This window comes from Manis pentadactyla, chromosome 3 (assembly GCF_030020395.1).
Source record: "Manis pentadactyla isolate mManPen7 chromosome 3, mManPen7.hap1, whole genome shotgun sequence".
NCBI classification, from domain to species: domain Eukaryota; kingdom Metazoa; phylum Chordata; class Mammalia; order Pholidota; family Manidae; genus Manis; species Manis pentadactyla.
In genome coordinates, this window is record NC_080021.1 from 138,014,966 (window position 1) to 138,159,144 (window position 144,179).

The following is a 144,179-nucleotide window of genomic DNA, read 5'->3' on the forward strand; positions in this document are numbered from 1 at the left end:
CTAATTTTTAAACATACTACAAAGCTACAGTAATCAAAACAATGTGGTATTGGCATAAAACTAAACATATAGATCAATGGAATAAAAAATACATCTAGCTTATTTATCAGAAATAAACCAGTACATTGATGGTCAATTGATTTTTGACAAGGGTGCCAAGACCATTCACTGGGAAAAGAATAATCTCTTCAACAACTAATCCTGGACAACTGGATATCCATGAACAAAAGAATAAAGTTGGACCCCCTACCACACACAAAATACAAAACATCAACTAAAAATGGATCAATGACCTAAAGAGTTAAAAAACATAAAGCTCTTAGAAGAAAATTTAAGGATAACTCTTCATGACCTCGGAGTTGGCAACGGATTCTTAGATATGACACCAAAAACATAAACAATAATATAAAAAAAAGAATAGACATTATCCCAAAGAGACATAAAAATGGCCAACAAGCACTTGAAAAGATGTTAACATAATTATGCAACATGGAAACGCAAATTGAAGCCATTAAAAGATACCACTTCATACCCATTAGGATGGCTGTAATCAAAAGAATAGATAATAGCAAGTGTTGACAAGGATGTAGAGAAATTGGAGGCATCATACTTTGGGGTATGTAAGTAACATGGTGCAGCCACTTTGAGAAAAAGTTTGGCAGTTCTTCAAAAAGTTACACATCGAGTTGCCATACGACCCAGAAATTCCACACCTACGTATATACTTAAATCCAAATACATGTCCACACAAAAACTGTTACACAAATGTTCATAGCAGCATTATTCATAATAGCTGAAAAGTAGAAACAATCCAAAAGTCCATCAACAAATAAAGGGATCAACAAAAGTGGTATATCCCTACAATGGAATATTGTTTTGGACATAAAAGTGAATGAAATACTGTTATATCCTACAAAATGGATAAGCCTTGAAAGCAATATGCTAAGTGAAAGAAACAAAACATGATAGGTTACATATACTATTTCATTTCTATGAAATCTATTCTAACTGCAAAAACTGGCAAAGTTCCAACTTTGTTCTTTTTTCAAGATTATTTTGTCTGTTTTCAGTCCCTTGCATTTCCGTATGAGTCTTAGGATCAACAGCTTGTCAATTTCTACAACTTGAATAGATTTCATAGAAATGAAATCAATTTTTCAAACAGGCATATCTATAGAAACAAAGTAGATTAGTGGTTGCCAGGGGTTCGGAGGGTTGCTGAAGGGAACAGAAAAATGACTGCTAATGGGTACAGGATATCCTTTCGGGGTAATGAAAATGTTCTAAAATTATACAGTGGTAATGGTTGCACAACTGAACTGTAGACTTTAAAAGGGTGAATTTTATGGTATATGAATTATAATTCAATAAAGCTGTCATTTTAAGATATTCAGTCCATCCTGGAAGATTGAGATGGTGTAACTGTTATATTCATTTTTCTTTTTAGCCCTCACAATCTATAGCAAGATGCTTTGTGCCAAAAATTATATATATATATAGTTGTTGTTATATATATATATTGTTGTTGTTATGTATATATATATATATAAGTACATAACATATGTTATATATATATATAAAAGTACATAAGTGCATATATATATTTGTTGTTGTTATACACATATATATATATATGTACATATAACTTTGCATTGTTCACAAATTGCTCTAAATATTAGCTGAAGTTTCTCAAGTGGTTTAAACTTCTTGAGGCAAAGCCCATGTCTTATATTTCACAAACATCCATCACTATGAGACATTGCACTGTGTTTACATTAAGCCTGAATATAATCACACCCACCATGGGTAGAAATGCTGAGTACCTCAATGACTGGCTCATGAGAATCATTCAGGGGGCAGCACTGACCAGGGGCTAAAGGGGAAGACTCAGGAGTCAGACTATCTATGTTTAAATCCAATTTTTACAACTTTATAATAATATGATCTTGAACAAATGGCTTAACCTCTGTGAGCTTTGGTTTCCTCACTGTAGGTACAAGATCAATAAATAGTAATCACCTTCTAGGGCTGCGTGAGGCTTAAGTGAGGTAAGGTGTGTAAAGCAGTTGCATATGGCCCATGGTAACTGCTTATTATTCATTCACTGAGTTGATCAACATTCACTGAGCACTGATTTTAATTCTCTACCCTCAAAGAATAGAAGAGGAAGAAGAAAGACATGTAAAGAAATCAATGCAGTAAAGTGCTCTCATGCTCTGAAAAGCATCCAAAAAGCACAAGAAGGATTCCCAAGGGGTGAGACACCCTATGTATATACAGTACGGTGCAGAGGCACAGGATATAAGGAAAGGTTTTATGGAAGAAAGGCGATTAGAACAGAGTGTTTATTTAACATTAAAAAGGGGGATTTATTCCACAGATTGAGGGAAATAGGTCATTCCAAATGGAGGGAGTGCAAGAGGATCACATATTTGTTCAGGGACCTGTTGATTAGCTTAGCACCACATGAATGCACCCAAAGTGAAGTGCAATCACAGAAGAGGTGAGAGAAGCAGGCGCCAGATCACAGAAGCCTTGTTTTCCCTCTTCATCAGGGCTGACTGAATCACCTGGCAAATGGAAATTACCTGCCCCTCTAGCAGAGGCATTTTCTTTGGTTGGTTGTTTCCAAGGCCATAGAAAACAGAGGAAGGACTGAACTGTTGAGACTGCTTAAGTATTTTCAGAGTGTTCTTGTAATTTTAATGTTGAGAAGGCCAGTCATTCATTGGCCAGTCATTACTGATTACCCCAAGGTAATGAGGAGTGACAATTATAAGGAGTGATCAATCTATCAGCACTTTGCAGAAGCTCCAATTCCTGCATGCTCCCTACATGCACTGTGCCCACACTGGGCACCAGAAGTACTGAACCAAGATGACAGCTCCCAGAGGAGTACCGTCAGCTGCCCACAACATAAGCCCTCATCATAGGTGATTATGGCCATGGGTTAATCTAGTGGTTCCTCCTAATTAATAGTCTGGAGTATTGAAGAAGCCAGAAGTGACCACAATGCTTCACATTTTTGGAAAAGCCCAACTGGCTGAGGGTCAGCCTCCTGTTAAATGAAACCTTGGTGTGTTATTTAACCACATCACCCTTTCCTGGAATCCAGCCCTTGGCTGACACTCTTCTGTGGAGACAAAGTGTCCCTCTTGTGGATCAGAAATACCATTTTGGCTTTTCTTGTGCCTCAGCATTCACATTTCTCATTCTTTCAGCTTTTTTCAATACATTCTTCTCTTCTCTCAGACATATGTTCAGTATTTCCTCACTCATGTCTTCAGTTTGTTTTTATTTTCTTCTTTTCCTTCAAAAGGCCTTTCTTTCTCTGTTCCTTGATTTCTCCATTTCTCTCTCTTCCCTCTGCCCTCTTCCTTCTTTCTCCTATTCCCTTTCTTTTTTTTAATTTTTGTTCATTGACCTCAAATGAAAATAAATAGATTAATATTATTGTGTTTCATAATACTACAGCAGATTCTATGCAAAGCCCTCTTTATTTGACTCATGCTTTTTGCAATTATCTGTTTATAATAACATAATAAGCACCAATGAATCTCACAACTGTTGAAACAAAAATGGGGATTGCAATAAAATCCCACAGCAAACCATGTGGTTGCCCGCTACCCTACCCAGGATGGCTACCATGCTGAATCATGGACATTGGTCCTTCCTCTTTTCGTACAGATGGATTAGCTCTATATGTAGTTCTAAAATATTTATCTTATTCTTGTTTTTTAAGTCTATGAAAAGGTTGGGGTTGGTGCTCTTTCTTTTCTAGTTTTATAGACTTTTAAACTTTCTCTTGAAATAAGTTCAAACTTACAGAAATGTTTCAAGATTAGTATACAGAACTCGCAGCCTCATTGACATGCATTTTATATATATTACATAGATAGTTATTATTCTCCAAATCATTTGAAAGTAGGTTGTATATATCTTGCCTCTTTACCTCTTAATACTTCAGTGTGTATTTCCTAAGAAATTCTCTTTCATAACCACAAATGAAGAAATTTAAGTACACACAAATACATACCCACTCACCTACACACACGCAGACATTTTCTTATCTGTTCTTTCCCTGTCTTTCATTTTCTAGCCACATTCTTACTTAACGTCAATTTGGAAGTATACAACTCTTAGCTAAGGTACATAGCTTCTCTTGTTCAGTTGCTACAGACTAAATACCCAAAGACTGGTATATAATGTGCCAAAAATATGTTATTATGGAAATCGATGGCTTAGCAAGAAGCAGATACCAAAGAGGTCAAAAAAAGATCCTTACCTTTCACTCACACAACCACCTAACCTGTCAAAATTTAGTAAATAAGAAATGAGTATGTTCTCAGCACCATGCTTGACTAGATGGGGGCATATTAAAAAAAACAGAAAGGGCTTAGAAGCCAGATGACCCCCAGACATGTGAACCCCTAGACACATTTCTTGCACTGAAATGTCACCCTCTCTGTAAAGCTACTCTTTCCTACTGCTTCCTGAACCTAACTGGGTACCTACTATCTTCCAAGCACTGTATGAAATGCTTTCCTCACAATAGTTCTGAAAGGCAGGTGTTACCATCCTCATTTCTCCAATGAGTAGATTGAGTCTCAAATTTTCAAAGGACTTGGAGATAGTTACACATCTCTTTTGGGATGGAGTTAGAACTGGTGGCCAAGAATGGCTTCAACTTTGATTCATCTTCTCACTATTCCACAATGAGTCCTGAGAGAGTTAAATGCTTTTTTCCTTAAAACTCTGATAACAACACTGCTGATGGAAATGTAAACTAGTTCAACCATTGAGGAAAGCAGTATGGAGATTCCTCAAAAAACTCAAAATACAAATGCCATTTGACCCAAGAATTCCACACCTAGGAATTTACCCTGGGAATGCAGGAGCACAGTTTGAAAAAGACATATGCACCCCTATGTTTATCACAGCACTATTTACAATAGCTAAGAAATGGAAGCAATCTAAGTGTCCATCAGTAGATGAATGGATAAAGAAGATGTGGTACATATACATAATGGAATATTATTCAGCCATAAGAAGAAAACAAATCCTACCATTTGTAACAACATGGATGGAGCTAGAGGGTATTATGCTCAGTGAAATAAGCCAGGCAGAGAAAGACAAGTACCAAATGATTTCACTCATATGTGGAGTATAAAAACAAAGAAAAAACTGAAGGAACAAAACAGCAGCAGAATCACAGAACCCCAAAATGGACTAACAGTTACCAAAGGGAAAGGGACTGGGGAGGATAGGTGGGAAGGGAGGGATAAGGGGGAAAAGGGGACATTAAGATTAGCACACATAATGTAGTGGGGGGGAGGGACATGGGAAAGGCAGTATATACAGAGAAGACAAGTAGTGATTCTATAGCATCTTACTACGCTGATGGACAGTGACTGTAATGGGGTATGTGGGGGGTGACTTGATAATAGGGTGAGCCTAGTAACCATAATGTTGTTCAAGTAATCGTACATTAACAATATCAAAAAATAAAAACTCCGATAACATCTTGCTTGTAGCTCAACTGTAGTAGTAATCACTTTGTATCATACTTAGTTATGTCCACACCCCTCCCATGTGATTGATCTTGAGATACTTAAGCATAAGAATTAAGTAATACTCATCTTTAAGTCCAAGAATTCAGCAGAGTACTGCAAATACAATCAGTCCTCATTATTCATGCATTCAATATTTGAGATTTTGGTAAAATTTAGTTGTCACACCTAAATCAATATTGGAGCACTTTTGTGGACATGTGCATGTACAAAGGGGTTGATTTTGGACTGCCCAACTCAAATACTCCAAACTGAGGTCCAACAAAGTGATCCTCTGATTACTTCTTCCAGCTCTCATGCTGTGTCCTTTTCATATTCTATTTAGTGCCATGTATTTTACAATTCTGTACTTTTTGTTGGTGATTTCATTGTTTAAAATGGCACCTGGGAGAGAAGGCAAAAGATGGCTGTGTGAGATGTGAGGCAGAAACCTCCTCCCAAAACCACATACAACCACATACAAAATACAGCAAATACAACTAATCCTGAAAGAGTGACCAGAAGACTACAGAAGAGACTGCCTACATCTGGGGAAAAGAGAAGACCTCAAAGAAAAGGGTAAAGTAGCAAAGCCATGGTACAGCTGGATCCAAGCCCTCCCCCCATACCAGCTCACAGGTGGGAGGAAGAGAAACAGAGTCGGGAGGGAGTAGAAGCCCAGGACTGCTAAACACCCACCCTGGAGATCTGCTCTGGGAGCACAAACACACATTACATAGTGCTCTGGAGATTAGTGGGGTTGGAAAGCAAAGATAGGTAGAATACAGAGAGACTGAGTTTCCAGCCACTTGTAGAAAACAGGTACCCACAACTGTCTGCACCAAGACAAGAGAAAGGCAGGCACTTTGAAATACTTCCCAACAGTGAGAAGGCTACTAAAGGGGCAAGGATTACACAGAGTTTGCTCCACAGGTAAAAGGACAAGGGGCAAAATCACCCCAGCACACAGCCCAACAGGTTGGGAACTTTCAGGAGCTTCAGTTCCATCCACATGGCTGCCACAAGAGCACTGAGGCCCCCCAACTGTGATAAGCAGCCTACTGCTCCTTCCTCCTGGCAGGTATTGGTCTGCACATCTGCTGCCACCACCACTGTGCCAGGCCAGCTGGAGGGTAGCCCCACCTGTGGCAGCTACAGGGATATAAAGCAGAGGTTCCTCCCTGTGTGCTTAGTCCACTGGATCTGGCAGTGGAGGCAGGCACTACAGCCAGGAAGCAGGAAGATCTTTGTCCTCCCAGCAGGCATCAGTGCCATGCACCTCTGACCACTGCCACAGCTCCAGGTGCTGGGGAGCTCCAGATAGTAGAACTTCTGGGCACTACAGGGCATCACCTACAGAGTTATTATCCTATTGTAATCATTAAAAATGAAATAAAAAAAAATTTTGTACAAGCTAGAATACCTCAAACACCAGAAAATGGGCTAAGTGAAACTAAAATCACCAATCTTCTAGATAAAGATTTCAAAATAAAAACTCATAAACATGCTCACACAGCTACAGAAAAATTTTCAAGATCTCAGGGAGGACTTCAAAAAAGAGATGGAAATTTTGAAAATTACAGTATCTGAAGTGAAACATACAATGGAGGGATTTAAAAGCAGATTAGATCATGTAGAGGAAACAGTAAATGAAACAAATTAGAGAACAGGAAAACAAAGAAGCAGAGGCACAGAGAGAAAAAAGGATCTATAGGAATGAAAGAATATTGAGAGAACTGTGCAACCAAACCAAATGGAACAATATTTGCATTATAGGGGTGCAAGAAGAAGAAGAAAAGAAAAAAAGGGATAGAAAGTGTCTTTGAGGAAATAATTGCTGAAAACTTCCCCAATTTGGGGAAGGAAATAGTATCTCAGCTTATGGAAGTACAGAGATCTTGCAACACAAGGGACCCTAGGAAGAAAATACTGACATGTAATAATTAAAATGGCAAAGATCAAGGACAAGGAGAATATTAAAAGCAGCCAGACAGAGAAAAAACATCACATACAAATGAAAGCACATCACACTATCACCAGACTTCTCAGCAGAACCCTTACAGGACAGAAGGGAGTGGCATGATATATTTAATGCAATGAAACAGAAGGATCTTCAACCAAGAATACTCTACTCAGAAAGATTATCATTTAAATTTGAAGCAGGGATTAAACAATTTCCAGATAAGGAAAAGTTGATGGAATTTACCTCCCACAAACCATCTCTATGCTGTATTTTAAAAGGGACTGCTATAGACAGAAGTGCTACAAAGGCTAAGTAGCTGTCACCAGAGAAAATAAAATGACAGCAAAGGAAGTAGACCAAGTAAATAATAAGCAAATGCAAAATTAAATCAACCACCCACAAAGTCAGTCAAGTGATACACAAAGAGCACAGAATATGACACCTAATATATAGAAAGTGGAGGAGGAACAAAAAGAATGGAGGAAAAAAAGGAACCTTTAGACTGTGTTTAAAATAATGTATAAGGTGAGTTACCTTAGACTGTTAGATAGTAAAGAAGCTACCCTTAAACCTTTGGTAACCATGAATCTAAAGACTGCAATGGCAAAAAGTACATATCTATTGATAATCATCCTAAATGTAAATGTGCTGAATGGACCAATCAAAACACATAGGGATACAGAATGGATTAAAAAACATGACTGATCTATATGCTACAATGAGAGATTTACTTCAAACACAAAGACATACACAGACTAAAAGTGAAGGGATGGAAAAAAGATATGTCATGCAAATAATCGGGAGGAAAAAGCAGGAGTTACAGTACCTGAATCAGATGAAACAGATTTCAAAACAAAGAATGTAACAAGAGACAAAGAAGTACATTACAAAATGATAAAGGGGTCGGTAAAACAAGAGGATATAACCATTATAAATATCAATGCACCCAATATAGGAGCACCTAAATATATGAAACAAATACTAACATATTTAAAGGGGGAAACAGAATGAAATGCATTCATTTTAGGACACTTCAACACACCACTCGCTCCAAAAGACAAATCAACCAGACAGAAAATAAGGGAGGAGACAGACACTGAACAACACATTAGAACAGGTGGACCTCACAGACATCTACAGAACACTCCACCCAAAAGAAGCAGGATACACATTCTTCTCAAGTGTACTAATAATATTTGCTAGAATAGAACACATATGCGGCGACAAAAGAGCCTCAGTAAATTTTAAAAGATTGAAATGGTGCCAACCAGCTTCTTAGCCACAAAGGTATGAAACTAGAAATAAATTATGCAAAGAAAACAAAAAACCCCACAAACACATGGAAGCTTAACAACATGCTCCTAAATAAGCAATGGATCAATGACCAAATAAAAACAGAGAATGAAAGGAAAGGAGCGACACACAGCAGCAATTCACCGGAGAATTCCGCTTTATTAGGGAAAGGTGCTGGGTTATATAGGAAGGGGCATGGGGTGATTGTGGTGTCACTTCTATGGGGCTGGTGGCTATTGGCTAGGTGCTGGGATTAGGGGGGCGAGGGGTGATTGGGCTTCAGGTGGTGCTGGCGGGAACCGAGGACCTGGAAGAGAAGCAGGAGGTTCACCATCTTATGGGTGGGGGCCCTTCATTCCCCCCTTTCTCCTCTATGGGGTTGTGGACGTTGCTTTCTCTCTGACTGCTTCCTGCTTAACGGGGGTGGAGAAGGGAGTGAGGGCTTGAGGACTGGGAGGAAAGGGTTGATAGGACTCCTCACAGTAAGGACGAGTAGATGTGGACTTCTTCAGGTTGGAAATCAATGAAGGTTCCCTGTAACCATAGGTCGAGGACTTGTTGATTCTAATGGTGCCAAGAGGATACGGGTGCCAGAAGCCAGGAGTCTGTGGCCATTGTTTCCAGGAACAGTTTCCAGCAGAGAGAGGGGTCCATCTCAGCGTGTGGTGAGGAGGTCACATGAGGGTGGGGGATCTTCTGCGGCTAAAAGCTGGTAGTTCCTGAGTAAAAGCTGGTTGAAAGTTTGATTAGAGATTTTACCGACTTGGGATTTGATAAACTTTATTATACAAGGTAAGAAGAGACAGGTGAGAAGAATGATTATTATAGGGCCTGCAATGGACCACAGCCAGGTGAGGAAGGGGTTTGTTAGTATTGAAGAGAATGGGTTGGAATTGGAAGCAGAGTGGAGGCTGGAGGCAAGGTCGGTGAGTTTGGTAATGTCAGTTTCTACAATGCTGGATTCATTGATGTAATAGCAGCACTATTCTCGAAGGAAGATGCAGGGGCTGCCCTTCTCGGCTGTAAGCAGATCTAAGGCCCACCGGTTTTGAAGGGTGATCTTAGCTAGCGAAGTGACCTGTCTTTGGAGAGAGGCCAGGGAATCGGCAGTGGATGTCACGGCTCCCTTAAGTTTGGCATTGAGATCTTTAATTGCTCATAGAGAGTGACCCAAGGCTCCTCCTGAAAACCCTGCCCAAATAGCTGAGGTGGTCAAAGAGATTCTGACCATGATGGGAAGGAAAGCAGCCCTTTTTGTGCATGAGGGCAAGGGAGGTTGGAGCTCAAGAAATTCTGCCATGCTGTAAAGTGTAAGCTGTGGGATTAGGGTGACGAGAATGCAGGGTATGTTGGAGTTGGGAGGCAGTGAGTTAAAAAGACTGCCATTGCACCAAAAGAAGTGACCTGGTTGCATAAAAGTCTTAGAGCCAGAGGTAGGGGTGTAGATAGAGAGACAGTGAAGTGTGCTGGAGGGGGGAGGGGTTGGGCCTACACAGTGGTGGATGGTGAGATTATCTGCATATTCTGGTTCCCATAGGGGTATGTCTGCCAGGGGACGGAAGGGTTGTCCTTCTGCATGGAAGGAGTAGTTGGAAATATTAAGGGGCACGGCGGCCAGCAGTGGGCGCTGTAGTGATGCGCACAAGAAACAATTGGTGGTGTTGAGGGTGTGGTTGAGAAAGATGGTGGTGTCTTGAATGAGCTGTAACCAAGAGTAGGAGCGGCGGTAAGAAGATGAAGAGGCACCGTCAAGAGTTTGGACAATAACTTTTTCAGAATGTCCGATGTCTGATGCAACTTGAGAGATCTGGGAATGAGAGGGAACATACTCTCGAGAGATATGAAGGGTACCTGTGGGGGGTCAAGGACCCCCCATAGTAAACTGAGGCTGTGACTCCGGTGGCCCATCGAGAGTTCCAGGGATCTGGGATTGATAAGGAGAATGAGCTGCTGGGATATTTTATGAAACGGTTGGAGGAGTAATACTGTGGGTACCAGGAGTTACCCATGTAGTGAATTGTGCAAGACCAGTAGGGACATCCCCCGTAGGTGTCTGGCCATCGCCTGCAACAGGCTTGTTTTTGATCATAGAGGAAGCAGAGGTAGGGAGAATAAAGGTACCTGCTAGTGAACACTTCGGTGGAGGGAGAAAAGTGGAGGTATAAAGGCTCGGAGCAGCCTTTCAGAGGGCAGTCTGATGTGGCAGTGAGGGCAGTAATTTTTGTTTGATGCTGTGTGTAAGTCTGTCTGACTTTGAATCGCCATACAAAGGAGGCTGGGGTGGCGGGGAAGACAGTAAGAATGAGGAAAAAAAGCGAGACAGAGCGAGGGAGCAGTAAGGAGGAAAAAGTCATGATTCGGGTATGGATGGCAAAGGGGGTGAACGGGATTTTGGAGGAAAGAGGACAGTAAGGTCAGGAGTCTGGAAGGAGGGAGAGTCTGTAAACTTTTGTAGGTTAAGAGGTCTTTTAGGTGATGTGGGGACAGAATGGTAAGGGGCACCCCAAATGTCAGTTTATGAGCTTCCTTCTGCAAGAGCTGTCCAGCGGCTAATGCCCGTAGGCAGGGGGCCCATGCCCGAACTGTGGGGTCTAATTGCTTGGAAAGATAAGCTACTGGGGCAAAGGATGGGCCATAATATTGGCCTAGGACTCCTAGAGCTTGACTGGACCTCTCATGAATGTATAATGAGAAGGGCTTCGACAAATCAGGAAGATGGAGAGCTGGGGCTTCCACAAGGGCTCGACGGAGCTTAATGAAGGAGTGTGTCGGGGTGAGGAGGATAATGGTTCTTCAGGGGGGCCCTTGCTGAGGTCGTATAGGGGTCTTGCCAACAGGGAGAAGTTAGGGATCCATGCTCTAAAATACCCAGCCAGGCCTAGAAAGGAAAGGATTTCTGTCTTGGTTTTGGAAACGGGCAGGTCAGAGAGGAGCCGTTTTCTGTCTAAGGTAATGGACTTTCTTTGTTGAGATAGAAGGAATCCGAGGTAAGTGACAGAAGGGGAAGAGATTTGAACTTTGACGGGGGATAGCCGGTAACCTCTGGAAGCTAGAAGGTTAAGTAGGGAGGCAGTGTCAAGTTGAGACTGTTCCCACGAGGGACGACAGAGTAGAAGATCGTCCACGAATTGTAATAACGTGGACTCAGAGTGATCATGATGAAACTGTTTGAGGTCCTGAGCTAGGACCTGTCCAAAAATATGGGGACTATCTCGGAAGCCTTGTGGCAAAACTGTCCAAGTATGTTGTTCAGAATGTCTTGTGTATGGGTCTGTCCAGGTGAAGGCGAAAAAATCTTGGGAGGAGGGGTCCAGAGGGATAGAAAAAAAATGCGTCCTTGAGATCTAGGACTGAGAGTGGGAGGCCGAGGCAGGAATCTGCAATAAAAGGGTGTATGGATTTGGGACTAAGGGATGGATAGGGATGATAGCCATGTTGATGAGGCAAAGGTCTTGGACAAGGCGGAAAGATCTGTTGGTTTTTTTTAACAGCTAATACGAGGGTATTAAATGGGGAGTGAGTGGGTCTGAGGTAATTTTGTTTAAAAGATCTTGAATGATGGGTTGGAGGCCTATGAGGGCTGAAGTGGTTAGGGGGTATTGGGCCTGACAGATATACTGAGAGGGGTCACGTAATTTGATAGAGGCAGGAGAACATAGAGCCACGGAGGGGCTTGTAATGTCCCAAACTTTGGGATTTACAGGGTGTATGAGGGCAGAACTGGAGCTTTCATTGGGTAGAGGGGTGTCGTCGGCTATGAGGGCCATCAGAAAGGGAGTACTGGGGTCTGTGGGAGTGGAGTGGATATAGTTATGGAAACATGGAGGAGAGAAAGGATGTCCCGTCCTAGTAAGGGGATGGGACACTAGGGCATAACCAGGAAGGAGTGGGAGAAAGGTATGGGATTGTCCTGGATGTGCATAAAAGGGGGGGTGGTTTAATGGGAAAATCTATTTACCTCCTACCCCGACTATAGGAGTAATGGCAGGCATGGTAGGGCCCTGGTATTCTCGCAAGACTGAGAAGGTGGCTCCTGTATCTAGGAGGAAGGAGATGGGGCGACCGTCTACTATTAAAGTAACCCTGGGCTCCTGTTTGGTGATGGAAATGGTTGGGCGAGAAGCCCCTGGGTCCTGTCAATCTTCTTCTGCCAGCCCCACTACGGTGGGCTTAGGATGGGGGTTGTTCATCCAGCCTCCCCTTTGGGTGGCTGGGCAATCAGACCCCCAGTGGCCCTTTTTGTGGCATCTGGGGCATGGGGTGGTAGGAGATCTGAGGGAGGGGCACGCCCTTGACCAATGTCCTTCTTGTCCACACTTGAAACAAGCTCCTGGAGGGGGCTTGTTTGTAGAGAGGCGCCCAGGTTGTGGTTTTATCAGCTGGACCAACATTTGGAAATTGGCCTGACCAGCCTTTTGTTTACGGTGTTCTTTCTCCTCCTCCCGGTTATGGAAGACTTTAAAGGCCACTGTTAGGATCTCAGTCTATGGTGTAGCGGGGCCCTGTTCTAACTTTTTGAGTTTAGCTTGAATGTCAGGGTAGCTTTGAGCTAGGAAGTATGTCATAAGGACATGTCTTCCGTCAGGCGTTTCTGGGTCCAGGCTGGTATACTGTAATAGGGCTTGAGTGAGTCTGTCTAAGAACTCAGAGGGAGCTTTTGAAAATTGACTACTTTACGAGCTGCGTTTTTCAGACCTGCTATTAAGCATCAGGCAAAGATATCTTGAGAGTGGAGACCCACAGCGGTGGGGGACTGAAGGGTTCTGGCTCAGTCTGTAGGAGAGAAACAGGTGATGGGGGCAAAGACATGATAATTTTGGGAGGCACTCGGGACCGAGTCTGAGGGGGGCTGGAAGGCTCAGGCTTGAACTGCAGGGGGGTGAGGTGGGGGAGGAGATGGTGGTGGAGGAAGGGGGAGGGGCTGTTGTAGGAGAGGAGGGGGAAGGGAGTGGGCGGGAGGCTTTTGCGGGGGAGACGGCTTGCAGGCTAGGAGAACTTGGGGGGAGGCGGGGGGAGGAGGTGGCAGCGGCGAGGGAGGCGGGAGGAGGAGGCAGAAAGCTTCGGTATAGGGAATCTCCTTCCATTTTTTCAGGCACTGGCAGTAGTTAAAGAGATTGCGAGTGATGTTAGGATCAAGAGCTCCCCCTGCGGGCCATTGGTTGTGATTGTCTAGGGGGTGTGTCGGCCAATCTTGGGAGCAGTATTTGCGGAGAAGTTTTGGTTTCATATCAGGCGTCAGGGATAGGGTGGCTAGATGCTTGAGCAGGCATTCAAGGGGTGAACTTTCAGGGAGGGATGAGGAGGCTCCCATGGCTAAAGGACAGAGAAGGAGACAAACAGGGGAAGACGAACGGAGACCCTCGGACTGGGAGCAGACCGCAAGGAGACAGAGGGCGTCCCCGATGATCCTTGGTGGTCTGCGGAAACTCGTATACAAATCGGAATTTCATAGGAAGTGTGGGTCGTCACCCAGACTTCTCTAAGAGGGCAGAGTGCCAGAGTCACGAGGAACCTAGTACTAGGAATTTTCGGCGGAAGGAACGGAAGGAGGGGTGGGGGGAAAAGGAGCGTTCTCATCCGCAAAGGAGTCACCTCGTTTATGGCTGTTGGAGGAGGGGCCTGAGGGTCCGCCGCAGCCGTGAAGGCCTGAGGCGGGGAGAGTTCCCTCCTTGTCCCCGAGCATCAGGGCCTTGCCGGACGATCACGGTCAATGGCGCTGCGATAGCTCTGGGAAGAGTGGCCCGCTCCGGGGGAAAACTTACCCAAAGGCCAAAGAGGAGTGGTGAGTGTGATGAGCCAGCGCCAGAAAAAGAGGAAAAGGGCAAGCTGCTGCTGGTCTCGGGGGAAGACGGGGCCCAGTTGGGGTGTCCCGTCTCCCAGGTTTCGGCACCAATGAAAGGAAGGAGCGACACACAGCAGCAATTCACCGGAGAATTCTGCTTTATTAGGGGAAGGTGCTGGGTTATATAGGAAGGGGCATGGGGTGATTGTGGTGTCACTTCTATGGGGCTGGTGGCTATTGGCTAGGTGCTGGGATTAGGGGGGCGAGGGGTGATTGGGCTTCAGGTGGCGCTGGCAGGAACCGAGGACCTGGAAGAGAAGCAGGAGGTTCACCATCTTATGGGTGGGGGCCCTTCAGAGATCCCACCCCAAAACCTGTGGGATGCAGCAAAGGCAGTTCTAAGAGGAAAGTATATTGTGATACAGGCTTACCTCAAGAAAGAAGAACAATTCCAAATGAACAGTCTAAACTCACAATTAATGAAACTACAAAAAGAAGAACAAAAGAGGCCCAAAGTCAGTAGAAAGAGGGACATAATAAAGATCAGAGCAGAAATTAACACAATTGAGAAGAATAAAACAATAGAAAGAATCAATGAAACAAGAAGATGGTTCTTTGAGAAAATAAACAAAACAGATAAACCCCTAGCCAGACTTATCAAGAAGAAGAGAGTGCATAAACAGAATCAGAAATGAGAAAGGAAAGATCACTACAGACACCACAGAAATACAAAGAATTATTAGAGACTACTAAGAAAAATTATATGTTAACAAATTAGATAACCTAGGAGAAATAGACACTTTCTAGAAAAATACAACCTCCCAAGACTGACCCAGAAAGAAACAGAAAATCTGAACAGACCAATTACCAGCAATGAAATTGAACTAGTAATCAGAAAGCTACCTAAAAACAAAATTCCTGGACCAGATGGCTTCATCACTGAATTTTATCAAACATTTAGAGAAGACACAATACCCCTCCTCCTTAAAGTATTCCAAAAAGTAGAAAAGGAGGGAATACTTCCAAACTCATTCTATGAGGACAGTATCACTCTAATACCAAAACCAAAGACAGAACAGAAAAAGAAAATTACAGACCAATATCCCTGATGAACATAGATGCAAAAATCCTCAACAAAATATTAGCAAACTGAATTCAAAAATACATCAAAAAGATCATCCATCATGATCAAATGGGATTTACTCCAGGGATGCAAACATGGTACAGTATTTGAAAATCCATCAACATCATATACCACATCAACAAAAAGAAGGACAAAATCAAATGAACATCTCCATAGATGCTGAAAAAGCATTCAACAAAATTCTTCATCAACAAAATGGATATAGAGGTCAAGTACCTCAACATAATAAAGGCCATATATGACAAACACGCAGCCTTCATCATATTTAACAGCAAAAAGCTGAAAGCTATTCCTCTAAATTTGAGAATGAGACAAGGATTCCCACTCTCCTCACTTCTAGTACTGGAGGTCCTAGCCACGGCAATCAGAAGTACATAAAAAACCCTAAAGAATCCACACAAAAACTACTAGAACTAATAACTGAATTCAGCAAAGTTGCAAGATACAAAATTAATACACAGAAATCTGTTGCACTCTTATATACTAATGATGAACTAGCAGAAAGAGAAATCAGGAAAACAATTCCATTTACAATTGCATCAAAAAGAATAAAATACCTAGGAATAAACCTAACCAAGGAGGTGAAAGACCCATACCCTAAAAACTACAAGACACTCATGAGAGAAATTAAAGAAGATACATGAGAGAAGTGGAAATACATCCCATTCTCATGGATAGGAAGAATTAATATTGTCTGGCTGTCCTGCTTAAAGCAAATTGCACAGATTCAGTGCAATCCCCATCAAAATACCAACAGCATTCTTCAATGAACTAGAACAAATAGTTCTAAAATGCATATGAAACCACAGAAGACCCCGAATAGCAAAAGCAATCCTGAGAAGGAAGAGTAAAGCAGGGGGGATTATGCTCACTAACTTCAAGCTCTACTACAAAGCCATAGTAATAAAAACAATTTTGTACTGGCACAAGAACAGACTCATAGGTCAATGGAACAGAATTGAGTGCCCAGATATAGACCACACATATATGGCAAATTAATATACAATAAAGGAGCCGTGGATATACAACATGGAAATGGCAGACTCTTCAACAACTGGTGTTGGCAAAACTGGACAGCTACATGTAAGAGAATGAAACTGGACTATTTTCTAACTCCATACACAAAAGTAAGCTCAAAATGGATCAAAGACTTGAATGTAAGTCATGAAACCATAAACCTCATAGGAGAAAACATGGGGAAAAATCTCTTGAAAATAAGCATGAGCAACTTTTTCCTGAACACATCACCTCGGGCAAGGGAAACAATAGCAAAAATGAATGAATGGGACTATATCAAACTAAAAAGCTTCTGTACAGCAACGGACACCATCAGAAGAACAAAAGGCATCCTCCAATATGGTAGAATATATTTGTAAATGACTATCCAACAAGGGGTTAACATACAAGATATATAAAGAGCTCACACATCTCAACACCCAAAAAACAAATAACCTAATTAAAAAATGCACAGAGACCCTGAAAAGACATTTCTCCAAAGAAAAAATTCAGATGGCCAACAGGCACATGAAAAGATGCTCCACGTTGCTAATCATCAGGGAAATGCAAATTAAAACCACAATGAGATATCACCTCACACCAGTTAGGATGGCCAATATAGAAAAGACAAGGAACAACAAATGCTAGTGAGGTTGTGGAGAAAGGGGCACCCTCCTACACTGCTGGTGGGAATGTAGATTATTTCAACCACTGTGGAAAGCAGTTTGGAGTTGCCTCAAAAACTAAAAATAGAAATACCATTTGACCCAGGAATTATACTCCTAGGAATTTACCTGAAGAAAACAAGATCACAGATTCAAAAAGACATATGCACCCCTATGTTTATTGCAGCACTATTTACAATAGCCAAGATATGAAGCAACCTAAGTGTCTATTAGTAGATGAATGGATAAAGATGTGGTACATATCCACAATGGAATATTATTCATCCATAAGAAGAAAACAAATCCTACCATTTGTAATGACATGGATGAAACTAGAGGGTATTATGCTCAGTGAAATAAGCCAGGTAGAGAAAGACAATGATTTCACTCATTTGTGGAGTATAATAACAAAGCAAAACTGAAGGAACAAAACAGCAGGAGACACACAGACTCCCAGAAGGGAGGAGCAGTTACCACAGGGATATGAGGTTGGGAGGGGTGTGGGAAGGGAGGGAGAAGGGGAAAGCGGTATTATGATCAGCACACATAATATAGTTGGGTCTCAGGGAAGGCAGTATAGCACAGAGAAGACAAGTAGTGACTCTATAGCATGTTACTAAACTGATGTACAGTGACTACAATGTTGTGGGGGGGGGTACCTGATACTATGGATGAATGTTGTAACCGCAATGTTGCTCATCTGAAACCTTCATAAATTGTTTATCAGTGATACCTTAATAAAAATAATGGCTCCTGAACATATTGCTGTCTAGTGTTCCTAAGCATAAGAAGGCTATGATGTGCCTTATGGAGAAAATGTGTGTTAAATAAGCTTCATTCAGGTATCTGTTTTAGTGCTGTTGGCTCTGAGTTAAATGTTTATAAATCAACACCATATTTTAATAGTGTCCTTAAACAAAAACATACATAAAACAAGGTATGTATTGATTGGTTTACAAATACATTATGACCAGCAACTGGTAGGAACCTAGCCCTTTAATTTCCCCCAGGAGCAACAGTTCAGTAGTGCTAATTCAGTGTTCATGGTGGGACTTTGTAGAATGTAACCACTGTGAATAATAAGAATTGACTACAGTAGTTGGTAAATAAATAAATGACACAAGAATGAAGGAAAGAAGACATCTGTTGGAGAAACAACATCCCAGATATTATAAATAGAGTTTTATATTGATATAATTAAGAAGTGCCAGATTAAAAAGTAGAGGCAGAACATAGATTAACATATAAGTAAAATACACACAGGGGAAGACGTAATAAATGTACATTTCCTACTCAATGAGAAGAAAATGTTCTGTGACAATTTCTTCCCAAAGAATGAATATTTATTATAAAATTTCAAGCATTTCTGGATGCCGTGAAACTAATACTCCACATTTAATAACTTCTCTCTTTGAATCTCACTAAACACATTAAAAATTTGTGTTTTATATCTGCAAAAATATACCACATTTTTTAGCCACAAGAGTTTTTAGGGTCTCATTATAACTCTTCTGAATTTTTTACTATTGCATGTTTTCTTACTAAATAACAGCATGATTAGCTTCACTTTTAAGGAAAAATACATGAGAATATTTATCTTTGAGCTCTTTGTAAAGCAAGAAAGAGGAAGCTGTTTGATCTTCCAACTGACTTTATAAAGGAGATTTTACACTGTTGCATGATGGGAGAGGGCCTGACCTGCCAGCTCTTCATCCATATGATTGTGGTAAAAGCAGACATAACATTATGGCTCAAACAGAACAAAGATGAGCTTACAAAGTACATGGTTTAAGTAATTCCAGAGCTTTGGAGCATAAATCTTGTTTCAAGTCCAAATCTCATGCAACCATAATCATGATTGGTGGTGGGGAATTTTAAAAAGAGAATCTCCCCCAAACTCTCCAGACTTAGTTATACCACAGCTAAATCAGGTGATTCCAACACATGATTCACATCCCACAAAAAAATGAAATGTTTGTGAGAACCAGATTCCAGAAGAACAAAACAGCCTTTTCTCAAAATCCATTCAAATTTTTAAGCCAATCTGTTTTGTTTGCCATAACTACCATGTTTCCTATTCTAAACTAAAATGTTCATATGAACACACACATAGTGTTCACATCTACGTTTCAGGGTACTGACATAGTTTAAATGCAACTTTGCCTTAGTAGATAGAGATCATGAATCAAGGCTATTATTTTTGTAATGTTTACATCCATATATATTTTTCATTATGGAAAGTTCAACCACACACAAAAATGGTAGAAAGAATAGTATAACAAACTCCTTTGTATCAATCACCCAGCTTCAAAAAATCATTAGAGCTATTAGAGATTATATAAATACAAAGAAAAGATTACAAAGCATCCTATCTTGTCTTGCCTACAATAGTAATTACACCACCACCAGCAGAGTGCTTTGCAGAATATGAGCTGTTTGACCTCCAAACACATTACATTTTTTACTTGAAATGCTCAGAGAAGTAGTTGCAGTTTTCCTAAATCTCTTCTATAATAAAATTGATGCTAAAAATTCATATTGACTGTAAAACTCTCATTTTAAAAAAGGAACTTATTTCTTCTTAAAAAATTATGCATTTGCACTTTATAGAATTTGCAAACACAATCACAAAAACTTGCATATGGATGAGTATTTTATATCGTTAAATAATTGTTCATTTCCCTTGGTGTGATAATAGTATAGTGGTGAAGTAGGAATATTTATTTTTAGGAAATAACATAAGGAAGTACTTGAGGGAGAAATGTTATAATGTCTATGATTTGCTTTCAAATGGTTCAGCAAAATTGTGACTGTGGCTGTGTGTGTATGTGTGTGTGTGTGTGTGTGCATGCATAGATCCAGGGTTGGCCAACTTTTTCTGTAAAGGGCCAGATAGTAAATGTTCTTTTAGGCTTTGCAGAGCAACAGACAAAAATCAAGGATGTTTTGTTGATAATTGTAAAACCAGTTAAAATGTTGCTGCTTAAAAATGTAAAAACCTTTCTTAACTCAAAAAATATGGGGTAAGTCAGATTTGACCTTGGTCAGAGTTTGCCAATTTCTAATGTAGGGGGGGTGGGGGAGAGAGAGAACAGATGATAGACTGATCTAATATAGGAAAATATTAATAATTGTTGAAACTTTAAAAGAGAGCACATGGATGTTCATCATATGAGTCTTTCAAATTTTCCATATGTTTGAAGATTTTCATAATAAAAAGTTAGGGAAAATTCAAATACATAAAAATATAATGAAAACAGATATCATCAATAATACAGGCCCTCAGAGACTAACACCATTTAGTATCTTGGTAAAGTAGCTTTTATTTTTAGTCCCTGGAGGGTGTTTTTTTTCAACTACAGTGAGATCCATAGTTTTAAAGCCTGCCATTTTCATTCAGTATTTTGTCATAAGCATTTTCACATGTCATCATCATATTAATGGACACATAATATTCTACTGGAAAACTTTTCTAAATGTCATAACTATTTCCTAATTCTTGAACATTTAATTTGTTTCCAATTCTTCACCCACACAAATAAGAATTCCTTAATATGATTTTAATCTGTTCATGTATTTGTTTCTTAAGAAAAGACTCTTGGTGATCATAGGTATAAATAAAGCAATTTTATTGTATGTTTCTTTCATGGGGAAGAGGAAGCAGAGATGACAAAAACTGATGGGTAATATTGTCGGAAATATTCCATATCTTCAAACTCTTTGTAAATTAGTCATCTTGAGAGGATAAATTGAATAACATGTATAAGAAAAATGAAATTCTTTTTTTTTTTGGTAAAATACACATGACATGAACTTCACTATTTTAACCATTTTTAAGTATACAATTCAATGGCACTAAGAACATTTACAATGTTGTGCAAACATCACCACCATCCATCTTTTTCCAGAACATTTCATCATTTCAAACAGAAACTCTGTACCCATGAAACAATAACCCTCCATTACCCTGACTCTCAGCCCCAGTTAACCCCTACTGCACTTTGTCTCTATGAATTTGCTATTCTAGTATCTCATTACAAGTGGAATCCTATAGCATTTATCCTTTTGTGTTCGGTTTATTTTAGTTAGCATGTTTTTCCATGTTGTAGTGTATACCAGCATATTCTTTTTTAAGGGTCAATAATATGCCATTGTATGAATAGAACACATTTTGTTTATCCACTCTTCTGTCAATAAACATTGAGTTTTTTCCACCTTTTATTTATTGTGAACAGTACCAATATGAACATTGGTGTAGAAGTATCTGTTTCAGTCCCTGCTTTCAATTATTTGGGGTATACACATAGAAATGGAATTACTGAATCATAAGTTGAGTGTATGTATTTAACTTTTCAAGGAAACACCCAACTATTTTTCAGCAGAGATTTGATAATAGACATTAATGATTATTTTTCTTCTCATTGTTTCTTCGTTGACTGGCTGGCCTACAAGGCCATACCTGATCTGGCTCTGGTACCTGTCACCATCATCTTCTACCTGGTTCCTGTCCTTCACTTCATCCAAGTCACACTGGTTGCTTGCCTATCTCTGACCTCTCAGGCACACTACCCCTGCCTGGAACTCTCAGCCCCAGAAACACACAGAGTCCAAGCTCACTTTATCTGCTCTAATATCACCTCTCCAGAGGCCAGGGTACCCTGATCACCCTACCTACCATACCCTGTCACTCTCTCCTAACTTCCTATCTTCATTTCTTCCTATGACTTACCACCACCACAACCTAGAGTATGTTTATTTGCCTTTGTCCATCTCTCTAGTTGGAGGTAAGCTTCAGGAGGGCAGGGACTTTGTTTACAATATTCACTGCTGTTATCCCTGTGTTACACACTTAGTAGCTGTTCAGAAAGTACTTGTTGAATGATGAAATGAGTGAATACCAGGCCTGGGCCCATGAATGAATTCTCAAAACTTGGTTTTGATTTGCAAGAAAGATACAGATCTCATCCAAGACTTCTTAAACTTGTGTAATAGGTTTATTTGCTGTCATTTTGACTAATCTACATAGTAATACCTCCTACACATCTATTATGTATCATATTTTGTGATAACATTTTTATTTTCTACATTTTGTTTTGAAAAATTTTAAGCTCTGGAAAAGGTATGAGTAGCACAGTGACCCCAATATTCTTTCCACCCAGGCTCACCAGTAACTAACAGTTTGACATATTTGCTTTATTTATTATATTTATTATTTTTGTTGTTATTCTGAGAATCTTTACAACATTACTCTTAAATTTCTTACTAAAATATTTGAAAACCAATGAGGGGCTGAATTCCTTAGGGTTTCTAATTTTCATATTAAATGCTCTCTGAGAACTAACTGATCTTGAGTGTCAGGAGAAAGGTGCAAAAAAAAAAATAATACACACATACACACACAAATCCAAGAGCTATTTTAAGGACAATTTCAAATTCAAAGTTTCACCTTGGCAACCAAAAATTACCATGTATTAAGATCTATTAATACCATGTATTAATAGATCTCTAATGCTTTATTTACCCTGTAAAGAGACAACATGGAGAGACTCTGCCCCAAACCCACCTTGCCGAAATGAGCATGTGATGTGTTAGTGCCATATCACCGTGTTATGATTTGACTTCCTCTTTACACAGATTTTGCTCTGACTCCATCCTCATCCCAGTTTGTGGAAAAATTCACCACAGCTGCTTTGGATGGTTTTCCTTTAATTCTACTGCCACCTAGTGTGGAGAAAAAGGAATTCTGCGCTCTTCTAAAAAAAATAGTTAATGTGTACTATTTCCTTGCTTACCTGAATCTACAGCCTATTTTTTTTTAAGTGCAGAATAAATTCTTGAAACTACAGTTACCATGGTCTTCTTGATTTGGTTCATATTAAGGAAATTTTCTTTAAAAATCATACTTCAAAATTAGAGTACATTTCACATTATCCTGGAAACAAGCTAGGCAATGAGGTTTGGTTTTCTTAGGGACCCTCTGACCCATTTAGCCTCACAAATGATCCGTCCACCTTCCCCTTCCATCCCAACATATATTCGGGTCTCTGAAACAGTATTTTCCCTCTTTCCAGTGTGATGGGTTGGAAAGAAGCAGAAAGTCAAAGGGAAGAGGAAGAGAATGAGACAGGGGTATATATAGATGGTAGGAAAAAATGATAACAAAGGCACTAACGAGATTAAAAGGTGGAACAGAGATACAAGAGAGCAATTGTGGAGAAGGAAAATCACACAGTGTCAGAGAAAGAGACCCAGGAGACTAGTAGAACAGAGAAATACAAGGGAAAACGTCAAGGATCTAAGCCAAAGGAGGAAAAGAAGAGATGGAGAAGGCAAAGGCTTGTGCTGATCAGCTGGTTCTTCATGATATGCCTTGGAAGGGACCACCATCCTGGCCAGGCACACACATCCTGGGCCGTTTAGAGATCCCAACCCTCCCGGGCCCCACATCCCAGGCTCCTACTCCCACCCTGCTCTGTTCCCTGGTACTCACCATCCCCTTCCCTACTAGCTGATTTGTTAAGCCAGCCATCCACCTCCACTGGAATGTAAGCTCTGAGGCAGGGCAAGGATTTTTGCCTAACATTTTACCCCCGTTTTGTTCCCTGATGTATTCCAAGTGTCTAGAGTAATGTCTTCCACATATATGATGCATATTTAATAAACATTTATTGAATAAATAAGGAATGGTGGGGCCACTTTGGAAATGGCCAAGATGTATTTGCAGCACTCATTTTGCTTTTTGACTCTGATACTGTTTCTCCTAGGCAGATCACATTTCATTTGCAGGCTACTACCTGATTTTTAACATTGACTTCCTGCTGTGTGTGTGTCTGAATGTTCATGTCTCTCGCTGTGGGGAAAATGGAAGTTCCTCACCTGACTCTAAACTACTTGATGATGTAACTGGCCTACTGCTAGGCTATTGCTTCCACACCCATAGGCAATAAGCTATTATTGATTGAGTCTCTATATAAAGAGCTCTGCCCAGTGCTCTGGGTGGAGGCATAGACAGAGGATTACAGACCTGCAGACTGTTGAACGCAGACATGATTCTAGTGCTTGACTTACCACTGGTAGAATAAAGCCGGGTAATAAACCCTTTTAACCCAACAATGTTCCATTGTCATTTCTCAGTCTCACTGAATCCATAGTGAACTTGCCTGTCCAATAGCAAACACTCCCCCACCTCCCAATACTAAAACCTAATCCCCAATGATAGATGGTATTAGGAGGCAGCACCTTTGGGAGGTCCTTAGGTCCTGAGGTTGGGGTCCTCATGAACGAGATTAGCACCCTTGTGAAAGAGACCCCACAGAGTTCCTTTGCCCTTTGCACCAGGTTGAGGACATGGTGAAAAGTCTGCAACCCAGAAGAAGGCCCTGTCCCCACCATGCTGGCACCTGATCTTGAACTTTAGCCTCAAGAACTATGAGAAATAAATTTCTGTGTTTATAAGCATCCAGGGTTGTGGTGTTTTGTTATGGCAACTGTTTTGCCAATGGGTTTCAGCCCCGAGCAAGTTTGCTATGGATTCAGTGTGACCAAAGAAAATGACAGCAAAACGGTCTTGGGGGTGAAAAGGTTATGCCCAACTTTATTTCCAGGTGGCAGGTCAGTCACTAGAATCCCATTCACTCAGAGCGAGTCTGCATGCAGCAAGCCGGTCTCTGCCTCTGGGCCCCTCTGTCCACACAGCCATCCTCTGGGCCTCTGTCCTTGGCGCTGCCACCACTCCAGCCTCTGCTCTGCTCTCCTGCAGCCTTGCAGCCCTGCCACCATGTCACACAGAGCACTGGACAGAGCTCTTTATATAGAGTCAACAGCCATGTATTGCCCACAGGTGTGCAGTGAGCTAGTCAACCAGGGCCAGGTGAGAATCCTGGCCACAGGGACTCTCATTTTATCCACAGCAACCTGAATGGACCAAGACACATCCCTTCTGAGGAGACAAGCACTTTTTAGAAATCACTGGCTGTATTTCCACTCAAATCAACGTTGCTTCTGGAAGCTGAATTTTAACAACAAAAACAGAGATATCAATAGGAAACATGTAATGCTAGAATCATATCACTTTTTAGAAACTACAAAGCAAATTAGAGAAGATATGGATCCTCACTTCAGGCTAAATCTTAGAAAGAATATTCTGGAGCAGGAAAGGCAAGTTACAAAGGTTGTTTTGCTTTCTACTTAATCTATTTAAAATCTTTCACTTTCCTCCTTGTACATTATGTTACATGTCTTCATATCTTCCCAATCCCTGGCTCAGAAATAATGATAATTAAATTTCTCAAGTCTGACCATCAGTATAATAAAGAACTCTGAAGAACTCATTTAAAGTTGTTTAAATGTCTTGGGAGTTAGAAGATATATGCAAAGATATCAAAATCTTTAACAAGGGATATAGAAAGGACTTAAGGAAGATGGTTTTCCATCTGAAATTTGAAAAATGTCTGCATGCTGCTAGCATACTTCATTGCATTAATTGGAAGCTTTAGAGAAAGCTGTGGGTAAAATGAAGGCTCCTATGGCCAGGATTCTCACCTGGCCCTGGCCAGCTAGCTCACTACATACATGTGGGCAATACATTGTTAATGACTCTGTATATAAAAAGAGCTCCACCCGGTGCTCTGGGCAACACAGTGGCAAGGTGGCATGGCTGCAGAGCTGCAGGAGAGCAGAGACTGGAGTGGTGGCAGTGCCAAGGACAGAGACTGAGATGGTTGCGGGGGTAGAAAGGCCCAGAGGCAGAGACTGGCTTGCTGCATGCAGACTCGCTCTGAGTGGATGGGATTCTAGTGATTGAACTACCACCAAGGGAATAAAGTTGGGTATAAACCCTTTCACCCCAAGAACATTACATTGTCATTTTTTGGTCTCATTGAATCCACAGTGAACTTGCCCGGGGTTAATATCCACTGGCAAGACAACTCAATTCATTAGTCAAATAACAAGAAAGAATTTTTTCAAGTTATCTCCTGAATGGGATGATTTGCATTGGATGGAGATATAAAGACAGATTTGGAAGTCTGGCCCTTGAGGTATGCTTATAAAATGAGACCGACTCTATTATAAGTGCTCACACAAACCCATCTTGGCAACCTGATATGCACATTGCTTTCAGATTGCATATCATAATTGGCCAAGTATTCATTCCTTTGTTATCTAATTTGTCCTCCAGATATGTCTTTGGTGTAGAGGTGACCAGGCATTCTCTTTGCAATCTTTTGAGGCTGTTAAGTAGGAAGCTGGATTCATCCTATTCTCCCCTCTCCATCTCAGTCATGGACATGATAGGTATACCAGCACAGGGCCAGGTGTCTCTCCCACCTTCCACCAGACCATGGGGTATCCTGGAGTGTATTTCATGCTACTGCAAGTCCTACTGGGTGAATGCAACACCCACCCTAGATCTCAACTGGGGCTTTTCAGTGATTTGGTGGAAACAGCTCGCAGCAATGAGTGCAGCCTGTCACATCTATGTGAGCACAGGCAAGTTACGTCAACTCTCTGGGCTTCAGATTCCTCATTTGTAAAGTAAACGTGTAGGTCTGTGTGATAAAGTAGTGGATTCCAAATGATGAGCCCCTCGGTCAGTTTGATTTAAAAAAATTTAATAGAGGGATTATCTCGGTCAGTTTGATTTTTTAAAATTTAATAGAGGGATTATCTTGGGCTTGCCAACTCTTCATTATTTGAAGTAAATTCAAGATATTGACAACTGTGACCACTTAGTCAAACTTAATGTCTTCAGACGGTAATTGTCCAGGGTCAAAGAACTTCATCTTTGGAATTCAACCTCTCTTTGGAAATGTAATGAGTTCATGTTAAAATTTGGGCATTTCTGTGTTGCTCCAACAGCAGAGAATTGATGCAGAGATCCAAATAAAGGCCCAAAAGACTACTTTATTAGGGGTGGTGGTCAAGTGCCAAATGCTCCACAAAGTAAGAGAATCTGGTAGGAGACAGATTTTACAACCACACCTGACTCCAGTCAGACACAGAGCAGCCTATCAGGGAAGTGCCTCTGCTACCTGGGGGAGGCTGGGCCTCTGTCCTCTGAACCTGCCTCTGGAGGCTACTTTGGGAGCCTGTGAAGTGGGCAGCTCAGCTACTGCCCCAGAAAGGCTCTGAAATAGTCAAAACTTCAAGGGCATATACACTGTAGGTCAAACTGCATTGCCTTTTCTATTTTCCATCTCAAATGATATTCCACTCAATGCTCAACATTGCTCACCAGAGATGTTACAATGAGCACCAGATGAATACATATACTCAAAAAAATGAAAGCCAGCAACAAAAAAATGCCCAAATTGTACCATGAACTTACTTTTACATTTCCAAGGAGAGGTTGCATTTCAATGATGAAATCCTTTGACCTTGGCCAACAAGTCTGAAATAATTAAGGTTCAACATTTTCTCTCACTCTGATGCACTGTATAGTAGGAATCTTCTTCTCAAGTACATGATCCTGAAAGCAGAATCGTCTCTTTCATGAGTTTTACAGGCAGAGGATCATGGATCCCAGTGGCACAAAAGGAACTTCTAGGAGCAAGCCAGAGGTTAGAAGTACCATCCACATGCAAGCTTCCAATGGGATGGATCCTGAGAGAGGAGCCATTGAGATGCTGGCCAGTGGCTGACAGGCACTCCTGTACCTCCTTGATTTCTAAAACTCTGCTTCTCAGCTGAAGTAAAGAATTTTTCCCAAATCTTATTCCCAGCTCTGGGTTCAGGAAGATGCTAGGACAGTCTGTGCATTTGTAGGCCATTTCCAGAACTACTGGTGCAACAGATACCAGCTGTTGAGGGTCTAGATCAAGTTCCTACAGAGAACAATTAGTTAAATACATACAATGGAATATTATTCAGCCTTAAGAAAGCAAATTCCAACACCTGCTACAACGTGGGTTAGTCTTGAAGACATTATGCTAAGTGTAAAGAGCTAGTCACAAAAAGACAAATACTGTATGATTCCACTTTTATGTGGTACTTAGAATAATCAAACTCAGAGACAGAAAGTAGAATGGTGGTTGTCAGGACCTGGAGGGAAGAGGGAGTTATTGTTTCATGGGTAGACAGTTTCAATTTGAGAAGATGAAAAAGTTCTGGAGATGACTGGTGGTTATGGTAGCCCACCAATGTGAATGTACTTAATGCCACTGAACACTTTAAAATGGCTGAGATTGTAAATTATGTTATGTGTATTTATTGTAATTCTTTTTTAAATTTTCATTAAAAAAATATTTTTTAGCCTGATTGTGAAACTAAGAACACCTTTCTATGATTCTCTCTAACCTGTAGTTATCCAGTGATGGCAGATACAATGAAACAATGAGGGCATCTCAAGGCTCTTTGAGTAAATTCCATAGCTTAGCCAGCCCTGCTTCACTCCCTATTTTGGTCCATGGGGGAAGGCTCTTCCTCCATTTCCACCTATAAGCTAATGCTGGGACAAGAGCTTCCACTCCATGCTCTTGCCATCCAAAAGAAAGAGAAGAACCTAATCGAATTGGTGAGAGCCAAAATTCACAGGGCATGGTTCACTGGCAGGCAAGGGGTAGGGTCAGAGTTCAGTGCCTGTTCTTCCCTTTGTGTGATTAAGCCAAGTAAGCCCAGCCCACTCCAGCAATCCATAATTTTCTGTTCCACCTCCTCAGCCTATGACTGGGTATGAGTCAGATCAGCCCTGTGGAATAGACTGGCTGGATTCAGCTGCAGGGAGAAAGGAGGAGGCTGCCTTCTAGACTAGATTTAGGGTGTTCCTAGGCCCTTGCCCAGCCCAGGACTACAGTGACACTTTGATTCCTACCTAGGTCTCAGTTTTTTGGGATTCTTCTCCTTTGATGCAAGGGTGCAAGGGAGGCAAAACTTTACCTCTAGCCATCTTACGTTTTCAGCTGGGGCTCTAAAAACAAACTAACAAACAAAATACAAAAACTCACAGATTATCAAGAGAAAAAGCATGCAGAGCACTTTACATGGGAGAAACCTAAAGGAAGAATAACTTAAAGCAATGGCTTAGAACTTAAGCTTATAGAGCATCTTCAACCAAGAACCATACATTTCTAGAGAAATGGCAGGACAAAGGAAAGCAGTTTTGATTTCCAAGAGTAGCAAACTATGGGAAGGTAAATACAGGTGAAGAAACTAATGATATAAGGTTTGTTTGCACATTCCTCTGGTTTCTCTGAGCTATTAAGAGGATAAGAGCTAATAAAAGGAGAATTTATACCCTGCCTTTAGGCAGAAAAGGGAAGTTTTCCCTGCATGAACTGTTTCCTAATTGTTTTCAGCTTGAACTAATTTTTCTGTCAAGAGGCAATATTTGGGAGTGACACATTCTGGTTTCCTTCACAGAAAGTGGGGCAGCAAAGAGAGGATAGAGGATAAAGGTTTCATTCCCCGCAAATCACCATTAACTGGCCTTTTAAAAATTAGAAAATTAGGATGTTCTTTTTAAAATTGTCCTTTTAAATTGAATACATTGCACTTAATACAAAACTCACTTCCTTGTTTTTCATTTCATCCACACTGATAAAAATTTCCTAATTATCATAAGTCCCTGATCCTACATCTGAGAAAAATCTGAGGAGTACACCTCTAAACTACATTTTTGCCCTAAAATTCTGTGATACAATTGTTTCTGCTGCCACCACCCTTCCCAGAATCCCAGGAACTGAATTGGTAATAAAAAGCTGGCATGGAAGCTAACATTTGGTGCTTGACATATGCTTTGTACAGATGAATAATTGACAAATAAAGTAATTATACCTTGTCCCCTGTGCTGGGGTAATCCAGAAATTCATATGACTTGAAGTTTCATCTGTTTATCTGAATCCAAGGTCTGCTTGGACTGAGGCTGTCACGTGCAGATGGCAAAAAAAAACAAGAGTGATACAGCTCTGGGCCACAATGCACCAAAAATGATTTCATAATAGGTACCCAGTTTATTTTTACTTCATGAAGCTGCCTGCAAATTTGGGTTTCTCTAATTCATCTCCTTTGTGTTAGTATTTATTCATTAAAGTGAAACTACCACATAGTTCTTATCTTACATGCACCAAGACTAAAGTTAGAGGTTATGTTAAATTGCCTTCACTTCATGATGGTCTCCAGGTATCTGGGTTCATGAAGACTCATACACTTCTCTGAGAATGACGCGCTCATTCCCCCTATCAGGTTCCTAAGCAGAGCAGGAGAAAGAAGACTTTGTGCCCCACTCCTACATACAAAGCCATTCTCTCTTTACAAGCAACTGGTGCATTTTTCAGCTGACATGTCCTAGATTGTTCTGAAAGGAACAGCAGCATGAGAAAATATAAGAACAGATGATTCAGTGACTCCCTGGGATCTGCCACAGCCAGCTCATAATTACAAATGCAGGGGTAGGCAGAACATCTGTACTCTGAGTCACCCCATTTTTCTGGAAGGGAGAATGTCCCTAGTCCTCCTATTACACAAACCTTTGGGTCTACAAGCAGGCTGCAGAACTGAATCATAGTATGCTATATCTTGACACTGCACCCAACCTTCTCCCCACTCTCACAAACTCAACATATTTTGAACTCATCTTAACTAATTGGTGATGCCTGAAGCCACAAGTTTTAAAATCTCTATTTTAATAATGACTATGAAAATGTGATGTGCATGCACATGTGCCTGTGCGTGTGTGTTGGGGGAAATGGGAAGTAAATAATCTTAAAATCCTATAATGGATTCTAATGCTTGTTCTCTGGCAGGACCTTGGTTCTGCCTGGAATGATACAAATTCAGGGATATTGCCTTTTGTGGGAAGACATCCTAGGAAAAAACAAAATGGGAAACTTTTTTTTTCTAGAAAACTATGAACAAAGTTATTTCAAAAGAGGGCTAGTTGAGGCTTTTTGATTATGAGTAACAAAAAGTTGCTGGCAAAAGAAAAGAAAGACACTGACGAGCAAGAACAAGAGCCTACAGCAGTTAAGGCAAAGTCAGATTTGCCAATTTGTTTTTAGGAGTTATTGTCTCTTGTGTAACTCCTATGGGGAAATTTCACTGTTTATACACAGACATGTGAACATATCTGTTGACTTAACAAAACACTGATTTTCATTCTTTGCCCCCTGCCCTCCTGCCAACCATGACAAACAGCCTGATATTTAAGCTCATTGGCTTTGGTGTGAGTCAGAGGTTCAAATCCTGACTAAGCTATTCATCCTTGTATTTTATGACAAGCTTCCCGTCCTCTCCAGGTCCCAGTCTCCACAGCTATATGATGGGAATTGTAGTCCACCAGTCTATCTCCAAGGCAGCAGTGAGGATATAATGAGATCATGCAGGCAACCATCACAGCACAGCTCCTGGCACACAGAGTGCTCAATGACTGTCGGCGTGGAGTGGAATGGCAGTTATTACTGTTGCTTTACCTAAGTAAAGGCTTGCGCTTGCTCACAACTGGTACAGAATAAAACAGAGGCTCTTCAGGCTAGGCACTAAAACCTCAACCTCTAAAGTGATAACAGCACACAAAATGCTTGTACAGAAATAGCTGGGCAAAGAAATGTAATATAACCTGAAAGAAGAGCAGAGAAGAGCTAGAAATACCCACTTTGAAAACCTGGACATCCTCAAGGATAGATTTTTGCCAAAGGCAGGGGACACACTATCACCAGGATGCCTTGATCTAGTGGCAGGTCACCCCTGGCAATTCCAGACATTGAAATGGCCTGTTTTGAAATGGATTTTGCCCTAGTGTTCTCAGAGGAACTCTTGAGAATGTCATCTTTTCTACTATTTCACCTGAGGGTAGAAATAAGGAGAGAAGGGGTTGCTGAAAGTAACTGCAGGAAGGGTTTATGGTGGAGCTGCAGTAGGAGGAATGGCTCTCAGGAAGTGAGTGAAAGTTACTCATTATTCTCACTTTCTCACAGCCTCCCCACCACCAATCTCCCCCTTGGCATGGCTAGGGCACTGGACACCTGTCAAACTCGACCAGGAACAATAAATACTGCTCTAACATAACATAATGAAATGTTATCATCTTATTATTACTCACTTCTAGGAGCTGTTACTAGAACTCATATTGTACAAGATCCATCTTTGTTGCGAAAAAGCCCAGGTCAGTCCATTTGGGAAGGGGAATACATGCGGGGTTATAGATGTCAGCTGGCACCATGGCTCCTGCAAAAATCACCCTGCATGAAGTGAGATGGCTGTGACACTCCTACAGTAGAAAAGGAGGAAGAGTCAGGAAGGAAGAAAAAGTTGGGAGAAAGAAAGAGTCAGTGAAATGGTGGCTATGCAGTGACAAAGGAGATAACTCCACAAATTTTCACCAAAGCTACTAACTCCACAAAGGCTTGGGAGTGGGTTATCAGTACATGCAAGATTCCCATCTGAGTGATAGGTTACCAAACAGAGAACATACATGCAGAAATAGGAGTAAGAGGAGCTCATGCATATATGGGTAAACACACATAGAATTCCTAAAGTTTCAACATGTCATAAGCAGATGTGGCAAGGTGAAAAAAAGTACCAAAAAGATAAGACAGACAGTATGAGAGTGGCCTGCCACAGTGAGGGAACCACCTGTATTCATGCTGGTGTGCAACCATGCACACCATCACTCACCCATCTATACTGGTTGGGCTCCAACTGTGGCCAGGCACTATGCTAGGCTGTGGGACACTAGTGTGGGCAAAGCCAGAGTTCTGGCTCCCTGGTGCTTACACACTAGTGGGAGAGATAGACATTGATCAACTAACTGTAAAAACATTTGTAAAATTGCAATTGTGAGGAGTGCTATGAAGAGGGAGTTCATGGTAACCTGAGAGAATATTAACAGAGGGATGGGCCCAGTCAGGGAGATCAGCAAGGCTTCCCCAAACACGTGACGCTTGACCTGAGCACTCAGCAATGAGAAGATACTAACTGGGTGAAGAAAGGAGAGAGAGAGATGCAGCTGGGTAGAAGGATATGCATAAAGGCCCTGGGGTGGCAGGTTTGAGGAGTGAAAGGAGGCAAAGTGTGGCTGGGGCAAAGAGAGCCTCAGAGAATGGGCCCACAGCAACGGGAAGTGGGGAAGAACCAGGCTCCTTGGGGACTGCAGACCGTGTGAGGGACTCAGACTTTATCACAATAGCAGTGGGAAGTCACTGAAGGTAAACTGACAGGAACTCCCAAGGAAGCCTGAAAATGGCAAGTGAGACCCCTATTTACACTTTATCCCCCCTTTCCTTGACATTTCCACTAGCTATCAATCTGGTTTGGCCTGAATAACTGAGCATGCCCAAAATCAGAAAAGAAAATGTGTATATTGCCAACTTAGTAGCTTCATTTAAAAAATCAGTATTGTTAAAATGAATTTTCCATCAACCTACAAGAAAATCCCCCAATTCTGAACCACCATGAAAACACAAATGCCGAGTATGTAAATTCATTATTCAGTATTTAATCTTTAGTTACTTTAAAATTACTGGATTAGGAGTCAAACAGCCTGAGTTCTAATTCTGACCTGGTCATTCTTTAGACATATGGTGTTGAGTCTCCAAACCTCTCTGAGTCTCAGTTTCCTCATCTGTAAACTGAGGCAATAACCCTTGCCCAATGTTTCCCCCAAGATTAAAGTGAGAGCCTTCTCTAAAACAGCAGTATACCAAATAAAGAGATTATTATTAATCTTTCTCAAAACTGCATTGGAAAATGCTCAACTTACTCTATTCAGGTAACAAGGTTTTTTTTAACTTCACATATCAAACTGTTTTCAATATTGTTATAAAAAATGTTTTATCTTAAAAGTCATTGCCTTCTAATATGTTATAAAACTACTTCTTGTGTACATAAAACCACCAAAGCGGAGATTGTTTGAGAAGAAAAGTCTCATTTTATTGTAGCACAGATGAAAGATTCAGTTCAAGTATTACCTACTTGTTTTATATCTATTTTTAAAAGGAAAAGGACGTTTAAAAAGATGCTTAACTCATAAAAAAAAACATACATGTTGAAACTACATGAGATGCTATTTCTTATTCACCACTTGGCAAAAATGCAAACTCTTGACAAGTTTGTTGGACAGATGGTGGGAAAATAGGCTCTCTCATTCACTACTGGTGGGTACAAAATGGCACAATTCCCATAGAGGGAAATCACAATTCTAGAAAATTACCCTGAAAATATACCCCAACAATACAAGAAAACACATGCACAAAATTATGCATTGCAGCATTATTTGTTATTGCAAAAAAATTGGAAACACCCTAAGGACTCATACATGGAGTTGGATTGAATAAACTATGATGCATTTACTCAGTGGAAAATACAGTTGGAAAAATTAAAAAAGAATGCTATGAAATAAGATTGATTTTCAGAATACATTAAGTGAAAAAAACAAACAAATCGAGGTGCTAAAGAGTATATGCAATATGCTACATTTTGTATGAGGTAAAATATGTATTTATTCATTTGTTTATATAAAAAAGAAACAGATGAATTTGGTTGCCTGTAGGGGCTGAGGGATAGGAATAGAAAAGATGGAAAGGGGACAGGACCTGCCTGAATATAGACTTTTATGTAGTTTTGGATTTTGAACCACATTAGCATTTTACCTATTTAAAAAATTAAATTAAATTAGCAAGAAGGGGGGTGTTAGGACAACCTGAAAGTGAAAGAAATGATTGGACTTGATTATAACCAAGTTGATAACACAATTACAAAAAAAAAAGAATTAACCCAAAAGACTTTTGAACATAATAAAATATTCTGACTGCACACTTTTAGGGGAATATATTCTGAGGTCAAAAGAGTCATGAACTTCACTTGGTAAGCTTGTTTTGGGTAATGATGATGGTGAGGCAATTCTAAAACTGTGTTGTTTATAGTGCAGGGTTGAGCAAATGAGTAAATATATTGATGTTTTGAGAGAACAGGGAATTCACCAAGGGAGAAAAAAGGTACAAATATGGAATTAAGAAAGGAGAGAGGAAGAATCCTATACTATTGGACTGGGTATCAATTAGAGGTATCATTATGAACTCATGGTTGTTAAAAGTGTTTCCTAGTTCTGTCCATTGAGAGGACCTAAAAGCCATTTCACCCCAGAGCCATGAGCACACATGGCACCCAGGTCTTGTTTTCTCAACATTTCCCAAACCCTTTAGGAAAATGCCTAACTGCCAGGTGAGCCTGGAACATCTTGCTGTGCTAGGAATTAAGAAAGTGCTCAAAATTGGGGAAACTATCTGACTACTGCAAAAGAACAGGCCTGCACTCTTCAAAAGTGTCAACATCATCAACGAAAAACAAAACACAACCAAAAAGACTGGCAACCTGAGTTACATTAAAGATCACTAAAAAGACATGAAAATAAATGCAATGTGTGATCCTGTTCGAATCTTGAATAAAAAAATAAAGCGGTATTAAAGTAAAATGTATCCTATTATTGGGACAATTGCAGAAATTTAACTATGAGCTGCCTATTAGAAAAGATGAAATATGCTGAATGTGATCACTGTATTGTGGTTATGTAGGAAAATATCCTTACTTTTGAGAGATACAGGCTGAAGCTTCAGCATCTAGATGTCTGCAGCTCTCAAATGGTTCAGCTAAAGAAAACACGCAGGCACAAAGGGAGGAAAAGAGGGAAGGAGGGAGAGAAAGGAAGGTAAAAATACTTATCATCCATAATGCAGGCTTTATGTATAGTCACTGCAAGAAACCAGCAGACAATCTGAGGACCGTATCACTTTGGATTCTTAGCCATAATGCAAGCCCTAGCAAAAAGTCCCAACACGTCTGGGAGATAGCCAAATTTAGCAACAGAATTAATTAATTCATTCATTCAATACAGGACACCCAGTTAAATTTTAATTTCAGATAAAGAGCAAGCAACTTTTTAGTTCAGTTATTTAGTACCAAATATTGCCCAGGACACACTATATTTACCTGGCAACCCCACCCAGGAGATAAAGCATGCCAGTTTAGGAACACAAGGACATTTCAAGGTTAGGGCCACTTATATTTTTTATTTAATTTCTATTTGATCAAACTCTACCCTCTTATCTTTAATGAAGTCTACTCTTCAAGCCACATTTTCACCTTATGATATCTGGCCCACTTCTAATTTAGGGTCAATTTTCTCTTACTGAATTTTTTTTTTTTAATATATAATTTTCTTTATCTAATTTATGCACAACAGAATTTTTTTTTTTGAGAGGGCATCTCTCATATTTATTGATCAAATGGCTGTTAACAACAATAAAATTCTGTATAGGGGACTCAATGCACAATTATTAATCAACCCCAAGCCTAATTCTCAACAGTCTCCAATCTTCTGAAGCATAACGAACAAGTTCTTACATGGTGAACAAATTCTTACATAGTGAATAAGTTCTTACATGGTGAACAGTGCAAGGGCAGTCATCACAGAAACTTTTGGTTTTGATCACACATTATGAACTATAACCAATCAGGTCAAATATGAACATTTGTTTGATTTTTATACTTGATTTATATGTGAATCCCACATTTCTCCCTTATTATTATTATTATTATTATGTTTAATAAAATGCTGAAGTGGTAGGTAGATGCAAGATAAAGGTAGAAAACATAGTTTAGTGCTGTAAGAGGGCAAATGTAGATGATCAGGTGTGTGCCTATAGACTAAGTATTAATCCAAGCTAGACAAGGGCAACAAAACATCCACGGATGCAGAAGATTTCTCTCAAAACAGGGGGGGTGGGGTTCTAAGCCTCACCTCTGTTGATCCCCAATTTCTCACCTGATGGCCCCCCTGTGACTGTGCCTGTCTTAGGTTGTTCCTCCCTTGAGGAATCTTACCCGTCTCTGGCTAACCAGTCATCTTCCGGAGCCATATAGGGAAATGTTAAGTTGGTAAGTGAGAGAGAAGCAATATTGTTTGAAAAGGTTAGCTTTTTACTTCTTTGCAGATTTATGCCCTGTGGCTTCTATGCCCAGCATTTGTCTTGAGGTATCTTTACCACTTGGAAGAATTATGATACTCGGTAATTTCGATATGAGGCACGAATTCTACTTAAGAGTCATAATTAGGAAGGAAGAAGAAAAGCTATAGAAGTAGTAGACGGAAGAAAACATGGGAAGATTGACTATTTCTTTGACATATCTTCTTGTAGAGTAACATAAGCGTGTATAGGTTTTAAACTACTAATTAAATTGCACACACACATTAACATAATAGGAATACAGCTACATAATCAAAGCAGACCTACAATTACCAGCCATCTCCAGTGAAACCAAGAAAACCAGTTAGGCACCATAGGCATTTGTGAAAACTTATCAATGATATGATGGATATTGTCTAACTGAATTTGAATAGTTTTAGAAAAATCAGACAAATTAAAACAACACATTCCTGGGAACTGTTCACATCCCATATGTTCTTTTAACAGTAGATAGTCTGTAGTCACAAGATTTTGGAGCGCTGCAACTTGCACTTCTCCTAATTCTTGGGTGAGTTCCGACAGTATAGATTCAGTCAAATTTGTTGTTTTACTGTGTGCACAGGCCACCTTAGATATCTCCTTCTTCATTCCAATGGCAAGTCCAGGAACGGGTGGGATGAATGTAGCTACAACTGCAACAGCGCCAGGATCTTTGTTGAAGTTTTTTGATGATCATCTTCTGGAATGACTCTTCCAGACAATGTTGATGTTGGAAGTTCTTCTTCATATCATATCTTAATTCATTTTCTGGGTGGCCAAATTAGGCTTTGATCCTCTGTATAAACACAAACAAACCCTTTGCCCACCCTTTTGTATGCCCTTTATATCATTGTGAAGAACTTATTGGAGATCACCACACAGGAACTGCATTTTCTTTTTTTAAGAGAAAGGAATATTATCAGAAAAATGTACTTACATAGCTGATCATCTGACACCCCTTAAATGATCAAAATTAAAGATATTTAAAGCATGCATTAATCGTTGATTTACAATTAGTTTATCCTATCAGTGAATAATCCCCCTTTTCTTTCTTTCCTTTTTTTTTTTTGTTATCCTTAATCTACAATTACATGAAGAATATTATGTTTACTAGGCTCTCCCCTATACCAGGTCCCCCCCACAAACCCCTTTACAGTCACTGTCCGTCAGCATAGCAAAATGTTGTAGAATCACTACTTGTCTTCTCTGTGTTGTACAGCCCTCCCCTTTCTCCCACCCCTCCCATTATGCATGCTAATCATATTACCCCCTTTCTTCTTCCCCCCCCTTTATCCCTCCCTACCCACCCATCCTCCCCAGTCCCTTTCCCTTTGGTACCTGTTAGTCCATTCTTAGGTTCTGTGATTCTGCTGCTGTTTTGTTCCTTCAGTTTTTCCTTTGTTCTTATACCTCACAGATGAGTGAAATCATTTGGTATTTCTCTTTCTCCGCTTGGCTTATTTCACTGAGCATAATACCCTCTAGCTCCGTCCATGTTGTTGCAAATGGTAGGATTTGTTTTCTTCTTATGGCTGAGTAATATTCCATTGTGTATATGTACCACTTCTTCTTTATCCATTCATCTACTGATGGACACTTAGGTTGCTTCCAATTCTTGGCTATTGTAAATAGTGCTGCGATAAACATAGGGATGCATCTGTCTTTTTCAAACTTGAGTGCTGTGTTCTTAGGGTAAATTCCTAGGAGTGGAATTCCTGGGTCAAATGGTAAGTCTATTTTGAGCATTTTGAGGAACCTCCATACTGCTTTCCACAATGGTCGAACTAATTTACATTCCCACCAGTAGTGTAGGAGGGTTCCCCTTTCTCCACAACCTCGCCAACATTTGTTGTTGTTTGTCTTTTGGATGGCAGCCATCCTTACTGCTGTGAGGTGATACCTCATTGTGGTTTTAATTTGCATTTCTCTGATAATTAGCAATGTGGAACATCTTTTCATGTGTCTGTTGGACATCTGTATTCCTTTTTGGAGAACTGTCTGTTCAGTTACTCTGCCCATTTTTTAATTGGATTATTTGTTTTTTGTTTGTTGAGGTGGTTGAGCTCTTTATATATTTTGGACGTCAAGCCTTTATCAGATCTGTCATTTACAAATATATTCTCCCATACTGTAGGGTACCTTTTTGTTCTATTGATGGTGTCTTTTGCTGTACAGAAGCTTTTCAGCTTAATATAGTCCCACTTCTTCATTTTTGCTGTTGTTTTCCTTGCCCGGGGAGATATGATCAAGAAGAGGTCACTCCTGTTTATGTCTAAGAGGTTTTTGCCTATGTTTTTTTCTAAGAGTTTTATGGTTTCATGACTTAAATTCAGGTCTTTGATCCATTTTGAATTTACTTTTGTGTATGGGGTTAGACAATGGTCCAGTTTCATTCTCCTACATGTAGCTATCCAGTTTTGTCAGCACCATCTGTTGAAGAGACTCTCATTTCGCCATTGTATGTCCATGGCTCCTTTATCAAATATTAATTGACCATATATGTTTGGGTTAATGTCTGGAGTCTCTAATCTGTTCCACTGGTCTGTGGCTCTGTTCTTGTGCCAGTACCAAATTGTCTACATTACTATGGCTTTGTAGTAGAGTTTGAAGTTGGGAAGTGAGATCCCCCCTACTTTATTCTTCTTTCTCAGGATTGCTTTGGCTATTCGGGGTCTTTGGTGTTTCCATATTAATTTTTGAATTATTTGTTCCAGTTCGTTGAAGAATGTTGCTGGTAATTTGATAGGGATTGCATCAAAGCTGTATATTGCTTTGGGCAGGATGGCCATTTTGACGATATTAATTCTTCCTAGCCATGAGCATGGGATGAGTTTCCATTTGTTAGTGTCCCCTTTAATTTCTCTTAAGAGTGACTTGTCATTTTCACGGTATAGGTCTTTCACTTCTTTGGTTAGGTTTATTCCTAGGTATTTTATTCTTTTTGATGCAATTGTGAATGGAATTGTTTTCCTGATTTCTCTCTTCTATTGGTTTTGTTAGTATATAGGAAAGCCACAGATTTCTGTGTGTTAATTTTGTATCCTGCAACTTTGCTGTATTCCGATATCAGTTCCAGTAGTTTTGGAGTGGAGTCTTTAGGGTTTCTTATGTACAATATCATGTCATCTGCAAATAGTGACAGTTTAACTTCTTCTTTACCAATCTGGATTCCTTGTATTTCTTTGTTTTGTCTGATTGCCATGGCTAGGACCTCCAGTACTATGTTAAATAACACTGGGGAGAGTGGGCATCCCTGTCTAGTTCCCAATCTCAGAGGAAAAGCTTTCAGCTTCTTGCTATTCAGTATAATGTTGGCTGTGGGTTTATCATATCCGGCCTTTATTATGTTGAGGTACTTGCCCTCTATACCCATTTTGCTGAGAGTTTTTATCATGAATGGATGTTGAATTTTGTCAAATGCTTTTTCAGCATCTATGGAGATGATCATGTGGTTTTTGTCTTTCTTTTTGTTGATGTGGTGGATGATGTTGATGGATTTTCGAATGTTGTACCATCCTTGCATCCCTGGGATGAATCCCACTTGGTTATGGTTTATCATCCTTTTGATATATTTTTGAATTTGGTTTGCTAATATTTTATTGAGTATTTTTGCATCTACATTCATCAGAGATATTGGTCTGTAATTTTCTTTTTTGGTGAGGTCTTTGCCTGGTTTTGGTATTAGGGTGATGTTGGCTTCATAGAATGAGTTTGGGAGTATTCCCTCCTCTTCTATTTTTTGGAAAACTTTAAGGAGAATGGGTATTATGTCTCCTCTGTGTGTCTGATAAAATTCCGAGGTAAATCCATCTGGCCCGGGGGTTTTGTTCTTGGGTAGTTTTTTGACTACCGTTTCAATTTCTTTGCTCGTAATTGGTTTAACTTTTGTGTTTCTTCCTTGGTCAGTCTTGGAAGGTTGTATTTTTCTAGGAAGTTGTCCATTTCTTCTAGGTTTTCCAGCTTGTTGGCATATAGGTTTTCATAGTAGTCTTTAATAGTTCTTTGTATTTTTGTGGAGTCTGTCGTGATTTTTCCGTTCTCATTTCTGATTCTGTTGATTTGTGTTGATTCTATTTTTCTCTTAATAAGTCTGGCTAGAGGCTTATCTATTTTGTTCATTTCCTCAAAGAACCAGCTCTTGGTTTCATTGATTTTTGCTATTGTTTTATTCTTCTCAATTTTGTTTATTTCTTCTCTGATCTTTATTTTGTCCCTCCTTCTGCTGACTTTAGGCCTCATTTGTTCTTCTTTTTCCAGTTTCGATAATTGTGATGTTAGACTATTCATTTGGGATTGTTCTTCCTTCTTCAAGTGTGCCTGGATCACTATATACTTTCCTCTTAAGACTGCTTTTGCTGCGTCCCACAGAAGTTGGGACTTTGTGTTGTTGTTGTCATTTGTTTCCATATATTCCCTGATCTCTATTTTAATTTGTTCGTTGATCCATTGATTATTTAGGAGCATGTTGTTAAGCCTCCATGTGTTTGTGAGCCTTTTTGTTTTCTTTGTAGAATTTATTTCTAGTTTTATACCTTTGTGGTCTGAAAAGTTGGTTGGTAGAATTTCAATATTTTGGAATTTTCTGAGGCTCTTTTTGTGGGCTAGTATGTGGTCTATTCTGGAGAATGTTCCATGTGCACTTGAGAAGAATGTATATCCTGTTGCTTTTGGATGTAGAGTTCTATAGATGTCTATGAGGTCCATCTGTTCTACTGTGTTGTTCAGTCCCTCCGTGTCCTTATTTTCTGCCCGGTAGATCTATCCTTTGGGGTGAGTGGTGTGTTGAAGGCTCCTAAAATGACTGCATTGCAGTCTATTTCCCCCTTTAGTTCTGTTAGTATTTGTTTCACATATGTTGGTGCTCCTGGGTTGGGTGCATATATATTTAGAATGGTTATATCCTCTTGATGGATGGAGCCCTTTACCATTATGTAGTGTCCTTCTTTATCTCTTGTTACTTTCTTTGTTTTGAAGTCTATTTTGTCTGATATTAGTACTGCAACCCCTGCTTTCTTCTCTCTGTTGTTTGCATGAAATATCTTTTTCCATCCCTTGACTTTTAGTCTGTGCATGTCTTTGGGTTTGAGGTGAGTTTCTTGTAAGCAGCATATAGATGGGTCTTGCTTTTTTATCCATTCTATTACTCTGTGTCTTTTGATTGGTGCATTCAGTCCATTTACATTTAGGGTGACTATTGAAAGATATGTACTTATTGCCATTGCAGGCTTTAAATTCGTGGTTACCAACGTTTCAATTTAGCCTCTTTAGTATCTTACTGACTAACTTAGCTCGCTTATTGAACTGTTATATACACTGTCTGAAGATTTTTTTCTTCTCTCCCTTTTTATTCCTCCTCCTCCATTCTTCATATGTTGGGTGTTTTGTTCTGTGCTCTTCTTAGGAGTGCTCCCATCTAGAGCAGTCCCTGTAAGATGCCCTGTAGAGGTGGTTTGTGGGAGGCAAATTCCCTCAGCTTTTGCTTATCTAGGAATTGTTTAATCCCTCCATCATATTTAAATGATAATCGTGCTGGATACAGTATCCTTGGTTCAAGGCCCTTCTGTTTCATTGCATTAAATATATCATGCCATTCTCTTCTGGCCTGTAAGGTTTCTGATGAGAAGTCTGATGATAGCCTGATAGGTTTTCCTTTATAGGTGACCTTTTTCTCTCTAGCTGCCTTTAATACTCTTTCCTTGTCCTTGATCTTTGCCATTTTAATTATTATGTGTCTTGGTGTTGTCCTCCTTGGGTCCTTTCTGTTGGGAGTTCTGTGTATTTCCGTGCTCTGTTCGATTATTTCCTCCCCCAGTTTGGGGAAGTTTTCAGCAAATATTTCTTCCAAGATACTTTCCATCCCTTTTCCTCTCTCTTCTTCTTCTGGTACCCCTGTAATACGGATATTGTTCCTTTTGGATCGGTCACACAGTTCTCTTAATATTGTTTCATTCCTGGAGATCCTTTTATCTCTCTCTATGTCAGCTTCTATGCGTTCCTGTTCTCTGGTTTCTATTCCATCAATGGCCTCTTGCATCTTATCCATTCTGCTTATAAATCCTTCCAGAGTTTGTTTCACTTCTGTAATCTCCTTCCTGGCATCTGTCATCTCCCTCCGGACTTCATCCCTTAGCTCTTGCATATTTCTCTGCATCTCCGTCAGCATGTTTATGATTTTTATTTTGAATTCTTTTTCAGGAAGAGTGTTTAGGTCTGTCTCCTTCTCTGGTGTTGTCTCTGTGATCTTGGTTTGCCTGTAATTTCGCCTTTTCATGGTGATAGAAATAGTTTGCAGAACTGGGACGAGTGACGGCTGGAAGAACTTCCCTTTTTATTGGTTTGTGGCCCTCCGCTCCTGGGAGAACAGTGACCTCTAGTGGCTTGTGCTGGGTAGCTGCGCGCAGACAGGGCTTCTGATTCCTGCCCAGCTGCTATGGAGTTTATCTCCACTTTAGCTTTGGGCATGGCCTGCCTCGGGCTGCTGCTCCAAAATGGTGGAGCCGGGTTGGAAGGGGAGCGGCCGGGAGGCTATTTATCTCCGTGAGGGGCCTCCGTGCTCCCTGCTGCCCAGGGGGTTAGAGTGCCAAGAGATCCCCAGATTCCCTGCCTCTGGACTAATTGTCCCGCCCTGTCCCTTAAGGCTTCCAAAAAGCACTCGCCAAAACAAAACAAAACAAAACAAAAATTAAATAAATAATTAAAAACCAAAAAAAAGCCGCTCGCTTTTCTTTGTCCTCAGGCACCGGCCTCAGGGACCCACTCACCGGTCTTGCTGCCCTGTTTCCCTAGTATCCAGGACCCCACGCATGCGCTGTGTCTGCGCTCTGGTCCAGATGGCTGGGGCTGGGTGTTCAGCAGTCTTGGGCTCCCTCTCCCTCCTGGCTCCGACTCCTCTCCTCCCGCCAGGAGTTGGGGGGAGCGGCGTTCGGGTCCCGCCGGGCTGGGGCTTGTATCTTACCCCCTTCGCGAGGCGCTGGGTTCTCGCAGGTGTGGATGTGGTCTGGATGTTGTCCTGTGTCCTCTGGTCTCTATTCTAGGAAGAGTTGTCTTTGTTATATTTTCATAAATATATGTGGTTTTGGGAGGAGATTTCCACTGCTCTACTCACGCCACCATCTTGGCTCCGCCGACCTCTTACTGAATTTTGAAGCTTTCCCCCACTCCTATCACCTTTGACTTCTAAATACTTCACTTTTCTGTCCCTTACATTACCTTTTTCCCTTCTTAACTTCCACCTCTTTGTCCCAAGAGGGAACAGTTCCAAGGCAACAGATCATAGTTAGCAGGGATCACTTCTGGAAATGTGAGTCACGGTGGTACCCCATCCAATGTCATTAAATACCTTAACTTGAGCTGGTTGGGTCTCTCCCTGACTAAGGGAGCCCCTATATGTCTTAACAGAGCATTTTTGGTACATTTGGCATCCAGGAGGCCAGAGCAGCTCAGAGCAAAGATATACATATTACACTCTATTAAATTCCCCCTTATCAGCCAAGCCCCTTCTTTTTTGGCCTTCTTTATCAACTTCTCTTGTTTTACTTAATGTTTACATGGTGGACAACCTCAGTATTTACTCCTGGGCATTTTCTCTTCTCTCCCTTATGTCTGGTGCTTTCCAAGTTTCAATCATATGCATATCATCTTCATAATTTTTGATATCGCCAGATAACTATCAATAATTTTCATTACACAGATTTGGTTTTTAATTTTATATATATTTTTTGATTTTACATCACAACTATAGATGAAAATTTAGTGTCACAAATAGAAGATAAATCTAAAAAATAAAAACCCCCATATAAAATTTAATTTTAATTTAGATTTTAAATAATCAGTAAAAACAAACCATTATAAATAAATCAGTTATGAAAATGCAAACACTAAAATAAGTTATTCAATGACAAGAACTGAACTGGCTCGTGGTCAGTCCAGAAGAGTGCATCTTTGGCTTCACATTCCTTGTCTCTTGCTTACAGTTAGGGAAACTGAGGCTCAGGAAGAAAGATAACTTGCCCAAGACCAAAGCAGAGCTGGATCTATAACCCAGGAACAGTGAGTCTCAGTTTCAGAGAGTGGACTCAGAAAAAGAGAGATCAAAAAGGAACAGTGAGCAGAATCACAGAACCCAAGAATGGACTAACAGTTACCAAAGGGAAAGGGTCTGGGGAGGATGGGTGGGAAGGGAGGGATGGGGGGTGAAGAAAGGGGGCATTACGATTAGCATGTATAATGTGGGTGGGGCACGGGGAGGGCTGTGCAACACAGAGAAGACAAGTAGTGATTCTACAGCATCTTACTACACTGATGGACAGTGACTGTAATGGGATTTGTTGGAGGGGACTTGGTGAAGGGGGGAGCCTAGTAAACATAATGTTCTTCATGTAATTGTAGATTAATGATACCAAAATAATATAATATAATATAATAAAATAAAATATAAAAGAAACAGTGGCTCTTCAGGGTGTGAGGGTTCAGTCAGGGCACAGGAGCTTAGTGCATGGCAGACAGAAAAGCATATAAACATTAAAATCAGGAAGACTGTGGTCAAGTCTCAAACCAGCCAGTATAAAGCCACATTCCCACATGCCTGTGATTTTACTCTGTGAGCCCGTTTTCCAACACAACTCACAAATTGTAGAATCGTAAGACAATCAGGCACATGTACTGAGTGCTCAGCCCAGTGGTTATTATGTCAGTAGAAATTTCCTTTCTTCCTCATCCACCTTTGCATCCCCAACCCTACCACAGACCCATCCACCACCAACTGAAGCTCCTTTTGAAGGAGATAGATTTCTTTCCTGAACAATCCAGCCCTGATTTCTCTCTGTCACTGCCCTATGTGCTGGGAGAAGGGACTCCACCTGTGCAGGGCTGACTGGTAAGAGGCAGCAGCTTCCTGACATCTTCTGGGGGTTGGTCTATAATGACAAAGATGCCTAGAGATGGGTTCTGACAGCCTCAGATAACCCCAGCATCAGGCAGCAATAGGAGGGCTGCAGACTCGAAGGAGGAACCCACAAGTCAAGGGCTATTCTCAGGTTCTAGACAGTGACTGCTCAGCAGCCTCTTGGGAAGTTTGACGCCAGGAGAGCCATCAGGGGCAGGGTTGCAGGTAGCCTTGAGGAATCTTGAGTGCAGCATTTGATGAGTGTGGAGCTAAGAGGACCATTCTCCAAGATGACAAGTTGCACGCAGGGAGTCTAAGAAACAGCTGGGAGTGGGATTATTCAGCTTCCACAGGAAAAGGGATGGTTGAGACCTGGAAATGGGGAAAGGAAGGAAAGACAGGGCAACTAGTCACCATGGCAACAGGAAGGAACAAAGAACTGTCCTCCCTCAGAGGGAAAGATTCGTTTAAAGCATGTGATTCATCCCCAGTTTAGAACCAAGGGGAAGACCACCCAGGAGAAACAGAGGATGATTTCAGAAGTATAAAATAACAGAAGGGCATGGTCAAGCAAAGGAGAGCCAAATTTGGAATTTTCAGGCATGCTTGAGATTCTTCACATCATTGAAAAAAAATCCAGGTGCTTCTGGACTCTTCCTGGAGCCAAGGAAGACAGATGGCAAAGCAGCCAGGAGATTGCCAGGACTTGGGGGAAGCAATGGACCGCCCATGTTAAAACTGGCAGGGAGTTGCAGCTAGATCTGGAGAAGGATGCACAATGCCATCAAGTGTAGGGTGGGTCCAAGTCAGCAACAACAAACTACTGAAGGTGGACTGAGCTGAAGAACTAACCCTGAGTCCAAGAGTCCCACAGCTCAGCATCAGATATCTAGCAACAAGGTAAAGAAAAAAGACTGGAAAGACCAGAGAAGCAAGAGGACCACTCCAGGAGCCTATGGCTGTGTACCCAGGGACTTCTCTCCAACCATATGACCCCAGGTCATCACATCCCCAGATAACATGAGATGCAAGCAGAGGAGGGAATCTGAACAATAGGACATAGAACCAGAAGAGACCAAACCTTCAAAGATACAATTTAAATTAGAAAAGGCTGAGATATGTTAACTGGCAAGTTTAAAAATTCTCCCCATAGTTCCGAGAGGGCAGCAGGGCCCCAGAGAAAGATTTAGATCAATTTTAGAGAGGGGGAAAAAATGGTATATTCATCTAAGTCAAGTCTTAAATTTTTAATTTCAGGACATTTGTTGTCTTTACTGTATTTTTCAACCCTTTGTGAACTGGGTCTATCTATGTTTGTTTCCTCACATTATCAGGCACTTGACATTTGTTTAAAAGATGAAATGAATGAGTGACTACAGATAATGAATTCTAGAACAGCAAAGTCTAGGATCTAATCACTAGAGTACACTCTAATGATTAGCTCACTGACTTCCCTAAGATTTGAAAACACATACTGGAAGTAAAATTCTTCTACTTTACACAACTGATCTTAGGTTCTAACTATAAGGTCCTAGAGTCATTTAAACTAAGACTCTTTGGCAGGCCAAAGTGGGAGACTCTGTTAGCCCTCTTCAATTCCTCAAGCCCCAGAAGTCAGAAAAGTCCAGTCTCAGCCTAACTTGAAGGAAGTGCTGGAGAGACTACATAAGGAGAGCTCCCCAAAGGCCCCTGGAATGTTGTCTCCCTCCCAATACAAAAACACCATATTTTTTTTACATATATTTTTCAATTTTCATATATTACATCAAACATATATTTTTCAATTTTCCCACCCATACCCTAATTTACAGGAAAGTCAAAATTCATTCCAAAGTCTAGGGACAAATTTGTTTAATGAAATGGAATAAACATTGTTGGCTGTCAACCATTCTCACATTTCTCCTTCCTAATGGGACCCAGATCTCATACAATGTCCCATCCTTTCTCAGGCAATTCAAGTGCCCCAAGCAAGCTGATCCTAACCCCTGGCTCCCAGGCTGAGGCTGAACAAGGTTCTCGACAGGTGGTGATATTGCCCTCCAGGGACATTTGGCAATGCCTAGAGATATTTTTGATAGTCACAACTAGGGGGAAGGCATCTACAGGTAGAGACCAAGAACTGGTTAAACATCCTGCCATGCATAGGACAGCCTCCTACAACAAGCAATTCTCCAACCCAAAATGCCAATAGTCCTGAGATAGAGAAACCCTGGTCTAAGGGTAATGGTATTACCAGTCTCTTAACAGAGACTGACTTAAGAAGCCTTTGACCAATTAAGGATACCAAGAAGTAAAATGAAGTTTGCAAGAGTTTCTTGGAAACTTTGCCCTGGCTTCCAGAGGCCACCTTCTCTCCTACCAGACACTGCGCCGGACAGATCTAAAGTCAGTAACTGGCACTGAATTGCGCCACTCTGGGTCAGCAGCCTGAAGATAAGGTCCCCATACACAGGAGAGCATGACCACTGGATGAAGCTGGCAACGAAGTCTACATCACGCCTCTGATCTCTTAGTTTTGTGAGCCAATATCCTCATTGTGTAAGCCAGTTTAAATTGGGTTTTATATCAGACTCAAAGTTGGATGCATCTGTTAGGCAGAAAGACAGATATGAGTGGGATAAAAAGAGGGTGAGGCCCACCAAGAACTCAGAGAGTTAATCAGATTAAGCCAGAGAGCTAGAAAAGACTCACACCCTTTGCAATGTGAGTTCATTCCATATGTTCTGAATCTGGGCTGACCTTGAGACTTGCTCTAGCTAATGCAGGTGAGATAAGGCAGAGACCTGAGACAAGCACCATGAATAATTTTCCTAAAAATGCCAAGATTAACATAATATGAACAAGGACTTATCTTAAGGGTAGGAAAGCAGTCTTTACTGATGTATTCCCAGTACTTGGGAGTGGCCACTATCTTAGAAACAAAAGGTTTGTCCTACAAAATTACCTAGAGGACTAGCTATAGGCAATGACATACTGTCTCTCACCAGAGAAAGAATCATGAGATGCGCCTGCGTGACAAACCTACACCCCCAACCCCTTACCTCTGCCTCATTCTTGAAAGCCTTAAAAGACAGAATCCTCCTAACATTGCCTGCACTCCCCTTTCTTGGAGTGTGTATTTTCAAGTCTTTTTAATGCTCAACTTATTACACTTCCTCTCTGTGCTCTTCCAGTGGTGTCTCTGTCACTTTGCTATTCCATTCCATTTTCTAGACTTTACGTCTTCACTCTCTCTGTCCTACTCCAGATAAGCAAGTAAACCTGCTTTTATCTACCTTGACTCTAGCCCACTCCTCCCTTAGAGCGTATTCAAGTAAAACTTGCATTCTGCTTCACTACTGTGTCTCTGCCCTTCAATTCTCTGTTGAGGCAGGAACAAGAACCAAGAACAAACTCATCACCCCAACATATTTGGTGCCGACTCGGATTCCTACTCCTGGTAAGCCGCATGTGTCTTGCCCCCTGGGTGGAGGCACTCACTTCCTTCTCTGCCTCTCATGGATAAAAAACAGATATGCCCATGCAAAGATTTCCTTTTTAGTGTTCTCAAATTTCTCCTACTCATTGCATTTCTTTTCTTCCCTTCCTCTAAGCTTTTTGTACTATCTGCTGGTTGGCTAATGGGGTGACCCCCGACCCCCAGCAGAGACCCTCATTTTATGATCCCCTTGGTTGTAAGATGTCCACCAGATGCGGGCAGAGGCAGTACTGCTTGTGCTGGCCTTGCAGGGAACCCCTCCCTAGGAGGCAGGTCATGATTAGGTCCTCAAGAATATCACCCAGAGTGGTAGCCAAAAGATTTCTCCCTTTAGTCTCTTTTTCATCAATGGCTCCCTGCAGGAGCTAAGAGCCTTCTCATTTGCCTTGATAGTATGACCCTTTGTCCCTTTCACACTCAGAGTTCTTTCTAGTATCTCATCAGCTCTATTTGCTCTATTTTCCATTAGAGGGAAACAGACACTTTTACTCTGATGAGATCTGCAAGTCCACTTAACTTTTACCTCCCACTGAGAACCCACCTCTCCAGTCTAACAGGCAGCCTGCAGGAGCAACACAGCCTAAGGCGAAAACCTCTACCTCAGCCCAGCAGTTTTTTTTCTCTCACAGCTGCCTGCCTCTCAGCCCAGGGAACCAGAGACAATCTTTCCTAACTAGCTTGGTAGTTTCTTTGGGTCCAAACCTTGACTTCCTATCGCCCTCTGACAAGGCTTTATTGGATCTCCAGGACGCTTGCCTAGACAGAACCCTCTCTCTATGCCTTTTGCTGACTCGGGGCTCAGTTGAAAGCCACCTCCCATCCCTTCTTCCACCTTTACGCTGGCACCTGTAGTTACTGCCAAAACCTTGACCAAGTGAGACTAAGCAAGTATACAGACCAGAGTTTCCTTGACATCACTCTCCTAGAATCCTATTCTCCCATTTCCTCTGAATGTGTGCCTCCTTCTCTCTCGGGTTGCCCACACTCCCCTTTCTTGGAGTATTTTCAAAAGACTTTTTAATGCTCAACTTTCTCTCTGTGCTCTTCAGTGGTGTCTGTCACTTTGCTATTCCATTCCATTTTCAAGACTTTAAGCACAAGACTTCACTCTCTCTGTCCTACTCCAGATAAGCCAGTAAACCTGCCGTTATCTACCATGACTCTAGCCCATTCCCCCCTTAGAATGTATTCAAATAAAACTTTCATTCCGCTTCACTACTGTATCTCTGCCCTTCAGTTCTTTGTTGAGACAGGGACAGGAACTGAGAACAAACTCCTATCACCCCAACACATCCTAAACAACTCAAGAAGTACTCTAACTCAGTTATCTGACAAATTTGAAAAAAAAAAAAAAGAAGATAAAGTAAAGAAAAAGAAAAAGAAAATCTTTGTAGAAATGTTGAAAACTCGGCAGACAGTGTAGGAGGAGTGAGGGAGGGGTAAAATATTTTAAAGTTTCCCAGTTCATTTTTAATCCTGTCATAGTATTAGACCTTTGTAAGAGTACTAATACACCTTAATGAGAAGGGAATCATGTTCACGTGGTCTCTACCTGTTCACATACAAAGAACCACTGCTGGAGAGCCTAGCATGTCCTGTATCTTTCATTCATTCCACAAATATTTCTAAAGAGTCTGACATGAGTCAGGAAATGTTCTAGGTCCTAGAGGACATACTGGCAAACAGAACAGGCAAATCTCTGCCCTTGCTGAACTTGCATTCTAGAGAAGGGAGACAGAAAAGAAACAAATATCCATAATAAAAAGCCAAATATCCATAATAATAGTCACGGCAGGTGGCAAGGTACACTTAGTGCTAGAAAAAAAAGAGTAGGTGAGGGGGATTAGGAAGGCAGAGGAGAAGGTGGTGATAGCAATTTAAATGGGTGGTCAAAGTAGGCCTCATTGAGAAAGTGACTGAAAAATATGAAGATGAAGATGTGAACAATACAGACACCCAAGGGAGGGAAAGCATTCTAGACAGAACAAACAGCCAGTGTAAAGCCCTCAGGCAAGAGCTTTCCTGGTGTGTGAAAGAATTGCAAGAAGGCAAGTGTAGCTAGGGTGGAGTAAGGGAGTTAGAGAAATAAGGGATGGGATCAAAAGTAAGAGAGGGGCTTTGAGCCATTGTAAGGCCTTTGGCTTTTACTCCCAGAGAAATGGGGTGGGGGGTGGGGCTACTGAAGGGGTTTTGAGGGGAAATGATAATGTGGCTCAGATTTTAACATGAGTTTTCCATCTATAATGTTGAGAACAAAGGAGGAAAGGTATTAGTTAATGATTGCAGCAATGCAGCAAAGGTGATGACTAAACGTCAGGTGGGAAGCAGTGAAGGTGGTGAGAAGTCACCTGAAGGAGTCAACATTAATTCACTAACAAAGTGGATAAAAAACACCAGGAGGAAAACTGGCTGACAAAGCTATGAATCAAACTGCATTTCTGACTTCATGGCCATACAAGAAAAAAAGCACTGGCACTGTTAAAGGTTGGGTTGTCAAGATGTTAAGCTTCTGGGTCAAGACAGAAGACACACAGTAATACACGGGCCAGTGTTAATGACCTCTGAACCAGACAGCCTCCAAATTTCTGCTTCATGTTGTTGGAGTAAGTCTAGGCCATGAAGCAATACCCACAAAGACTGAGAAACTCAGTATCCTCCAGTGACATCCAAAGAAAAAGCAGGCTAAACTTTTCAACTGGTTTTTAAGGATCCCCATGACAAATATAAATTCTCATTGCAGTATAACATGAACAAAAGGAGATATTTTACCTGTCAGTATATTTTGATTAGTATCGCATCTGGTTTTAGGGAGCCCCATTTATCCTCAAGATAAATCTTAAAAACAAATTTAGAATAGAAATTAGGCTTTCGGAAACACATTGCAAATACAAAATATTGTAAACTCTTAAAAAAAGATGTATCCTCAACTGCTCTTCTAGAACTGTAGACAACCAAGGCAGACTTCCTAAACCAGTTCTTTTGTACAGGAATTACTTGACTGGGCGTGGTGACGCTGTTGTCCCATAATAAAGGTAATCATGTATCATCACTCCTTTTGAACTTTATTAAGTCATTATCTGCCTGTCGAACCGATTATTGGCTTAATTCTCAGGTACTTTCAGAACCAAAGCATCTAGATAAGGTATTATACAAAATCTGTACCAACAGGTTTTAAATCACTTTTAGTACAGATACTAGTTAAGGATAGCCTCTGCTCGTTAGGGTTTGGATTCCAGCAGTGCCATTTACTCCACCATAAACGCTATTTCTCGTCCTTAAAATGGGTATAGTGGCATTTTCCTCGCAGGTGTAAGGATTATGAGTTAATATTTGTAAAGGCCTCAGAACAGTGCCTAGCGATAGCCAGTAACTTATTTCATTATTAAGACCATTGCCTCACAGAATCTCATGGATTTAAGTTTAAATGCTCTTAAAAAGCAGAGAAATCAAAACTGTCACATTGTCTCAACAATCCCTCATTTTTAGTTCCTCGAGGCGTTCAAACACTGCAGACAGCAAGAAAGGGAACTGTCAAAAGAAAGAAGCCCCCGGTTGTTTGCTGGCTCCAGGTGTTCATTCTTCGTTCAAAAATTCCAGTGTGCTCCTGCCCGATCACACACTCTTCTAATCACGGTTTTGTTTTTAGTAAAACTAATCCGTACAGTCTAAGGGGTAAAAAGCAGAGCACTTCCCTCGACCATACTGAGACCTGGGTAAGCAGCAGTTGCCTAAACGCTGGCATTTCTAGACCTCCCTGAGGCGATAAAACACTCGTAATTATCAGAAACACAGCAAGAGCGCCACGAGGCCTTAGAACGGGCTGAACTTGGCCCTGGAGCCAACCAGGCGTGTCCGGGGCAAAGCCCAGCCTCCGCGCCGACTGCGGGCTCCACGTCTCTCAGCGAGAACCAGCGGTTTCCTTCCCGCGTCTTCCCAGCGCTTCTAAGGCCTAGGAAAGAGAGGCGCCTCTAGCGGGGCGAGACCTGACCGAGGCAGACACGGCAGGAAGGACCACGGCCTGAAGCGACTCCTATCGCGCACGGAGCTCACCCAGCGGCGGAAGCGGGCGGGGCGGGGCGGAAGCTGGAAGGGAGGGGCGGGGAGGCGGGCTGCCCTCCGAGAGCGGCGCGCGTTTCCGGCGTGAACGGCTGAGTGCTCGGGCGGGGGCACCACCGGCCGCTAAACGCGCACAATGAGACAGCGCTGAGCGCCGGAAGTGGGGCCGAAGGAAAACACGGAGAGGGAGCCCAGCCGGGACAGGAAGAGGCGGGGGACCGCGGCGGAGGCGGTGAGTGCTCCCGGATCCTTCTCCCCAGGTCCCTCCAAGACTCGCCTCTGGGGTGGATCTCCGGTGGGGTCTCCGGCCTCCAGAATAGAGGACGGGTCCGGCCCGGGAGATTCGTTGACTCCATCCACCCCCGGCCTCTTCATCCCGGTTGTGACGACCGGGGAGCCCCCAGGCCGGCGGGGACTGAGCTCTTTGGTTCTAGTCCGCATCTTCACTTTGTGTCAAACCTTGCGGGGGCCGGAAAAGAAGGGATTCGGGTGGAGACACTCGGCCCCGGCCCCTTGACCGGCTGGGGGGATCCCGGAACCCCACCGAGGAAGCAGGTCACTTCCTGCTTCCTGGTCCCCGCGGTGTCTTCGTGGCCAGGAGTGCAGGGACACCTCCTCTTTCACCTTTTCCCGAAGGGTGGAAACTGAGGCATCAGATGGGGATGGAAGAGGGAGGATTGCTGTTCGTGATAAAACCCAACTCGTTTGGGTTTGGAGAATGAGGACTGGGGAGGTTAGCTGGAGTTGTCCCCTGGTTGGCAACCCAGCCCCTCTGACTAAAGCCGAACCTTGGTGGGGAAACCTGCCCCTCCGTAACCCGAGAGATCTTAGGCTATGGTTCTGAATAGTCGTGAAGGGAGCTGAGACCCCCGGGACGGAGAAGTGGAGTTGAGATGTACTGTACTCACATAAAGTTTCGTTTACTTTGTATAACACTTAAAAGTAATTGCCAAACTTTTTTTTTTTTAAGATTGTTTCGGAAGTTTTCTAACTATATTCTTGGGATGAGGTGTTCGCCTATTTTGAAGAGAAGCGCTTTGTTATATAGGTAAAACCCAACCAACTTTTTTTTGTATAAACATTTTTATACTACATTTCTTGAGACTGTTAAGAAGCTTCCCTTATTTACAGATGTAATCTTCATGTTGAATAGTAAGTACTGTTTTCAAGAAGAATATTATAGGACTGATTAAGCCTCCTCACTTCTCTTGTAATACATTGATTACTGGAATTTAGGAAGGAAAGTCTTACAGGCTTTTGAGCATCTGTGCAATAATTGTGTGGCATTTTATATACTTGGTATGATATCTTGTTATAGTTTGATTGTTCCCCGAAAATGCCTTCCTTCAGGTGCAAGGAAGAAAACTGAAGTCAAGAACCATGGGAGATGGAGCAAAACCTTATTTTGTGAAGCGTAAAGACCGAGGGACTGTTGATGATGAGGATTTCAGAAGGGGTCACCCCCAACAAGATTATCTAATAATGGATGATTGTGCTAAAGGCTATGGCAATAAAATGGAAAAAGGCCTTCCAAAAAAAAAAATACCAGGGAACTATGGGAATACCCCCAGGAAAGGACCATATGCTGTTTCCAACAATCCGTATGCATTTAAAAACCCAATTTACAGTCAACCCGTTTGGATAAATGACACCCACAAAGATCAGAATAAGAGATGGCTATCTGATGAACTTGCTGGTAATTCAGACAGTTGGAGAGAATTCAAACCTGGACCTAGATTTCCTGTTACAAACCGACCAAGAAAAGACTCCTTTCAAGACAGTGAAGATGGATATAGGTGGCAAGATGGTCGAGGCTGCAGAACTGTAAGAAGACTGTTCAATAAAGACCTGACAAGCCTAGAAACCACATCAGAGATGGAAGCAGGAAGCCCTGGTAATGTGTTCCAACTTGTCAAGTTAGAACTCAAAGTCAGCTATGTCTTGTCTTTTTCATGCAAATGAGTTTTATTATTTTCACCAATACAGTTCCATTTTTTCACAGTTTCTGTTTATTTAATGTGATTATTTTGATGATTGTAATCATATTTGAGCAATTTCAACATATTGCATGTTTTGGTCCCTTTAAAAGTTTACCGTGAGGCTCATTTTACTTGAGTAAATATATTTCCCATTGGTCCTCTATACAGAAAAGGGTGTTCAGTCCCCCCGGGGACTGTATCGTAATTTCTGAGTGGCGTTTATGTGTTCTCTAAATTTTGTGTTTGAATAATGAATGTGTCTACAATATAAATGACAGAATATAAAGCTAAGAAAAACTTTATTTGATATAAAAACATAGACTGCATATATCTCCTGTCACAGAGGGATAAATGTCTTTTGGGTGGAGCATCAGTCTCCAGAGGAAGAAAGTCCAAGATTGTTCTTTTCTCAAAAGCAAGCATGGCAAACAGGTTGAGAAGCATTAAGTTTTGAAAGTCAGAAATACAGATAAAACTTTGCCTTTTAGTTAGAGTAAAACCAAAATTCATTTCTAAGTGCCCTGTGTGCTTGATAACAACTGCCACAAAATAATTGCTTAAACGTTTTCTAAAAGGCAAATAATAGATTTTGTCTGTGTAGCAATCATTTATGTAAACAAAATTATTTTTATGTAGTGTGCAATAATTACTGAAATGAAATAAAGTCATAAATTTCAAGGCAAAAATAAATAATGTTTAATCTGAAAATACAAATTATACTTGGAAAAATGGGCTTTTAAGTTTATTAGCTATAAGCCTTTTTTTTAGTGACCATATAGAATGTGTTGAAAACTAGCCAGCACTTTTTAAATGTTTTGAGTTTAAATGCATTTGGGCAATATTGATGCCAGAAGCCCCTTTCCTTCGTGTTACTTTACAGTGGCCAGTTTAAATATATGTTACCTGTAACCTGGACATTTAGAATACTTAACAGGGAAAAGGCTGCTTTTTATTTTTAGAGTGTCTTATGATAGTATTAAGTGGGAGAAAAGGTGCTGTTTTTCATTTTCTAGAATAGGAAAAGCAAGAGAAAATGCCTTGTATCAAACAGCAGAAACAGAATGGGGTATTATAGAGAAATCAAACAGTAGGCAGAGATGAAACCCTAGCCTCGTAAATACTTAAAGGAGAAAGAACTTGAAAGAATTGTCTAATGCAGTGCTCTGTTGTGATTTATCGAAGGTAGAATCAAAATTTTACAAAGCAGGCAGGCAGCTGAGGCTGGGAGAGGTTAAGTTTATCCAGACTTGTTCACACAGAATGCTAGAAGAGGAAGTGAAACTGAAATTTGTCCTGTGTTGCTATGGCCATTAGCTCAGCCTCTCTGGACCTAGAATCCTTTTGCTTTGTGTATTTTTTAATTCGGTGTATATTTCAGTATTTCCGTATTACTGTGTCCAGATGGGACGTGGATATTTTAATTTAGTTACCTTAGTTGGTATTTTAGAAAAGAAAAGGCTGATCTTGAGCAGCATTATAAGAAGATTTATAGATGAAGTTTGCAACCAGACAGGTATTAAAAGGGACTGTTTACAGACCAAAAACCTCATAAGGCACATATTCTTGTTTAGTCTTAAAAGCAACTAAAGAAGTTGCTTTTAAATGGTTTTGAATAGGACATAGATACATTTTCATTATCTTTTTTTATTAAAGGCAATCCTAAAGCCCCCATGTTCTCTATGAAATACTGGTGTGTGCCTTCACAATTGCTACATCAAGAACTGGTCAGCTTCTATCCCTTCAGAATCTTCATAAAGGAAATATTAAGCCTTCATATAATGTTGCTTACTGTAGAGAGAAATTCAGTTTAAAGTACAAACTTTGCACTGCACCCAATATCCTCAAGGATGTCACTAAAGGGAATGAAATTTTCCTTAAACCAAATGATATCTTACTAAGGAACAGTCTTGTTAAATCATGGAAGAAGATGTAATGAAAATTATCTTAGATTTGCTTTGTTTTTTAATACTTCCTAGTTTTCAGTTCTACATTAACTGCCCCTATTTCATCCTTCAAATATCCTAGATTGCCAGTATAATGTATTTGGGACAGTGCCATTAATGATCATAGCTGGAGAATATCCACTCAAATACACATGTCCTTTGTGAGTGGAATAATGGGCCATATGCAAATAAAATATGGGAAACTTGGAATACTGTATATAGAGAATTCATATTGCAAAAAACCTGAGATGAGTCAAGTAGACTTCCCCTAAGTAATTATGGGAACTTTTTAGCAACACCCAGCTTCGCCTCCCAAGATTCTCTCCGATGAGATTTTACTGGACCGTTTTTTACAACGCAGGCCTTGTCAGTTCTGTGCTAGTCTAGATATGAATGCATATGCTGCAAGAAGAGGTTTTTTAGTGAGTTCTTTCAGTTATTGTATTGTTAAAACAGAAGGCTGAATTTCAAAATTCCATCTGTTGCCAGGCAGCTGCGTTTGGGAGGGTCTCTCCCTGCGCACTAGGTGAAACAGCAGCTCGGACAGGGGAGGATTCTTGACTCTGAGAAAGAATTCTTGACCAGGTTGGACAAATGCTGGTAAGGAAGCAATTCATTAAAATGAGAGTAGCAGTGAATGGCAGAAGCTGTGCAGGCAGCAGAGAGCAAGAAAGAGCAGAGAATGGAAAGGGAAACTCATGAAACTCCTGCTTGGCATAAGGCAAATCCCTTGCTAACTCCTGAAGCCCGGGTCACCTGGTATCCAGTGTCCATTTGAATCTGCACAGCATGGGAACTGAGCCCCTACTACCCCAGGATCTGGAGGAGCTGCAGAGCACTGGATGGAATGAGTCTATGTTCTGAGAACTTCAGCTTCCCTACTTGTCTGAAATAAAATGGGAGAGAGAAAAGGATTGTGTTAAGACTAGAAAGCTGAATGAAATAGCAAAATGACAAAGACGTTTACCACTGGAGGTGGAGGCCAACACGTTCTTGACTTTATCGTGGAAAAGAGTTGAGAGACAAGTTCAGTCAGCTTATGCAACAAGAAAACTTATATGATATAAGACAATACACACTCAGGAGTGTGGGCAATCTGAGAGAGGAAGAGCACTTAAGGGTTTAGGGTTTGGGGTTTTATAGGACCTTTAGGTAGGGGTCAACATAAGGTATAATGTATATAGGTGATTCATAATTCCTTTGAAGTTTTGTTTTAAGAATAGGATTATTTAGGTCACTGTGTTGGTCCAGATCTTTGGCATTCTTTATCCACATACCTTCTTTTACACTTTGGAGGTCTATCTCCTGTCCTGGTTACAAAGTTACTTAACTGAAAGAAGAGGAAGAACAGCACATAGATTAAGTTAAAGAATAAACTGGGCCTTTTTCGGAGGCTAAGTAGATTTTACAATGACATGACCCTTGTGGCATTTCCCTGCCCTAACTCACATCCATGCTTTAATCTCCATTTCAAATCCCTTTGCTTTGACTTAATCATATAACCCTAGACAAGTTACTTATTTTCCTGGGCCAGCATTTTCCCCATCTGTAAAATGGGGATAATACTGTGACAGGATCACTATCGGGATTAAATAAGGCAGTGCACATAAAGTGTATGCATTGCATCTCTGGCATAATAAAAGACCCAATAATGTAGCTGCCATTATCATCAGACAATTTCTGCAGCTGTCCACTTCTCAATAAAAACAATAAGGAGTTAATTGTGTTCTTTGGAGGAAAACAAGTCACTTTTTTAGAAAATGACACCAAATAGAGTTATACTGAGAAGACTTTGTGATCAAGAAAAGGATTAAAAAAGGATTTAGGTTCCATATCAGTTGCTATTTTGTGAACTATTAGGAACTTTTCTAAAGAGATGCACATAATAGTGTAAATCTTTAATGAGTGCCTAAGAAACTTACGTTGTGAACATGCACATCAGAAGCAGTTATTTAGAGCTTGTAATGAGAAGCAAATTAAATGACAGGGACACCTCTAAACTAAAAAGTGCTTATCTCATATATGCAGACCAAGAGCCCTGTCCTTAAAAGATTGTGATAATTTAAATGGGAGTAGGGGACATGTTAAAAAACAAATATCAAGTTAGACTGATCTCTTCAAATGAATATTTACCTTTTAGTATTCTAGTTGTTTGGTCCATTTTAATTGCTTTTTGAAAAAACAAAACAAAACTGCATTTGTCCTAACTTCTTTAATTGTTTTAAATTGCCACTTACTGTATAGAAGCTGTATGTAGATTTTCACTATATGAAAGTTATGGTAATTGGAGCACAATGCTCGTTACTTTTCCTTTAGAGCTGTTGTCAATAGCTTTTTTAGAATTAAAGCTCCTGTATCTCCCTTTTCTGACAGTTTTTTTTTCCAATCAATTGTTTCATTGTAACTACTGCACAAGTAATGAGTTCTGCCGAAAACTTGACATACGAACTGCCTCTTGCAGGGCATTTCAGTAGCTTTATATTTTCAAAGACTAATTTTTGGTATGCCATTTAAAAGTGATTGAATCCATTTATCGCAATTTTAATTGGGGAAATGAATTTTATTTTAATCTTAGATGTTACTAAAAGCTTCATTTTCAGAACTTGAGAGAAGTTAGCTTAAAACAATTTTTTTAGATCAATTCTGCAGTCATCTTCAGTTTCACAGGTTGAAAAGTTGTAAGTTTAAAAAAGGGAACAGACGTATTAGTTGTAAGAATTGTAAAGCTAACGACAGAGTTTTTTAAAAGTGAGTTAGTCTGTACTTGTAGAAAACTTTTATTTCAAATAATTGTTTTTCTCCTTTGAAGTGTGCTTAGCCTGCAGCCCATTCAAAGAAGCTAAAATGAAAGTAAAGATAAAATGGGAAATAATTGTCCTTAGTAAATAAAATTTTGGCTTGGACTTCTTGATATTAATGTGGGGAAGGGTCCAATTATGTGGAGGCTAACTTTACAAATGAGCAAGGGATTTTTCACTCCAGACAATGTAGTTGATTTCTGAGTTCTCTGGAGTTCTGTGACACTTTGCTCTGTTGAGATTTTTCACTTCCAAAAAATAAAAGCAAATGTGGATAGTTTTCATGAGAATAACAGATATACTTACAGGCGTACTAGACAAGTACACTGAATTAGATACATGTACGTTAGCTACTGTGATATATTAAGTATATTAGAATTATAGATATTCTTGCCTTTAGAGAATAATTTCTACTATTACTTGAGTGTGCTCAGCAGTCTATAACAGGACAAATGACAAAATCAAATTGTATGGTTGAAGTGGAATTCTATTGAAGTTTTCCAAAAAGGTGATTTCTGTGTCTTGATGTATGCAGAGGTGCTTAATGAGCATTCAGGTGTTTTATCCATGGGAGAGCTATATACCTTTCCTTTTTGCTCTGTGCTAGATATCATTCAAATATCAAATGATTTAATTAATATGTAAAAAGACTTCTGTTTTTCACTCAGAGTGCTATTTTTCAACATTGCCAATATTTTTCCCCTAACTTAAGAAAACAAGAAGCAGAGGTCCAGACCTAGGAAGCCACGTAGAATTAGAAATGAAAATGAACAGGATGGAGACTTGGAGGGCCCTGTGATCGATGAATCTGTGCTCTCAACCAAGGAGCTGATGGGCTTACAGCAGGCCGAGGAGCGATTGAAACGAGACTGCATTGACAGGCTAAAAAGGGTAACATATTTTATCTGTTAGTTAAAATCCTTGTTTGGTTCAAAGTGTGTTAGTAATTGGGAAAATGTGCTTGGATGAATTAGGTATCGTACTTTGGTTATTAGCATTTATATACCACAAGTTCAGAGTGATGTTCAGTTTAATAGAATCACTTAAATACAAATGACTATTAGGATAGTGGTAAGGAATGACAATCATATATTAAAAGTTTTAAAAGTGAAGGGAAGATCATCTTTTGGCTAACTTTTGTTTGCCTGGATTTGTGAAGATGTCTATAAATCTCTCCAAATTTTAGCGACCAAGAAATTATCCCACAGCAAAGTACACCTGCAAACTTTGTGATGTTTTAATTGAATCCATTGCATTTGCTCATAAGCATATCAAAGAGAAGAGACACAAAAAAAACATTAAGGTAAGTTCATGTTTACTTGTCAGTTGTTATTGTCATCTTTGTCACTTTTCTCACATTAAGGCTATGATAGTAATAACTTTACTGCTGTATTATTGAGTTTAGCCAAAATACTTTATACTGTTCAGATACGTTTTGCCAGGCAGTCTTGTGAATTTCCTTAAGGACAGTATCAGGATAAATGAAGTCATTGACAGGACCTGGGTACATATCCTTAGGCCAGGAATAGTAAAGCAAATAATTTATCATTGCTGTTTTTAGTGTTCTTCCCTTGAGCTTTTTCCCTACTCCTGCCTTCCCTGTATTATCACTTTATGTGCATAAAGAAGTGTGTGTGTTGGATAAGGTAAAGACTAATACAGCTAAGGTGAGAGGGAGAACTAAGAAAAATATTCTGGCATATTCTAAAGGGTATTGTGTCAGTGAATGGTAGAAGGTAAAAACTGTGTGAGTCATTTTTAATCTTAACATTGATCTTAAAAGGAGAAGCAGGAGGAAGAATTGCTTACTACGTTACCCCCGCCTACACCCTCCCAGATAAATGCAATTGGTATTGCCATTGACAGAGTGGTACAGGAGTTTGGCTTACACAATGAGAACTTGGAACAGAGGCTAGAAATTAAACGGATCATGGAAAATGTGTTCCAACACAAGTTGCCAGGTATTTTCTAGATTTGTTTTTCTGTTCAGCTATCTAAAAGCACCTCATTCATTTTTCCTACCAGAATAATTTTCATGTAATAGAAATTGATTTGCCATGTCCATAAGCTCTTAATTTTTTGTATATTTTTGTTTTTCACTGGCTTCCCCCAAGGTAACAAAAACTTTGACATGCATAGTCATTAAACCTGTCTTCATTATGAATTTCACTGTGTGCATGTAATTTAAGTGTCCCATATTATTGGGGCACAGATACTATTTGAGATTCATGTGTATAAATTACCTTTCTACGTATTTAAATTGACACAATATTTTGTGTTAAAGAGAAGTATCCTGGAGTCATTTCTGGTTCTCTGTGATCTAAAAAACGTTCTATTTAACCACATTTAAAAGAGCTGCAACATCCAAAATGAGCTTTGAAAACTAATTGTAGTAGATTTGGTATAAATGTTTAATTAAATTTCCAAGTTATGTCTGTGGGGCCATGGAAAACTATTTCTTAGAAAGCCCCACAAGGGATTCTGAAACACAGGTGGAATCACTATTTAAATTTATCACCATATCATCCACAGAACTATTTATTCTATTGAAAGATCATTCATAAAGTATATCATCTCTATTCATATATAAGAAGAAAGGGCAAGAATCTACCATTTCATTGTGTAGGTATTTATTCCATCCTTTATATAGTTGACAAGTTCCCAAAAAGTCATTGTAATTTTGGTAATTTTTGCCACAGATTTCCATTGTAAAATTGAATATACTTCGTCATGGAAAACTTAAGACCCAAAGGAGTCATTTAACTTAAAACCACAAAGTCTCCTGACAAAAAGAGATAATTTTTGGCACAGTGGGGGAAACACATAAGTAAACACAGGTAGTACACATACACACACATCTTCCTCTGAAGACTGAATCACCTGCTGCCTAGCATTTTTAATTATGTCAGTAATATAATTATTTTCCAAAGATTTTCCTCAAGGGATTATTTATGTTAAGCAATTTTTGTTCATAATGTAGTGAGTAGTCAAAAGTGAGTATTGCAAAGTGACTTTATGATTATTTTTTTACATTTATAGTAACACCTATGTGTGCTTTCTAAGAGGTGAAATGTTTGCATTCACTCTTTAGTATACTATCAGGTTTAAAAAATGTAAAACAAAGTTAGGCATCCCTTTCAACTTTCACATTTTAAGAATTATTTCAAATAATCTTTCCTACACAAAATGTGAAATGACAACGTAAGAATTTTTTTAATGTGTTTTACAACTGACATAAAGAGTGATTATTAAGCAAAACCACAGTCAATGAAGCCTTCTCTGAAGGCAAGAGCAAAGAGCCACACATTGCTATCCTTTGTCTATACCAGACCTGAATACTGTTTTGCTTTTGTGTGTATTTTAATTGATGGTTCCATTTCTGAAACAGCAGTGTTTCATGATAGCTTTTGAGAAATTGTAATGACTTTCATTTACATTTTTTTTTAGCTTGTTCTCTGAGGTTATATGGGTCATCCTGTAGCAGCCTGGGCTTCAAAAATTCAGATGTAAACATTGACATTCAATTTCCAGCCATTGTAAGTACAAAATGAAATGTTGGAATTTTTACAGAGTGGTATGGAAATTCTTTTTACAAATACGAGTTATATATGAATATATTTTAGATATTTGAAGACAGTTCAAGGATAATGGTGGCAGCTTCTTCTCCTAAAATTTTTATTTTTATGTTCTGCCTGCCTTCAATTTCAGAGCATTTCTTTCAATTCTTTACAGATTTTCATACTTACTTCAAACATTGTTTTTTTTTAACCATGTCAGTAATGGGGCTATTTAGGTTATGTTAACCTGAAAAGATTGTCTTGGTAAAGTCTACTTTCCAATAGCAGGGAAGAATTTCAGATTTTCAACACTATGGATATCTAAACATACATGACCTGAAAGCTTAATTCACTCCTGAGTTTCCTCTCTTATGTACCTACTTTGTTGAAATAATTATAGAATCACAACTCGCCTAGATTTCTGGTTTAGACGTGATACAAAAATATGTTGATAAATCAGAAGTTTTAACTGGAAGGCATTTTAGTAGTATCCATTTATCCATTGATGGTTCCCATACGTAGGCCATTTTGCAGATGGTTTATGCCCATTTACCTGGGTTGTTAGTAAAAAATACAGATTCCTAGGTCCCACCCCCAGATTCTGTATTTCATAACCTCTCATTCTTTGCCATCTCCGACTACTCTAGCTACAAGGTCAGCTGACAATTAGATTTTACTATCCTTTTAACCTTAAATTCTGATTAGTAATTAACCAGCAAAGCATTTGTTTTGATCTCTTATCACTCATTCATTTAGCAAACATTCACTGAGTCCATGTTGTAAGCCAGGCACTATATGAGATTCTAGAGGACGAAATATAATTCCTCCCTCGTGGAATTCATACCTAGTGAAGAGAGAAGTAAGTACATACACGTAATTCATTATAATGCGAGTTTTGCAGGTCAATAAGGCACTCTGACAGAAAACAAGGGACAGATAACAGTGGTCATGAAGGCCTCTTTGAAAAGAGAACATTTAAACTGAACTCTAAAAGATGAAAAGGGGTGGGGGGAGCAAAAGGGTTAAAACTGCGTTTCAGACAGAGGGAACGGCTTTTTTTTTTTTCAAGCACCCTAAATCAATAAGAGTTTTGGCCTGTTAGAGGAGCTAAAAGGAGGATTGAACAGACCAGAGAAAGAAGAGCATAAGATTAGGATAGAGTAGGCTGGTGTCTCCATGCAGGATCTGCAGTCCATGGCAAAGAATTTTATTTTCACCTAAGGGTAGTAAGAAGCCATGGAGTTTTAAGGAAGAGCCTAGACTAGGTCCAGTTTATGATTTTAAATGGTTTTGGTTCCCAGGTAGGACAAGGATTAGAGAAAGACAAAGGCAGGACTACAGTAGAAATCAATCAGCAATCAGCTGAATTAGTCTGATAGAGAGGTTGATAGTGTTAATAGTTTGATAGCTTCTAGCCACAGCTCTGAGATTCACTGAGAGGCTTACCTCAGGAATTAGGTTTCAGGAATTAACTGTGTGGTAGACCTCTTCTGCCCCATTCATCCTCCATTGGTGCTAATCTCTGTCTCTTGACTGATCTGTGCACACAGCACAATAATTCAGTTTTTTTACTTTGGTAGCATTGTGCTTTCTAATTTGGAAAGCAATTTGGATAACTTCAGATGGCTGTGTATTATCTCAGTGAAACAAAAGTACTTAAGAATTATTTGATTATTCATTGATTTATTTTCTAGATGTCTCAGCCAGATGTTCTTTTACTTGTTCAAGAATGTTTAAAGAACAGTGGTAAGGTCAAATTCTTTACGCCTTTTGCTCTTAAACTTTTTTTTGTCTATAATTTGAATATATCTTACTTCTCAAACTTTGAAAATAGGAAGTCACGTGTTTTCTTTCTTTAACTGTTTATATGGGTAATATCAAAGCAAATGCCCATAAATGAGAAGCATGTTAATTAGAGTCATGTTAATTGTTCTATGCAGAATAATTATTTTGTAAGTAAAGCTTTTAGCTTGATGATAATGTCACAATTTATAGATAGAGTCTTAGACTGAGAAAAAAATGCAAAATATATAAAATTTACTCTTGACAGTAAAACTAAAGGATAATTGCTCTATTCCATGGCTTAAATTAATACCTTATAAATGATAAATACGTGTGACCAAGCCCTGACTGATGAATCAAATAGTTCTTCCAGTTAGATTTCCCAGTTATCCAAAAGTATCATCTAGCTCAGGGTGTTAGAGCTTCTTTTGATTTCTGTGGGCCTCATCAAACTATCTCATCCCTTGAGTTATTCCTTCTCATCCTTCTTATTTCAGCTAAATGAATATTTAAAATTTAAACATTTCTTCTTAACTTCAGTCAGTATGTATTGTGACCCCAAATATCTTAGTAGCTTTTGCAGCAGTTATCCTTTTGAATGTCCTACCCATTTTCCTGATTATGTTATCTGTATAACATTTAAATATTCTGATTGAATAATGTAGTCTTTTCCTATCAAACATTAGTTTTGCAAAATAAGGGTTTCAATGTGATTACTTGATTCCTGAATGAATACTATTTTCCTTTTCAAGTTATCGCAGAACTTTATTTCATAATGGTCTTTCAAAAGGCCAGACAGATAAGTCATAGGTGGTACTTATACTTTATCTAGTTCTGCTTCTAAACAAAGGTTTAATTAACCTATTGAATATTTTTTTCTTCTTTCCTCAGAGTCTTTTATTGATGTTGATGCAGATTTCCACGCTAGGGTGCCGGTGGTGGTGTGTAGAGAAAAGCAAAGGTCTCGGTTTCTTTAAGCTGCTTATGTATTAGATATTAACTTGCCACGGGCACATGTATTTCACTGTGTCTTAATGTCCGGTTTGTAGAGTGACAAGCTCTTTATGTGATTAATTTCACAGCCTCACTACTAGTATTCTCCCTATACTTTTGGTATTTGATGCAAGAAGAAAAAGTTTTATTTTAAGAAGAATAAAGTTACTTAAAAGGAAAAAATACAGGAATGGAAGCATTTTGACTCATTTTAATACAGTAAAAAATAACTTTATCAAATGGTGCTTGCTCTAATCACCTTTATTTGCCATCCTTTCTTAGCCACATTTTTAGCAGTGCTGAATAACAATTAATATGACTTCACCCGCATACCTCTCTCCCTCCGTCTGGAAGCATTATCTTCACCGCTGTACATGGGTGGTTTGTAAACTGTACTGATTCTTCATTTGGTAGATTCCTCCATGTCTTGGAAAACACCCTTTTACAAAGATGAATACATGCTCCCATTTGAAGCTTTTTACAATATTTTCCCAAAAAAAATCGTTCTAGTGAAACACAAAGATTTAGTTCTGAAAAATTGAGTTTACTCAGAAAATAGCTGCTTTATCTTTCTTTAATCTTAAATTACCCATGAAGGTTTAGTGAATGTAAAGTGTTTTATTTCATTTTTAAGATATTTGTTATCAGTGTAAATTAGTTGTTATTGGTATAAAAGATATTTGATACCTGTATAACACTTCGTATCTTTCTCTTTTTTCCTATTCTCACCCTGTACCCTACCAGTGGTCTTCTTTGTAAAGTGAGCGCAGGAAATGAAAATGCTTGTCTGACAACAGGTCATTTAACTGCCCTGGGCAAACTCGAATCAAAGCTAGTTCCTTTGGTGATTGCATTTAGGTACTGGGCAAAGGTAGGTTTCAATTCTTTAAATGCATGAACACATTCTATGTATGCATAAGCAGTATGCCTTGATTTTTCTGTGGCTAATTTAATCTTAAATGTTTAGATGTATATTTATAGACATCAAGAGAGTAGGCATCTGAGTATTAGAACAGAAATTTAGTGTGTACATAAAGAAAAATTTAGTGTTTCTATTTCACTATAACAGTATTACTCAAAAGGTCAAAACGATTGATAGTGCTTAATAAACCTCAGCTTTTGGGTCAAATCCCAGAGGATATGTCCCAAGAATTTGCATTTTGACTAATTTCCCAAGGTAATTCTCAGGCACAGGAAAGTTTGGGATAAAACCTCTCATACCATTTCCAGAATTACACCAGAGACTCTAAAAAATGAAAGCCACTATCTGGTCTTTTATATTTCCACAAGGTTTTAAATATGGCATCCTGATAGAAATGCACTAATAAATATTACAGCATTTAATAATCCCCTAAAATAGAAGGTCCCCTCATCATTATAAAATGGAGATTTTGTGTAGGTGCTTTATGGAGAAAAGCTAAAGCTTCACTGATAATGGCAGTAACAATATATAGTTCCTGGTGCTTGAGTCCAGGATGGATGGAGGATGCCCAGTCTTAACTAGATGAATTGTTAATTACAATATGCCATCCTTTGAAAGCTGCCTTCTGCTTCATCACTATGTAAGCTATGCTTTTTAGTTGTTATTTCTGTTAGTGCTAATCATCCTTCTGACCAAAGCATGCGTTTTCAAGGGAGCAGATTAGGATGAGGGGACCATTAAACTGAGTAAAGGTAATTGGGTTGCACTTGGAATTGAAGCATCAGTAAATCATGTAATACACAGGAGTAAGGTTCAGGTTTTAGACCAAGTTGTGTAAATGACAGTTGGTTCAATGGAATGCTTATCCTCTTTTCTCTCCTTTGTAGCTATGCAGTATAGATCACCCTGAAGAAGGAGGTTTGCCACCTTACGTGTTTGCCCTGATGGCCATTTTCTTTCTTCAACAGAGAAAAGAACCCCTTCTGCCTGTTTATCTAGGATCATGGGTATAAACCTTTATTTGCTTATATATCTGATAATAATTTTATTACAGTGCCCCAATCCCTTATGCATAGTTTCAAAATCTAAAAACCTAACCAGAATTGACATGCATTTACTTATCCTACTAGTGTTAATATTCCTACCTTTCACTGCTGAAATATTAGTACACTTGACTATAGGATGCTGCCCTATACTCTACTAGGGATATTAATACTTTTCTAAACTGAAAAAAACCTGTTAATTGTGAAACACATATGACCCTGAGAGTTTCAAACAAGAAAATGTGAACCTATATTAAATTTATCGTTTGGTACACACTTACTTTGGGTACAGTTTTATACTTGGATACTTGAGTTTACATATCACCTTCAGACAGACTGTAGGAATTATTGGTTCACTGAAAATTACTTTCTATTTCTAGTGTTCTTTGTTCTCCATTCCCTGTAAAACAAAAGAAAATTTTAAGTGTTGAGATTGCTACCTGTACCACAAGATGCAGAACTAAGTCCTGACTTCTTGAGTAATATTTCAGCATTTAAGATGAATTTGACTTCAGCAATGTTACCACTCTTTCTTGCTAGATAAATTGAAATTCAGTTGATTTATTCAAATAATGAGATTTCAGAAGAAGCCATTTCAAAGGCAAAATGATTTTATTCCCATCCTCTTGGAAACCTCACTTTTAATCCCTAGGTGTTTATCTTGATAAAATCTTATGTGTATGCTTACTTTATAAAAAGATTCACTTGATGGAATGCTTACTTTGGCACACTGAATATTTTAACTACCTTTCTTAACTCTTCTTACTGTATGTAGGATTCTCATATAAGGAGGGTGTATTATATAGAGCAGTAGCTCTTAACTTGGAGTACATATCAAAAAAATAGTATTACATGGAATGTTGTCTTTATATTTAGTAAGTTGATAATTAAGCATGGACCTTTACCTGCCAGGCTCTAGGAGTAAAGACTAGTGCAGAGTAAACCCCATGTAAATTGTGTCCTGGCATAAGGATTATAGTCTGCTGTGTGTCCTAGTTGCCTAAATGGGGCTCTCTTTGTGCTTGTGGTACTGAAATGAAATAATTCAGGGCACCAAGGAGGTATCTCTGCTAGACTGTTCTGGTGAAAAAAAAAAACAGTGAGAAAACAAAGTCAACCCTTAGTTGGTAAATAACCCTTTCCATTAGACCAAAATACTGATCTGTAAAAGTCTTTGAAATTTTCCTTGCATTTTAATCCAAGAGTGACAGGAATTTTAGGATGGAACCAAACCAGTTACACTCCTGTGTCAAAATTGGCCTTAGAACAGGTTTGATGTATTGCCATGTTCACAACTGTCTTAGTGAGATCTGCCTTTTCTTATGTCCTGATCATCTCTAAGTAGTCATTTGTCACTTATGTGAAGATGCAAGAAAGTTGTGTCTATTCTGGTGATCAGAGATTCTCCTCAGGATTTGCTTAAGAACAGTACAAATACCCTTTTCTATGAACAGTTTATTTCCTTTGCAGTGATACTGGACATCTCTAAAGTGACACTGAATTTGGCTTTGATCCTTCCTTTTATTTATTTAAGGCTTAATGATAAAGCAGGTATGTGGTGACCAAACACTGGATTGCATTCTATGGATCAAATAAGACAAACTCTTACTGCCTGAACCAAAATGGTCCACATATTTCAGCCTTTTAAAAACAGTTGGGCATCAGTGTGCTGGCTTCTGCTAGAGTCCTTAGTGAAATATATCAAGGAAGTGAGGGAAAAGAATTGAAATTCAGTACTTTACACATGCCAGATATTTTACATCATTATTTCTGCAGGAAATCCATTAAAAACTTCAAAATTACATGTATGAAAGTATCTAAACTGTTAATTCCTTCAAAATCTCCAGCACACTGTGTGTGTCAGTCATAACAGTGCTAGATCCTAAGGGGAATACACAAATGAATATAACTAAATTGTCTATCAAAAAGTTTAGAGTATCAAGCCTCTGCTCCTGATCTGTCTTTTCAAAAATCTTTTAGCCATTTTCTCCCAACCTACTTGGTTCTATTCCAGTTGGAGACTGTCCTCTCTGACATTTGACTCCCAGTTAAAACTCCCATTTTATTGTCATAAGCTCTTGATATAAAAGTCAATCATAGTGAATTATGAATGATGAATGGATTGAGCCCTTTCTCCTTAACTTCTTTTGTTGATGTTATCTGGAGTCTGCCTTATTTTGAATTATATAAGTGTAACATATAGCAAACAATATTTAAACCTTTAAGGATGCCAGATAATATAATAGACGAGTAGTTTTAAAGTTTGACAGCCTTGTGATTCATCCTAGTTTTGGCACTATATCCTTATGACCTTGAGCAAGTTATTTAATTTCTGAGCCAAGTATTGTCACCTGAAGAATTCTGAAATGAGAATGAATGTAAAGCTCCTGAAACAAGGTAGGAGAACAAATGTAGTCCTTTTCCTTCCAGTAGAAAATCAAGTTCCACTTATAGTACACAGGCCTGAACTCCTCAGTGATCCTTCTCTAAATAGCAGCTGTAAATTCTTGACACAATACAAAAAACAAACAACATGAAAGTTCTGGAGACTGAGCAAATGCCAGCAGACTATGGAGAGAAGTCAAAACTTGGAATAAGTGACCAACAGACTGAGTTTCTGTTTGTGACTCTACTAAAGGCAACTCTTTTTTTTTTAATGAAGGTATCATTGATATACAATCTTACAAAGGTTTCACATGGGCAACATTGTGGTTACTACATTATTCACCCATATTATCAAGTCCCTCCCATACCCTTTGCATTCACTGTCCATCAGCATACTAAGATGCCACACAGTCACTACTTGTCTTCTCTGTGCTGCACTGTCTTCCCCGTGACCCCCACCACACCATATGTGCCAATCATACTGTCCCTCAATCTGCTTCTCCCTCCCTCCCAACACTGTCCCCCTCACCCTTCCCCTTTGGTAACTGCTAGTACCTTCTTGGAGTCTGTGAGTCTGTTGTTTTGTTCCTTCAGTTTTGCTTTTTTTACACTCCACAAATGAGTGAAATCATTCGGTACTTGTCTTTCTCCTCCTGGCTTATCTCACCGAGCATAATACCCTCTAGCTCCATCCATGTTGTTGCAAATAGTAGGATTTGTTATCTTCTTATGGCTAAATAATATTCCATTGTGTATATGTACCACATCTTCTTTATCCAATCCATTCATCTACTGATGGACACTGAAGTTGCTTCCATATCCTGGTTATTGTAAATAGTGCTGTGATAAATGTGGGCATGCATATGTCTTTTTGAATCTGGGATCTTGTTTTCTTTAGGTAAATTCCTAGGAGTGGGATTCCTGGGTCAAATGGTATTTCTGTTTTTAGTTTTTTGAGGAACCTCCATATTGCTTTTCATGATGGTTAAACTAGCTTACATTCCCAGCAACAGTGTAGGAGAGTTCCCCTTTCTCCACATCCTCACCAGCATTTGTTGTTCCTTATCTTTTCAGTGTTGGCCATCCTAATTGGTGTGAGGTGATATGTCATTGTGGTTTCTATTTGCATTATATCCCTCATAATTAGCCAAGCACGCAGGGAGGAGCCTCTGCATTATGTCCCTGTAGCTGCTGTAGTCAGGGCTGCCCTCTGGCTGGCCTGGCGAAATGGCAGAGACAGCAGTTTTACTAACCAATGCTGGCTGGGTAGAAGGAACGGCAGACTGCATATCACAATGGGACACCTCAGTGGTTGTCGCCAGCCAGGAGGATGGAGCTCCTGAAGCTCCTGAAAGTTCCCAACTTTCTGGGCTGAGTGTGACAGGACGATTTTGTCCTCCTGTCCTTTTCCCTGAACAGCAAGCTCTGTGTAATCCTTGCCCCTTTAACAGCCCTCTCGCTGTTGGAAAGTCTTTCAAAGTGCCTGCCTTTCTCTTGTCCCAGAGTGGCCAGTTGTGGTTACCTGTTCTCCACAAGCAGCTGGAATCTCAGTCTCTCCAAGTATTCCACCTGTCTTTGCTTCCCAACCCCACTAATCTCCAGAGCACCATGTAATGTAGGTTTGTGCTCCCAGAGCAGATTTCTGGGGCAGTCCTAGGCCTCCACCCTCTCCTTGCTCCATTTCTCTTCCGTCGGTGAGCTGGGATGGGAGGCGGGCTTGGGTCCCACCGGATCATGGCTTTGCCACTTACCCTTTTCCATGAGGTCTTCTCTTTTCCCCAGTTGTAGGCAGTCTGTCAGTCTTTTTCCCAGTCGCTTTCAGGATTAGTTGTATTTGCTATATTTTTGTATTACATGTGGTTTTGGGAGGAGGTTGCTCTCTCACTTCTCACACCTCCATCTTGAAGCCTTCCCTAGAGGCAACTCTTAATAGAAAAAGTAGTGCTCTTTCTGGTCACAGGAACTAGGTCCACCAGATAATGAGGAGGAAAACCCCAGAGAGGAAAGATACAGAGAAGTGGATCCCTTAATTCTAGGTGTCAGCTCAGTACATCTCTGACTAACTCCTGAACTTGTCCAGTCCATCATATAAGGAGCTTGGAAGTCATCACTCCATCCTCACAAAAAAAATAAATACTTAAAGAAACTGAAATCAACAACTTTTTAGAGCCATTAAAGAGTTAAGGTCACAAGGGAAACCAATGCCTCCAGAATTGAAGAGAATCGTGAATACCACAAACTATAGCTTGTCGAAACGGAAGCCTACCCCTGGAGCCAATACTAGGGAAGGAAAATTTAGACTGTGGCTCTTGATGCTCAGTTTGGACAAGCTTAAGTGAAAACCAGGGGCCCAGTCTTAGTGGACCCTCAACATTTTCATGAGTTTTACCTCCAGGAACCCCACCAGGTTCTCAAGGTGAAGATCTATCCCCTGGTACTTTTGGCAGAGTGAAGGAATAAAAACAGCCGTTTTGAAATAGGCCTAGAGCATTCTATTCTCCTAAACAAAAGTCTGCCCTCAAGGGAAACTCTTTTATCAGAGCCTAACCACCTTGATTTTTACCAGTGCTTAATTGCCCAAAGGGAAAGAAAAATATCCAGCTCTGCCCACCTCTAGCCTTCCTTTCTCACCTCAGGTGGGAAGGACTGAGAAGTACTTTGTGAAGGTCAGAACCCTGGGCCACAGGCTCAGTAAAAGACTGAGACCTGGTCATAGGACTATAAAATGCTTCCCCCTCCCCCCCACGTTACTACCACATTATTAGGTCTCCAGTATCGTGACCAGATAACAATGGAAAGACCTAATTTAAGAAGAAGTCTTTTGGGAAACCCAAAGACAATAAGAGAGACAAAAACGAGGACACTGGAGGAATCTACATCTTCATCAAACAGTAAACAGCTTAACTCCTATCCAGATAAAATCTCACACTAAAGGCCTATCTACCTCAGTTCCTTTTACCTAGTACATATATCCAACTTTCAACAAAAAATTACAAGGCATACTAAAAGGCAAAAAACATCATTTGAAGAGACAGAGCAAGCACTGGAATTACCAGACCAGAAACTGAAGACAACTGAGATTAATATGCTAAGAGCTCTCATGGAAAAAATGCAAGAATGACATGCAAGAACAGATAAGTAATATAAGCTGAGATATGAAAACTAAGAACAAATCAAAAGGAAATACTAGAAATCAAAGCTATAACAAATGAAGAATGCCTTTGATGGGTTCATCAGTAGACTGGACACAGCTAGGGAAAGAATCCCTGAGCTTTCCTCAATAGAAACATCCCAAACTGAAAAGCCAAGAGGGAAAAAAAAAGGAACAGACTAAAAACTTCAGGACAGTTACTAAGCTTTGTACTGTATGTATAAAGGAAATACCAGAAGGGTAAGAAAGAGAAGGGTATAGAAAAAATACTTGAAGTAATAATAACTAAGCATTTTCCAAAATTTATGACACATTTCTAAATCACATATGTGAAGCAGACAAAAAGACAGTTAAGAGCTAAGACTTGAAAAACTGAACTGAGGTTGGAGCCACCATCCACCTGAGATGTGACAGTCTACAGTTTGTCTAAGTTAATTACCTGAGAAACAAAAGTTTCGGTGTGTTTAGAGTAACAAAGAATCCAGTATTTTTTCACAGTACAGTATAGTATCACAATATCCAGAGTATGATTCAAAATTAGTCAACATATAAAGAGCAAGGAAAATGGGACACACCCTCAAGAGAGAGAAATTATGGGCTGCCAAACCCAAGATGAAACAGCTACGGGAACTATCACAGACTTTTAAGTAGGTTATTGTAACTATTATCCATGATATAAAGGAAATACACTTGCAATAAATGAAGAGATAGGAACTATCAGGCAGAGAAATACAAAATGTAAAAAGAACCAAGTGGGAATTTTAGAAGTAAAAATATATCAATTTTTAAAATGTACTGGAAAGGCATCATAGAATGGAGATGACATAGAAAAAGAGTCAGTGAATAAGAAGATAAATGAATAGAAACTAATCTGAAGAATAAGAAAAGTTTAAAAAAAATAACTGAGCCAGTAGAGAAAGACAAATACCAAATGATTTCAATCATTGTGGAGTATAAAAACAAAGCAAAACAGAAGAAATGAAATAGCAGTAGACTCATAGACGCTGAGAAGGGACTAGTGGCTACCAAGAGGGAGGGTTTGGGGTGGTGGGGAGAAGGGGATTAAGAGTCACAATAACTCACAATCACAATATAGGTAGATCACAGGGACGGTAGTACAACAAGGAGAATACATTTAATGACTCTATAACCTCTTACTGCGTTAATAGGCAGCGACCGTAATGGAGGGAGTAAGGACTTGATATCATGGGTGAATGTTGAACCACTGTTGTATATTTGAAACCATTGTAAATTGTATATCAGTGATACTTTAAAAAAAATAAATAAATGAGCATCAAGAACTTGTAGGGCAATTTCAAAGAAATCTAATCTGTGGGTAATTTGAGTCCTAGAAGGAGAGGAATAAAAGAATGGAGCAGGGAAAATAAAGCCAGAAACTTCCCAAATTTAATAAAAGACATAAATTTATAGACTCAGTAACCTAAGCAAACCTCAAGTAAGATAAATTCAGAGAAGCATGCTTAGCACATCACGGCCTAAAAGGTGGAAACCAAAAACAAACAGCAAAACTGAAAAGCAGCCAGAGAAACAGCCTATATAAATAAGCAATGTTTTGAGTGATGGCCAACTACTCATCAGAAACCACTAAGTAATCATTTCACAGTGTGTACATATATCAAACCATCACATTGTAAACCTTAATATATATATAAAACTTCTTGTCAATTATACGTATAATAAAGTCAGGAAAAATATAAAGTCAAACTAAGACTATGCTATTATTAGATGAGATAGATTGCAAGAGAAAAAATATTACCAAAGACAGAAAGGAACAATTCACTATGATTAAGTTTTTCAGGAAGGAAAAGCAGTCATAAATGTTTACATCTATTAAGAGAGCACCAAAATAGATGAAGCAAAAATTGACAACCCATTCCACCACCTGAGTAGGAGATTTTAACACCCTCTCAGCAATTGTCTTCTATGTTAGCTAAACAAAAACTGAGTGAAGACATAGGAATTCAATAGACACTGTCAATACCTGGATCTACTTGATATTCATAGAACACTACATTGTAGGACACATGTTTTTTCCAAATGCATATTATATGTTCACCAAGATAGACCATATGCTGATTTATAATAGAACTTCCAGTACCCTTCAAAGGATTGAAATCATAACTATTATTGGCCACAATGGAATTAAATTAGAAATCAGTAACAATAAGGTATTTAGGAAAATCAAATATATTTGGAAATTAAACAGTGTACCTCTAAAATCTGTGGTTCAAAGAAGAAATCACACAGGAAATTAGAAAATACTTTGAACTAGGTGATAAAAATATAAGACATCAAACTTTTTGGGATAAAGCTAAAATAATGTTCACAAGAAAATTTATGGATTTCAATGCTTAAATTTAAAAAGAAAGATCCAAAATCAGTGACTTAAATTTGCACCACAAGAAGCTAGATATAAAAGAGCAACATAAATCCAAAGTAAGTTGAATAAAGGAAACAAGAGGAGCAAATTCAGTAAGTAGCAAATAGACTAACAGTAAAGAAAATTAACAAAACCAAATTAATTCTTTTATCAACAATATTGATAATCCCTTGATAGACTCATTACGAAGAGAGAACACAATATCATGAATGAAAAGAGACTTACAGATGTAAGTGGATAAAAAAGAATATTACAAACAACTTTCCTACCAATAAATGAGAAAACCTAGGTAAAATGGATTTATCCTTGTAAGACTAAATACAAAAAGAGCATTCAGGAAAAAATAACCCAAGGAGCCTTTATCCACTGAAGAAATTGAATTTGTAATTAAAAACCTTCCTATGAAGAAAATTCCAGGACCAAATGGCTTTACTGGTGAATTCTGTCAAACATTTAAGGAAGAAATAATGCCAGCTACACAAATCTTTCAGAAAACAGAAGAGGAGAAATAAGAGGCCAGCATTACCCTGATACCAAAAGCAGACAAAGAAAAAGCTATACCCCAGAAACCCTCATGAGCATGGACACTGAAATCCCTAGTAAAATCTTAGCAAATCAACTCAGAAATACACAAAAGGGATATATTCACAACCAAGTAGGGCTTCTTCCAGGAATATAAGGTTGATACAGCACTTGAAAGGCAATATAATTCACCATTTTAACAATTAAAGGAAAAAAAATGATATCATCAATAAATGTAGGAAAGAAAAAAAATAAAATTCAAACACCTGCAAACTAGGAGCAGAAGGGAACTGCTCGGCGTGAAAATGGATGTCTGTAAAAAACATATACAATTAACGTCATACTTAATGTTGGTATCCTGGACATTTTCCCTGTACCACTGGGGACAAAAACTATGTCCACTATTACTATTCAATATTTACAGGAAGTTCTAGCCATTACAATAAGGAAAGAAAAGAAAAAGGTATAAAAATCAGGAAGGAGTAGAAAGTTTCTCTTCTCAGGTCACATGGTTATATGGAAAATCCTCAGAAAACTACTAAACAAGTCCTAGAACTAACAACTAAATTTAGTAAGATCATAGAATACAAAAAATAGACAAAGATCTATTGTACTTTGATAATTAGCAGTATAAGTTTTAAAAAATTCAATTCATAATAGTGCTTGAAAACATAACAGTATTTAAAAATAAAATTAACAAAAGACTCACAAGACCTCTAAACTGAAAACTAGAATATTGCTGAAAACATTAAATAAGAACATAAGTAGAGACATACCAAAGTCCATGGATTGGAATCATTGATATTGTCATGTATGATGGTCATTTCGTTTTCAACAGGATTTCATTGGGGGAAAGTCTTTTCAGCAGTTGATGTTGGAAAAACTAGATGTCCATACAAAAAAAAATGAACATCAAACTTTTACCTTACTATATACCCCCAAATTAATTCTGATAGATAAAAACTTAAATGTTAAAGTTAAAATCATGAAATTACCAGACGAAAACCTAGGAAAAAATCTTTGCAGGCTATGGGTGGGTAAGAACATTAAAAGCATAAACTATATGAATAGAGAAAAATATTGAGAAATTAAACTTTGCCAAACTTTAAAACTTTTATTCTTCAAAAACCATAAATGTTAAGAGAAAAAAAACACAAGCCTCAGAATTGAAGCAAATAGTAAATACATACATCTAACCTGGTATTTTCCAGAATGTTTTCTATAGGATAGTCGTTTATTCAGTCAGTGAGCAAATCCTTTTTGAGCATTTATCTTGTGCCAGACACTATTCTGGATGCTAGTAGAGTTAGAACAGTGAACAAAATAAAATCTTTCCTCATGTTTGTATATCCAGTGGAGTGAGAAGTACGTATCAAGTGGCAGTAATGTCTCTGAGGAAAAACAAACCAAGGTAAGAAAGACTGAAAGTCAAAGGGGAGGAGCTATTTAGAGAAAGATTTGAGCGAAGCCTGACTATAGTGAGGGAGATGGGCTGTTAGCGGGGAGAGCCTTCCCAACAGGGAACAGCAGAGGTCAGCTCTGAGCCAGGATACCAAAGATAAGTCAAAGAAGAGCCAGATTACTTAAGGTTCTTTCTAGGCCCTGGAAAGGCTTGTGAATTTCATCCCAAGTAAGGGAACCATGGTGAGTGGGTAGACAAGGTGTTGTGTTTCAGAAGGATCATTCTGTCTGCTGAACCAAAGAAGTAGTTTATTTGATGTGGAAATACATTCAGGAAGATGGAATACCGTATCCACACCCACCCACAATTCTTTATGTACATCACCTTTAAACATGCACCTGTTTAAAGGCAGTAATAAATCCCAACGTCCAATAAAGAAAGAACTCAGATTTCTTTGGCCTTTTGAGTCCAGCCTGTCTTGAGCAATTTGCATCTCAATAGTATGAACAGAAGCAATTTCTTGCATTTATTGGATATTTGCTGCATGCCATACTCTGTATGAGTGCTCTGTGTCTTATTACATGTCACAGCTCTCCCCGTGAAGAAGGTTCTAGTGTTACCTCTCCTCACAGGAACCTGAGACCTAAAGAAAGTGAGCACCTTACTGAAGGCCTCACAGCTAGCCCTCACATGAGGGAGTCAAGATTTGGGCCCAGGCAGTTTTACTCCAGATCCCATGGCCTTAGGTCTCGGCCATGTTACCTTCTCTTAGACTACTGACTGAAGAATTATTTCACAAACTCAAGAACTCTTTTCTTTTGTCACACCAAAACCCTGTTTTTTACCTTGAAGAATATTTAAATTTACAGCTCTCTCAGGAGGTATTCTATAAATAATACTTTGTATGTTTTCAGTGTACTTTAAGTATTTGATCTTTTCATTTCTTCCAGGATTAATATGCTCTGATACAAAATTGTTTCTACCTTGTAACAGTATGTGTGTCTTAATTTTTCCTAGATTGAAGGATTCTCATTAAACAAACTAGGGAACTTCAACCTCAAAGACATTCAGAAAGACGCTGTGGTCTGGGAGTATACTGAGAATGCCGCAGTGGGTGCAAACACGGCAGAGGGAGAGACACCAAAAAAAATGCCCATTAGAAGGGGACAGGTCTGTTCTCGCTCATTCCTAATTTTACTGTGTATTTTGAATACAGTTGTTAATTGTGGAGTTCATGAGTTAATCAGTCTTCCTCTCTTCTTTCCTCAGCTATCTTACCTATTTCATGGATGTTTCATTTCCTGGTCTTTTCAGTCATTTGATTAGACAAGTAATGAAAAAACTTACAGTTCAGATCTCTAAATCCATAGTTATTCATGTAGATTTTTTTGTGAGCAGGGTCCTGTGAAAGATAATAAGAACTCAGATAAATCCTTTGTCTACCTTCAAGGAGCTTAGGTCTTAGATGGTACGAGTTTTAAATATATTAAAGGTTAACTAACTTCATGACTGAAATAACTGTGAATGGGTATATAGTTTAATGTACTTGTCCTCACTCATACCATTAGGGGTGGACAGGGAAATGTATGCACAAGGAGAGAATTTCCATTTAAATTTCAAACAAAAGTCCAAGCAATGTAACTAGTAATAGGAGTAGGGTTCTGCCCCAAATTGGTGAATGGTTTCTGACCCCTCATTCTTCCCCATAACCCTTTGATGAAATGACAGTATTGTCCACAAAGTACTTCTGAGACCAGGATTCTATGCCAGCTCTATACAAACAAGTCACTCCCCTAGTCCATGCCTAAAGTGAGGAGGTAGTGGTGAGTTGTAGATTCTCCAGTTGTGTTTTCTAGAATCCTTGAGCACAGGGCAGGAAGGGTGGAGGTGTGACCAGGCTCCCCCTGTTGCCACCAACACCATGTTTATCTGTTTTCCACTTGGGGTTCCAGTAGTGGATAAGGGCATAGGCTGTGGAGCCAGAATATGTGACTCTGTATCCCAGCTCTTCCCCTTCCTGGCTGTGTGTCCTTGAGCAAGTGACTTACTCTTTCTGTGCCCCAGTTTCCTCACCTATAAATGGAGATGACATTGGTACCCTCTCCTAGGGTCATTGATTCACAGAATGCTTAACTCAGTGCCAAGCATGTGGTAAGCACTCAGTAAATGTTAGCTGCTACTCTTATTTTGAGAAAAAATGTATTCTGTACTTTAAGAAACAAAGACAGTAAAAGAAAAACAACTTAAGTACTACTAGTCTTGGAAGGTCTCTTAAACTCCATGTTGCAGTATTACCGACTCATTTCAGTGAGATGCTTAAAAATCCTTAGTGATACTGAGTAAGACTTATGGATAAAGGTGAAATTTAGTGAGACTTTTAATTTCTGGTGGTTTTCTTTGTGTCCTCAACTGTAGTGTTTGGGACCTAGACAACTTCCATTTTCAATCAGCTCTGCTTTGTCAGTCTACCCAATGATTTTATCTTAATAGAACCTTTGTGGTTGATATTTTAGTGGTTCATAAAATACCATAGTAAAGTGTGATTGGAAACAAATTTATATACCTTAAAAGGAAAAGCTGTTGCTGTAAGTGCAATTAAATACTCTATCTTCACATTTTTGTGCTATTTGGAGAAACTACTCATGCTACCACTTCTGAAATTGAGATACAGACAGTGTGGAAATTACATGGTTTGGTTAAAGAACACTGTACTGGGGTTGGAAGACATTGTTCTCATTCTGCCGCTGGCAAGCAGTGGGACCTTTGACAAGTCATGTGAACTCTCTGGGCTTCAGTTCCTTCTCTTTTAACATTTGGGAGTTGAACTAGATTACCTTTTAAGAGCATCTTATACAGTTGTGACATGTTTCAATGATAAATTGATTTCTTGTACTTAAAAGACTGTACCTAAGTGAAAAAATACAGAGAGCAACCAATACAGATGCTTTCCCATGTTCCTGACTTAATCCTCATAACTATCCTGTGTTATAGGTGATATCATCCCTACTCTGCAGATAATGGTAGCGACCATTTTTTGAACATGTGTGCAGGCACTGTGCTAAGCTCTTTACAGACACTCTCTCACTCAGTCCTCCCAACAACCCTATGAGGTGGGTACTGTGATCCCCATTGTTCAGATGAGGAAACTGAGGCTTAGACAGCTTCTAGAGCTTGACCAGGATCATACACAGCTAGTACATGGCAGAGTTGGGTTTCAGACCTCAAGTGTCCCATTCCAGAGCCAGTTCTCTTAGCCACTGTGCTGTACTGCCAGCTGATAGGAAGAAGTTGAATCCTAGAGCAGTTAAGAGCTATGAAGTAGCAGAATCAGTATTTGGACCCATTTTTTTCCTATTCTAAGTCCTGTGCACTTTCTAATATATTGTTACATCATAGTATGTTCCAGTTTGTCAAGAATCTCTGAATGTAAAACTAGTATCAATTTCTGATACATGTTATTTGACTTTAGACTTTAAAATCAATTGCTGCTGGCAGATACAGTGAACTTTTATAGTTTGTCAGAGCAAATGAGAGGGGTGTTTTGCCTTTTGCTCTACACCTTTAGCTGCCGCCCATTTCTGGGTGTGTAGCTGTAGAGGTGCCCTACAGCGGCAGTACAGGGAGAGAGCTCAGTGCTGAGTACTAGCCATCCAAGCACAGCTCTCCCCACCTGTCACTAAAATTTCAGAGTAGGAGTGCTGCCTGGCTACATAAAACTGCTTGTCTATTCCTCTGGTAGTGATTCGATTCTAACATCCTCTAATCCCAGAAGTGCACTGAAGGAATGCTATTTTCCCACAAGCAAAATAGAAACTAGAATGTGATTTATCTAGATGGATTATCATTCATGTCTTAGCTGAAGTTTTTCAGATTTTTTTTTAATTTGATGCTTGAATGATCTCTAGATTTCCAGATTGTGCTGACATTTAATAGCTCCTATGTGTTTTCTCTTTGCTTTTAATAGGTATCATTAACATTTGACTTAAAACACCAGCCTGAAGTACCAGTTGGGCAGCTCTGGGTGGAATTGCTTCGATTCTATGCTTTAGAATTTAATTTGGCTGATTTAGTGATAAGTATCCGTGTCAAAGAATTGGTATCACGTGAATCAAAGGATTGGCCCAAGAAGCGCATTGCCATTGAAGGTATCTCAAAATGTTTATCTTTAATTCCCTTTTTTTAAGGTAACAGTCTCTAACAGCATGCTTTTTATTTCCATCTCTTATCAGCTCCTACATGTAAGGTAGGCCTACCCCCAAAAGTGTAATAATATATAATATATAATAGAGTCTTGCATGTGTTATAGTGGGTCATTCCAAGGAACCAAACTGTTGACCCTGGGTTTCTTAAATGCTGCAATAAAACATCTTAACTACTTGAGTAACTAAAATAATAGCTGGCTGAGTCCTTGCTTTCTCTGTAAATTCCTTAATGACATAAACACTTAAGTTTTTTCCCAATGATGTGTGGTTTTTCCCTTTTCCTATTTACTGTTCCCATGTCTGGATTTTTAGATTTAGTCCTCCCATGGATTTTTGTTGATGTTGTCTAGCATTACAAAAATGAGAAAGCACTTTTTCTTGTGAAAAACACAATCTTCTTTGGATTCCACTCCATAGAGAAAGGAAAGTTACTTTTTGAATATCTGCAGTAACATTTAGAATTTAATTAATTAAAACACTTTTTCTAGCAAAGACTCATTTAACTGAAACCATTGTATAAAAGATACACTGATGTGCTCTGTAGACCTCATTCAATGGACTAGTTCTTTCTAAGCTTTGTGAAATCAGGAGGTTGAAACCCCTCTAGAAATCTTAATTCTCCTCCTTCAGATAATTTAAAGAACCTCCTTAATGGAATTCTCCTATTTTTGCTTGATTTTTTTTCAAGCTTCATATTGCATAAGAGGGTTTTTTGCATTTTGCATAAATTCTGTGTGCAGTCATGGGGATCTCACATCTTTAAACCCTCCCCTGCAGTTTCTCTGGCTCAGCTCTTCTGGCCAATTGCCTAACCTGCTGGAGTTCTAGGGGAGGAGAAAAGATTGAGAGAAGTGGTGTCTCCTCCTGGTGCCTCCCTCTCGCCCCTGAATTCAGTCCAGCCAGTTCAGTGATGGGGCTTCCCAGGGCAGAAGAGTGGAGGTAAGCTCTACAAACCCCAGGACCTGGCTGAGTGGGGAGGCAGAGCACTCAGCAGAGCCTGGTGGGAAGACCTCACTTCCCCAGGGCATAAGAGCCACACTGATGACTTTTTTTTACCTCCACAGTCACAGAACAAAGTAGGGAAGGGGTACTGGTTCTGAACAGAATGGGTTCTCCTCATAGAGCAGATGTTTAAGAAAACATTTCTTTTTTTCCTTAAATTCTATCTTCTTACTCCCCATCCCCAATTTTTAAAAGCATGTAAGATTCATGATAAATTTTACTGGTTTTTATTTGTTGTCTATTTTTATCTAACAGACTAATTTTTAAAATATGAAATAGGAATGTATTAAGTGGTGGATTTTTGTTACTGTTACAGATCCCTACTCTGTTAAAAGAAACGTGGCAAGGACTCTAAATAATCAACCCGTGTTTGAATATATACTTCATTGTTTAAGGACAACATATAAATACTTTGCTGTTCCACCCAAGATGACAAAATCCAGCCTTCCAAAGCCTCTAAGTACTGCTACGTGTATGTCTGAACATTCTAAAGAAGTAGCAAAGCATGACCTAGAAGTACAAGTGAAAGATGATAAACTCAAAAACTCAGTTTTGGCTCAAAGGCCCAGTGCTGCCAGCTCAACTGCAAACACCTGCAGGGTCCAGCCACCCACTCTCAAAGAGACTGCAGAAAGCCTTGGAAGCGCACCACTGGAAGAAACGGGAAATGCCCACATCAGTGTCCACCTGGAAAATTCAGACAATATCAAGACAGGGGTCCGTTGTGTTGATTATGAGGACATTAAAGTACACCATCAAGAAACAGGAAGCAAAAATGGGAAAGAAAAAATAGGAAGGGAGGGCAGGCATCCTTTGGCTGCTCATGATCAAGGTCTAAGCAGTAGCAAACATAGGGAGCTTGTCATCTTTGACAGCACAGGAAATAACGAGACAGACAGCACTTTGGATTTAGAAGGCTTCCAAAATCCTACAGCTAAAGAGTGTGATGGATTTGCTACTTCAGATGACAAGGCCGATGTTGATGCAGAAAGCATAGAAGTTGCTGATGAATTCAAAGATGCTCTAAGCCTCTCTGCCCCTTCAAGACAGGGCCACACATCAGGAATCCTTCACTCTGATGAAGAGGAGGAGGAGGAGGAGGAAGAGGAGGAGGAAGAACCCAGACTCACCATTATCCGGAGGGAAGATGAAGATGGCATCAGTAATGAGGATGAGTTAGATAACATCTGCACCGGGTCAGGGGACGAAGATGCCCTGTCTGAAGAGGAGGATGAATTAGGCATGTCTGCTATATACGAAGACTTGAAAGAAAGTGGAAAACATGTGGATGCAGCTCTACTAATGCAGCTTAATAAAATCAGTCTTAAAGAAGAAAATGTATGTGAGGAAACCTCAGCTGTGGATCAGTCTGTTTTTTCCTATGAATTTAGTAAACTCACCTTCACCAAAGGCAAGGTAATAATCACTGCCACTCCTAGATATAAAGAGACTTTAAACAGTTTCAATGCATGCAGTTTCAATTTTTATATACTAAACAGGGCTCTTCCCTGTTTTGGTAGTCTTTATAGAGCTGGTCTTTCACTCCAGTACAACCACGTGGTCTACTTCCCTGGACTCATGAGAATTTGCATAGGAGAAAGGGAGTGCTGTGGGTAGTGGAAATACCTGCCTTTCCTCCTGAGTGTACAGTAGGGTGTCCTGACTCAGCGTGGAGTGGCTGCACACCGTATTTCCATTGCTTTGGAAAGTGAAGATTAGACTGTACTTTTAAAAAAAGATTCAGGACCTCTTTATTTGGCCAACAAAGCTTTATCTTAAGTCCTGTTTTGCTTTGCTGTCTTCCTACAGTCTCCTATGGTAGTGTGCAGTTTATGCAAACGAGAGGGCCATCTAAAGAAGGACTGCCCTGAAGACTTCAAAAGAATCCAACTGGAACCTTTGCCGCCACTGACACCCAAGTTTTCAAATATCTTAGATCAAGTTTGTATCCAGTGTTACAGTAAGTTGTTAACATTTTTTCTTATTTGTCAATATATTGCATTGACATTTTATCAAGAGTCATCTGAGGAAACATTAAATTGTTGTTTCAGTTGAAAAAAAAGAAAAAAAGCCATCTGAATCACAAACCTGTTAGCTCCATTATTGGGACTAAGTCTGATCCATTCTCTGACATATCCATAATGTTCTGTGCAGTGCTTGTTCTGGTTGAGACACATAATAAATACTTGTTAAAGAAGGACAGGAAGGAGGGAGGATCTTTTACATCTAAAGATCAGAGTACTAGCATTTCCCAACTGGTGTCCTTGAAATGTTTTTCTAGGTACAGTTACTAGTATTTTGTGACTAAGTAGTCCACAAGTCAAGTGGAGAATAAACTCCCACTGCCCCTCTTCCCTTTAGAGATTTGAAGGGTACATTAACCTAATAATGGCTTCTGAGAAATGTTATGATAAAGAACCTATTTAACTCTTTAATCCAACATTTCCAAAATTTGAGCATGGAACCCTTTTAAATTAGTGCTGATTATTAGCCTTCATAATAGTCCTTTAAGGAACACAGGTTTGGGGAAGCATTGGGATACAGAGGTTTAAAGTTGTACAAAGAAAAAACATCCAAAGGAGGGGCATGCAGCTGCTTAGGGCAGGACTTAATGCATCGCTTTGCTGCATCGTAAAACCCTGGTTTTTTTCTTTTTTTTAAACCCTTTTTTGGAGTTTATAAGCTATAAAAGGAAACTATGGCTCAAATTTTTGTGTTGACACTTTGGGGGAATTCCGTAAACACCACCTTCATAGACTCCTGGGGTCTCTGTGAAATTCAGGGGCAGAACCCCAGTTCAGATTGATTTACATTTCAGGCAGTTTCTTGGTTAGAGAGACTCTACTCTCCTTTAAAAAAAGGCATCCTCTATTTTACATTATTGCTTACCAAGAAGACACATGCAATTTAGGTTTGTTTTTTCTTAACTTGCTAGGTTTTATTTAAAAATACCTATATAAATTTCTTTCAGAGAATGTGACCAATCTTTATTTCTGAATGTTTCTATTTCAAACAGAGGATTTTTCACCAACTGTTTTAGAAGATCAGGCTCGTGAACATATTCGGCAAAACCTGGAAAGTTTTATAAGACAGGAGTTTCCAGGTAAATAATTTTTAACCTTAAAGAAAAGAAGGGTAGCGTGACCTTCCTTTAGAAGGAGGACCTGTGTCACACAAGCACATTCACTTTAGTAATAAGAAAGTAATCTCGCAGTAATGGTGGGGGCAGGGCTGCGGTGCTTTCTAGCTCACCTAGGATGGCCTTCCCTCTGCCCAATCCTAGCTTATCAAAAGAGAAGGCAGTGGCAGTGTAGGGTTTCTCTTAGCAGGTACTGTAAGTGAATTTCATTTAGTATTTTACTTGAAGTCAAATTCACACCTCAAAAAAATAAAACTTATAATAGTAGTAAGCTTACAATATTAAATATGTTGAGATGACCCACATTTTTCTTGAAATGTCCTTTCACTTAAGAATAGAGTGGCACCTGGTAATCTTTCATGCCAGGTACAGATTATATTTATTTAAAGTAAATTTTGAGAGAAAATAATTTATAATAAATGACTGGTTGGTAAGAGAACGTAATTATAAGGAGATTAATACAGTTAGTTAAGAACTGGGTATTTTTGATTCCTGAGAGAGCCATTTTGATCAGAAAATTAAATGTACTCAGTTAATGAATTACTACTTTTCATATATCCCTAACAGGAACTAAACTGAGCTTATTTGGCTCCTCCAAAAATGGATTTGGGTTCAAACAGAGTGACCTTGACATCTGTATGACAATAAATGGACTTGAAACTGCTGAGGTACAGTGATCACTTAAAACTTGAATTTGCTGTGGCAGTGTGATTTGACAGTATTGACTGACAGGACAGCTTGGTATTTTCCAAATTTATCAGGGCATACCAAAGGAGTATGCCATTTGGCACAATCTCTCTGGCCAAATACATTAAGAAGTGTGAAGGTGAGTGAGGAGTACCAAGGCTCATATTGTCAACCCATAGTACCAAGAGGACTTGAGAGCAACATGTGGAAATTCTGCAAAGCCAATGAGACTCTTCAGTGTCCCATTGGCATGGCCACTAGGCTGACTTTGATGCACATACGGTTTTTTTTAAAGGTTTTTTGAAGGCAGGCAATGCAGTGCAATGATAAGAGCAGTAAATTTACAGTCCAGAGACCAGGGTTCAAGACAAACTTGGTTTCACAAATTCCTAAACATGTGGTCTTTGGTTGATAATCTGTAAAATGGAAATGCTAATTTGTTCTTCTTGCCTCAGGAGACCTCTGTACATAATCAGCTATGTCAGAAGTCAGCAAACTGTGGTCCAAGGGCTAACTCTAGCTGACTGCCTGTTTTGTAAATACAGTTTCATTGGAACTCAGCCACACCCATCATTTATGTATTGTCTAGGCTGCACTTACTCTTTAACTACAGAGTTGAGTAGTTGCAATAGGCCATATGGTCTGCAAAGCAGTAAAGGTTTGCTGGCCCCTAATGAATATGAAGGCATTTATAAAATACAAAATACTGTGTAAAGGTATAAAGCCAGAGAGGTCCTATGTCCCTATTCCTTTCTTATTTTTAACAACAGTCCAAATGCTGTGTGTCCAACATGAGTGATGGTGTTCCTGTTCAAGTCTTCTTATGCCTTTTCTTAGTTTCAAGTCTTTGTCTTTTGAGGATGTATCTGATTTAGAATAACAGCCTGAGTTTGGTGTAAAGGAGAATAAGCAAGATTGGGTCCAATATTTGGAACAATCTTATTGTACATCATCAAGATTGAATTTTTACATGACTTGTAAATTAGTTTTAAGGGCATTTCTAAAATTTCATTGGAAATAGAATTCCAGATTTGGAGGAAAATTCCATGTTCTGAGAGGTATATAACAATCATAAGGGCTTATGTTAAACAAGGTCAGTCCAGTGTTTTTGAATATGATTTATTTGAAATGTTACTCATATTTGCTGTAAGACTTTCATCTGTGTGTTACATTTTTGGGTAGTCCTGTGGAGAAATAATCTGCATTTAATCATTCTCCATGGCAGTCCATCAGCTCTTAATTAAGCTCCAGTGAAGGCCTACCCAGAATGAGTAAGAGGGAAGACAGATGCTCCCTCTCTTTTACTGGCACATAGGGTACTTCTGAGTAACACTGTTACACAGAGGGGAAAAAAAAGTCTCATGATTCAGAGACTTTTCTGGGAGCTTTGATTTCAGCCTTTATTACACCTCCAAAAGCAATCATAAATAGCACCTATGGGGATTTTTGTATCTGTAAGGTATTTCCTATGAATGGACCAGTGCTTGCCTGAAAAGGAAAAATATATACACAGTGAGATTAAATTAATATCAGTATTTCTGAATGTAATGGAAACCATTTATAACCAGGTTAGGAACCTGTCTTCCATTTTTGATACAGCAGTTTGTGCCATTTTGTTGCAGGGGTTGGACTGTGTCAGAACCATTGAAGAACTGGCTAGAGTCCTCAAAAAACATTCAGGTAACTCTGTAAACTGTTCCTAAAAATAATTTTGTCTTTTTTTGTTAGTGTTTTACATTCTTAGAATTCACTAATGTCAGTGAATCAGTTTAGTGGCTCATTTACGGCATCTTTGCAATACTGGTGTCCTTAAAAACTTGGGTGATTAAGTGTGAAAGACTGAGGAATTAGTGATAATTTGTGGATATGTTGCCCAGCTCAGTTTTATTTCAAAACAAAAGCATATACTATACTGCACGAAGCCTTGGAAATCATTTTGCCATACTGACATAGTGTAAATGACAGTGTCAGGGCTGCTGATGGTGATGTGAACCACAGTAGGGGAGGCACTGTGAACTTGGGTTATGGATTATATTTGCAGCTGTGCTGCTCTACAACAGTGGGCAACCCTGAACAGGTTATTTACTTAACTTTGCCTGATCTCTTTTCTCTCTTCAGTAAACTGAATTGGGTATTTCTAAAGTATTTATAGATTTAAAATGCATAGTGCTGAAATGCCATTAACAGATTGTTTTGCCACCAGGATCAGCTATTGATGCTGTTAACAGTGGAAATCTTCTTTTAATATGTGGTTCAGCGAATTTCTGTGCTAAGAGCTGGGAATGAAAGTGAATAAGATATGGTCTGTGCTCTCATAGAACTTAAAATCCATGGTCTATTCTTGCAAAGATTTTGTATATCTCAGTTAAGAGTAGACTTAAATTCATAGCATGGACATGCACACACACAAACATACACCTTGAGTGCCCCTTTGTTTTATTTTTTTTATTTCCAGGAGTTTAAATACAGAGGATACCATGTTATTTAAGTAACAAGAAAAAAAAGAACCCTAATTTTTATTTATTCCCACTGAAAGTTAACCTGAAACATCAGTATTATTTTTAATGTGCATAGATATAATTTTTTTTTGGTTATTGAAATAGTCATTACCCTCACTTGAGAATTTTGCTTCTGAAAATCTTGTGCTTTTTAATTTTTTTGAAGATTATGCAAAGAAACTAAAATACTAAGTTACCAGCACTATTAATGATTTAAGGCTTGGCTAGATTTTGACTTTATGAATTAATTTCAGACTTAAAGGAAAATAGCAAAAATTGTATGAAGAACTCTATTCCTTCATTCAGATCTACCAATTGTTAACATTTTACCACATGTGATTAATCATTCTATCTCTTGCTTTCTCACAGTTTTCTCAGTACCACTAGGGATCAAAATGCAAACAGCATGTCCTTTTCTCCTAAATACTGCAGTGTATATTTCCTAAGAATTAACCTTATTAAACACAGGTCATTTTTAGACCAGAAATGACTTAAACACACAGACAATATAAGAGAATACAAATTGCATGAAATAATAATTCAATAATAGTTAAAGGGCTGTGATTAAAACTTAGTATCTTTAAAAACCAGGTATTTTATTAGATACCTACTAGTTTCCCAGCACTGAATTGAGCTTCTAGGGGTAGAAAAATAAAATAAGTCAATACAAGTCTTTCCTTTGACAGTTTTCAGATTAAAAAATATAAGATAATTTCACAGACATATAATAATCTAAGAGTATTCATTTATTAAAATGTCAACAATAGTGTCAGAGACTGTTCATTCAGTAACTTCTGAGGAGAGAGATTCTGGGAAAGAGTTGCATAGGGGAGGTTCATGGAAGGGATGGTCTTGTTCTGATGATCTCAGATGATGAATACAGTTTGAAAAAGAAGTTATTCCTAAGAAAGCATGGACGTGAACCTGACGGTTATTACAGTATGTTTTGGAGGACAGTGAGAAGACTGGTACATTTCAAGGAGTTTTGAGTAGGAACTATTAGGAGATAAGGTGAAGCCTAACATATTTGGAAACGACTGAAGTTTCTTCAGGAGACGAAGAACCCCATAAAAGCAAAACTTAAACTTTTTAGGCAACTAGTATAGTGTCTTAGGGAAGGTATAACCTAAGTAAGAGGGCAGAAGGCCCATAACCAGATACCAGTGGTCCTAAAAGGAAAACGACATGGGGGATTCCCAAAGGAAATTTCCTAGATTTGGTACCTGCAAGTGGGAAAAAGGGGTTCAGGCTGTTTTCTGGGCACTTGAGAAATGGAAGTAATTGCAGAGAACACCTGTGTGCAGATGTTTAGTTTGTCATGAAAGTATTATCTCCAAGAGTGGACAGTTCAGTGGACAACTAGAAGTGCAGAGCTGTCAGGATGAAAGAATGAAGGAAAGCAGTCTTGCATTGAAAGCCATGAAGAGAGACATGAAAAATAAAACAATTTTAAGGGGTCATTTGGGAGAACTTGAGGACTCAGCCTTAATTTCTGTGGGTGGAAATTAAGAAAAGACACTGATAAAGAAGCTGTTGGAATGATATAATAAGAATCGGGCTGATATGCTGCAAGTAAGTCCTCGAGGATAGGTTTGTGTCATCTTGTTTTTAGTCAGTTTCTAAGTGTCAAGTCCCAGAATGGGAAACAGAGAAAAAGGTTGTTTGATTTAGAGGCAGTATGGCAAAGCAGTGGAAGTCTGGAAGCAGACTCTCTGGTTTTAAATCTTGGCCCCTCACTCATTGGCTATGTGATGCCAGAGAGTCAGTTGACCTCATAAGTATTCAGTTTCTCATCTGTCAAGTGGAAATAACAATAATAGCATGTAATGTTAAAAATGGTAATAAAGTACAGGGTGTAGCTTGTGCTATATATTCAGCAAATATGAAATTCCTGCCCCTCTTCCCCATCAGTATAAATTAGACTTCTTCTGTCTCCCACATAGATGTTTTCTGCTAAAATGTACTTTATCTGCATACTTTTTTCCTGAGTTCTGGATCACTGTGTATCTGCCTCCTAGATATCACCACTTAATTCTCAGAAGAAACTCAGGCTGCAGCATCTCAGCATGAATTCATCTTTCTCTTTACTGTCTGCCTTCTGCTACAGCCACCACCACCTGCCCTTCCCTTCTGAGTCAGCTTTCTTGCTTGTTGACATTGACATCTGTGTAATCACCAAAATGGGTGAATTGATGGTCATCTTGTTCTCAACTAGGTTCAAAAGAAGTTTAGAGTCAGTCATACATAGATTTGAATTGCACTCCACAGTTTGCCAGCTGCATATTCCTAGGCAAGTTAATTCTCTGGGTCTCTGTCATCTCATCCATTAGGTAAGTGTGAATAGTTTTAGGAGGCAGTGTTTATGATGGATTCTGATTACTCAGGAAACAGTAGCTCTTGCTGTCACAGCTCCCTTCTCCCCATCACCCACCACCACATCCCCAACCATCCAGCTGTGAACGCCCTCATGCCTTTCTTGCTGCTTCTCTCCAACTCCATGCCATCATGGTAATTCAGGCCCTAATGACTTCATGATAGGCACCTGGCCTTTATTCCAGGTGCTCCCATCTATCCACTGCTACAGGATTGTCTAAATAGAAGTGGTCCGATTTGCCCCAGCCTGTTTATTGGCTTCTCTTTGCCTCTAAAGATAATTCTTAGCAAGATATGTATGTTCTTTCTTTGGACTCTTCCCGGTTTCTACCCCTTTTCTTATCATTTCCCACACATCCCTTCTAGAGCCTGTACGATTCCATGGAAGTTCTTGGAACATGGTGTCTGTCCATCCTGTTTCAGGCATCTACCCTTTCCATGTGCAGTCTTCCTTGTCTGCTAAATCCCCTCAGCTGCTTACCTATGTTTTTACCTATTCTCCTTTTTCAGCACCTTTCTCAGGCAATTTCCTCTCCCATTGAAGTTGATTCCTTTCTTCTGTCAAATTCTAGTTCTGTGATGAGTAACTTTTATTCTGAGGATTCAGATGATCGCACCAGAGGCTTTTCTCCACATTGGACATAGTCAGATGCAGAGAATAGGTAGGGCCCATGTAGTCCAGACTCTAGTAGTTTCCTCTGTTTTGCTGTTTATTAGACTGACAGACCACACACACACACACACACACACGTCTGGTGAGCTCCAGATGCAGAGAATAGGTAGGGCCCATGTAGTCCAGACTAGTAGTCTCCTCTGTTTTGCTGTTTATTAGACTGACAGACCACACACACACACACACACACACACACACACCCACACACACACACACAGACACACACACACACACACACACACACACACACGCATCTGGTGAGCTCCTGGGGGGCAGTGGCTGTTGATTCTTGTACTTCAAATATTAATGTGTTTAACAAATGTAAACTTTGCAGAAAAGTCTTCCCAAATGTCTGCTAATAACAGAATTCTTTGACTAGTCCTAGTGACTACAGTGAAATAAGCTAAAGCTAAGTTTACATCATTTTATATTCGAATATTTTAATGTAAGATCAACTTATGTTTTCAGCTGCTGTATTTACTAATACACTATCTTACTTCCCAACTTAGGTCTGAGAAACATCTTACCTATAACAACAGCAAAGGTGCCAATTGTCAAGTTCTTCCACTTGAGAAGTGGTCTGGAAGTGGACATCAGTTTGTATAACACATTGGTAATGTATCTCTCTAGGCTTTTTCCTTGGGGAGATTAAGGGAAACAAATTTACAGAATCTCAAAATTAAGCCACTCATTCTTTCAGTTATTTATGAGTGCTTGCTGTGTTCCTGGCAGTGCTCTGAGGCTGGGATATAACAGAGAATTAAGTTAATATTAGTACAGTTGACCCTTGAACAGCGAGGGGTTGGGACTCTGACCCTTCCATGCAGTCACCATAACTTTTGACTCCACAAAAATTTAACTACTGATAGCCTGCTTTTGACCAGAAGCCTTACCAATAACATGAACAGTACATATTTGGTTTGTTATATGTATTATAGTCTGTATTCTCACAGTAAAGTAAGCTGGAGAAAAGAAAATGGTTTTTCATACTGTTGCAAAAATTTTCCAATATATTTATTAAGGGAAATCCACATATAAACGGACCCATGTAGTTCAGATCAGTGTTACTCTAGGGTCAACTATATTTGTTTGAAATGAGGTCAGAGTGGCAGGTGCTTTCAGTTTGGTTTGAGTTTTGTTTTAGTGTCGGAGTGTGTGTTTGTGTGTGTGTCTGTGTCTGTCTATGTTTCTGTCCTCTTGTCTTTCATTTCATTCCTGATTTGCTTCAGGGCTTTATGGGACCTCTCTGAACATCTACTTAAAGGGAACTGATCATTTTGATAGCCCTTATTTTCTAGGAGTACTGTTCAAAGGACATATTAACAAAATGAGAGTCATAAAATCAGGTGTCACTTAACAATTCTTAATTATTATCTAGTAAGTTAACGAAGCTTGTCTTTGGGGGAAAGATTAGTTTTAGTCTAAATGTCTTTATCCTGAAGTGAATTACAGTGTAAACCTTTCCAGAATATTCCAGTTTAAAACTTCTTCTAATTGGTAGCCTTATAGTATAATTTTCCTTTTAACAGGCTCTTCATAACACAAGACTCTTATCTGCTTATTCAGCCATTGATCCCAGAGTGAAATACTTGTGCTACACCATGAAAGTATTTACAAAGGTGAGTGTCCTTCCTGTTATGGTTTATCAGGAAATTTCATTGCATCTTCAAACCTTGTGGAAAACATAAGTCTATATTTTTAAAGGACCATAGCCATGTTAAGTGCTTCTTACAAGTATTTGGGAAGCCCTACTCAGCAATGTACAATTGTATTGTCTTAAATTTTACATGGTAATCTGGTCATGCTTGTGGCTGGTAGTTCTGCTTTGTTAGGAGTGTTTTTTGTTTTATTTTGGATATTCTTTTGGTTGGTCTTATGTGGTTTTGTTGGCACATGTTAGCATTTGAAGGTGTCCTTTTTTTATTAGTGCCCTATACAAGCATTATTTTTAGCAATAATGGAATACTGCAAACTAAATAGAAAACATTGGTGATCTTTTGTTCCTCATGTCCCTTCTCTCGAGATGTGTGATATTGGCGATGCATCCAGAGGCAGTTTATCATCATATGCATACACGCTCATGGTGCTCTATTTCCTCCAGCAAAGGAACCCGCCAGTCATTCCTGTCCTTCAAGAGGTATTAGTACATGAAATTGCGTTTCTCTTGTGTAAAGTTTTCTGCTCTTTGAGCCCTCTTCCTTCTCTCAAATTCTGTGGTTCTGTAGTTAAATTTTTAACTATTTTCCTTCAAGTTTTTGTATCAATGCATTAAGTTTGTAATCCATACTAATAGTTTAAAAATTAATTTCAGATATACAAAGGTGAAAAGAAACCTGAAATATTTGTTGATGGCTGGAATATTTATTTTTTTGATCAAATAGATGAACTGGTACGTATTTTAAGAGTAAAGATTTTCTTAACATCCTTGAATAAAGTTAGCTATACTATGCTACAGAGTAGATGGTCAGCTGTAGTATCACTTGCTATTTATTTGTTATGATAGCAAAAAGCTAGCATATACAGATGTTGCCTTTGAAGTTGAAAACACTTTCATTAAGTCAGGTGAGTTTCTAGGGATTATATATAGGATTTCTTTAATGCCTAGTAATACCAAAAAGTTAGGTAACTTTATTCCAAAAGAACAAATACTTGCTTTGTGGTTTTCTATAGGGAGTTTGGGAAGACTTCGTTGAGTTACAGAGACCTAATGAGCAGGCAACACCAAGGCTCTTTAAAGTCTATTTCCAGATTCTTCCACAAACATGCATTCTGAGGTTTGACATTTAAAACCCTGAGCTCTCCCTATCTCCAAGTCATAGGGTAGAGATTAATAAACTCATGGAAATGGTATTTTAAAAAGAAAAGAAAAATTATATAATTATATTTTTATGTATTTAAACTAATTAATTAAAATAAGTCCAAATTTACTCCCTAAAGATACATATGAATATTGATATTAACAGTTTACTATAGAGCATGATATCTATTGTTCCCTTCTATTTCTAGCCCACCTATTGGCCAGAATATGGAAAAAATACAGAATCCGTTGGGCAGCTATGGCTGGGACTGCTTCGTTTCTACACAGAGGAATTTGATTTCAAAGAGCATGTTATTAGCATCAGAAGAAAAAGTCTGCTTACAACTTTTAAGAAGCAGTGGACCTCCAAATACATTGTTATTGAAGGTACAAATAAAATCTAACTTAAAATTGAATAGGATCTAGAGTTGGAACTATGAAGGCATCTTTCTTCATCGTTAAGAGAATTCTTCCAGAGCAGCAGTGTGCCAGCAGTTAGGATGTGCACACAGCCATCCTGTTACTGTCCACATCAGTCAGGCTTATCTGTTTCCAGCATAAAGATTTATTTTTAAATGACCATGCCCTCCTGTGGGGCCTCTCACACACTCAAAAGTCTTTGTTCATCATGACAGATCTTTTACCTTTGTTGAACACAGACTGGAGAATAAGGTTGCAGTAGAGATAAGCCAGCTTCAAAATAGTGGGACTTTCTCATACCTTCCTATTAAAGATTTGAAGAGTGCCAGCAAGTGAATTTTCAAGATCCTTATTTGCTCTTATTGAGGGAGGGGTTTGCCTGTAAGTAATACTTAAATTTTGACATTTTGCCCATTCTGAAGCCTTTTCTTCCATTGAATGCAAGGATCCATGGACCATTTATGTTGTATTTAATTATTTCAAATTTGTAGGATTTTAATTTTAAAGAGAAAGTGGAGTTTAAATGCTTAAAAATGAACTGAAAAATAGCTTAAGAAATGTTTCCTTGATTTTAATCTCTTTTTACTCCTTTAATTTTTTTAGTGCATTCACATCACCTAAGTGTATGTGTTGCTTTAGGTTGCGAGGTTGTGCTTTCGTTGCTCCCTCTGCCATTTGGCAGCTTTGGAACACTGAACATTGGCAAAGTTAAATTCAGATCTCAGTTGGTTATAGACATGCTTTTAACTTCTAGAATCTCATTCATCAAAAGCATAGAACTTTATCCTAACCCTTTCCATTATCACAGTGGGTTCTTAGGGTCTGCCAATTATTAATATTTTGTTTTTAATTTTTAAGGCCTCATTATCTTTTGCTTTTTATTTTCACATTACTTTTAGTGAACCTTTATATTTTACATTACGTTGCTTTCAGATGAGCCCTTGGTAATAGGCTAAATTAGAAAAAAGACTTTCAGCCAGCTATTTTAGAACTGAGAAATGTCAGTGGTGGGGGTGTATGGTGTTTGTAACTACACTGGCTAATATTGCAGTATCTCTGCTACACCAAGCAGACAACTGGAAATACATCTCCACACAGACATAGCAATCACCAGAAAAAAACATAATGAAACCTACTAGGAAGGTAAACCTTATAGCAATTATTAGTGTAGGGTTAAACTGAGTGAAAGGTCCTACAAGTACAGTAAACTTAGTGAGCCTAAATCCCAGATGGTATACCCCAGGTATACTACTAAGAAGCATAACAGACAACCAGAAGGATGACTCTTTTTACTTCTTTGCTCCTTTTGTGTATACTTTATGCATGCAGTCCTCCATTTTCTTAATGAGATAATCCCAAAAAAAGATTTTGGGTTTTATTTTTCCTTTGCTTTCTTGCATTTGTTTTTAGGCGTTTGTTGAAAATTTGTTGGAAATAATGAAATGAAATGAAATACACATGATATTTACATTAATTTATTAAGAGTGTATATTTATTTTAAATCATATATAAAATAGTATTTTGATTTAGAAGTAGTATTTTACCTCCATTTATTTCATGAACCAGTTAATTCAGATCTTGCATGTATCTTTGACATTGGCATTTTTCTCATCATTCCTACCATTTCCTGGGTCATCTAACAAATAATATTCCACAACACATCAACTGTATACCTAAGGCACTTGAGATGCAGACGTTTAAGATCATATGGGAGTCCTTATATGAAGCTTTTACTGGAAAATGAGATCCAGGTAGCCATTGGCATGCCAGCAGGACAGGCATATGTGTCTTTTATTTTAACATATTTAAAAGTGCTTTATGATCTCCATGAGTAATTATTTTCTTTTGAAAGCCTTGTTAGTTAGGAGGAACATTCAGCGCTAAAATGTTTTAAATATATTTGTGGTCACTATGCCTCCAAAACGAGCATCATTAGGTAATATCAGACTGATGTGTCTTCTCCAAACATTTTTTTGTTGTTCAGAACAAGGCAACTCCCTGTTAATATGAAGGACTCTATAAGGATTCAAATAAAAAGCAACACCCTCTGTTCTGATGGACACTTTTGGGGAAAAGCTTGCCTTATATTTAGGAATATATGTTATTTAGCTATGTTACAGATTTGAAACTCATTAAAAAGGCAGTCATTTAATACTTTTATTAATAATAAAGTAACACTTTTTTCTCATTATATAGACCTCAATGTATGAATAGTGGCATTTCCTACTTGATTATCTTTTTTGTTCTCGTTAATTTTCTTAGATCCCTTTGATTTGAATCACAATCTTGGAGCTGGATTATCAAGGAAAAGTAAGTTAACTTTGTTTATAAATATTACCCTAATCTTTTTTTCTTTTAATCCATCTAATTGAGCATTTATTCTTTTGTTCTAGTGACAAATTTTATAATGAAGGCTTTTATTAATGGAAGAAGAGTATTTGGTATTCCAGTCAAAGGATTTCCAAAGGACTACCCATCAAAAATGGTAAGTGTCTGTTGGAAATACAAAAAAAAAAATTTCTAAAAGCCATTACTAAGCACCTAATTTGTACACATTACTTCATTAATTACTTACATACTGTGTACACCTAATGAGTGTAGCCAAGATAACCAATTACAATACAAAATAATTCCTAAAAACTTTTTTTTCTAGAAGCATTTTTTTTAAACCCTGTTTTGAGGCCATTTATCAGGAGAACAGGTAAATAGCCAGAAGTGGAGCTTGGGTGGCAAAAGTATGAATGTTGTTTTCTGCTGGTTTCTTTGCTGATGTGTGGGTAGTGTTCTTTTCCACCAGCAATGCCAGTTGAGTACTCTGTGCCAGCCTCTGTCAGGCCAGTTTGCACATATCTAGGGAACATCCTCCGCCCTCCCCATGTGAACTCCCAATATTCTAGTCTGCTTGCAAAGAGCAATAAATCCCTTAATGAGACTAGGAGAGAGAATGCTGCCTGTGCTGGAGAACTGTCTGTTCCACGTAACCTGATCCTCAGGTTTTTATGGCACCATAGTCATTAAAAACCACAAAACTCATTTCAGTGAGAGAAAAGAGGGTGAGAAACCAAGGGGATTTTATGTTAAGAATTTTTTTTTTCCTGCATTATTTTCCTTAATAAAGACTTCAAAAGAACCTTAAAGTGTATGGATGCACTGGCATATTCAACATTTCATTACATCTGTTCTGATTTTTGCTAGATATTGCTGTGGTGGTCTTCTCCTGGTGCTTCTGAAACTTGTTCAAGCAGATCACTGGGAGATTTTGTTAGAAATGTAGATCCTGATTCAGGAGGTTTGGGGTGGGGCCAGAAACTCTGCCTTCCTAAAGCTCCCAAGTGATGCCTGTTGCTGGTCCCCACCATCAGTGGCAAAGAGGCTAGAATTGAGACTATTGTCTCTTCTTTCTTCCATTATCTTCAGAAGCCACAAAAAACAAAGCAAAAGCACATAGTGTCTTTTCCTTTGTATAATCTGTGTGATGCAAATCATGTCCTGCAGTTCATTAGGCTCTAACCTTTTCATTTTATGAGAAAATGAGGCCTTTGTACCTGGCCTCCACCTCCCCCAAGTGCTGGGGAAGCTGACTCGGGGATGTATAATGCTCTTAGAAGTGTGCTGGGAAAAAAAGGCTACCCTTATGGTTACGGTTAAACAGTGTTCTGCATGAACAGCAATAAATAAAAATGACTTCAGGTAAAACTATCCTGAATTAGACTTCTTAGTGGTTTGAGATTTTGGAATTAAGCAGTGTAATAATAATTATCAAATATAACAACATGTTAAAATTGAGAAATAAGATTTCTGATTGATATCTGGTTATTTTTTGTGTTTTGATCTCACATTAATAACTCAGATTATTACGTATTTATGTTCTGCTAGGAATACTTTTTTGATCCGGAAGTACTAACTGAAGGAGAGCTAGCCCCGAATGATAGATGTTGCCGAATTTGTGGGAAAATTGGACACTTCATGAAGGACTGTCCTATGAGGAGAAAGTAAGTAAATGTTGAAAAGAAGTGTTTTTGTTATTTTCTTGTTGTACTAGTTCTTAAATGAGGTTCTATTGTAAAAGCAAATAGACTTATATTAAACCTAACAGTTTCTCAGATTCTCAGATAAATTTAAGATTTTTTGCAATGAAAACAAAGTGATTTAAAACATGGCATTAAGTGCAGATGACTAGGATTGATTCAGGTATACAGGTGACAATCTTACGGGTCTGGTCCCCTTTCCTAATTTGATCACAGTTCTAATCTTTAACCAGTCATTTGGTTATAAGTCTCTCCAGCAGGGATGGAAGAAGAGGAAACTAACTTCCCTTTTACAACAGTGAGAAGTGATTCAAAGTCATTCCAAGCAATGACAAGTAAAATGGGTTCCTTCAGAGATCAGTGACACTTCTAATGTACAATAACCAGAGTGTGCCATGTTGGGATTTAGACTCACTAATAGTTTACTAGAGTAGAGGACCCTTCATTTGTCTGCTGCTGAATCCTAAATAGCCACTGTGGCAACCTGCTCAGTGTAGTCACTGTGCTCGCTCCTGGCGAGGTTTGTGGGAGGGCGACAGGGCATGTGTTTGATTGCTCACTTGGCACAGATTATTGTTTTGGGTGGTGGCAGTGTTTTTAACTGGACAGTAATATTCCCATTTAAAAGCATGTTACTTAAAATAAGTCACTATCTGGAATTTATAGCTCTTATATAGTACTTAGTACTTATTTTGTTTTTTATTCAAATAATCATTTGATCATGTAGGGCAAGCAAGAAATGATTTTGACATTTTAAGAACATAAATCTCCTTACAACCATTGTTCCCTTGTGAACTTAAAGTTTCACATCTCAAATCTCCAGTGCCTTGTAAAGAATGCTAATGGGCCAAGAAAGCTCCCAGCATAATTTGAGCATTGTTACATCAGTATCAGAGTAGGTACTGAACCACAGAGTTGCACTAATTGGAAATACTAGTTTTACAGCACTAGTGTAACTGCGAAAATGAAAAAAAAACTACACCCTTAAGACCTGAGGTTGCTTCTTAATAGAGGAGATGGGCTTAAATTTGTTAAATTCTTGTTTTTCTCATGCCTACCCTTACATGCACTTTTGAAGTGGACGCACTGACCAGCTGTTGGAGAAGCATAGCTAAAGTTATCTCAGGACCATACTGTGTGTATCTTCTCTTTCTTGGTTATCTCCCAAACCTGGAGTGGTCCTAATATTTGTTAGGTTTCTGTTTAGATATTTCATACTAGTCTTTTATCTTCTACAGAGTGAGACGACGGCGAGATCAGGAAGACAACCTGAACCAAAGATATCCTGAGAACAAAGAGAAAAGAAACAGAGAGGACAAGGAAATTCAAAACAAGTCCACAGAAAGGGACGTACCAACAAAAGAAGAGAAAACCATGCAGTGCACACCTCAGAAAGCCAAGCCAGTGAGGGCAGCTGTTGACCTGGGGAGAGAGAAGATTCTCAGACCACCAGTGGAAAAATGGAAGAGACAGGATGACAAAGACTTGAGAGAAAAGCGTTGTTTTATTTGTGGAAGAGAAGGGCACATCAAAAAGGAATGCCCACAGCTTAAAGGCTCTCCAGGTATGGACACCAGTTTCACCTTGATGTTTGTACTCACATCTCAAGGGAATCTCTACTTTAGAGCTCCTTACTATTTTAATCATATTTATTTCCTTAACAAATCTATTACTGAAAGAGATTCTGTTTCCAAGAAACAAAGGGAAGTCCCTCTCTCTCTTTATTTCTGACCTTCTATATGGTTAAACACTTACTCCTGGTTTTCTTAGAAGCTTATGAAAGCCATTTCGTTGACAGTTCTAAGATTATTGATGAATTAGAAACCTCGTACCTAAAAAATGTAACCCAAGTGACCAAAAACAAACTGCCTACCCTTATGTGCACTTTTGAAGTGGACGCACTGACCAGCTGTTGGAGAAGCATAGCTAAAGTTATCTCAGGACCATACTGTGTGTACCTGAGCCACTTGTATTCTTGTTGAAATATATGACTAGATAAGGGACTACAAGTAAATACACTACACAGTTAAGAGGGCTAATGCAGAAGAGAATAATGGGAGATTTTATCATTTTAATATTTTGTGTATATTGGGCATGATTATCCTTATGATGAGGAAAAATATATTATCCGTCTATAGTGGAAGATCATCCAGTGGATCTGAATTGGCCTTTTCTTTTAAATTGACAGTGGCTATTGTGGGTGCCTTTTGAACAGGCCTTGCAGAGTAAGGGTGCCTTGTGTGTGTGTGTGTAATAAGTTATGATTTACAAAGCAATTTATATGCCCTCACTTTGTTTCTCAGAACAAACCTCTGTAGTGGATGATATTTGATTAGCAAAGAAAAGAAACCCTGGAAAGTAATATTTTTTATTAAAGTAGAAGCTTTATTCCTGTCCTTAATTGTATATGTTTATGGACAGCATAAAGTCAGCATTGCTGACAATTGCCTTAAAATACTCTAGTGTTCATTATTCCTGGAACACAAGTACCTCTCTTCCATTTTCATAGTATTATATCAGTAATATAGTGCCTCTTTCTGTTAAGACAGAAAATTTTTAGATCACCTATCCGTATTTTTTTTTAAGTAGCTTTTAATGGAAAGAAGTGTATTTTTAAATTCTTTAATTATTAGTTCTAAAATAGGTCTTAAATGGGTATAGAAGATGCAGCTTGCTTTACTTGTAAGGAACTCAAACTCAAACTCAAATTTTTTTGCCCTGAATATGGGACATAAACCAGAATAAAATGATTTTCTTTTATGCTTAAAATAGGTAAATATATTTAAGAGAAAATTTTAAATTGCCATAGCTAACATTCCCTGAGTACTTACTATGGGTCAACTACTGTTTGAAATACTTTACATGGATAATCATCAAATTTTTACCACAGCCCACAATATGTGGTATTACTGATATCCCCAGTTTACAGATGAGGAAACTGTAAATAGTATAGACAGGATAAGTTTTACCAAAATTATTTTTGTAGGCTGTCTTCAGAAGAACTCAAGGTCTGTGTTTACTGATAGCATAGAGCACGTGGTCATTGTGTTCTTTGGTAAAAGGCAGCGAAGGGGAGCTCTTGCCTTCCCCCAGCTATGATGGATTTCTTCTTTCTACCTAGTAGCAAGTTATAAATTGTCTACTAGTGAAATTTTCAAAATAGAGCAGCAATTGGCAGGCTGGGAGTGGGAGGGACATGGGGTAGAAGCAAATCAAGAGAGAGGAGATAACCTAGGGGTGGGGGCTGAGGCGTTATCAAAACTAAGGAGAAGGATTGAATCTGGGTTTCTTCAGAATGCAGTGTTTACACATTGAATCAAGTAGTTACCATGTTATGAAATTAAATAAGAAGGCCAGGTGGGGCTGGAGTCTAGTCAGTTTCCTCCATTAGCAGTCCAAAATAATCCGCTGCTGCTTCTTGTCTGAAAAGTACACTGCTCCCTCTCCATTCTTCAAATATGTTATTTTGTCCACTGAACGGAGCCTCTGTCACATCAATAGAAAATCTTTCTTTGAAATTTTGAACACAGGACTACTGCTTTCAGTTTAAAGTGGGAACAAAAAGTGTTGATTTCTTTCTCAGGTATGTCTAAATCAGATTGTGTGTTTGGCGCCCCTTCTCCACCTAGCCCTTTGAGACCGGCTGGCACATTTGTTCAGGTAATCCTGCCTCAACCCTGAGCAGGAGGCCATTCATCATCTGTCTATTCAGCAAACACTTGAGTACTAGCAGCTCTGTGCCAGGTCGTCGGCAAGGTGCTGGCAGGCCTAGGCCTTGCACCTTTCCTTCTGGCTAACCCTCCTGCTCTTCACTGTCCTCAGTGTGGGGGGCATGCACGGGGAGGCTTGCTATGCACCGGATAGCAGGGCGTGCTTTAAGGATTCCTGCATATGTGTCTTACTTTTCAGTTAACTTGCCAAGTTCTGCCACCCACATGCCTAATTTCAGCTCTCCTTGGATATGGTTACAGTTTTAAAGCTGTTTCGGATGCTATTCCTTTCGATTTTGTAAACCAGTCTATTTCATTTTTTAGGCAGTGCTTTTACATGAAGACAAAAAGAAACAAAAAACAACTGTATTTTTGAGTCCCCAGTCAGGTATGTGGGTTTTAAAAAATGTGTGTTATTTTATTTACTGCATAGTTTACCACATGCCTTTTGAGATTCCTCCTTTGAATAAATGGTTGTAATAGGGATTGGACATCAGAATCACTTGGGGAACTTTATCTCTGAGTAAGAACCTTAGTCTTTAATTATTTGTTCCTCTTCCATGCTTTTTGTTTCTGCTTTGAAATTGCCACTGTCTTGTTGGCAGTGTATTCTTCTCATGGAGATAATTTGCCATGCACCAAAATTAGAAAAAATAGTAATTTTTCGTTTGAACTCCAGACTCTGTCTCAGCCACGTCATTTCCTCACTCCTTCAAGAAGTATTTTTTATGTCCTCCCATCCCTGCTAAGTGCAGAGTATGGACCTAAGTATTGTAGATTCATTATGAATCAGCAAAGCTCCTTCTCTCCTTTACTGTAAATTCTCATCAGAGGAGAAACAAATATTTCATGTGACAACAGGTGCTAAGAAATACAAAGCAAGAAAGAGGAAGGAAAATGTCAGATAGGGAAGCAGCTTTTGATAAAGTAACATTTAAGGAAAGAATCAAATGAAAGGAAGGGGCAGTCAAGGAGAAATTGGAGTTCCTCTGTTACAGCAGAACAAAAAACAGCTTTTGTCTTCCAGCATCACCAAGTGGAACGAGTAAGGAGGGAGGTGGTAGGAGGTGAGGTCAGAGCAACTAGTTCTGGATCCTGGAGAGCCTTGAGCAATGGTTGGATGGGTTTTGTTTCTAAGTGAGTTGGGCAGCTATGAGAGGGTTTTGAGCAGAGGAGTTGTATTACCTGAATTCTGTTTTAAAAGGTTTGTTATGGCTACTGTGAAGAATGAGGGTAGAAACTTAGACCAATGAGAAGGCTCCTGCAGGAGTTCAGGGGAGAGATGATGACAGCTTAGACTTTGGTGGAAGTTGTGGGGGAGGTGAGGACTGGTCAAAATCTGGATATTCTGAAAGGTGCCAACATGATTTTTTGATGGGTTGCATAATAAAGTATGATAGAAAATGAATCAGAAATGACAGTACAATTTTTGGCCTTAGCAACTAGGAAAATGGAGGTTGAATTTCCTGTGCTAGGGAAGGCTAGGAAGAACAGAGCTCAGTTTTAGGCATGTAAGTTTAAGAGGCCTGCAAGATAACAGGGTAGAGATGCTGAGTAGTTAATTGGATATACAAATCTGGCGTTTAGAGCAGAGGTCCGGCCAGGAGATCTGAATTTGAGTTACTTCAGTGTGTAGATAGTATTTAAAGGCCTGGGTCTGAGTGAGATCACCTAGCAAGTCAATGCAGATAGAAGAGAGAAAAGCACTTAGGGCAAATAAACAAAGGAGACAGAAAAAAAAACGATCAGTGAGAGAGCAGAAGAAGCAAGAGAGCTGGGTCCTGGAGTCCGAATAGAGAAATGGCCAAGGAGAAGGGACAGTCCACTTGTGGGGATTGCTGCTCATACATACATAGGCTGTTGCGGTTACAGACTTGAGAATTAAGCATTGGATTTGGCAATGTGCATGTCACTGGTGACTTTGAAAAGAGTGACTTCTTTGGAGTGGAGGGGAGCAAAACCTGGCGGCCAGGACTTCTGGTGAGAAATGCTGCCAGAGGAATTAGGGGCACCCTCACCACAGCTGTGGGTGCAAAGCACCAGGACCCTCACCCCACCAGGGCCCCAGGCCTATGGACAGATACTGAAAGGGAGGGGGAACAGGGAGGTGCTGGAGGCCTTATTTTGGTGTTTGAAGAGTGTTCTTGAGTCTGGAAAGAGAAAGGAGGAATTGGGGGGAAAAAGACAAAACAAAGTAACGTTAACATTGTGAGTACCCTCTTCATCCTTTTTTAGTAAGAAAGGATGAAACTATAAACTTAATGCAAACATCCTAAGTTCGGGCCTGCAGACACCCTCAGTAACTTAAATACCTGTCTCTGTCTCTCCTCTCTTTCACATCTTATTCAGTAAAATTCGGGTAAAGGGGGGAAATTACATGAGCATACAGAGCATGTGTAGTCTTTTTAACATGATTATAGTTTGTGAGAAAAGTTTTAAGTTTTGAAATTTTAAAACTTTTGATATAAACTGATAGTTTTGTATATGATGTAAAACACCCCGCATGTTTTATGCTCAGCTTCTAATGTGCAAACGCTGTTTGCTTTTAGATTGGAGAGATACCCATGTGAGTTACAGAGTATGAAAAGACTAAGTCGTCTCTGCCTTTGGGTGTCAGCTATTGAGGTGTCACTCTCAGACCTTCAGCAGCCTCCTAAATCCCACAGTAGGGGGGCTCTTCCCTGCTTGCATCAGCCCAGTCTGACATAAGCTAGGACACGCTGCTCTCTCCCTGGGAGAGCTAAGAAGGCTACAGGCAAAGAATATCGGGTGTCTCTACTTTGAATGTTATTAACAAGAGAAAAATAAACACAATTTTCAAGTTATTTACTCCCAATTCTGTTGGCACCAAAATGAATTATCTCAAGTATATGAAACATTCTAAATAGAAATCGGCATTTATTCTTTTGATATGTGAATTTTATAATTGGTTATTTTTTTAAATGGTAGGGGGAAACATTTGCAGTGGCATCAAATCTCTTTACAATCAAAAGGCATGGGGATTAAGGTTGCTATGCAGAGTGAGGTCGGATGATTCAAAGAGAAAGAAACAGAAGTCTTTAGTTACTACACTTACCAAAGAAGAATGGTGTACATAAGGGTACAGACGCAGGAGGTGCTCTGAGAAAACAGAACAGCTGTTTCCTGGGAAGATTTGTAATTGTTCTCAGTGGAATGCATGGACTTAAAAATAAGCAAGTTTTCTGGGAAAACCCCCAGAATCAAATAGAAGGGAAATGAGAATGGGGCCTGTGGCGAGACAATTTGATGACAGTGAGAGCAACCTGGACAGGTGGATAAGGAGATTGACAGTCCGCCTCTGGAAGCCATGTCAGCAGATGAAAGTATGTGGGAAATGGGCTCCACTTTCCCATATATGGTTTATGGGATGGTTTCCCATAGATCCTCTGAGAGTTTGAGGATCACATAGTTAATACATGTAAATAAGCCAGAGTACAGTTTTCCGAGCTTCAGCCTGGAACAGATATTCCCAGAACATTTCTCATAGGAAGTGTACTGACCCTTGTGTATTTGAGATGTTTACTTTGCCAAGGATGAGGTGGTTAAGAACATCAGCTCTGCAGTTAGATTACACAGGATGATGTTTAGCTTTGTGATCTTGAAAAACCTACTCAGCCTCCGCTTGCCTCAGTTTCCTCATCTGTTTCAAGGGGATAATAATAATAATAAACACTGAGATGTCGAGAAATCCATGTGAAAGCACTTAGACCAGCACGGGCACATTAACAAGAGCAAAGCAGAGGTTTAGGGGGTTGGTGATTGCATAGATATTCCTGCAGAGCATCCATCAGCATTGCTCCAGCTAAAGGGTTTACATATCTTGAAAGTAGAATTTAGTATGATTTTATAAGTTTCTTTTTTTAAGTTGGGAGGAATACAGATGAATATACCTATGTTTAGGTGTTAGAAATGGCATTACCAATTAACAGTAAGTTAGGATCTCTGTACTTATCTTCTGAGTAAAAGACTTAACATATTTATAAATCTTTTGAGCAACTATAAAACTTAAAACCTAAATTTACTACAGAAAAAATTACTACAATAAATGTCTTCTTTATACCAGAAAAAAAGAAAATATCTGAGTTGCTAAAATCTTAATTAACTCTTCAAGTAAGTATATGACAACTGTTAAGGCTGTCAAATATAATTATCCATTATAAATTTCCAAATTGTCTACATAATTATAAATGTGAAATATGTCTCAGCTGTAAGTAGGATTAAATTTCCCTGGGGCTCTTTTTTCCCATAGTATTCAATATGCCTGTGACACACAGGTAGGGTCCTGACCAGAGCCCATTGGTACGGACAACTCCTGCTTTCGCACGTTAGCTATACTAACCTTAGGCAAGAGACAGGCTTCTCTGAGCTCCGGGTGTCTCATCTGGAAAAGTGGCGATAACACTATTGGTCTCATCAGGAACTGAGAAGATTAAAGCACCCAGCCTATAGTCATCACTCAGCCAAGTTCTCTTACCTTTTCTGATACCTCTCCTCCACTCCTTCCCACTAGGATGCACATATTAAGTCTTAACTCCCAAACAGGATAGTGGTGAATAGAACATTCCATGAATTTCCTTGCTCTTCATTGTTACTTCCCTTCCCCACATAACACATGGCTAACACAATGCTTTAGATGTTCAGTAAGTTTCATTAATTAGAGATTTACTCATTTTGAAGGAAGAAAGTGGGAAAATGGTCAAGAACATGAGTTTTGAAGTCAGACAAATTTGAGTTTGAAGTGCAGCCGAACCACTTGCCTGCTGTGTCATTTCTGTCAAGTTACCAAACCTCTTTGTACCTCCGTTTCCTTGTCAATAAATGGGGCTGACACCTCACAGAGCAATTGTAAGAATTAATTTCATAAACACAAAGTCATTAACACAGCATCTGGCACATGTTACTACTCAGTAGATTATCGCTAATATGTTGATAGAACATCTCCAACTTTGCTGTATTTTATGTCTTCGAATGTGTAGGACAAATATATGATGGAAATTTTTAGGAAACAGTGTGTGGAGATTGCAGAACTATAGTCAAACTGATTTTTTATGCATAAGTAAATTACTCTGGTTTACGTATAACAACTTTCTCAGTATGAGAATCTCAAGAAACTAATTTTCTATTCCATCATCTCCCCCTTTTTTTGCAAAGAAAATTACACTTGAAAAAAAAACTACCTCTCTCTCTTCATTTATTCTAATTTAATCTCATGATTTGAAATTATAAAATTGGAGGTATTATAAGAGACCAGTGGATATCTTTCTCTTCCTCATTATGATGTATACTATTAGAACTTTTTTCCTTGATGATAATTTGAAAGCCACCTTATTTTTTAAAAAAGGGTCTTCATGAAAGTAAAAGTTTTTAAAATAATAGTAGTACTTCTTTAAACAGTATGGAGAAATCTTATTATCAGTGAATATAGATAATTTCTTATACCCTTCTTAATAATTCCAGTATATGAATAAACTATTACTCACTTAATTATTTAATGGGCTAGCTATTTTTAAATGTTTGGTATATCAATGTCTTCAAAACTTTTTTGCCTTTCACCCTCTTCCCCAAAATGTTGAAAGCCCATATATATATCCTATAATATTCAAGATGACATCTAAGTTTTTATCATAGTTCCAAAGCATGTAATTTCTTTGTGAATTTTTTTTGGTAAATATAGATTTTTCAAAATGAAAACTTTAAATCACCCTTATATTGTATCAAGTGAAATATAATTGCCTTTTCATACCTACCATCATCCATTTACAGCTCTTCTTTAGCAGGGAGAGATTTTACATCATTTCCCTTTCTCCTTGGATTCCTTTGTTTTACTTTCACAAAATTTTTTCTTAAGATACATTTTTATCATATACATTTCACGCATTTTATCAGCCTATCAAGCTTATGTGCAACAAAAATATACAAATAGGATTTTTAAATTTTTTATTGTCTCAGTGAAAATTTTTCTTCTAAATTCAGTTTTTACAATTATTAGAATATATAATTGATAAACATCACAAATTTTGATTAAAAATTACTTTTATGTTTACTTATGAAAAATAACTGCCACTTAATGAGATTGATGGAATTTTTCACCATGCATCATTTATCTTTGCATCAGTACTACTTATCGCAGAAGTAAAAGTGTTCCTTACCGTTCCTGTTAATCTTTTTTGTTTTTATAGTTGGTAAACATTGACAAACCTCAGTAGTCTTTATGATAGCAAATTAAAAATAATGGAAATAATTCCAAGAGTTTGGGAATGGAAAATGTATTGCAACAGTGCCACTGAGTTATTTTCATTCCTTTTTAATGAAATGACCAAAAAATCACATAATTATGTATCAGCAGGAATTATTTATGATGATCATCATCTACCAGTGTAATTTAACAAAAGCTAAAAATTTGGGTGTTTATTAGGGGCATTCATGTTTACCACAGATATCAGCATTGTTTGCCTCCTGCCTCCCCAGGTGTTTTCACCCCAGGGCTACCACATTAGGATTTGGATGATTAGGACATATGCCCCTCTTTTATAAAGTAGGGAAAGAAGAGTTGTGAAAGGCACTTGAGAAGGAAAAGTGGTGTAATTCCTGGAACCAGCCCACAGCCTTAACCACAGTGGAGAAGGAGATAGAAGTGGAGATGCTACAGTTGACTCTTAAACTCACTGCCCACTTGTCCTGTTAAGTTGGCTCAGGAATACAGTTATCCAAGTTTGAAGACCACTGTTATATATATCACACATTATAATGAATATTTGCATCCGTACCTAGTCATTTCCTCAGGATAAATTCCTAGTTAGAAGAATGATGGATTCAAAGGAATGCACATTTTGACATTGATGGCAGTGATGTTAAAATGTGATTGTTGACAACCCCAAAGTCATTTGACAACCTGTTTCCCTTTCTCTCACTTAACTGGGAGAGTCTGTTTTGCTAATCTGCTTAAATTTCTATTATTGCCATTGAACACTAATATTTTTCACATTTTCCTTTGTATTTTTCATGTTCATGTTTTTGTGTTTTTGTATTAGTGTATTCATCTTTTGTTTTTAGCTCTTCCTACATAGAAATACATTCGTGCTTTGTAACATGTTACAACATCCTTCACCATCACCACTGCAGTTTATTACTCTTTCAGGCTCATTTATGGTTTGTTTTGCTAACAGACATTTGGTTACTTGTTTGTTTTAGTAGTCTGATTTGGCTGACTTTTGGGTAGTTTCAAGTCATACTTACACAATTTTAGGAATTCGGTGTTCTTTCCACCCCCACGTCCCTAAGATAAAGTTCATTCATATTTTATTTCTAGTATTTTTGTTTTTTATGTGGAAATTTTGTATATTAAGTTTCTTCAGGTAAGATGAGACTTATTTTTTATACAGGGGATTACATTTAAGTGATAAAGTAATAAAACTATTAGTACTATTCTGAGAAAAGAATGGTTTCTTAACATTTTGGGAAAAATATAGAATGGTACAAATATAACAACCCATGTACTAGAGAATTGGCACTTTTTTTTCACATTTTCTTTTCAATCTTTTTTAATAAGAGATCATTAAGATGGTGGACTTACTACCACCCCAAGTCTGTTCCGACTGTCATATCCCCTGTACTCCAGAAGCATCCATTACTAGGCATTCAGGTGTCTTTCCCCTTCTTTTTTCTAGACTTACATATGTATCCTTGGTGAATTTTCAAATTCAAATGATGTATCATACTGTATAATAAGGATTTCTGCAACCTACTTTTTCACATACTTAATGGAATGGTTTTGCAATTTATTTATGCTGCTGTATATACATTTAGTTTTTGTATCTTCTAGTATGTCATCATATGAACACAAATGTTATGTGTATATTACTTAGCATAAGGGCATCTAGATTGTATCAGATTTTTTGCTGGTATTAATAGTGCTATAGTGAACATTCTTGTGGGAGTCTCTTTAAGCATGTATGAGAGATTATATACAGTTTGTATACTTAGAAGTCAAACTGTTAGGTGCATAGGAGCATTTTCAATTTAGTTAGATATTACCAAATTTTTTTGTCAAAACTCCCACCAGCAGTGTTTGTTTGCAAATCTGACAGGCAAAAATACTTTGGTGGTGTTCTAATGTATATTTTCTTGATTCTACTAATGCTAATAAGCACATTTTATGTTTATTGGCCAGTTGGAGTTCCTCTTCTGTGAATTGCCTGTCCAAATTGTTTGCCCATTTTCCTGTTTCATTATCATTTCCTTATTAATTTGTAAGTGTTCATTTATTCTAAGTACTGCTCCTTTATTCTATACCTCCCAGTTATCTGCCTCCAGTATGTCTTGTCTTTTAACTCATGTCTGTTGCCACTCCAAAGTTTTTAACTTTGAGATAATCAAATGATTGATTTTTCCATCATCAGTTTTCATTGGCATGTGGCTCATGATTTTTTTCTCCTTTGTATATTGCTTTTTCTTTCCCCAGCTATCTATTGGTGTTCCTCTTTTTTCTATTGATTTGTAAATTTTTGAGGACTAAGCATAGCAAGACTTTCATAGATAAAGCCTATGGTGGTATGCTTAGGAAATTCTTCCCAACACCAAGATTATATAAATATTCACTACTTCTTATACTTCAACTCTCCTGTATTTAATTCCCTAATTCAACTGGGATTAGATTTCTATTAATCACTTAAGAACTTTTCATTTTTTCTTGTTTCATTGATCTATTTGTTTAGACTTCAGAACAATATGTATTAAATTTTCTTTGGTATGGTTTTAATTAGTAATCTTCATTTCTGTCCTGTAGATATAAATTTCCTTTTTTCCTTTTATATCAATAAATTATTGCTAGAATGCCACCATTCATAGCTTCATAACTGCAGAGCAACAATGCAAGACCAAAAAAATTATTTGCAATCTATTCTGTGTGGTTGCAAATGAAGACTAATCTATGCAAAGCAGAGCCTTTGAAAAGTTCATCAGCCGTCTGCACCAGCATGAAAATAGGGAACATGTGAAGCATATGTTGTCAGCATTTAGAAAGAACTTTGACTAGGCTTGTGTTTAATAGATCATGTTCCATATATACTTTTTTATATCTCATCTGATTACTTGATTCAAAGCAGATGACCAATGCCAGTGTGAAAAGTTTCTGTAAATAACAATAAGAAGTGATTTTATGGCTTTTGCGATAAAGTAAGGCTTGTTTTATTTATGTTGGGTTTTGTTTTTTCCCCTCCTCTAGGTAGCCTTTCCAGTAAATATATGACTCAGGGAAAAGCCTCAGCGAAGAGGACCCACCAGGAATCATGAGGGAAAGAAAATGCAGCACTCTAAATGGCCACTCAGGCATCTATTCACTTTGAAAATTAGGTTCATTTCACAGGATATAGCAGCATAGATCAGGCTTCAACTTAACATTTAAAGGAAATGTCAGATTTCTTTTTACTTAATGAATTGTTGATGAGAAAAAAAATTATGAATAATATCTTACCTACCACAAATCCCCATAGATTTAAAGATTTTAATAGAAAGCTATGATGTATGTATTTAAGCCCAGGTTAAAAAAAAAATGTAACTGGGCCAGCATTCAGTGAATACAATTTCATGGTTTTTAATTATTTCAAAGCACACTAAAAATGGTGTACTGATAAACCCCAATTAAATTAATCCTTTTTTGTCCCTTATATTCCCTTTTGTTCTGAAGAGGGGAAATTATATTTATTGTTGTTTACTGAATCTTTGTGTGGAAGCATATCAAGTATGTGTGAACTGCTACTACTGTATTTACGATTTGCAAGCCTTATTTTATTGCTATTTGTCGAAGTGGTAACATGAACATGAGTACCTATTTATGTGAGCCTTCTGTGGATGAGCAGTGCCACCAAGGGGCGTTGGGTTCTTCCCTTTCTAATTTTAAGTAAGTGGACTTATAACTACTGTACTCATAAAAATGAAGTAAGGAAAACAAGTAGTCCTGTTTGCTGCTAAAAACATTTTCAAAGGAAAAAAAATAACAAAATAAAAGTGCTTTTTACTTTTTATGATATTCAAAATTTAGGGTGGAGAATTTTTAAAAATCCTTGGAGATTAAAGAGGCTGTCTCTGCCAATCACAAATTTGGTTGGTGTCGTCATGGGTCTGACTGGAACCCTCATGGTCTCTAACTTCAAAAGCCCTTCAGAAGTAATACATGGTCAGAACTATGTCTAGGTTTATTTATCGTTTTGAAAACAATTTCAGCCTATTAACTTATCCACATTACTCCCTAGAGAGAGTCTAAATCCCTGGGCCGTTCAGATCTGCTCTTCTTCATCTCATGCTTTCTGTACTTGTGCTTCTGCAATCTGGTGTTCATTGACACCCACTGTGTGCCAAGCACTGGGAACTCGCAGATAAGAGGCTCAGACATAGGAGGATGAATACTTAGAGAGGGATGCAGAGGTTGCTTGCTGGGCAGGCTTTCCCAGGTAGGAGAGAGCTCAGAACACCTGAGTACCCTTCTTTTAAACAAATGACTTGAAGACTTGTTTGAGCTAAAAAGAGTCATACCCAAATTAATTTTAGAATTGGGAAGTTATGGTAGAAAGAATTAGTGATCACTCCTTTCTATGTTTGAATGAACCACAAATTCATGAAGTAACAAGTGAATTACACAACGTGGGCTCAAACTGCTGTACGTGACTTTCCTCAGCTGCTGCTTTTTGATTTCTTGCCTTCGTGCATGAAAGTCAGCTTGACTAAGCATATGTTTCTTGTCACACTTCGTTTGGAAAGCCTGTTGACGCTCTCATCTTCCGGCACTGTAGCAGAAGACTGAGGGCAGCCCAATTTTTGTTCTCTTATAGGCTTTATTTTTCTTGGATGCTTGTGTGTTTGTTTTATCCCTGTAACTTCTATGTAAGTGATTTTTGTCTGAAACAAAAGTGAATCCAATGTATTTCCCTACCCAAGGTATCTTTTGTTATTTTTTTCCCTCAATTTGAGAAAGTATTCATATTCTTAATTCTTCTTTCTCAAAAATACTTCCTTGCTCAATATTTATCTCCCAATCATCTTTCCTTTATGCTAGGAAAACTCAAGTTTAGCCTGCACATGACCAGCTTAATTTTTTAGTGTCATTCTGCTGTTTTTAACATGAATTTTGTCATTCCACCTCTTAGTTTAACTTACCCCATCCACCTTCCTTTTCCTCTCATTCTTTTACTTGTTCTTATTATGTCCCTTTTCATGGAAAGTATGTTCTCTTAATAACCTTTAAGGATATTACAAATTTTCCTACATTTTATTCTGATTGCTGTAGATTTTGCCCAGTGTATTATTAGGCTTTTTGTTTGATTCTCAATCCCTCATGCTGGATCACTATGAGAGTAGTGTTTGCCAGACCTGGAGAAGAGATTGGCCTGGTTCTGTGCTTGCTTTACTTGGATGCTGGTCACAGCCTCTTAGCGCTGCAGCTAGGCAACAGGCGCGTGTGCTCCATGCCGAGTCCAGTGCCCAGGGCATAGCTATCTTTCAGATGCAGCTGGCCTGTCTCTCTTAACAAGCTCCGCAAATGCCCCTATAAGGGTTCTCCTTTCCTTTCTCTCTCTCAAGAACAAACAAAAATATTAAATCCATTTTTGTAGCCCCAGTCTACACTTTTTTAATCGTGTTCAGTGTGTGTAGTGTCAGCAGTGTGCACACTTAGAGATGTTATTAAAATTTTCTGACATAATTTGAATTTATTTTTCATCTTGAGATATGTTTCAAAACGGTTCTATTTTTAAAAATAACAAAACCTTTCCTGCACAAAAAAAAACCTTGGATTGATAGGTCAGAAGGGTTCGTAATGTTACAGGCCAAAACCAGAATTTAACAAACACCTGTAAAACAAAAGATGTGCTTAGTTATTTTTCTTTGAAAGCAGGGATATTGGGAGAGCAGCAGTCAAGAATTTAGCACACTTCACCGAGTGGAATTCTAGGCTTAATTAGGGTCTGGCTCTGCCGGTTTTCCAGCTGTGAGTGTGGCAATCCCCCAAACTCTTGGCAGAGTAGTTTCCTCGCCTGTAAAAGGGAAATCCTACCTGCCTTCCCACTGAATAATGAAGACTGACGGCTAATTAGTAGAACAATTTTTTTAATGTCTAGAACCCTGACACTTAAGTCCTGAAGTGCAGTGACTTCCCTATGTTACCTATTTGCCCTTTAGTGGAAATCTACAACAGTTCCCACACCCACCTCATTTCCACACCACAGGACAACTGCTGCTCTGAGATAAAGGAGCTAACATGTTTTTTACAAGGCATGAAAACTCTTCTAACTGAGCAGTTTATCTCAGAGACTGGCCCCAGTTTCAAGTAACATAAGGAATGTATGCTGATCCATTGACTAGTAGATTAGGTGATTTAGCACACATGCAAAACAGCTAACCAGGTTAAAAAACTGAGCAGTGTGTATTAAATAGAGGAAAGAAGGCTGTTAAACATACACAGACTCCTAAATCAGAAGAATGAGGACTAGATTTTTAAAAACTATCTGATGCATAATACTGAAAGGCTTGAGTTAAGATCTTTTGTGATAGCAGTGCCAATGCTCCCACCCCACTCAGCTCAAACTTGTGAGGCTGCAATGGGACAGTGAAGTGCTGCACAACTGTGTAACATAATTTCAGTAATTGTTTTTCCTACATTTTCATTCAACTTTATTTTTTAGAGCAATTTTAGGTTTACAGCAAAATTAAGCAAAAAGTACACAAGAGTTCCCATGTACCCCGGCTCCCACACAAGCCAATCTCTCCAACTAATCACATCCTGCATCAGTATGGGACATTTATTCACATCAGTGGGGCCACATAGGCATATTATCACCCAAAGTACATTGTTTACATTACGATTCATTTCTTGGTGTGGTACATTCTAAGGGTTTGAACAAATGTGTATAATAGCAGGTGTCCACCACTGTATCATACCAAGTAGTTTTCACAACGTCTGCATCTACACAATTTAACAATTTTGTAACAATTAGCAACGTTTATTGAGTGCTTCCATGTGTCATGCACTCTTCTAAAGGATTTTCATTTGATCATAGTTATCTGTAGGAGGAAGGGCATGAGATACCTTATCCCAGATCTCCCAACTAGTCAAACCACACTACTCACATCTTAACTCCACAGTTTCTTCTGTGTGCAGCGGGGTTTAGGGGGAGAAAATGCCATGCTTTTATTATCAATGCAATTTCAGTAGCAGAGAGAGAACTACTTAACGGAATTTTGAACTATCCAATCCTGTAGGCTGTCGGGGATGAAAGATAACGTGGACTCTAAAACACACTGCACTGGATAGTTCTTTCCGTAAAAAAAACCCCGAGCCAGAATCCATCCCCAGCACTCCACAGAATGGTTTTCCCTTTACCTCTAACACTTCCTTGAGAAATGACACCTATCCTAACATTCTCCCACCTGCTAATGCTGCACGTCTGACCTATCAGGATCTCATTCTTCCCTGGCCCCTCCGTTCACCAGTCTTCCTGTGTATGCCCGGGTGTAGTGCTAGGTGCTCAGAAATACTCGCTGAATTATAGACAGAATTAAAAGGCTTCTAGAAGCCCCTGAGCGGCTACAACAAGATCTGACCAGCAGCAGGTAGGTGTTCAGTCAGGTTTATTGGTTGGTTCCCGCTATCAGTGTGAGTTTTCACAGAGCTGTCCCAGTCACACCTTAGGGTGGGTCGAACCCCAAAGTCAGCTCCTAAAGCAAAGGTGGCGTTCGCACCATCCTTCAACATCCAGAGCAGTACAGCACGCTGGGGAAGGGGAGAAAGGGCTTGTCTATTACATGACTTTTGGAGCTAATTCGACGTTAAGAACGGCCTAGCTGGACCCAAAGGGAAGGCTGAAAACATGCAGCGGTCGGGACCTCGGACCACTCTGCCTTAAAGAACACCAGCAACGGGCTGGGCTGACTCCTCAGAGCCCTGAAGCCGCGGCGCCGCACCTTGCGCGGGGGGCGTCGTGGAGCGACGCACCTCCAGGGTATACAAGTCGGAGGTCACTGCGCACCCTGGCTCGTCTCCCTGCCCGGCCTGAGACCGCCCTCGCGGGATGACCTTTCCGTGGCCCCTGTGCCCCGCGTCACGTCCCGCAGCCCGGGCGCCGCGCCCAGCCCTTCTCCCGTCACTCACACGGCCCGCCCAATGGCGGCAGCGAGGGCGGGGCTTGAGGCGCTGTGCGCTGGTGCTTGTAGCGTCAATGCAGTCGGCAGTGTCCATGGAGAGAGGCTGAGGAGGCCGAGTTCCGGCCCGAGGCAAGGACGGCGCCGGACGGCGAGAATGTCGGCTTCGTTAGTCCGGGCCACCGTCCGAGCTGTGAGCAAAAGGAAGCTGCAGCCCACCCGGGCCGCCCTCACTCTGGTGAGTGGCTGGGGCGCGCGGCCTGGCCCGTGACATTGGTTCACCTTCGCCCCGCAAGGGGAGGTCACGGCAGCGGGCGCATAAGGGCCTGACCTGCTCCGCAGCCCGGGGTCCCCGCCTTGTTCCCTGTTCCCGCTAGAGCGATAAACAAGTCCGGGAGGCTGGAGGGCTGCGCCGCGGCGGCGGGCGCAGCGGGACTACGTTTCCCACCAGGCCGCTCGCCGCGCCGCGAGTGGGGGAGGGACGGTGTGCTCGGGCCCCGCCGCAGCCTGCCCGCCCGCCCGCCGGGGACCTGGGCCCGGGAGCCGGACGGCGGGCGGGGGACGCGCGGGGCGGGCGGGCGACAGCGAAGCTAGCCGCCTTGCTGAGATCAAGGCGGCCGCGCACAAAGGGTGACTTCCTGATGTCGGGGCTGGAGGAGGTTTTTTGAAACACCCTGTATCCATCCAGCCATCCTAGGCCGTGGTTGGCTCTTAGAAAGGACAAAGAAGAATAAAATTTTCCACAGCGTTTTCTAGGTGAAAGGTCAGAACGTTCAAAGGACGGCAGAGCTGGTACCGCAGATGCTTAAAGAATTTACCCGGCATACTGGATCCCAGAGATGCTACCGTGTGTGGTTTTATTTTGTTTAACTGAGGGAATATTCACAATATAAAAACTGTTTTAAAGAGTGCAACTCATTGGTGTTTAGTATATTCACAATGTTGAACAACCATCACCTCTATCTAGTTCCACCCCAAGGGATTACCCTGTATCCGTTAAACGGTCACTGTCATTTTGTGAGCTGAATTTCAGAGGAAAGCTTGTGATCAGTCAACGTTACTCTCACACACCCCACTCTTAGTAAGGAGAAGGCTTTTGTGCAAGCATTCAGCACCTAAAGACTAGGAAAATAAATTTAATTGAATCATGGATTCCTTTCAATCAAATGTCCTAGAAGGTCTATTCCTAGAAAATGAGCTATAGCAAAATAGAAGACAGGATCAGGTGGGAGAATTTATTTTATAATGGAGAAGGTTTTAGGCCCATGAAGAGGGTACCATGATGACATAATGCACTGTATTTCTTTTTTTTTTTTTTCTGTACCACTGAACCCGTTTCCATGTCTGAAGGATACACCCAGGGGCTGTTAGAATCCTCCAAGGTCTTGGAAATCACAAGAACTAGAGAGCAGGACTCATTTTGTTTCTTTTTCAATCTCAGTAACAATTATTCAAAATTAAAAAGAATTCTGCCACTGGTAATGGTAGAGCCAGAAAGAGAAAGTGCAACCACTTTTTTGCCTTTTCTTTCTCCACCCCTTGGCATGTTACCTGTTCTTCAAAATTTTTGAGCTATCCCCTTTCCTCTCCAGTCCTACTCATTCAGCAGGCAATTAAGACCTATTGTGTTTCAGGAGCAGATGTGAGTTACCCAGTCCCTACTTTCCAGTCGAGGGCCAGGCCTTTGCCACCTCTCAGAAGTACTAGCAATCATAACACAGTCCGCATTCTCAGACCTGAACTTGGTCTTCTACATCATTACATGTTAGTAGTTACCAGGCGAATCCTTCTAATAGCATTGCTCTGTCTTATCAGTTCTCAGTTCACAAGGGTTCCCTGTTTCTTTGATTATCTGTTCTAATTAGCTTGCAGGAGTCCATTGTCTGAACTCATCCTACTTAACGGTCTGACTTTAGGAATTCCTTTCCCTGGCCTTAAAAGCCGGTGCGAAAGAAAAAGCGTATCCATGCTACTTTCCCCCAATGACCTGTGGTAGCAGGCTTGCAGGCATCTTAATCCTAGCATATGTTCCCTAGTCTCAGGATACTGTGGCATGCATGTATTACACTGTTCGTGCTTCGTTTTTCAGTGTTTTTACAAACATTTTAAGCCCCAACATGTTAAGTGCACAAGCAAGGAAGTGATCAAAGGAAGTGACAGATGCGACCAAGTGAAACTAGAGATAATTCAGTAAAATGGGTAAGAACAGATAAGTACTACGTAGATAAATATGACATTGCAACCTTGAAAGGTGCTGTACCTGTGCAGTCCACCAGGGGTCAGCAAGAGGCTAGGTAAAATAATTGAAATGAAAACAAGATCCATGTTGTCAGCATCAAAGTATCGGCATTAAGTGATGTCAGTCCAGGAGAGGATTGGTGGTTTGCTATATAGAAAGGTTTAGACTGGTGACAGGCTGCCCATAAAATTTATGCAACCCGGAGATGGTTCCTCGATTGAATGTTCTCAGCCTCCAACCTACCGTCCCCAAGTGGTACCCTCAAGACACCAGCACAGAACATCCAAGAAGGTGATGCCCCTCCTGCCCCTACTTCTTTCCTTACCCAGGAAGTGACAAATGGAATTGAGTTTGTCTGACCCAGAGTAAAATATTATTAAAGAACCCAAAGATTTAACACTACCCTGCTGGCAGAGGCCTTTATTTCCATTGTTGTACAAATCAGAATTAGTGCAGCCCTAATTTAGGAATAGGGATATACCTACAGCTGTGCATAAAGCTCAGCTGATGAGTGATTGAGAAGGGCTGGGAAGTAATACAAGTTCAGTGCAATGAGGGGCAGTTGATTGGGTGAAGGACCAGCACTTCCAAAGGAAGTCCTTTGGAATGTGACCTAGCAGTAAGACTTCTGTATATATTATCCAGGGAACAATTGGAAGAGCCTGATTGCCTAATGAGAGTGGTTAAATAGATTAGATTAGATCCTGTTGGTGAAATATGTAGTCATTGAAAAAAATAATTTTTTGTAAGTTTGGGAGTCACTCATAAGTCTTCATTCTTTGACTTACTAGCCCTGTGCAGTTTATTGAAAGTTTAACACCTAAATCACAGAATAAAAAGATGATGCATACAGACCAGTAAGCACTTAGAAGGTGCTCAGTAATGTTTATTACTATGTACTAAATGAAAAACATGTTAAGTTTTTAAAATATAGGCTACAAAATTGTGTATATATGCCATAATTAGAGATACATATCTATATGAATACACATGTGCTTGCAAATAGGAAAAGACAAAAGGGAAACAATACCATAATGCCAGTCATAGCTATTAAAGAATGACTTAAACAGAACATACTGTAACTTGTTCAGTGGTTGCTATTAACCTACCAGATTTATGAAGAGATTAAAATAGATTGTCCATGTTCATGCACATAATTATGGAGTTGACACTGAGTGTTAATTTTGTGTTCCTAAACAGCAAAAAAGTTTAAGTTGCTGGGGGGGATTCCTTAAGGAAATATAATACTGAGGATGAGAAGTTTCTGCCACAAGGAATAGAAATCCTATAGTCTTGGGTAAAGCAGAAGGGTATTGCTACAAAGTAGTTGTAAAATGCGTTCATCTACAGTGCCTTGTCCCTTAATTTTAACAAAAACAGACTAGAAATCTTTTTTTAAAGAGCCAAAATATTTCACTCAAAAATACTTTTTCGCTTTAAAGAATGTCTTGTTCTGTGATATATATGAGTAAGATTAAAAACCATGTTATGTTGAGGTTCAAATATCTCTTAAATTGTAATTCACTAACCAAATCGCAGATGAATTAGAGTCATTAATTATACATAAATTTCTTGGAAAGGTTTGGGTTTCTCAGTTGTTTGGGAGACTGCATTGCTGTTGGATGGCTGGTAGGCCTACAGTGTGTTGTTTGGTTGAAGTTTTTATACCATTTCCCACATTACTGTTAAGTACAAAATTGCCAGAGTTCATAAATAGCCTTAGAGCAAAGTAGGACCCTTAGCTTCTGTCTGGTACTGTGATACAAATACTTCCTATAGCTAGAATTTTTTTAAGTCTCAAATGTTCCCTGTTTAGTCATTCTGACCTGTTCTGAAAGTCAAATCCATCATTTGGAAAATTACAGGAGCAGTATCTTTCCCCTTAAATAAGTACTCAACTGGGTTTCCATGATTAACACTCTTCCCGGTGGAGTATTTTTGGCTTTTACCTGACAGAGGAAAATTAAGACCCGCTTTGGTTCCTAGAACAGCTCCCAGGCATACTGGTTACTTTTCCCTAAACAGTGTAATTAAGACATGAACATCAGCCGCTTCGTGACAAGTGGACCACTCTTCATGAATTACCTTCATTTACTGTGTTTAAGTGTTTTCTACTAGAGTTGAAAAAAGAAGAAAATATATTACTTTGTAAAACCAAATTAGATAATTTAGAAAATCACTTGAAGATAAAAATACATGGGGCTTGACAGTGTAGTGCACTCACCCCATAGGCTTTGTTTAGGTCATGAAGTGGTGAACCCTCCATACCTTTGACCCACCAGCATCGAAGGCTCTGTTGTGGGTTGTACTTTGAACAAATATTTTCCTATGGCTGTCAGTAATTAGATTAATTTCTTAGGGATTCACGTGGGAAAAATGACCATGAAAATTTTGGAAGCTGGTTTTACTGGTAGTCATTTAGGAGGCAAATGAGCGAAAGAAAAACAAAAAGAAATTTTTTAGAAATATTTCTGTAACTAAATGAGGCTGATATGTTGTGATCTCAAAAAAAAAAAAAAAAGCCATAATTCTGCTCTTGAGCATTTCCATCTTCCTCCCCCTGCATAGTCTCTTCCCTCTGTTGTGCTGCTGCTTGGCCCGTGTTCTGATAGAAGCATGGGAAAAAGCCTTTGTAGACCATCTATCTATTGGTAGTGGGTTTTTTTTAACTTTTTTTTTCATAGTGACATACAATAAATACCTATATGTACACACCCACTGTATATTGATAATTGAAATCAAAGTTTCACTAAGCATTCATGTTTTATTTATTAAGTTGTAATGCATTGTTTTCTCCTATTTTGTTTTAAAAAAATGCTGGTCTCAACCTTCTAAATTGGTTTCATGACCCTTCAAAACTGGGCCCAGACTCTGCTTCAACATCCTGCTCTCCTCTGGCCAAGCCACCACAGGAGCACACTCAGCAGGGTCCATGCCTTGAACCTACTCCCTCAGCACAGGCTTGAGTTCTGGCCACAGTTACTATTTAAGTCATAGGTCATAATGTCCACTCTGGGATTTCACAAACCAGTAAAATGCCAATACAAAAAACTGGAGGACTAGCACTGAATTGCCAGCTAAGGAGCTAATAAAACAAAGTAGGAAGGACATGCCATTTTCGTTATGGTATACTCTCATCATTATAATGATAGCTGGTTTAGACTGAGCTCTTAGTGCCTGACACTTTTCTAAATACTCTTCATGAATTTGTTTATTTAATCCTCACAAAAATCCTGAGGAGGAGGAGGGATTCTTATCCCCATTTAAGCCAAGTAATGGGTTGAGACATAGCTGGGTAGACCAGGAATGCCCTGGAACGGCCTGTCCCTGACAGTGTCCTCCTCAGAAAAGTGGGGTTGGTGATGCTGACTGATACCGAACAGTGTATTGTGATGTTTTTATTATCTTGAGGACTAATGGTCTAGGTTAAATAGCTCTCCTCCTGGAAAACCTCCCCCCATTGTTGTTTCTGTAGTTGACTAGCTTAGTTCTATTTATCTAAATACCCCAAGATGTTGATTTAAGTCACATTTAGAATCTGAACATTGGGTGGGACTGGTATGAGAAGCACACTCTGGGTTGATTCTGGTAACACTCCTTCCTCTAGGTATGCATTTTGATGGATTTTGAAATAGATTTTGGGTTTAAAAAAAAAAGTGGAATTAATAACAGAAAAAAACACCAGAAGGTTGGCTTTCCCAGTGATGTACTTGATTCATTCACTGGCTGTTCAGCACCTTTTATGTGTTGGGCATTGAGCTTATTGCTGGGCAAGCAGTGGGAGCACAAAGAATTAAATCTGTGATGTTTGTAGGTGGTACCATAGAGATTCTGAGGGGAGCTGACCTGGACTGTGGGGAGCAAGATTAAAAGGATGTTTCTAGAAGATATTTGAAAAATAAAAATAGAATGCTTTAAATTGAGTAGAGTTTCATTAGTTTGTGTATAAAATCCACAAGGTATTCTGGCAAGAATGAAACAATTTGTCACATGAATTGGCTAAAGATTCATCTTCAAGACTGGGAAATAGAAAGCTTTGAAGAATGCAAATTTGGTAACTAAAAACTTAATATTTTGTTCTTTCAGACACCTTCAGCAGTAAACAAGATAAAACAACTTATTAAAGATAAGCCTGAACATGTAAGTAAAACCAGTCACGTACGTAGTAAAAAATTAAAGTTACATTTTCACAATGAACTTATCTTGTATTTAACTGTATGCTTTCATTGATTAGGGATTTTTACTTAAAAAATGTAAAATATGCTCATGATCTTTAAAAATTCAAAAAGTGCAATGGTATTCAGTGAAAAAGAAGTCATTCCCTGACTCTTCATTGTCATTCTTCCTTCTAAGAGGCAACCTCTTGATGTTGTTCCAGAGATGATCTCTACATTTTATTTACCTACACCAGGGTTTCTCAGCCTCAGTGCTGTTGATGTTTTGAGCCAGATACTTCTTTATTGGGTGTGGATTGCAGGACGTTTCATGGAATCTCTGGCTTCTGCACAATAGATGCCAGTGGCACCTCCCCACTCCTGGGTTGTGACAACCAGTAATTCTTCGGTGGGGACCACTGACTCAGACTATGCTTGTTATATTTGTGTGTGTATCTCTTTTCCTACTTAGACGACAATGTTGTATACCTGCTGTGGTTACAGTCTGCTTTTCGCCCCTCGTAATAAAGCTTGAAGCTCTTTCCCTGTCATTGCAGAAAGATCTTCCTCATTCTCTTTCATGATTGCATATAATAGCATATTCCATTGAACAGGTCTGATTCATCTAACCAGTCCCCCATATTAAAGGCCTTGAGCATTGTTTTCATTCAGTACTGCCACAAACATCATTCAGCAAATATTGGTGTCTGTGGTATAGTGGTCCAGGCCCATTGTTCTGAAGGCAAGTCTAAGCGTGGCTCAGTGCACCTGTCTAGGCTCTATTCCTAGAGGTGGAACTGTTGAGTAAGCAGCGTGCATCACCTCAATCTTAGTGGATTAGTAGTTGTGTGTGGAATACTGTAAATGGCATCCAAGTAATAGACTATTTGTATTCAGTAATAGACTCCAGAGTGGTTTTCAAGTTCCATTGTATACCTAAACTACAATATAATGTAGTTCTAGCACATCATAAGGATTACTAAATGCTAAAGTATATAAGTATTCCAACTCCATTTGGATAGACTAATGACAAGAATGTAAATTGACCAAATGAAACAAAAATTTAGCTTTGTAGATGAGGAATGTTTGTATTGACATAAAAAGGATGGAGCAAACACTTTGTCATGTGTAATTTATGGCACAATCTCTCTTGCACACTCCAGTTACCTAAAGCTGTATTGTCACATACTCTTTAAGTATATCCATTCCTAATAGTTGGATGTTCTGTTTGCTTGAGTCTTCCTGTTTACAAATATAAAAATTAAGTTAAACAAATATTTATGACATGCACTCCAGGGTTTCAGCTAAGCAGTTCATCATGCCAAATATGTGAAACTCCCTCACAGGTTCTCCAGGCTGTCACTCCAAAGGAGAACAAAATCATAGTTTTGTCTCCTTGTGTTTAAGAACAAAAGAGACTATTCAGCTCAGCAAAACTCCTAGGCAGCTTAACTTTTAACTCACACTCTTCCCCAAATATCTTCCCACTTTTGTGATTGCTTTCCAGAAGCAAGCACACATGGCTGCTCTTAAGAGAACCAGGATCTGCTTAGCACAAAATGCCTTTTATGATAATACTTTTACTATATACTTGAATGAAAAAGCAGATAGGATCCAAGAATAGAAATTTGGTAGATACTGTTAGAAAATTATGTTAAGATGGACATTGGTATTTTAAAAGTGCCATTTGGTCACTTTTGAAACTTCATATGTCTATATTGGCTGCAGTCTTTGATTTGTGGTATTTGAGAATGCTACAAGGTCTGCCTAGAATGACAGCCCTGTGTAGAGACAGCATGACCCCCAGGCGGTGACCTGTGGCACTTGGTAAACCAGGCCCTCAGGAAGCTTCCCGAGAACATCCCACACAGTGAGGTGGGACAGATGATTTTGAAAAAGTGGTCTTTTTTAGGTAGTCATCTCTGCCATCAGGTACTTTTTCCTTAAAAAATAAAAAGATTATTCATTTTTGGAGTTAAAACTCTTCCCTTAAAATTATGTTATTCCCAGGAAAGCTTACAGCATGGAGAAGACAAGTAGTGACTCTGTGGCATCTTACTAGGCTGATGGACAGTGACTGCAATGGGGTGTGGGGAGGACTTGATAATATGGGTGAATGTTGAAACCACAGTGCTGTTCATGTGAAACCTTCATAAGATTGTGTATCAGTGATACTTTAATAAAAAAAATATTATTCCCAGCCTAAATTACTAATACATATGAGTTAAGTAATAAACATGCATTGCTATAGTGAAATATTTAGGCATTACTTGCAAATGATAATTGGGAATGCTAATTACATGGGAAAATGATGTCTTAAATGACAAGAACAGGCAGAGAATAATATTTTAATGTCTGTAGTAAAAGAACTATGTTTAGATTATATACACAACAAGGACTGGAAGAAAATAGGAAAAAATGTACAAGCTATTCTTTTAGGGTAGTAGTGGCTATGACTTGAGTTTTCCCCTCCAGATTGTTTTCTTTGTATATAATTGATTTTTATTATTTTTGAATGCTCATGTTGTAATGATATTTGTACAATGTTAAATTTTTTAAATGCTTGATCCCCATGCTCCTTCCTTACAGGGACATGTTATAGCCAAAAATTTAATACTTATCTTTTAGCTTATGAAGGAATGAATAATATCAAATATCAGGGTTTTATTAATGTAATTGTTTAAACTGTACTACTTTAAGTTTATATGTACAATGCTTTTTCAGGTGGGTGTGAAAGTTGGTGTCCGAACCAGGGGTTGTAATGGCCTTTCTTACACTCTGGAATATACAAAGACAAAAGGAGATTCTGATGAAGAAGTTGTTCAGGATGGTGAGTTTTGAGTAACCTTTTTCTGGGCATTTTGTTTCACCTAAAATTTTTAGCCTTGTACAGCACAAAGAGTAGTGATAATAGTAGGAATTGTGTATACAGTGCTCACTACATAGGCATGGTTTGACAGACTTTCACATATTAACTGATTTATACACAGTAGCCCAGTGAGAAGGGTACCATATTGTCTCCATTGTGCAGATGAAGAAACTGAGGCACAGAGAGGTTAAATCGTTTGCCTAAGGTCACACAGCTGGTAAGTGGCCTAGTGAAAAATTGAACCCAATCAGGTTCACTCCAGAGGGTGTGCTTTTAGTAACTAAAGAGTATTGGGAAAACTTGGTGTTTTCTGTCTCAATTACAAAAGCCAATCATTGTGTACTGAAAGGTTTTAAGTTGATGAAACGTCATAGTAAGTCAGCCATTTTTATGTGAAGCATCTTTATTAATAAAAGCATGTGCTTTAGTTATATTTTGCCCCTACTCCCTGCCCCTACCCAGTAATCTGATAAAAGTAATTATTTAAAACAAAATAAGTAATGTTACAACTCTGGGGGATCTTCAGTATGCATGGGCTCTGCAGTGGTGGCTTTGTGTGTCAGAGGTGTACTGCTAGGTAGCTTTCACAGCTTCCTACTGTGTGCTCATTTTATTACACTGAAGTTACACCAATAAATGCATCTGTTAATACATTGTTTTTTAAGTCAATACATAAATGTCTTAAATTTTAAAACTTTATTTAAAGTTTTTCATCTTTATAGAGATCTCATAATTATGTGTAGTTTATATTTAAGCAATTACTCAAGGAATTACTTACAAGAAAGAAAGCTTTCTTAAACTGACTATTTACAAAGATGCAAATCTCTGCCAATGTAATTACTGGGGGGTTAGCATTTTACCAGTTTTCCAGTTTTCCATAAGGAGGACAGAACTGCATTGTACTGGCTGGTCTTGTGAAGCTAGCCCACCGTATCACACCCTGTGTGTATGTCTAGGCTTGCCAGTGTTTGTGTACAGATGTCATTGCAGAGTTCTCATAAGTTTTATTCACTCAGTCTTTGTAAGAGTCTCACTGGGAATATACACATTTTCTACATGATGCAAATTGGAAAAATGGGTAAAGTATAGTAAAAAGCAAATATCTAGTTCCGCCTACACTTGTCATCACATTTGCTTGTCTATAACCATCTGGCCTAATATAGTTGTTTTTGATATCTATTATTGTGTGGGAAAGACGGCACAGACAGGAAACTGAGTGCTAAATCCCTTAAAGGAAATAATAAGCCAGATTCCCAAGCATCCGGTCTGACGTTCGTTAGTGGTCCCCTTGAGAGCTCACTTGTGCTTTGATCAGCGGGTTCCATAGATGTGCAGGCTTCATATGACACATGTTTTCTTCTCCCCAAGGAGTCAGAGTGTTCATCGAAAAGAAAGCGCAGCTAACACTTTTAGGAACAGAAATGGACTATATTGAAGATAAATTATCCAGTGAGTTTGTTTTCAATAATCCAAACATCAAAGGAACGTGTGGCTGTGGAGAAAGCTTTAATATTTGACCCCTTGGGATGTACACCACTCCAGCTGTAACCTCATGGAAATCCTAGGGCTTGCTGGAGAAATCATGTGACTGTCACGTGCATAAGGTTTATAACGTATGGATGCCTTATGAGGAAAATAAAGTGATGCATTTGGGAAATGAAATCAGTGTGTTAGATTGCAGAAGAAGTGATTCTTGTATTATCAGAGGACAGAAGATGAGAAGCCATCACTCTCTTTGGGTCATTTTTCTGATCTGTACAGCCCTGAATCCTGGAAGCCAGGCCCACTCACCTCTGAAGGCCTGGGTGAGATCACTGACCACCCAGGGGAGTGGCAGCCCTGAAGAGACCACAGGAGTTCGAGTCACAGGTCAGACAGAACAGGGGTCACCCAATAAGGGAGACTCACAGTCTCCAGTAATACCCATCCCAGCCCGACACATGCTCCACCCAGCTGCAGTGACCTACGCCAACATCACCCAGTGCCCTGGAGCTCTAAACATCCTCACACATGAACCCCCCACCTACCAGGTGCCTGGCTGTGCACCCAGCACCCTTGTGCCACAAAGAGACATGCACCCCAAACCCCAGTAATATCACAGCTAGTCTTCAATACAAAACACTTCTAACCAACCTCAGTAATCAGACACTTCCACACACATCCTCTGGTCCCCCAGAAATCGCCCAAACCTGCATCTCCTCCCAGTGAGGCCTTCAATCCCTGTAAGAATCATTCTGTCTTCACAACAAACTCTTACTTCTTAATATTAGACCCACACCCCCAGTCCCAAACACAGCACATACGGTCGCCCAGGGCTATGATATCCACTCCGGACAGTGTGTCAGAGGCCGAAACAAACACGTAAATACCATCCGACACACACGCAGGGTTTCCCACCTTTTCCTAACACTCCCTCAAACACACATGACCTCACACCCAGTACAGACAGACCCATATCCCTTGAAAATCTATAAACAGCGCCTGTCCACGTCCCACAGTTACATACATGCAACTCGCAACACCCAAACACTGATGCCCCCACTCTCCCCAAATTCCCCCGCACCAAAACTAGACTCCCTACATTCTCACTGAGATGATGAGCACACATACAGCCCCTACAGCCTGAACACAGAGCACAAAAATGTACAACCCTACCTCTTCTCAGATGTACACTTATAACAGCCTCAAAATGCAGGCCCAGCCCCACACACCAGTTCACACCCATACCATGATGAGGGCACTCATGCCCCTCACCTCCCCCAGGTCACACCTACACAGGCCCTGAGCACCCTGAGTGTGACCCCAAACTATCCCACACCCCAGTGAACCCCCAGATCCTGCACATCCCTTGGTAGCATAACCCACCACATCCTGAACTGTATTGCTTCTGCCAGCCTCCTTCCACATGCAAAACACACACACACACACAACCCCTCTAGCCCCCACTCCTCCAAGGCCCCTGATAATCCTAAGAGAGTAAGTACTCAAGAAATCCCCTTGGACCTGAGTGTATAGGGTCAATCCCTCAAACCTCTCAAAATACACACAATCCCTCAAACACACTCCCAGACCACCTACATAGGTACAGAAATAAATATACCTGTACAAAGAAATATACCCCCAGCCCTGCTGTCCAGATGCACATGGACACAGGCGTATATGACCTGCCCCAATCCTCCAGTGCACACAGGTTACTAAACACTCTTGAGTTCACACATGCCACAACTCAACCTGTACTATGTACACAAAGCAGACCAGGAAACTTACTACAAACACCTTGAGCCTTCCAGGAGCTGCCCACCACCCCAGCACAGACAGCCCATACCTCATGGGCACACGTATGTATGCGGAGCTGCCCTTTGGGGGAGCAAACGGCCATCCCGAGGGGCTGCCTAGGCTTATACGGCAGGGAGCCTGCTCACACCGAGTCTGGACATTTATATCAGACCGGAGCTTAGGCTGCTGGCCCAAGTTCCAGCGTTGCTCTTCCCAGGGCACCTTGAAGGTAGGCACTTGAAGAGCCGAGGCTGTGAAGTCAGTGGCACCACCCCAGCCTCTGTGTAGGCACTGAAGTGCCTGCTGCCCCACCGCCTACTGCTCACCAGTGACCTGAGGCAGAGGACTGCCCTTCCCCACCTCTGGGCTCTGTGAGCAATAAACCTGTGGCGTTACACCTCTGTGTGGGTGTACTGAAGCTGCGCCTCCGATCAAAGGGACTCTAGGGTTTTCACGTCCTTCGAGTGGGAGCTTGGATGCTGAGGAAGCCGCCTGCTGGTCTCTGTAGGTGGCTTGTGCCTCGTTCAGCAGGTCATAGTCTGCGTCTTCCTCGTGTAACACCCCAGCTACACACCCCCAACATGCTGTACCACAACATACAAGCACAACCCTCCCCATTCCCTGGCTTCACACAAGTACCACGCTTATACATGCACTCTCAGCCCCAACACACACACACACACACACACACACACACACACACACACACACACACACACGCACACAGAGTTACCACCACCCTGAAGACACCCTCATGGTGTGAAGAAATGGCAGAGGATGTGAGTTTGGAGACAAGGCAGGTGGCTCTGCAGGCTGCTTGAGGCAGATACGAGACACAGGCATCTTTAGAAAGGCTTGGCCAAATCCTTCCAACTGAGACACCTCTGAAGAGACGGGCTGGCACCTCAGCTCCCATGCGGTGGACTGAGGCTGTTTGGGGTCTGGGTCAAAGTTCAACTTTGCCTCTGCCCAATCCTTTCTTCTTCTACCCCTCCCGGGTGTTCCCTAAACTCTGTCTCTGAGTCTGTTTTTCAAAGAATCCGAAGTATGACAATTATTTATCAAGGATCCGTGAACATGGTTCAAGACTCTACAGAGGAGGAACAGGTAATAAAAACAGGGGAAGGTGTAAACACAGATTTGTGAGTTATCAAAGCAGACTGTATTTCTGATTAGATTTCTGGGGTGTTCCCAGAGTCTCCTCGGGGCGCCCCACGGGCACTTTGCTGTTTAAAGCATGGGAGAGCTGGGGAAGGACCCAGACCACTGACCTCCCTGCTGACATTCCCTCAGTGTCCCTCCTACTGGCAGCCACAAGGGGTGAGTTTGGCCAAGAAGCCAGTGGTGGGGGGGGGGTCCTCGAGTTGTGAGTGGGGGACTTCTTTTCCCAACTTGATCTGTCCAGCTATTCCAGCAGTCAGAGCCTGTCCTCCCACCCGCCCGACACATCTTCCTCTGTCTGAGCCTCCTAGGACACCCATGCCCAGGGACAGCCAGTGAAGGACCGATGAGACAGAGGAGGCAGCCTCACCATCCGTCCGCAGATTGGCAAGGACGAGGGCAGCTGGCCAAGGCCCTAGAAGTGGGTCTCCGCCCCCCCGTGCACAGTGACCAGGACACCATGACATCTGCAGCCGGAACAGAGGGGCAGCTCCTGTGGGCCCAGGCTGGCTCTGGGTTACTGGGATTTCCCCAGGACTCCACGGCCTCTCTGGGGGCTGATTCTGGCAAGGTAGGAGGGGGACTCTGAAGCCAGGCCACATGGTGCCGGCCCAGGGTCTTCAGCCCCAAGTGCTGGACCTGCCCCAGGATCCACAACCGCCTGAGCCCCGTGTCCTCACAGAGTGACGGGTGACGTGGGACCCCTCCTGATCTATGTGGGGAGCCCACAAGCCAGAGGAGGCACAGCACCTGCTGGAGGAGCATTGTGACCTGGAGGGGAGACAGGGTCCTGGCAGTTCGCACAGAATCTGCTTCACCTCCTACCAATGCCTCCCGGAGTCACCCCTTGTACACCGTCCCAGCAAACGTCAAGTCCACTTTGTTTTTCTCTAATAAACAAGCTTGGCCATGATGCAAATTTAAACATTTCATTTTTCATCCCAGTGGACCTCCCCCTGTCCTTTCCAAGACAGCATGCAAACCTTCACCCACCTTGTTTCAGTCCCCCCAGCCTGCCACATGGGCCTCCCCAGGGAGGGACACAGCAGAGTGGCCACGAGGGGACACAACACCTGGACCAGTCCTTGGTGCGGCTGCCTGGGCCTGGGCACGTGAGGGAGGCAGACGGCAAGGTCAGGGGCTGACCGGTGGGGCCTGTGGGAGTTGGGGAGGGGTAGCCCTCCCTTTGCAGAGCTCCAAGCAGAGGGCCAGGCCACCTGAGGGTCCCGAAGGAGCAGGGCCCCACTGGGGGAGACTCAGCCTCAGGACCCACCGGGAGGGAATCGGAACTCAGAACCTGGAGAAGCAGTGTTGGCCAGGAGGGAAGGCAGGGCCTCCACCTGCAGCTCCTGCCCCTCATTCTGTGCTCCTCTCCCTCTTGGGAGCCAGGTTGGCCACTGCTGTGCCACTGGGTCACCATCCCAGAAGAGCCAAGGAGAACCCCACCTGGACCCTCATTCCCACAACTCTGGGTGTAGACCTCAGCCAGGGGCCCCTGCAGCCCTCATGTGCTTGTGTGTGTCAGTTGTGGTGTCTTAGTAGGAGCACATTCAAAACCAAAGCAACATCCACACCTATTCACAGAGGGTCCAGCCCTGGGGGGAGGTGAGGGGACAGCAGTGTGGGCATCGTTGAAACGCAAAGGTCCCAAGGCCAGCCTCTCAGGCTACAGCTGCATGGGGCCTCCTACCTCAGTGGGCGAGACGCTCCTGCACAGAAATCCCCCAGAGAGACAAGGTGCCACCCGCCCAATATCCTTTCTGAGTGCCCCGATTCTCCTCCCAGCCCGACGCCCTCTGTACTCACTGAGGTAAGAGGGCCTGCCCACCAGCCCACACATGCCATGCTCCCACCGAGGCCGGAGGAGGGGCCTTCTATGTCGGTTGTGGAGCTTTTCTCCTCATGACATGCCTTTCTTCTCTGCTCACCCCCACTGGAGACCTAGATGTCTGAGCATCCCCCATACTGGCTGCAGTGCCGCTTCTTACTCTTCCCTGAGACAAAAGGGTCCCCCCTTCTCTTCTGGGGCTGTGACGGGTGGCCCAGCCCCAGAGCCAAGGCTGCCCCCCAGCAACCCCGAGGCTGGCCCCTGGCAGGGGTGTCTTCTCAGCAGCACCCCACCAGCCCACCAGCCCGCTTCAGCAAGAAAGGGAGGGCCCCCTCTAGACAAGGGCTATCTGCAGGCTCTGTGCAGAAAGTCGGCTGACGCTGCAGAGGGCACAGGGCCAAGCAGCTGCCATTCTCAGATGTTTGGGGTCCGTGATGACGCTGTGTCCTGCGGACTCCCAAAAGCGGCCTCCAGAGGAGCAGGGGTGGGGCTGGGGGCTTATGGGAGTGGTGGGCTGTCGGGAGCCACCTGGAGAATGCACATGAATCTGGAGGGGGAACGGGGACGTCGCCTTGGATCCCGAAGCCCGGGACCTTCTTGCTTTTGGTGCCCCTTCCCACGGAGAAGCCCAGAGCATTTTCTAACCAAACAGGCTTTATTTACATTTACATACAATGCCCAAATGGGCTGAACCCCACCACCACCCAACACCTCTCCCTTCACCCTCTTATCCCACCCCTCAACCAGCCACCCCCAGGGGCCCTACCCTCCCACCTCTCCCACCCCACCCCCCTGTCCCCCAGCAGCCAGGATCAGTATTGGGAAGTGGGGGACCCCGAAGCTGCACTGGAGGGCCGGCTCCTCCCTACTGGCTGCAGTGCCGCTTCTTAGACCTCTCTGGGACAAAAGGGTCCCCCTTTCTCTTATGGGCCTGTGAGGGGCGGCCCAGACCCAGAGCCAAGGCTGGCCCCCCAGCGACCCCGAGGCTGGCCCCTGGCAGGGGTGTCTTCCCAGCAGGGGCTGTGCCTGCACACGGGGGCTGACTGCTGGCCTTGCCAGCTGGAGGGCCAGCGGGGCTGAGGCCCGGCCTCTGGGGAGACTGGTCCGCCTCACACTCAGGAGGCCTTGAGTCCAGTTGGGGCGCACCATGACTTGGGGGTGCCTGCACACCCTCCTCCTCCTGCCTCAGTTCCAGGAGTCGCCTGTGCTCCAGCTGTGAGGAGAGGGGGGACCGTGAGGCGGCCTGAGGGGGAGGAGGTGCCATGCCAACGACAGCCACTGTGGCTCTCCTGCCAACCTCATCCTCCCGCTTGGTACCCCAGCCTGCGTCCTCCCTCACCTCCCCGGCTCCCCATCCTCTCCCTGCCATCCTCCTGCCCAGCCCCCACCCTCAGAGGGCCCTCCCAGCCACTCCTGCCATGCAACGCAGGGGGCAGTCAGGAAGGAATCCTGTCCTGGGGTCCCCTGCCCTGGCTCACCTGCGCTGCCCCCTCCCCGGGCTCACCTGTCTCCTTCCCTTTCCCAGCTCACCTGTAAGATGGACAGTCCTTCCTCCTTCTCCAGCTCCTCAGCAAGGGCCAAGAGATCCAGCTCGGGATCTGGGGAGAGCAACTCCGCCAGGAAGCGTGGGTGCAGAACTACGTGCACCTGGCCCAGAAGGAAGAGGCTGTGAGCACCCTTGGAGGGGATCTCCTGGGCACCCAGAGGACCCGGAGGGCAAGGGAAAAGCAGAGACCAGCCCCATGCTCCACAACAAGGGGGTGTTGGAAAGACGCAGTCACGGTCCCTGACCACAGGCACACATGCACAAGCACAGCATATACACACGTATATATGTGCATGCCACACACCCCACACGAGACACGCACACAAACATGCACACCCACACCCACACAAGTTATAACTTGTGTTATATATAACTACACGTATATAACTACACATACTTATGCTCACACACGCACACACCAGCATGCACACCAACAACACGCACACCCCTGGCTCACCTGGGTCATCCCTGTACAACACACAGACACACACACACACATTTACACACCTACATGTGCACATCCACCATCACACACACACACACACACACACACACACACCCCAGATCTCAAGAATAAGAAACAAACTTAATCCCTGCTCCCTGGGCACCACCCAGACCTGGGTGGTGGGAGTGCTGCTCCCCAAAATCTTTTGGCACCCAGGCCAGGGCCAGCCCACCTTGATGAGAAAGTATTTATCCTGGGCACAAAGTTCTTCCAGGTAGGTTAGGAGACCTGGCTCTGGGTAGTCACCCTCCTCTCCCGGTGGCGGCCCGGAGCTCTCCTCTCCCCGTTCTCCACCGGGCGCCCCCTCAGCTGGGCCGCCGGACCCCAGTGGCCCCTCCATGATGCCGAGGTCGTCAGTCATGGCCTCAGGAGGGATCTTAATCAGCGCCTCGGTGTGCAGGCTCCGCTGGCATCGGTGTGCCTGGGCGGTGGCAGGCTGGGCCCCGGTGCCGGCCTTCTTGGGGATGCAAGCTGAGGAGGGTGCAGGGAAGGAGGGTGGGTGCCCGGTGGCACCTGCCCAGCACCGAGTGTGCTCAGGGAGGACCAAGCTCGGGAACATTCCCATGGGGGGTCAGAGCCAGCTGGTCCACAGGCACCAGGAGGAAGTGGCTCTACACAACTGAGTCTCCTCACAGGGAGAAGGATTCAGGATGACTCAGGAGCCCAAGCCCTATCCTGCTGGCGTCACCCAGCTGCCCTGTCCCCATTGAGCCCAACAACAGCCCACTGCCCAGAGGAGAGGAGCTCTGGCTGGAGGGAGGGCGGGAGGTCTGGGCTCCAGCAGTCAGGGGACGCTGTGGCCTTGCTCGTGGAGAGAACATGTGCCTGCAGACTTGGCCACAGATAGGGCCCCTGGACAATTTTCTGGCTCAGACCAAGTCTCTCTACCTCTCCTAGCGCACTGTGGGGTCTGGTAAAGTCCACTCCAGATCCCTTGGGACGACATCGTGGGGCCAGCCGTGTGCCCAGGAGAAGGACTCAGGACTGGGCTTTCCTGGGATCCCCCCGAGCCACCACCAGAGCCTCCCCAAACACAGAGCCCGTGGCTTGCCTCCCTTCTAGGAAGCAGCAGCGTGTTGGTGGCCGTCCCTTCTCCCTGCTCAGGGCACTTCCCTCGTGTCACCTGACCCACCTAGGGAAGCCAATTTCCCAGGGCCTCCTGAGGTTCCCAGAGGACCCCCCACCTCCAAGGTGAGATACCCTTGGGCCCGGAGCTCTCTCCTCCCTTGATGGTCTAACCACTGTGCCTGGATAAGAGTCACATTTGAATCCCAGGGACCGGTGGGTGGGGGCCCCTGAAACAGTCCCACCCAGCCTTCAGGTCTTACCTCCTCCTGAAGTCATCCCCACGGGCTGAGAGCCGACCGCAGCTGCCTGACCGTTCGACATCGAGGACCCAGTGCAGTCAGTCCGAGAGAGCAGCGTCCTCCACCAACTGCTCAGGAGCCCACTCAGGGAGGGCAAGTTTGAATCTAAACAGGCCTAGAATGTAGGGGGTCCAGACATTCTGCAGTGGGGGAGGGGCAGGGGCAGGTGGGCTTGGGGCAGGAGGGAGGGGGAGGCATTCCATGGGCACTCTGGCAGGTGGGCTAGAGCACAGGTGCTTTTCCAGCTTACAGGGCCACACCCTCGGTGGGTGCCTCTCTTGGCATCTTACAAATCGTTTTTCGGGCTCACAGCACCAAGGTCCTAGCTGATGTTCCCGCTACTTTCATTCTGTGTCCATCGACCTGGTTTGCGGCCGGGGAGCCACTGCTTCCTACTGCTCGTGACTGACTTCCACAGAGGCTAGGCTTTCTGAACCTATGGAAATGTGTGCTCTGATAAGCACCCAGGTATTCATGGCCACGGGCAGCCTGCGTTTCACATGGGGATGTCTGTGCAGCTGCGGCCTGTTTGGTGCACTGTGCCCATTCTGCTTTAGGAAGCAGCCCGTGCATCCCCAGGGCTGTCTGGGGAGGCCCTGCAGACCCCAGCCAGGCCCCCATTGCTGGAAAGCCCCAGCCCGTCAAAGAAAGGCCCTGCAGCCTCCACGTCCAAGAGCAGAAATTCCTCCTTTGCTTTTCTCAGGACATCATGCTCCTGCTAAATATGTTTTTACCTTTTTAATTATTTTAATGCACTATCTCACACAAGTAAGACCTTTGCATGATTCACAGTCCATTGCAAACATGGAAAGTATAGTGGCAAGTCCTCCTCCCACCTCTTTCCCAGCAGCCCAGATCTCTGTCCACCGGGAACCAGTGTCATCTGATTGTGCAGATCTTCTCAGACATGTGCTATGTGGCCAAAGGCAAATGCATTCTCTTCTTATTTTTTCATTCCTTCCGTGGCCTGTTGGGTGCACTGTGCCCATCGTGCTTTTTCTCTTCCAGTGAAAATTCATTTATGTTCTGATATATTTGCAGATATTTACAGCCTTGCAAGCAAGTCACAGTGAGCTTTATTTAACAGAACTCCTGATGGGGATTGAAACAATAACAACTTGCAGACATCTCCCAGGACTTGGGTTTTTATCATGGGAAACCTTAGATGATTTGCACCAAGTAACTTCATATTCAGAGGGATGATGAAGCAAAGTATGGTACTGAGACACTCATGAAAGGCAGGCTTCCCTCTTGCTTCCTCCACCAATTGTGGACAAGATTCTCCCTCACGGCTTTGAGGTAGGATTTGCTTATTCTTCTCAGGACCACCGACTGGAAAACTGCATTGTGGAAAAATTATCTCATCACAATTCCACACCCCTTTTTGTATGACTCCATCAAAAAGCCTAGGCTCCAGAAGCAGATAAAATTGTTAGCCCAAATGTGTTTGAAAACACCAGCCATGCAAGGGCGAGATGACAGTCCTCTGTGCTCTGATTTCTGACCATTCCTGCAGGAAGGCCAGGGGCAGGTGTCTTTTGAGCAAACAAAAATCTCCTGACGTGGGTCTCAGGCCTTAGCGGACAGAGGAACTTCCTCCCAGTCAGGGAAGAGCAGCAGAATGGGGAAATCACGTGTGCCCATAAGGTTTCAGTGCAGTAGGTGAGGTTGCGGAGTTGAGACCCGGTACCCACCTTGCAACAGGCCGGATGGGTGTTTGGAGCCTCTTGGAATGCATTACAAACTCAAGTCCCAAAGTAGCTTCTGCTACCTGTTTTTTCATTGCCAGCTCAAATTCTGCAAAATTCCCTCCAGAAGAGGAGGGGAGTAAAGCTCTTCCTATACCGCCTGCTATGCAACTTCATTTGGCCTCTTGGCCCATGTGGATCCAGGTCAGAGCGCCATGCTCACGGAGGAGGATGTGCCCGCCACCCTCCACCTGCAGGCGTGCTCACCGGGAAACCTGCATGCACTTAGGAGGTGCCGTGAAGGGGACACCTAGTGCACCAGGCCCATGGAAGATCCCCGAGTGTTTCCCAGGTGGGTCCATAGCTCTGAGCCAGGAGTGTTCTCAGAGAGTTATTTTTATATTTTGGATACTAGTCCATTGTGAGATACATGTTTTGCAAATATTTGCTCCCAGTCTGTAACTCCTCTTTCCATCTTGTTAAGGGGATCACTGGCAGAGCAAATGTTTTTAATATTGATGAGGTCTGGAGGGAAGCTGCAGCCCTTGAGGGCTGCCGCTGAACTCGGGGGCGGGGAGCTAACCTAGGGAAGCAGCCCACTGACCCTAAGGCCTGTGAGACAGGATGGCTGCAAGGCAGCCACCCCACAGTGCATGTGCCACCGAGCGCAAGATGCGGGCTGGGGTTGCCCAGTTCACAGGCGACAGAAAGCAAGCCCGGCTCCGGGGCCCTAGGACCCTGAAGCCGGGTCCTCCCAGCCGCAGATTCCCGCTTCACGACGCGAGCGCACGCACCACACGCCCAGGGAGCGGCTGCGGGCGCGTGGACAAGGTGCTCCAACGGCTCCCAGGGTCCGTTGTGGGGCCCGCGGGCGGCTGCACCGCCTGGTGCGTGAGGTGGGCGTGGCCCCTGCGCCCTCGCTGCCTGGGCGCGTGGCGGCTGCCTGGGGGCGGGGACGCACCAGCGGTTGCGGGCCTCCAGCACCCCGCAGGCTCTCAGCGCGGAGCTGCGGCGGCCTGGGCTGATGACTCAGAAATAAAAGGGGTCATAGGAGATATTCATGTACTGTTATGTGCCAACAAATTGGATGACCTAGAAGAAACGGATAAATTCTTAGAAACATAATACACCAAAACTGAATCAAGCTGAAATAAAAAGTCTGAACACACCAAGAACAAATGAGATTGAAACAATTTTTTAGAAACCTCCCAAAATAGCAAAGTTCAAGATGATATGGTTTCACTGGTGAACTCTACCAAACACTTAAAGAGACATTAATATAGTCCTTCTTTAATGGTTCCAAAAAATTGGATAGGAGGGAGCACTTACAAACTCGTTTAGATGATCAGCATTACCTGATACTGAAGCTAGACAGGATAATACAATAAAATAAGATTCCAGGCCAATATCCCTGATAAACATAGATGGAAAAATCCTCAACAAAATTTTAGCAAATCAAATTAAACAGCACATTAAAAGGATCACACACAATGTTCAAGTCAGATTTATTCCTGGGAGTGAGGACAGTTCAACATACCCAAATGAATGGGACACACTGAATTAACACAGGGAGGGAATAAAATAATCTGTCTCTACCAATGCACAAATGGGACTTGAGAAAATTCAGCACCCTTTCGTGATACAAACTCAAAAACTGGGGGTAGAAGGGGCGTGGCCCCTGGGTCCTTGCTGGAGGATCCTTTCTAGATCCTAAGGCGAATTACTAAAAATTTTAAACCTATTTTAACCTACAACATTTTTATCACCAACTTTTCTTTACCAGAGTCCTTTTTCCATCTAATTAGTGATTTTCCTGATTTTGGCACATTAATACCTGCTGAGATGACATGTATGCTTTTTTGAAAGCTAATTCTCATGGATTTTAAAATAGTTTGAGTTCCTTTACATTTGTCATAGTTACTAAAGTACCTGGCACAAAATGCTCCAGAACCTAGAACAGTCGCTTCATGTAAATGTTTATGAGTTTGTATTCATTAATATAATTGTCAATCCACTTACAATTTGTTCGATACTGTATGTATGTAGAGGATGAGTTGTCAATAAAAAAAAAGTCCTATGTGATCATAATATTGCCTTTTCTTTCTAAAGTAGAAGGGCTTGGGTATAGTAGCTGTTACAGTAGCTAATAAGTAGCTAATAAATAAATGCCATGTTTTTCTAACTAGTCTCCCTGCTACCAGGAATTTTCTCTTCCTGTTCTGTCGCATCAAGTCTGTTAGGTGCTACGTGCTCCATGCAGCCCTTGGACCAACATATCAGATTGTTCCAGAGCCCCCATCATTCCCTTTATTCTTCATCCTTGTCTTCCTGTTTCACTGTGAGGTCATCCACCTCCTCAAGTTGCTTCCTCCAGCCCCCCTGCTATGTTGTCTTTTCCTACATACATACACATAACAATAGCTATGATACACAGCAGTGATAGTTGTGTAACTCTATTTGGGTTCCCAGAGCTGATTCCAATGTGTGTAGGGATGTGGGAGGGGCTCTTCCCAAACAGAACACCAAGCAATCTCGAACACAAGCAGGGTGTTGGAGAACTCAATTCGGATTCTATGTGCCCAGAGACAGCACCAGATTTCCTGGGTTAAGGGCTCCGTCCAACAGGACAGCCCTCCACAGCCCACTCCAGATGCCAGTCGCAAGCCCCAGGCAATTGCCTGTGCTCTGACCTCCCAGCTACAGATTGGAGGTTTCCATGACCTCCCCCTTGGGTTCGATTAATTTACTAGAGTGGCTCACAGGACTCAGGGAAACACTTCCAGTTTAATAACGGGATACCATAAAGGACACTAGTTAACTGCCAAATGAAGAGATATATAGAGCAAGGTCCCAAATACAGGAACTTCTATCCTCATGGAGCTTGGGGCCTGGACCCAAGCAGAGAAGCTCTCTCTGATTGAGAAGCAGGATCCAAGAAAGCAGAGAGCGATCAGCTCAGGAGTTTTGCAAGGCCTTCACTGCATAGTCACGATTGACTAAATGATTGGCCATTGGCTGATTCAGCCTCTAGCGCCTGCCCATGGGTGTTGGTCCAAAAAGTCCCTCATTAACATGGCAAAACACCCATTTCACCTTTAAGTCTGCAGTGTTTTCAGAAACTGTGAACGAAGACCAAATATACCTGGGAAATAATATGTATTTGTTAGGACTCATTATATCTCACACCCACATAGATTTCTTCCTTACGTTCTCCCTGCCATTATCCCTACCAACAATGCCTTTTCCAAATCTGTCAGCCAAGCTTTATACTCACCTCCAAAGAGGGTTTTAAAATTCCCCTTCTGGCATATTTGTAAGCATCTGCTCACCACTGGCCCTGAGGCTTCACAGATGACCAGAGGCAGTCCCTGACCCTGAAGACCAGAGTTGGCAAATAACAGACACCAATGGGGAGAGAATGGTAAGTGTCGGTCATAACTAGCATTTACTTCCTACTCACGCATGCCAGGAACGGTGCAATTCACTGTTACCTGTGTCAACACACAGTGTTAACAGCAATCCAGTGAAGTAGCTCTCTATCTCATATTTGAGAATTTAAAGCACAGCATGGATAAAATAGTTGACCTAGGGTGACACACTAAGTGGCCAAGTCAGGGTGCCAGCCCATGCTCTCTGGCTGTAGCTCGTGCCGCTGGCAGCTGGGCCACAATGCATCTCACAGGGGTCAAGACGGGTGCACTTGGAAAAGGTACCTCAGAGGTAATGAGATAAGGGGGTCCTCCAAACAACTGCATTCAGACCTGTCAGCCTGGCTGCCCTGGAGAGTGCGGGGAAGGCCTGGAGAGGACAACAGCAGGGAGCTGCTGCAAAACCCCACAGAGGGCCTGAGGGAGGGATGGAGAGAAGGAGGCCTAGGAGGCCAGAGCACAGCAGACCCACCTCCACAGGCCGGGCATGGGACTCTGGGCTCATGACACCAGCAGTTTTGTACAGGTGTTTGGGTTGTGGCTTTTGTCCCTTGCACAGTGTCCTAAGGCTCTTGAATACAGAAGCTCTCTCATTTCTTTCACGTTCCTTTAGCACCAGGCATGTCATAGCTATGTTTGGCAAAGTGGCTGGCCCACAGCATTGTCATCCACACCTCATTCTGCCCGTTCTGCCTCTGCATCCAGGCTCCACCGCCCACTCCAGGCAACCTTTGTAGTGCCCTGTGTGGCATGTGGACAACCAGTTGCTGTGCTGGGAGCTTCGCATGCACCAGAGGCAGAGCCAGTGGTTTGTCTCACTCCTGCGAGTGACTAAAATACTCCTGCGTTTCAGGGGATGGGCCACTCTGCAGGGCATCCCCCTGCCCTCTGCTCTGACCCACAAGATAATTTTTTTTCCTCAAAGAGGAAACGTGGGGAGAAGGTCCGAAAAATCCCCTCAAGTTCAGATGTCTCTAAGATTTCCAGTACCTCTTAGGTTTCATTCTGCAGGAATCACCTTTCAAAAGTGGCCTTTCTTGTCATGTTTTGACACCTGAGAGATCAGGAGGTGCAGCAGCCTGTGATGTGAAGCTGCCTGGTCATTCCCATGCCATCTATCAACAACTGTAAGACCCTCAGCACCTGCAAAGCTCTTCACTGTCAGTGTCCCATTGGTGCCTCAGAGCAGACGTGACCTGGGCCAGTTGATGGCACAAACCCTGAGTAAATACAAATGCAACTAGCCTGATGCTGAGGTTTAGCTCTAGAAGCCGGCATGCCAGATACAGGTCTGGGGGTGAAGGGTACTGGGGGGATTTGATCACGGGTTTGTGGCCTGACCCAGGTTTGGTAATTTCCCTGAGCCTGTTTCCCCTTCTGTAGAACAATCTCAGAATTTGGGGAAATGCGATGAGCTAACTGCACATAAACAGCATCCAGCTCAGTATGTTGTAATTCTGGTCTCTTGTACATACGGTTATCAATCAAAGCAAGACCTGAGGAAAATGGGGTTTCCATCCAATTAGGAATTTACTGTCCTGTATTAAAATATGGGTGACGTTTGCTGTATTTCCTTCAAATGATCACAGTAACTCATTTGGAAAGAACCACAACTATCATACAGAGAAATGGAACTCTGCTTAGCTACTAAGAGAATTCCTGTGAAGAAAGAAACCTGCCTTAATCGTGGACTGGCAGCTGAACCCCCTGGGCCCGGGGTCAGCAGGACCAGACATCAGAGGGAGAACAGGTTGGGAGGGCCCAGGACCCTCAGCCTCCTACCATTGGCCTCCTTTGAGATGTGCAGCCCGTGGAG

The 144,179-nt window shown here is 40.7% G+C and overlaps 2 protein-coding genes and 2 long non-coding RNA genes across 18 annotated transcripts; 3 read left to right on the plus strand and 1 right to left on the minus strand.

Moving 5' to 3' along the window:
* Window positions 1-33,607: 33,607 nt before the first annotated feature.
* LOC118922057 (uncharacterized) lies at window positions 33,608-53,725 on the minus strand. The gene is made up of 3 exons (XR_005028612.2): window positions 52,458-53,725; window positions 44,455-46,582; window positions 33,608-36,503 (listed from the first exon to the last, which is right to left on the minus strand). It is a non-coding gene; the product is annotated as an uncharacterized LOC118922057 (long non-coding RNA).
* A 111-nt stretch (window positions 53,726-53,836) lies between these two features.
* On the plus strand, window positions 53,837-114,199 carry TUT7 (terminal uridylyl transferase 7). Of its 14 annotated transcripts, none has more exons than XR_005028610.2 (31): window positions 53,837-53,976; window positions 54,715-54,792; window positions 55,095-55,638; window positions 61,177-61,355; window positions 61,651-61,767; window positions 62,248-62,425; window positions 63,912-64,000; window positions 65,716-65,767; window positions 66,695-66,764; window positions 67,541-67,667; window positions 68,606-68,725; window positions 79,640-79,792; window positions 82,587-82,767; window positions 84,143-85,242; window positions 85,636-85,786; window positions 86,843-86,929; window positions 87,533-87,633; window positions 89,275-89,332; window positions 93,706-93,809; window positions 94,726-94,815; window positions 95,220-95,333; window positions 95,508-95,585; window positions 96,203-96,380; window positions 98,676-98,723; window positions 98,807-98,898; window positions 100,290-100,405; window positions 101,680-102,005; window positions 104,025-104,101; window positions 104,476-104,539; window positions 105,179-105,288; window positions 113,396-114,199. XR_005028610.2 is itself a non-coding variant. In XM_036904332.2 (31 exons), exons 3-31 carry the CDS (start codon window positions 55,125-55,127, stop codon window positions 113,461-113,463), a joined length of 4,725 nt encoding a protein of 1,574 aa, XP_036760227.2. In that variant the 5' UTR covers window positions 53,842-53,976; window positions 54,715-54,792; window positions 55,095-55,124; the 3' UTR covers window positions 113,464-114,199. The 14 variants fall into 14 exon arrangements, 12 of the variants coding, with proteins under 12 accessions (XP_057354508.1, XP_036760231.2, XP_057354510.1 ...); XR_005028611.2 differs by lacking the exon at window positions 113,396-114,199 and adding an exon at window positions 106,701-111,712; XM_036904332.2 differs by lacking the exon at window positions 105,179-105,288 and adding an exon at window positions 111,722-111,814 and having other exon boundaries at window positions 53,842-53,976.
* A 4,101-nt stretch (window positions 114,200-118,300) lies between these two features.
* Window positions 118,301-129,226, plus strand: ISCA1 (iron-sulfur cluster assembly 1). Its single transcript, XM_036904342.2, has 4 exons — window positions 118,301-118,540; window positions 124,628-124,681; window positions 127,420-127,525; window positions 128,933-129,226. The coding sequence occupies exons 1-4, from the start codon at window positions 118,325-118,327 to the stop codon at window positions 129,079-129,081; spliced, it is 525 nt and encodes a 174-aa protein (XP_036760237.2). The 5' UTR covers window positions 118,301-118,324; the 3' UTR covers window positions 129,082-129,226.
* Window positions 129,227-131,574: 2,348 nt separating this feature from the next.
* LOC130682971 (uncharacterized) lies at window positions 131,575-132,908 on the plus strand. 2 transcript variants are annotated; one of them, XR_008996481.1, is made up of 4 exons: window positions 131,586-131,947; window positions 132,036-132,160; window positions 132,313-132,572; window positions 132,684-132,908. It is a non-coding gene; the product is annotated as an uncharacterized LOC130682971 (long non-coding RNA). The 2 variants fall into 2 exon arrangements; XR_008996482.1 differs by lacking the exon at window positions 132,684-132,908 and having other exon boundaries at window positions 131,575-131,947; window positions 132,313-132,675.
* The last annotated feature ends 11,271 nt before the right edge of the window (window positions 132,909-144,179 follow it).

Bases quoted from the DNA above. Each gene is read 5' to 3' on its own strand.
- ISCA1 (XM_036904342.2), top strand. From the start codon at position 118,325: ATGGCGGCAGCGAGGGCGGGGCTTGAGGCGCTGTGCGCTGGTGCTTGT. The intron at 118,541-124,627 runs GTGAGTGGCTGG...TTGTTCTTTCAG, and splicing joins CCCGGGCCGCCCTCACTCTG to ACACCTTCAGCAGTAAACAA. The intron at 124,682-127,419 runs GTAAGTAAAACC...ATGCTTTTTCAG, and splicing joins TTAAAGATAAGCCTGAACAT to GTGGGTGTGAAAGTTGGTGT.
- TUT7 (XM_036904332.2), top strand. From the start codon at position 55,125: ATGGGAGATGGAGCAAAACCTTATTTTGTGAAGCGTAAAGACCGAGGG. The intron at 65,768-66,694 runs GTAAGGTCAAAT...TTCTTTCCTCAG, and splicing joins AGAATGTTTAAAGAACAGTG to AGTCTTTTATTGATGTTGAT. The intron at 95,334-95,507 runs GTATTAGTACAT...AATTAATTTCAG, and splicing joins TCATTCCTGTCCTTCAAGAG to ATATACAAAGGTGAAAAGAA.